Source organism: Cyprinus carpio, chromosome B14 (genome assembly GCF_018340385.1).
Source record: "Cyprinus carpio isolate SPL01 chromosome B14, ASM1834038v1, whole genome shotgun sequence".
Taxonomy (NCBI): domain Eukaryota; kingdom Metazoa; phylum Chordata; class Actinopteri; order Cypriniformes; family Cyprinidae; genus Cyprinus; species Cyprinus carpio.
The window spans coordinates 20608326-20750777 of record NC_056610.1 but is presented as its reverse complement, the minus strand read 5'-3'; the positions used below and the strand labels follow the sequence as shown (position 1 = coordinate 20750777).

At 37.9% G+C, this 142452-nt stretch overlaps 12 protein-coding genes and 1 long non-coding RNA gene across 16 annotated transcripts in view; 7 read left to right on the top strand and 6 right to left on the bottom strand.

Annotated features, from left to right (window-relative positions):
- mrpl11 (mitochondrial ribosomal protein L11) overlaps positions 1-30263 on the top strand; it is a 30594-nt gene extending 331 nt beyond the window's left edge. The window contains exons 2-6 of one of the 2 annotated variants that reach the window (XR_002019823.2): positions 4363-4529; positions 21339-21434; positions 27998-28091; positions 28566-28835; positions 30067-30263. Coding sequence is in view for 1 of the 2 variants with exons in the window: in XM_019115508.2 (XP_018971053.1) it covers positions 4407-4529; positions 21339-21434; positions 27998-28091; positions 28566-28725; positions 30067-30175 (582 nt within the window). In the remaining variant the exon portion in view is untranslated. The remainder of the gene's footprint in view (positions 1-4362; positions 4530-21338; positions 21435-27997; positions 28092-28565; positions 28836-30066) is intronic. The other variant, XM_019115508.2, reaches the window with a different exon arrangement.
- On the bottom strand, positions 8390-10074 carry tmem265 (transmembrane protein 265). The gene has a single exon (XM_042738526.1). The coding sequence runs from the start codon at positions 9850-9852 to the stop codon at positions 8758-8760; it is 1095 nt and encodes a 364-aa protein (XP_042594460.1). The 5' UTR covers positions 9853-10074; the 3' UTR covers positions 8390-8757.
- A 9004-nt stretch (positions 30264-39267) lies between the features above and the next one.
- npas4a (neuronal PAS domain protein 4a) lies at positions 39268-45236 on the bottom strand. Its single transcript, XM_019115486.2, has 8 exons — positions 44727-45236; positions 44169-44332; positions 43921-44023; positions 43529-43835; positions 43309-43418; positions 42933-43068; positions 41064-42835; positions 39268-40948 (listed from the first exon to the last, which is right to left on the bottom strand). The coding sequence occupies exons 1-8, from the start codon at positions 44899-44901 to the stop codon at positions 40920-40922; spliced, it is 2796 nt and encodes a 931-aa protein (XP_018971031.1). The 5' UTR covers positions 44902-45236; the 3' UTR covers positions 39268-40919.
- Positions 45237-46606: 1370 nt separating this feature from the next.
- LOC122139546 lies at positions 46607-49824 on the top strand. Its single transcript, XR_006156381.1, has 2 exons — positions 46607-46897; positions 49505-49824. It is a non-coding gene; the product is annotated as an uncharacterized LOC122139546 (long non-coding RNA).
- Positions 49825-57562: 7738 nt separating this feature from the next.
- efemp2a (EGF containing fibulin extracellular matrix protein 2a) lies at positions 57563-70637 on the bottom strand. The gene is made up of 11 exons (XM_019115491.2): positions 70399-70637; positions 65900-66164; positions 65656-65704; positions 64789-65001; positions 64066-64188; positions 62457-62573; positions 60947-61066; positions 60709-60828; positions 60498-60621; positions 59677-59872; positions 57563-58893 (listed from the first exon to the last, which is right to left on the bottom strand). Exons 2-11 carry the CDS (start codon positions 65996-65998, stop codon positions 58732-58734), a joined length of 1323 nt encoding a protein of 440 aa, XP_018971036.1. The 5' UTR covers positions 65999-66164; positions 70399-70637; the 3' UTR covers positions 57563-58731.
- Positions 70638-72670: 2033 nt separating this feature from the next.
- Positions 72671-77214, bottom strand: fibpa (fibroblast growth factor (acidic) intracellular binding protein a). Its single transcript, XM_042738524.1, has 11 exons — positions 76932-77214; positions 76629-76726; positions 76344-76542; positions 76132-76258; positions 75325-75425; positions 74934-75067; positions 74330-74438; positions 74131-74194; positions 73969-74055; positions 73794-73891; positions 72671-72982 (listed from the first exon to the last, which is right to left on the bottom strand). The coding sequence occupies exons 2-11, from the start codon at positions 76711-76713 to the stop codon at positions 72913-72915; spliced, it is 1074 nt and encodes a 357-aa protein (XP_042594458.1). The 5' UTR covers positions 76714-76726; positions 76932-77214; the 3' UTR covers positions 72671-72912.
- A 1924-nt stretch (positions 77215-79138) lies between these two features.
- Positions 79139-80928, top strand: ccdc85b (coiled-coil domain containing 85B). The gene is made up of 2 exons (XM_042738523.1): positions 79139-79726; positions 79837-80928. Exon 2 carries the CDS (start codon positions 79997-79999, stop codon positions 80597-80599), a length of 603 nt encoding a protein of 200 aa, XP_042594457.1. The 5' UTR covers positions 79139-79726; positions 79837-79996; the 3' UTR covers positions 80600-80928.
- Positions 80929-86005: 5077 nt separating this feature from the next.
- Positions 86006-90754, bottom strand: fosl1a (FOS like 1, AP-1 transcription factor subunit a). 2 transcript variants are annotated; one of them, XM_019115488.2, is made up of 4 exons: positions 90302-90754; positions 89501-89761; positions 88389-88496; positions 86006-88287 (listed from the first exon to the last, which is right to left on the bottom strand). In XM_019115488.2, exons 1-4 carry the CDS (start codon positions 90419-90421, stop codon positions 87715-87717), a joined length of 1062 nt encoding a protein of 353 aa, XP_018971033.2. In that variant the 5' UTR covers positions 90422-90754; the 3' UTR covers positions 86006-87714. The 2 variants fall into 2 exon arrangements, with proteins under 2 accessions (XP_018971033.2, XP_018971034.2); XM_019115489.2 differs by having other exon boundaries at positions 89501-89758.
- A 3782-nt stretch (positions 90755-94536) lies between these two features.
- yif1a (Yip1 interacting factor homolog A (S. cerevisiae)) lies at positions 94537-98189 on the top strand. Its single transcript, XM_042738522.1, has 9 exons — positions 94537-94727; positions 95024-95062; positions 95359-95600; positions 95779-95883; positions 96229-96307; positions 96772-96829; positions 97109-97264; positions 97388-97481; positions 97574-98189. The coding sequence occupies exons 2-9, from the start codon at positions 95032-95034 to the stop codon at positions 97730-97732; spliced, it is 924 nt and encodes a 307-aa protein (XP_042594456.1). The 5' UTR covers positions 94537-94727; positions 95024-95031; the 3' UTR covers positions 97733-98189.
- Positions 98190-98651: 462 nt separating this feature from the next.
- On the top strand, positions 98652-102697 carry LOC109102172 (forkhead box protein N3-like). The gene is made up of 5 exons (XM_019115505.2): positions 98652-99070; positions 99576-100174; positions 100256-100377; positions 100519-100574; positions 101680-102697. Exons 2-5 carry the CDS (start codon positions 99614-99616, stop codon positions 101970-101972), a joined length of 1032 nt encoding a protein of 343 aa, XP_018971050.2. The 5' UTR covers positions 98652-99070; positions 99576-99613; the 3' UTR covers positions 101973-102697.
- An 895-nt stretch (positions 102698-103592) lies between these two features.
- LOC109102153 (atlastin-3-like) lies at positions 103593-113129 on the top strand. Of its 2 annotated transcripts, XM_042738520.1 has the most exons (15): positions 103648-103729; positions 104270-104394; positions 104862-105089; positions 105283-105417; positions 106755-106859; positions 106948-106998; positions 108195-108251; positions 108670-108762; positions 108878-109016; positions 110180-110307; positions 110394-110450; positions 110540-110611; positions 111181-111372; positions 111465-111704; positions 111824-113129. In XM_042738520.1, the coding sequence occupies exons 3-15, from the start codon at positions 104886-104888 to the stop codon at positions 111890-111892; spliced, it is 1542 nt and encodes a 513-aa protein (XP_042594454.1). In that variant the 5' UTR covers positions 103648-103729; positions 104270-104394; positions 104862-104885; the 3' UTR covers positions 111893-113129. The 2 variants fall into 2 exon arrangements, with proteins under 2 accessions (XP_042594453.1, XP_042594454.1); XM_042738519.1 differs by lacking the exon at positions 104270-104394 and having other exon boundaries at positions 103593-103729.
- Positions 113130-114544: 1415 nt separating this feature from the next.
- On the top strand, positions 114545-122282 carry LOC109102149 (cofilin-2-like). Its single transcript, XM_019115474.2, has 4 exons — positions 114545-114701; positions 117368-117666; positions 119609-119685; positions 121370-122282. Exons 1-4 carry the CDS (start codon positions 114699-114701, stop codon positions 121486-121488), a joined length of 498 nt encoding a protein of 165 aa, XP_018971019.2. The 5' UTR covers positions 114545-114698; the 3' UTR covers positions 121489-122282.
- A 1222-nt stretch (positions 122283-123504) lies between these two features.
- LOC122139648 (serine protease 23-like) lies at positions 123505-125856 on the bottom strand. The gene has a single exon (XM_042738517.1). It carries the CDS (start codon positions 125833-125835, stop codon positions 124705-124707), a length of 1131 nt encoding a protein of 376 aa, XP_042594451.1. The 5' UTR covers positions 125836-125856; the 3' UTR covers positions 123505-124704.
- Positions 125857-142452: the final 16596 nt, after the last annotated feature.

Below are 142452 nucleotides of genomic sequence, written 5' to 3'. Positions count from 1 at the left end.
TTCATTCTTTAGCAAACGATGGGAAACTATAAAGTACAGCAATACTTAAATTGTACAGTTTTATAATGACAGTCAGTCATTTAAATTGAGGTTCTTTGTTTTCCACTATTTACTAATGTGCTTATTATGCATGCATATACTAAATATGTTAGTTGAATGTGTATTATGCGATGTTAAATGCTCCCTTTTCTAAAGTTTTTAACATAGAGCATCCTTCAAAGGGCAAACTGGAATTTAAACAGCTCTGGTCATGTGACTGTGTACACTGGCCATGTAAAAACTTTCAGATGAAACAATTTTCATTTATAGTCGAAAAGTCTGTTTAAAAAGCGCTCCTTTTGGAGCATCCAGACTCAAAAGTAAATTTTGGGCACAAATGTTGTTAGTTGGATTAATCGTTTTCAAATGAATTGGATATATGTAGCTGTGTTACATGTTAATTCAGTACCATTATATTGCTGATTATTATTATTATTATGCTTTTTATTATTGTTGTTGTTGTTATCCAGGCACAGCTGCAGGTTGGGTGTGTTCTTGATATGTTCGAGTTTGTTAGTGTGTGGTAGTATTGTAATGTTACTCAGAAATACATAAATCTAAAAAAGGCAGGTTCTTATGAAGATATCATCTGGGGTTAATCGGACAGATTGTTTTGTGCAGGAGTGAAAGTATAATGGATATTTGGGTCTGGATATTTGTCTGTAAAATATGTTGCCTGAAGTTTATCTAGGCCCCTGATGATTTCAAGTCTGATCTCAGCAGTCTGTGTGGCTGGTTGTTTTAAAAGACTGCTTTTTGACATAATAGCACACCTGCAAGCCTGTTTTGTGAGAGAGCCAGAGAAACTGCTCAGGGCCGTTGCTCATTTCACATGCACAGAGAGCTATTTCATGAAGGTGCGGCAGAAAACAGATTGCTTTATTCTGAGAGAGGATGGAAGGGAATTTGGTAACTATTTTATGCAAACAAACACTACAAAGTTGACCTTGGGGGAAAAATACATAATGATACATTTTCAGAGTGAAGTAAAAAGTAAGATACTAAGCAGATACCTGACCTAAAATACACTCTGTAATTAAACCATAGTATTCACACATTTTTATATTTGTTGGCTGAAACTAGTGCTCATAAGTGTTTAAATGATGTTATATGTGACACAGTAGTGATACTTCAATGTCATTTGAGTATTCCCACCTTTTTCTAGTTTGCTGTTGTAAATTCGGAGGCAGTTTAGCGCTTTGCTGAGGTTATCACAAATTGCACTCTGCGGTCTTGTCAAAATCAATATGCACCTGGAGGGCATCAGAGGAATTGAGCTGAATTCTGAAACAGCAGCCTGCTTGCTGAATTGCGACTTATGTTGCACCATGGTTTGTTATTTGATGAGGACAGAATCTCAGTTTTGTGTCTATGTTGCTTAATTGAGTTGCGTTTAGTGAACAAATGTTTTCATTTACTGTTATACACAACATTGAAAGCAGAAAGGCCCATATTCCCATATCTTCCCATTTTGTGTAAAATGCAAGCTGGTAGAAGGAATTAAATCATTTTACCAGTCATTTCTGCTATGCATAAATGTTTTATGTACTTTCCTCCTCATTTATTTTCCAGCTTTTGTCTACTTTGCGAAAACCACAATTGCTTGTTCAGCAGTATTTTAAATAGGCTATTCTTGCCTCAACAAACATGTTTTCCCATGTCTGCAAGTTCAATTTGTCTCAAACCAAAAACAGATATATCAAGAGAACGAGAATCCAAATGAACTGGCTGGCTTTCAAAAGTCGGGGTGTAAATCTATATATGTAAATGTGAAGCTGCAGGGAATGGTTTTGAGGTTCTTAAATCAGTTCATAAAGAGAGTCCTGTCTCTCTTTGTCATCTTAAATCAGGAATGATGTAGCAGTGCTAATGCCATTGACTCTCTTGAGTGTTTCATTTTCCTCAAACCTAATTCTATCCCTTTGAACTGAAGTTTGACAGAACAGAACAGCATTAGGTCTCTGAGGTTTTTCTTGTATTACTGCTTTCTCTGAATTTGCATTAAGATATTAATTCACTTTACTGAGTCTAGGGATTTTTAACATCCAAGTATTTATTTATTTATTTATTTTTGGCCAGTGGACAAAATGCTCAACAAAAATAAATAAATAAACCTGAGCCACATTCATTTATTGCTAATGGTATATTGCCCTATTTTTCCAGTGCAATTTAAAATCCCAGAGCTTGGCATTTCCTTTTTATCATTGTTACGGCCAAGATACTTCAGTTTGAAACATTGCAACAATTCATTTTCAGGAACCAATTGTTTGTACACCTACCTCATTATTCTCTGTTCAAACAATGTCGAAAAAAAAAAATCAAATAGCACATTGGCTAATGATTCATTTGTAGCAAACAAACAGATACAGATGTACCCTGCAGTGATGGTTTCAGTGTTTCCAGCACATTAAATGAGCCTAAAATCTGATACTGTAGACAAATCAAAGCATTATTTTCACAGGGTAAAATGTTGGGTCATGCAGTAGCTATATTTGCAAGTCCCCAATATTAAGCAGCACAACTGTTTGCAACATTGAGAAGATTAAGAAATGTTTCTTGAGCAGCAAATCAGAATATTAGAATGACTTCTGAAGGATCACTTAACCATAAATAATGGCTGATGAAAATTTAGCTTTGCTATCACAGGAATTTTAAAATATGTTTAAAACAGTTCATTTTGATCAAATAAATGCAACCTTGGTGAGCATAAGAGGATTCTTTCATTAAAATTTAAATCATATCAACCATAAGCTACAAATGTAGTGTATTCATGTTGTTTCTTATTTCCTAATCATAATACTTCAAACAAAACACTTTTTTTTTTCCTGAGAATATCAAATATTTTTCTCAAGCAATTGAATCTAATTTGAAAAGATTCAAAGTAGCAAACCCAGCAAGCACAGTGAAGTATGACAGAACATGCCTGCAGTCCATAGTCACTCATCCTCAGACTTTTTTCTTTCATCATGTATTTTATATCCCCATCACGTCAACAGAGTTGCTTTAAATGGAAAAGAAACTTCATGCATGTTTCTTCAAAACAGTCAGAAACACTGTTATTGTCGGCACCAAGTAAACCATCCCTCAAAAAAATCGTCAATTGGTGCCAAACACAATGTTCCGAATAAATTGCTTCAATTCAGCTCACAGGATCGTTGATTGTCCTCTTCTGCTTCTGAATATGTTAAAACGGTTGGACCTCTTGCCAAGAAGTGGAGGTTTACCAGCAGCCCAACCTTCCCTGACTGCCTCTTAAATTGATTTGAGCTTCAACATGCTTTTTAAAACAGCAAAAATATGTTTGGAGAACAGCATGAAATAGAACGGCGAAATGAAGGCCAGTATGTGATTGGCATTTTAAAGAAAACCCTGAGAGTAATTTTTAACGCCTATATCTGCTGCTTCTGCTCTCCACTGATAGCCTGTGTATTCTGAGATCCAAGACGTTTCGGTGCTTGCGAAAAGCTCTCTTTGCTTGTCTCCTTGCGCGCACAGATGCAAGGATTAACTTGGCATTAAAACCAATGGCGCGTTCCAACGTGTGGCTAGCGAGGTGTGTTTATTTCACCTCTGTCCTCATCTCCCTTGCATTTATGAATATATAAATAGTCAGGTTAACCTGGGAACAGAGCGCTGTGAATAATTTGGAGATATTGTTTTCACCTGGGTTGAACCGTCACAAAATGAGTCAAGTTCTCCCATCAGATTTGTAATTAGCCAGGCTGCGATCAGCTGAATGATGGCTTTTATTGCCTTTGGTGTATATCAGATTATGGGGTGTGGTTTTTATGACTCATGCTTCGCTGAGCGCATATGTTTCAGGCCATTTCTACAACTCAACTAATTGATTGAATCATGTAATTGAATTCGGTCTTGAATGGAAAAACCAGGTACTACTCTTTTGCCCTTGCGTGTGATGCTAATTCTGTGTGTGTTTTGGTGCTTGGTGGCTGCTGTCCAATCTGCTCCATCGACCTTTCCTGATCTAGACCCATAGAGAGCTAGCTAACCGTAATGGATCAGCAGAGTGCAGGGAATCGTTGAAGGCAGCCAAGCACAGAAGCTCCTTGAGTGCGTGATGCACCTGTGCTTTTATCCCTTATCTCTGAAGGGCCTTGAGGTTTCATAGCACTTCGACTCGCGACAGTCTTCACTTACAGTGTCTCGAGATAAGGCCGCTGTGCACTCCTGGGAGAGCTTTTATGGATTGGAGAGCTTTTGTGTAACTCACTTTTCAACCTCTGGACAGGAGTTTTTTTTGTTGTTGTTGTTGTTGAATTTTTAATGAATTAAGGAGACCTCAATAATTACCTTTCTCAACAGGCAAAGGGGACTGACAGACGTGTGGCACGCAAGACACATAGACAATGTCTAAGATATCTAAAGCAGCCAAGGCGGTGAAAAAGTTGGATACTGGAGGTGTAATCAGAGCAATTGTAAGATCTGGACAGGCAGCTCCTGGGCCTCCACTGGGCCCCATCCTGGGACAGGTAAGCTTTTAGACCTCTCTCTTTCACCATTGATTTTTATGTCTATTTCATTATTTTATTCTTTATTATGTTCGTGGCCTTTGCTGTGCAGTTGTTCTTAACCAGGGATACCTCAGCAGACTTTCAATTCATTTTTTTTCCCAATTCATTTTAGCACATCCCATTTTTTAATGGGATTTTGTTAAATGACTGAAATGGTTAATACAAGCTCAAGATTTTTCCATCCATGTTTTATTATATGATATATAATACATCAGTAATACTTGTAATTGTTAAAGCTTTTACTTAGCGGCTAAATGGGACTACAGATATTGTTGGTGGCATTACACATCATCAAACCGGACAGGTAAACTCTTGTCAGTTCACCTTTATTTCTGTAGTGCTTTATACAGTAGGGATGGTTTCGAAGCAGCTTTGCAGTATTAAACAGGAAACTAACAGAATCAATGATGCAAACTTCATCAAATATCACGCAATCTGTTTATAAACTCAATCGTTTGCTTTTACAGCCTCACTTTGTTCATATCACGCACTTGCAAACTATTCTAACTCAAATTTTCGGGGAAAATATTTTTTAAATCAAGACCTAATACAAAATTGACAATTCATAAGTTGTGTAAATTTGTGAAGGTTATCATGATGAACAAAGCAGGTGAAAATGATTTTTTTGGTCACAGAGCTTATTTTCTGGAATAATCCAAAAGCCAATAGAAAAATCCTATTGGGTTTTTGTTTATGGAAAAAGGGAGATACTAATTTATGGGTTTGCCTTCAAAAGTAAGTTTTTTTGTAAAAACGTCTGGAATCCTGAAATTAAATTGACAGAAAATAAGAGTGTCTGGCCTTTGAATATTGTTGCTTATGATGGTGGTCTTTGGAGTTAAAAGGGCTGAGAACCACTGCTCTAATGGTTAGGAAAGTAGTGAGAGCAATGTGAACAATGCTATGTTACAAGCACGTCTGCTGTCGCTTGTATTTAAGTTTGCCCAATTTAAGTTGTCTTCTGAAGAAACAAACATCTGATTTCATATATTTACAGCCTCTAAAGGTTTTCTGCTTTTCTCCACCATAGGGACTATCTTGGGAAACTGTTTAGCCAAATGTTGACACAGGCTTACCTCTGCTCTCATATGTGAAGCACATTCATAACTAACAAGCTAATTACAGCTGTACTGATGTCATTACAGTCCCTTGCCCATCGTGACGATAATAAATGAGACACATTTTCTTCTGCCAATGCAAGTCATCCTGGCCTCCTGAGTGTGCTTGCCTGCTGAAGAAAGCTGTTGTGAACTAAATATGAGGTGTAATGAGCATCAGTCAAGCAGAGCAGCACCATATGTCAGTTAAACACGTGCAGTCGCGTGTTTGTGCATGTGTCTGCCCCTGCTCTTGTCAGCTCTGTTTGAGCTCTGTTTTGCCTTTGTGCTTGTTCTGCCATCTTTGGCTCAACTTTTATGTGTATTAAACTGTAAATAAATTGCAGCCAGCAGGCCTTCAGCTCACAGCTCTGGCCCTTTAATCTTCCCGCTTTCTCCTTCCTTCGTTTTTTCTCTCGTCTGCCTAACCATCCCTGACAGGGTAAGCGCATAGAGGTAGGCTGCCTGTCGGCCGGGGGCAAATTTAAACAAACGAGAGAAATAAAAGAGGGAGCTCTGGAGGAGAGGGGGGAAACTGACAGCTTCTATGGAGGAGAGTAATTACAGTCCAGAGAGAAATTAACTCTGCCGGATGGAGGAGAGAATCAGAGGACAGAATAAAAGAGGGGCGTATAAGACTATAGTTTAAGTGTTTTGTACATCGAGACCAGGCAGACTAACACCGTGTTTTTTCACTGAAACATGTCCACATCGCATTCAACCCCTGAAAATCAAAAGAAAACCTATATATTTGTGAACCATTATAGGATTTTTGAGACATTATTTTCATGTCAGTAGTGGAATAATTTACCTGAAAATGATCATCATGTGTTATTGACTCACACTTTTTACTCTTATTTTCATTACTAAGTCTATATATATATATATATATATATATATAAATATATAATAGATAGATAGACTGATATAGACATAAATTATGTTAATTTGAAAGTTCTGTTCATCAAACAATCCTGAAAAATGCATCACAGTTTACACAAAAATATTATGCATAATATTAAAACTAATTTCAACATTGATAATAATAACAAATGTTTCTTGAGCAGCAAATCAACATATTATAATGATTCTCACAGGAATAAATTACATATGAAATGAAATGTTAAGAAAATGTTAAATACTTAACAGTTTTACTATTTTAACTGTATTTTTGATCAAATAAATTAAGCTTTGGTGACCATAGCTTTTATATATATATATATATATATATATATATATATATATATATTTTTTTTTTATATAATTTTAACATCAATGAGAATTTAGGTGGGATGTGCTTGATTGTCCTCGAAATGCAAACAAAAGGTTTATTTTATTATGCAAAACACTTAATCTTTTAATTTTGGGGTGAAATATTCACTCCAATGAACATTGTGTATGTCTGGCCTGCTAGTTCTGTTATTTTCACTGATTTCTTTTCATTAATAAAAAGCAGGGGCCATAACATGGATGGTGTGCATTTTAAATGAACAGAGAGAGAGAGAGAGGATGAGATGAAAGGCTGAGAAATGGCATTCTGGTCTGGTTCATATGTCTGATATACTTCTGAAGCTAAATCGGCTTCATGTGGAACTGCATTCCGTAATTCAGTTAATTTATAGCTAGGCTTATTTTTAGCATTTGTCATGCAAGTTTGTTCGCTTTTATGTTCTGTAAATATTCCATGTAAATCATGAATGAAGTGCGGTATAAGCTCTTAGCTCTTTGAAAAATGAGTCCCATTTCAATTAATATGAGTAATAATGGTTTATCAGAGCAGGGGTGGGGGGATTGTAGAGGCTGCTGATGGAGAGTGAATAATACCCAACCCCCATACCATACTCTGCACCAGGATTCATTCTCTATCACCACATCAGAAAGTGTGTGTCTCTCTAACATCATACTCTGGTACAAACAGATCTGTCATTGGTAACCACAGTGGAGAAGACACTTCATACTGTGGTAACTATGATATGTTTAAAGTTGGAGATTAATGAGCCATCACTGTCCATTCTGTGTACAGATGCCTGAAGCTGCCCATACAGGGGTCTAAAAGTCTGATACAACATTGAGAAACTGCATTCAAACTATAAATTGAATCTAAATAATAAACAAAGTTTCAGGATTTTGAAAATTGGTGACATGTGAAATCTTTGTACAGATGGATAGATACATTTGCTTCCTATTATCCAAAAGATGGTTTTACACAACCTTCTAATCTTGAGTTTATGCAGCTCAAGTGCTGCTGTCATTAAAACCAAAGAGGGATAGTACAAATGCGTATAGATGAATGTAATTTCTAAAGTCAGTTTTGGCCTGAAATGTTTGTGCTGATAATATATTTAGTAATGAACTTGTTGAAGTATAAAAGTGTAAAATAGACACATTTTTCACTTGTAGTCTCAGGCTTTTGGACCTCACTGTATGTAATTGTGGGTAAAGTTTTACTGTTGAAAGTGATTGACGGATACTTTCGTTACTGTGTTTGCTCAACCATGAAATGGCCATTTAGTTGATGGAGGAATAGATTAATTTGTTTGTGAGGTCCAACCATAAAAATTGTGATTTTTAAATGAAGTTCCATCCCATAAAGTTTTTGAAATGTTGTCATTAGTTTTGACAGGTCTGCGCAAATTTACTTCAGAGCTGCTTCTGTCTCACATGTCAGACCCACAGATTACGGGTCTGGCTGAGACCTGGTAACAATGGTGGAGGCAGGTGTCTATGAAACATTTTTATTTTACAGAGTAGAATATTAACAGTGGTCATGCTTCACAGTACATGGTTTATTTCAAGTCCTTGATGAACACCAAAACGAACAAGAGTAACAATATTAATTGTTGCTCTTTTAAGAAGGCACTTAATTAAAACAGCTCCCCCCTTTTCCTCATTATCATTTTTGTCTGGGAGCTACACACTACAGCAGGCTGCTCGTGTTTGGCTTTACAAATCATCAGCTGTACAAACTACAATGTGTGCTAATACGATGAGTTATCTCTGCTAATCTTGCCAAAAGCACAGAGACTCCAGGGATAGTTATGAGCCTACAAATTCCAGTTGTAGGCAGTTTCAGGGCTCTTTCATGACCTCTAGAGCTCATGGGAAATGTAAGCCGGTCCCAGTGAGGTCTCAGTGGGGTCTAGGCTGACGTGAGAGAGTGAGTGGCTGTGTCCGTGAGTGCGTGAGAGCGTGTGGTAGCGAGTAGAGGACGACACTGGAGATGTGCACTCTTGCTCCTGCTCCGTGGCTTGCTCCGATGCCTCCCCTTGAGTCTGATTTCCAGTTCCTGTGGCGGCTCCTGCGCCCTGCATCCCTCGACTGCCCTTTCTGTGCCTCTCCCAGGCGGAGCTCAACTTTACCGCAAGAGCCAGCAGGTTTTTTCCCAGGAACACCGTGGACACCCGTGGGTCCCTGTACCACAGCATCCCGACCCCTCTGGGCACGAGCGTGAACAGGTTAATGGTCACCAGGCTGAGCCACGGATAGATGGCCTCCTTCCGAGCCGCCTGGAGCCCAGGCAGTGCAGTGGCACCCAGCTCCGTGAGCGACACGCATGGCAGCAACAGCAACAGCACATAACAGTAAAAGAACACTATACCCTCCACCCAAAGAGGAACCCCCACGCTTCCCTGCGTCTCCCACAGCCCGGCTTGCAGATCCAACACATCGAGCAAGTCAACCACCACCCACAGAAGCCGGCTGCGCACCTCCTGCTTCCTGCGGAGTGGAGTCATGTAGTCTGCTCCTGTCAGGATGAGAAACAGCGAGGGCAGGCACACCGAAAGTAAAAGTGTCAGAGTCTTGCGGGCGAGAGGATCCGGGGGTCGTCTCTCCTGTCTGTAGTTCTGACACACAAAGAAAAGTTTCAACTGCAGCAGCGAGAGGAAAAGAAACCAGAGAGCGTTGGCGAAGCCCCGGCGGGGAGAGCGAGCCTCCGAAACCACACCGGCAGAAACGAAGCGCAGCGCCAGCAGGAAACACAGGTCGCCCAGCGCGACAGCGACACATGGCCATACTGCAGGACGGGCTCCGCCTCGAGGTCCCAGCATGCTCTGCTCCAGCAGGTAGAGGTCAACCACGGCCATTGTGCTCACTGTCACCAGAGTAGACACGCACACCTGGGGCGAGGGCAACATGTGAGGAAGAAGGAGAAACAAGGACATAGTCAGACTCTGATGACTCATTAAGAAAAGAGACGAGGATGGTTGTAGAGGTTATATCCTGATAAGGACATGGCCTGCATGATTATGTGCAATTACTAGGCTGGATTGTACAGAGAAAAGTGCAATTTCAGAGTAAATTGGCCATATATCTTCAAAGCATTGAAAGTGCATGTACATATTACTATTTATGGCCTTCTAGTCCATTTTTATGGACTGAGCAAATTGCATGATTTTCTGCAACGTGCAGGTCAACAGTAGACTATTCATGCTTTCCCTTGAAGCAGCTCCATTGTTTGGCAATGTTTAAGAAGAGGTTTTCTTTTTTCAAAGGTAGTTGCTGAGTATCGGTACCAAAGGTCTTGACAAATGTAGTTTGCAATCCTGGTCTATTTTACAATTCATGGCATTTCAAAGGCTTGTTCAGTTTACAAAGCCGGTGACATTGACTGGATTAGCAAGATGAGGTTTGTGGCAGTACTGAGTATAAGCATTTGCTTGTTTTAGACAGGGTGGTCAGGGTCTTTTTTTTATCACTTCCTAAACAAGCATATATTTTCTGCTTCCAGTCTAAATTTATTTTTCTTAGTTGATGCCTCAAATATAATAGAACATGCCAGAATTTCTCTTTCTCTCTCTCTTTCTAAATATGATTTTTCAACTCATGAAAATTTTAATTCCTTCATCTTTTCAAGTGTCCCAGGTTTTCTGCATAGCATATAGCACTTATGTCAACCCGTGTTCCCTTATTAATAAATTATATTGAAGGGAACCCAGACACACTTTCAAAGCTTCCTTTCCTCATGGCTTGCCTTCCGTGCTGGCTTTCTGTAACACATTGCAGTATTTAATTGTCTTTGCTTTCTGTATGAAGCATGACTTGATCAAGTCTGATTCTCTGGCTCCTTTTACAAAATGAAGCTTCTGAGTGCATTGGGCCACCTGCAAAATGGCGACGCTCAATCTTAATACTGTCCAAGAGGTGTTGTCATAACACTGCATACTGATGTTGATTTTATTCATGTTTCCTCAGGCCATATTTCAGAAATGGACAGTGTAAAACTGTGGTATTGATTAATGTAGAGAAATGATTGTGGACTTTATGGTGAAATCGAATGCAGGCCTTCTCAGCCGGATGAACTAAGTGGCTGGTGCACTATAGCCATCTGACCATTTGTGTCTGATGTAAATGTCAACATTTCAGATTGATGGTTTTTTAAATATAAAAATCATTTCTGGATATACAGGTGTCAATAGAGTTTAAGAGACAGGTTTGCTACATTTTATTTTATTCTATTTTTCAGCTTAGATGTTACAACTACACAAAATGAATATTTCTTCTAAAAATGGATGATATGAGGGAGAGTAAATTATGACAGAATTGACATTTTTGACAATTAGGTGTGAATACATAGGGAGAAAGTGTTAAATGGTGAGGTGAAATGGAAATTGAATGGGGTGAGAGAGGGACGGCGAGAGCATGTTAGTGATTCATTCCCTTGGCTTTTTACAGACCTAATAAAGTGTTACGGTATGATGGTAATGGTTCATAAATAAGCTCAGGGAAATGAAGAAGGATAGAGTGACGAGTATAACACAAAAAGCACAGGTGATGTGCTTTGAGAAAAAGGAGATGTTATGTTGGAGAATTGTTGGGGAGAATGGAAATGGAAATATATTCATAGCTTGGGAACTGTAGAAATTAAACGCATTAATAGGAAGTGTGGAGGAAATGAAGGGAGTATGTTGGTAAATGACCTAGAATGATTAATCTTCTGTGAGCTCTGTGGAATGAAAAGGGAGTGTGTGTCACTAATATCTGATTTTGACTGTAGACTTTATTTTTGTCTCTGTTTCTGATTTTCTGCATTGGAATTCAATTGAATCCAATAGTCTCAGAATATGAGTGTTGAACTCGGGTCACATGATCCTGAAGAAAAATGCTTCTCCAAAGGACACATTTCTTTTTCAATCAGAAAAATGATAGAAGTTATTTTAAAACAAAAAAGAATGGAAACCCAGAAGGCTTGCCTGTAGGTGCAGAGTTTATCTTTTGACTCCACTGTCAGCCCATAATTCATCAGGTTATCAAGTCACTTGGAAGATACTGTGTTGTTTTCTGCAGGCACATTCATAATAACTAGACATCAGCACTGACAGCCAGTGCATCCTTAATCATAAGTGATGGCTTAAGGCTGATGGTTACAGTGCATAATTTTATGCAATTTTGCTGTACAAATGTGTTCTTTGATCTACACTTGTATTTAGTAAGTCAACGAAAGATGTGCCTTGAATAGTCTTTTGATGTACAGGCACTAATGCATCTTATATTCAGTATGCATATGCTTTGAATGTTGCAATCTAACAAAAAGCAGATTTAAAACAAAATTCTCCATATTTACTATCAGACACTTAATCATAATAACTAACCTATATTGGCTATTTGCGTCTCAGTAGTTTTAAAGGGATAAAGTTCACCCAAAATAAGTCATTTTGAAGAATATTGGTAACCAAACCGTTAAAAAAAAGAGACATGAAAAAAAAGTCATACAGGTTTGGAATGAAATGAGGGTGATTAAATGATGACAGCATTTTGAATTACACCTGCAGTGTTTTATTTAGAGGATAAGAAGTAATGTAATGAAGTAATGCATGACAATGTGAGAAGAAATGTAAAAGCTTCTCCTAATTAACAATCTAAAGTGACGGTCATTATTACAGGGTTAAATATAGCGTGATAAATATTGTAAATGTTTAATTGCTGTGTGCAAGTGCACATAATCACGTCTACCTCTCATTCTTGGAGATACTCTCTGCTGGACTCATGCCACATGCCCTCATTTACGAGTAAACGACTGAAAATGTCCGTCGGTAATGTGCCATTGAACCATTCCCACACAGACAAGATCGTCTGTACAGTGAGAGCATCAGTGTTCGCGAATAAATGGCATCATCTGTCTCGATGCTCGTAAGTGTCGTGCTGCTCCCACTGCAGGACACGTGTGATCAGACCTGTACCACTTCAATATATCACCATATTGCGACAGGTGTCAATGCATTAGGAGCTGCACATCCGAACTGGCAGGTGTCAATCCCGCCAACGAGCTTGTCAGCAGTGACACATTTGAACTTTCAGACTCGAAGGGTGCATGAATAATTGAATATCAAGTTGCAAGAGAGCTGAACTTCATGTAAGCAGGATTAGATGAAGTAGAGAGTGTATTTACCCCACAGCATGAAGACTTCACACAGCAGTCTCAATCTAGTGACCAGCGCGAACCTGCAGGCATCAAGACGATATTATCTGAATCCAGTGTCCGAAATCGCGCCAGTAATAACACTGATCGGCTGCTCAGCATAACTAAACGTGGAAAATAATCCGGAGAAGTCAGCCACACCGAGCTCAAAGACTACATTGTCCATAATATAAACCCTGGCGTGCGGTTTATTCGGGCGAATTAGTGATGAGGGAAAGCAGCCTTTCTGTCTCCTGACTTTCTTTGTCGCAAAATCCTTATATAATCGGCATGGGGTTTATTCCGTTATCTCGACTCGAGCTCCAGCAGGGTCCTCCGCGGTCCATCCAGAATCTCAGGCGGATGCGATGGAGCTTTTTTTTTTTTTTTTTTTCTGTGGGATGAGGAGTAGAAGTCCCTCAGAAGTGCGCTAGAAACGTCTTATCCGCTGAATCAATAACGAAAGCCGCTTTTCTCCGAGTATCTCGATGTCTTCTTCATACTTCACTAACGAAAAGGCGTGAAAGAACGCGCCGCGAGACAGTTTATGATTGCAGGGTGTCATTTGTAGGCAGCTGACGTGCACTTGTACCCCTCCCTCCGCTCGCTCTCTAACTCTGCCGCTTAGTTGCTTCTCTCTCGGATTTCACTTCGGATAGCAGGCGGGGATATTTGAATGGCTTCCTGCATTTTGCATGGGAGTCACCATCCGGAAGGGTCCGCGCTACTAATTACTGCTGCTAGTGCAATCATTGCTATGATAATTACATTGTTCCAGGCTGGAGAAAACAACATCCCCGATGTCCCTGCTGTTAGTGACGAATGATTGTGTGCTGAGATGAACTGGAAGGTCCTTTCAGATTGGTTATTTGTCATTTAACAAACACTTCTTTTTTTTAATCTAGAATAACTAATTGCATGGATGGTCCCCTGGGTTAACTATCTGACTGAAGATGGGTGACTGCATTGCATAGATTACTAATGCAGTCTTTGTATTATAAGGTGCACTCAGTATTTTTTTTATCGCTGTATGCAAATTTTATATTTAAAGAATACATTTTAAAAAATCATGTACTGGCAGATCAGCGGCCTAATAAAAGCTGATTTATTTTTTTTGGAAACGGGTCACCTATAGACCTACTTCTATGGCGTATTTCTAGTTATTGTAGGTAATACAAAAAATATCTGCAGTGTTATTCTCCCTTTATTTAGAAAAAGTTAAAAGTGGCAACCTTTCGGTCAAAGTCCTTCGTCAGGCACATGTGTTATTGTAGGTAGACAATTCCAATTTAGTCCCTTAAATTGATCAACATGTTGTAGCTTATCCAACTGAAATGTTAATATAGCTCACATTTTATCATGGTCACTGTCAATCAATGCTTATGGTTTAAGATCAAAACACATTTGTCAGTATCTTTTGTGTCTTTATGGATGCTATTAATGCTCCAACACCACCCACGCCTAGAAACTTCTTTTTTCTTTTTTTTTTTTCAACTTTTGGGGCCAATTATAAAAATATTTGAGGCTGAATCATTTGGACCTGGAAGCAACAAGATTTTCTATATATCTACCAATTCCTGTGAGCCAGGCAATCATAATTCTTGAAATATCATACTCTAAACATGGCATCCCAGATAAGACATTTGTTGGAAATAATGAATACTTCAGGGGGCTGGAAAAATATGAAATGCTGAAGGAACAAGCAAACTGTGAACATAATATGGTTCAGCATCAGCCCTATCTGATTTTACATGCACTGGCCCCTTTGAAAAAATACACACATCGGTCCATTTTAATTATGTAGAATAAGGAGGAAAAGTTGAGGCGGAAACTTAATATTAATGAGTCTGAGGTAGGAACTGCTCTTGCATGATCAGAGCACCAGTGTGACAGGAGATTGAGCTGAATCTCATTATCTGTAAAATGTCTCCCACAACTGCTCTGACAGGCCAGTTTCCGTTCTCTTTGTGGTCTATGTGAAATCAAAGGTTACTTCTCTTGTATTTTTTCTTTACAATGTTCACCTCATTTATTCATGGTGAGGGGTCATCTTGGACTTTTAATCAGCCAGATGGGAAAGAAAGGCATAAAGAAGCCAAAGTCATCTTTCTTGTCACAGTTGTCTATGCGCACCACTGGTTTCCAGACATTTTCCATTCCTTGCCTTCGATATTTTTTCACCTTTTTTAGCCCCACCCACTACTCCATTCTCTCTCTCCGTCTCTCTCACTCGCTCGTTCTCTCTTCCCTTCAGTCCCTGTGGGGCTGAAGTGGTTGAAGGTCACTCTGATCTGGATAGCTTTCAGCACAGAGGGAGTGAGAACGATGGAGAAAATGAGACAACAAGAGTCCAGCAGTGCACCGTCAACACTTTCACCCCCATAAAGTTGGTAAAGACTTTTTTTTTTTTAAATGGCTTTTGGAAATGTTATGGGCCTGATTGGTGCCCCACTGGCACGAGCTCGTCCCAAGACATTCCTCACTGCATCCATCTGCTACGCATTAGAGCTCTTAGCTGACACCACACATGTTCTCCAGCCACAGCGAAACAATCTGTCTTACAGATGGGAAGAATCTCCCAATGAGCGCACTGCTTGATATACTGTTTTTGATCATAAATCCGCACCTTAAAGTCCTCCTTTTTTTCCGTAACTTAAAATATCTATAAATCTTACTATTAAAACCAACCCTGGCTCAAATGATAATGATACTCGGTTAATTATCAGTCTTCCTGATTAACCAACTGCAATGTTGCAGAGCTCTGATAAGATAAGACATCCACTGATGCGATGTAATTCTCTGAAGAGTGGGTCTGAGGAATTGGGCTCTTTACTTTAATAACATACGTTTAATGAAATCTTTTCACAGTCGCTGATTTCCATCAGACGTTAGACATCGGCACAGATACGGCTCCCTCAGAGCATTCATTGTCCCTTTTAACTTTTCAATGGCGCGGAGCCTCATGCTGTGTCTTAGACCTTCACCCTGCATTTTAATATCCGTAAATAAATCTGTTTGTTCTGCTGTAATAAACCGATTTCACGGCAGCACACCTCATATTCAAGGACACGGTGAAGCTGCATCCTCATCTAGAGGAGCAACATGTTATTTTTTTCTTCAGACTGAAGTAGGTATAGCTATCAATATTGGCTGTAAAAATGCACCATAAAATTGACCCGAAAATAATGTGTCCCCGGTGGTACGTCTCGGCCTGTGGCATTCGCTTTGAATGCATTAATCATCACTGTTTGTACTTTAAAAAAAAGAGAGAGATGTGTTTTTAGATGTGTTTGAAGTTACAGGGGAATTTGGGATGATCAAAGATAAAGCCATTAGCCATTCTGACAAACTTTTATGTTAGGATTCCACAATATCTGATGCAAACACTTTGTGATCGCCTGTGGATCATTAATCTTTTTTGCACCCAAAAGCAGGACCCTTTCCAGTACAAGACCTTGCCCATTTCTCTCCTGAGGTCTCCAACTGCATGTCGGGCTGGACTGGTTGGAGGGTATGAGGCTAATCAGCTGTATGACACCCTTATAGGGAAGAATGTAATAAAATGAGAAGAGTTCAGCACATTAAATTAGGGAAGGGGAACCAAAGTAATTAATTAGAGTGTCTCACACTGCAGAGTTTAATTAACCCCTCTTCTACACCCCCCATCTCACCCCCATCTTTCAGGACTCTGGAGTGGGCAATGAATTGCCCGTCCTTGGGTGCCAGGGGCAATTAATCCTGCCTGCTGCCCTGAGGCCACGTCCCCTGTCATGCTTGTGTACACACGCCCTTTTTTGCACTTCTGTTACACTCACCGTTACATATCAGTGCACACGAAAAAGGAACATGCAGTGCAGTGTCCTTTAAATCCCACACTAAGAGAGCCCTCTGAAAGAAACTAGTTATGCTCTCCCACTCTTTATCTCACTCTTTACTCTTTATATCCTTTTGTTTCTTATTGTCTGTATCATAGAAGGATAGTCCACTCTACAATGAAAATACATTCATCATTCTTTTCATTGTAATTCCATGGAAAACTTCTCTGTTTGTGTTTTGCAGATTTCACAAAACTTACACAAGTTTAGACCAGCATTAGGGAGAAAGAAGCATAAATAACGCAATTTAAGTTTAGTTTTTAAGTGGCTCATTTTGCTGTAATTTCATCTTTTATATAAAGCAATTCCCATCACTGAAGTCTTCTGTCCAGCATCGTCTGTCCTTTCTTATGTGAACTGTTAACATTTTTAATTTCCTTAATTTCTTATTCATGCATTTAATTACGCAAGTTTTCACTTAGTTGGAAGTCACACTGTCCTCTAATGCCTTCTCCTCAGAGGCTTTGCTGTAAAGTGATTGAATCATTTGAACCCACCAACGTGCTCCTTTTCCTTTTGCTTCTCTTTAATGGAATGAGCTCGCAGCCCTCACACATGCATTCTTTATTCATGCGGGTCCCCTATGGCATCTCCATACATCAGCGCTCTGAAGCCTTTCACCCGCTTTGTCAAACGGACCTCCTGAATGTTAGTATTGATCTTCATTATTGCTCTCATAGGAGACATGACTCGAACGAAACACTGTTCTTCTCTGTCCTCACAGGAAATATGCAGACGAGTGTGCAATATTATTAGACACACTTATATATGTGTCCCTCAGCTGCCTGAAACAACTGTTACTTTCTGAGTCTGTTCTCACTCTTTTTGTCATTCACCCATGTCAGCGGCCATCTCGTTAAAAAGAAGTGCTGAAGCTGAAAGCTTATCTTATAATAATGAAAGAAATGCAAAGCGGGGGAGAACTGATGAAAAGAATGAATAAAGGAGAAGATGTTTTGTGAATCACAAACACAATTCGGATGCAGATGCCATGCACAACATATATTAGATGGAGGGGTTTTTAGTCTGGTTATTAAATTATTATTGAGTTGTTTGTTTCCCAAGAACATATTTTATAACAAATTGTTCCATAAGCATGATTATTTTGAAAGCATTCATGACTGGTTATATTCTCACACAATTCACCCAGGATTTTTCTTCCATCAGAACCTTCACCGTGAATGGCTGCTTTATCCTAGAGGATATTGATATGATAAACACTTTTAATATTCATCTGCGATAATAAATAACGTGCAGTGTCCAAGGTTGGTAGCACGCCTCCATCAAGGTGATCTACTGCAGCCATTTTGTTCTTCCCAGCCCTGCTTTTATTAAACACATTTGAGGAAAGAGGAGGTTTAATTGGACTGCTTGACTTCGGGATGATTAGATCTTGGTTTTTAGAGAGCTAGAATGGCAATTTGGCCTGTGCTCGACTGTGAATGTATCTGCCATTAAAGGCACAACGTCTTGGTCATCCGGAGCTTGTATCGTAAAGATTGCCAGAGTAATCTTCATCTTCAAGCCTTGTCTTTACAACCAACGACAGATTCCCATTTTAATAATGGCCACACTTATGATATTAAAAGCACTACACAAAGTGCAATTGCTACAGTTTCTTCCATTGTACCTGTCTTTGTTTGGCACAGTTTGTATGTCTTGTATGTCTGATGTCGGTACACCGCCATAACCTTTCATCCTTGTTGCCTGCCTGCTTCCCCCCCATCGTCAGACGGCCTCTTCCTCGCAGATCTGTCCACATCTCACCGAGTGGCTTTGCTTGAACTTCTTTCAGACCAAAAACAACAACTTTAAAGGGAGTTATAAAGCAGCGGGTGGAAAAAACGAAGTAGAAGCGTTGTGGAATCGCAGCCCAAGGGTTTTTGAGGCTCTCCTAACAACCTGGGTTTAATATTAATCCATATTTAATTAGGAATCACCCGCCGCCTTTCTTGTTTACTTAGATCTGTTGTTCTCGCTGAAGTCAGAGCTCGGGGAGATGCTAGTGGGTTGACATGGGATTACTATTAATAAGCAAGTCAGGAGGGAGATGGGCTGCCTGCCATCCGGGGCTTTTGTTTTTCATTTCATTAGTGTTGAAAATGTTTTCATTATTATGCAACGTACTGGCTGAACAGTTATTCCTCTGGATTTAAGGGGAAATATTAAAAGGGAAAACATGTTTGCTTTAACTGATCTGAAAAGATTGCATCAGTATTTAGAAGTTAGGCTCAATGGCGCTTTGAAGGAAGTTCTTTACAAATTTAATTTGCGCCAAAAGGTGCTGTTTATCTTGGCCCGTATATCACATAAGGGATGTATCTTGACTTTGCCAAAAAGTCTGTTATATGTTAAGCTTATTTTGGCCAAGAACTGCCTACTCGCAGGAAAGGTCTGACTGGCCTATTTAAAGTGACTATGCTCGGTTCATTTTGTTTTAACACGCTGTCCAGGGAAGTTTGTTTATCTGAAATGCATAACAGTTTGTGCAAAATTTAGAATTCCATTTCAGTTAAGCACGTCATACTAACTTAGCTTAGTTAAAAATTCCATTTATATAAATCTCTAATGATTTCTGAATGCCACAAATAACTGGTTGATGCCTCAAAAAAAAAAAAAGTCATATAATTGCTCAGCAGTCTGTGATCATGTATACAGAAAAGTCAGTGAAAGACACTACTGCGTTGGGGCCAGTAAGTTTTTTAAAAGGCATTAATATTTCTTTAAACAACAGAAATGCATGAAATTGATTAGAAGTGATAGTAAAGATATTTGTAAAGTTCATAAAGAGTTCATAGTTTAAGACATTTTTTATTTTATTTCAAATGCTGTATTTGAACTTTCTTTTCATCCGATAATCTTTAAAAAATCGATCATGTATCCACAAAAATATTAAACGGTACAGTATTAAACTATTTTTCAACAATGATAATTATTAATGTTTCTTGAGCACTAAATCAGCTTATTAGAATGATTTCTGAAAGATCATGTGACACTGAAGACTGGAGTAATGATGCTGAAATTTCAGCTTTGCATCACAAGAATAAATTACATTTCAAAATAGCATGTTTTAAATTGTAATAATATTGCACAGTATTACTTTTTAATGTATTTAGAGCAAATAAATGTAGCCTTTGCCTGAAAGACATCTTTCAATTACATGATAACAAATGTTGGAGTGATAATGTATGTTAATATGACTTAGAAATCAGAATTTATGTCCATCTAATAGTAATTAGTGCAAATTATTTCACAGACATAACTCTGAAACATCCACAAATTCAGTTCTCCATATTGATATTCGTTCTCTTTATTTGACCCTCTAACTTTTGCACTCACTATTCTAATTCTATTGAAATTAGTACAAATTATTTCACATAATCTTTTTGTATTCTATTTTCTTTTCATTTATTATAAAATTATATATATATATTTTTTTAAAAGTCCTCTAACACTAGCTTGCTCTATTCTTTTTCTATTCTATCTGTTTTATTTTTATTTATTATATTATTTAAAAGCCCTTGCTACGTGTACTGCGTTTAAGCTAACTGAGACTTGTTATAGCAGTTATATATCATTGCTCTTTTGTTGATTTGACCCTCTAACTTTTTCACTCACTATTCTAATTATTTGACCCTCTAACTTTTTCACTCACTAAATGTAAATGTAATGTAATGATATATTTGCTAGTAGATGCTTCAAAGATCTGATGCCACTCATTTGCCAGTTCTTGGCATTTATCAGTGCCATATGCATCAAACGGTCAGTGCATTAACTGAGGGAGATCCGTGAGTGTCGTGTCTCATTGAAACTGCATTAGCAGCCCTTTCCTAATAGTTCCGACTGTTAAATAAATCTGTAACATCTACCACAGGATGAAACAATTGTTCCAGTCACAGTGGATCCTTCAAGTGTAAGGAAAACTTTTACAACTGTAATAAGATTACAGATTAGCAGCCGCCTCCACAGTCAACCCACAGAAAACACTCATGCTCTAGTGAAGCCACACAGGAGAAATGGCAGCCAATGTTGACTTAATGTCAGCTATACATTTAACTTTCTGCCTGGCAAGGGCCAGGAAAGAGAATCTAATTTATCTGGAGTCTCAGAGGCATGATGACTGGTGTATTCTGACATATACACACACACACATATACTCACACCCTTGAGTAAATAGGCTTCCACTAGCCTCTCTCATTCGCTTTCTCACTCACTCACACAGGCATCCAAGCATGCCGAGGCATTCACAGTGCACCAATGAGTTATCGAATGATTGACACCATGCAGCCACTCTAAATGGCTATTGGTATTCATCAAAAGAATGCCACAGTGAATAACGGGCTAAAATGGGTGTGGGTCTAAACCTTTCTGAATGTTTTTCCTATGCCTTCTTTTCCAGAAAGGAATCCCCATTGGGGCCTTCTGCAAAGACTTCAATGAGAAAACCAAAGAGCTTAAAGAAGGCATTCCTCTTCCCATCAAGATCAACGTGAAGGTAATGTAACCACTCATTAGGAATACTGTTTTCACGTCAACACCACTTTACCAATCAGTCACAGATGTGAAGTCTTGAGGGCCTCATAATACACCTTATTGCTTTCAATCAATCTCATTTGTTTTGCCGCTTGTTTTCTCATTTTATGAGTCCCTGGAGGCGCTCGTTTACATTCGCATCCCAAGCGCATTAGCAAACAGCATCAGATGCATCTCGAATGCCAAAGCGCGGATTAGGCCTTCTTCTGACATTATGATCAAATGAAGGTATTGAGCGAAGTGGATTAAACAGAAGAACAGAGCTTTCCCGATCTGAGCGTGACTCGTAAACGAGGAATAGTCATTGATGCGGCGTATGTAATGTTCATCTGGCCTAGGTTTATCTCACCGCTCACCTTCTCAGCACGTTTATTATAATGTTTTTGTCAAGGACACACTTTTGTGCTTGAAGGCAAAGCTTGTAAATGTACTCCAACTCCAAGTTTCTTGGAGAAATGGGGCCGTTTGATAGATCCCTCAATTGTGTGCATTAGCAGCTTTTTCCCTGACACCTTTTAGTCTTTGTTTCTCTCGTACGATCGCTCTGTCTCTTCTAATCAAGTCTCTCCCATTTTTCATCCGCCCTCTGTAACAAAATGAGAGGTCTAGCTCTTTCTCCTCATATTCTCAGTCTTTAAAATAAAGATGGATTGATGGCTGTTAGTAATGCTTGCCGAGTCGATGACAGAGCGCAGGGGCATTTGAGCAAAGGCCCATTATGAAGGTTGTGAGAAATGGCTTTTTATTATGGAGGGGTCATTGCTCACATATTTTAAAGTGGCACGACTGCGTGAAATGAGAGTTCTCATTACAGGTCTCCATCTCTTTTACATTACCCAACTGTTGAAAAGCTCTTGTGTGATTTCATTTGGAAGTCCCAGTTTCGGTAACCATCCGTGTCTGTAAGTCAAAATGGGGTGATGCTGTGGCAGTCCAGACGACGGTGCAGACATTGTGAGGAAATTATATGGCCGCATTATTCTGGGGCACTGCCACCCAATCCAGTCTGGGGTGTTTTAATGTCTCTGGCTCATGTCTAATGCTCGGTCTCAGTCAGAACCCAAACACATAATCTTTTTTCTGAGCCGATTAAGGGAATGTCCGTGGTCCAGTTCTGCCACAGTTTGAATTCAGAGACTTCTGTTGCATAAAGTAGAACTAGACATCTTCAGCAGCAATGTCACCTTCATCTAGCTCATCCCTTTGTGTTGTCCTGTCAGTCGTGGTTGCCCGAGGGTGGGAATTGTCAGCCTTTGTTGTTGGCACTCCTCTGCAGGTACATCAGCTCTCATTCCAGGACCAGATGCAAGATGTTTTCTGAGGGAGAGAGAGAGGAAAACGTGCACCCCATGCTGTTGTCATTCATCATTCGTTCTTTGAATACACATGCAACAGCTCACTGTGATTTTTGACTTGTTCATTTCTTAAGGTTTTTGTTTTGTTTTGTTTTGTTTTTTATAATAACAAAAAATAACTACATTTTACATTCTCTGAAGTCTGTGAGTTGTGCTCATCTATGCAAATTTGCTTATGCAGTGTCAAGATGCGGTGGTTGGTTGTCCCTCTTTACCAGTGTTGTTTTAAATATACTATTAGTATTTATTAATATGTCGAATTAGTTTTTTCTCCAGTATTTAATATAAATGTTAAATTTTGTTGTGTGCTTTTGTGATTTTTTTTATTTATTTATTTATTAATTTTATATTTTAGGTTTAGTTCTTGTAAATGTAATATGTCAGCCTACACTTGTTTTTAATGTTTGTGCAAGTTTCAGCCTGTACAATTTTAATTTTTGTGTACGTTTCTTACATTTTTTAAATCTAATTTTTATATTTATTTCAGCTTTTTAGTTAATAAAAAGGTTTTAGTTTTAGATAACAATCACAACATACCTTTTATTCATTTTTATTTACATGTCTGATTGCTTAGATATGTAGCACTACTCTTCTTAACCGGGGGTCCAATTTAATATTACAAGTATACATATCCAAATGTAAATCTTTAATAAACTAATATCTAAGGCTGTCACGATTCCTCGATTTGAAAAAATCCTTGATTGCATTTTGCCTGTGTCGAGTAACCGGCATCACATCAAAGACTGACTTTGATCATACATCAGTATCTTTTCTATGCTAACTCTTCATCGCGATTTCAAAATAAAAGTTTAAATCCCCACTCTGAGTTTACACATTTTGATATCCACATATTCAAGAAATGACAATGGCTTAAAGGGGTAGTTCACCCAAATATTAAAATTATGTCATTAATGACTCACCCTCATGTCTTCCCAAACCCGTAAGACCTCCGTTCATCTTCGGAACACAGGTTAAGATATTTTAGATTTAGTCCGAGAGCTTTCAGTCCCTCCATTGAGAATGTATGTACGGTATACTGTCCACGTCCAGAAAGGTAATAAAAACATCATCAAAGTAGTCCATGTGACATCAGAGGGTCCGTTAGAATTTTTTGAAGCATCGAAAATACATTTTGGTCCAAAAATAGCAAAAACTACGACTTTATTCAGCGTTGTCTTCTCTTCCGTGTCTGTTATGAGTGTGTTCACAACACTGCAGTGTAGTGATATCCGGTTCGTGAACGAATCACTCGATGTAACCGGATCTTCTTGAACCAGTTCACCAAATTGAACTGAATCGTTTGAAACGGTTCGTGTCAACAATAAGCATTAATCCACAAATGACTTAAGCTGTTAACTTTTTTTTAACATGGCTGACACTCCCTCTGAGTTCAAATAAACCAATATCCCGGAGTAATTAATTTACTCAAACAGTACACTGACTGAACTGCTGTGAAGAGAGAACTGAAGATGAACACCGAGCCGAGCCAGATTACGAACGAAAGAAGAGACGAACGTTCTCGAGTCAAGAACCTTTTCTGTCAGACGCGTCCGGTTCGAGAACCGAGGAGCTGATGATACTGCGCATGCGTGATTCAGACTGACACACAGCGCGTCTGAACCAAACTGGTTCTTTTGGTGATTGATTCTGAACTGATTCTGTGCTAATGTTATGAGCGCGGGTAAACCGAAGGCTTGAATCAAGGGCAATTATCGCCAATGAAGTCATTACGTCGAGCGCAAAAGAACTGGTGAACCGTTTTCTTCAACCGGTTTATTGAATCGAACTGTCCGAAAAGAACCGAACTTCCCATCACTACCGGTGATCCGAAAACCTATGCAACCGGTTCTTGACTCGAGAACGAGTCAATCTTTCGTTCGTTATATGGCTCGGCTCGGTGTTCATCAGTTCTCTCTTCACAGCAGTTCAGTCAGTGTACTGTTTGAGTAAATGAATTACTCCGGGATATTGGTTTATTTGAACTCAGAGGGAGTGTCAGCCACATTAAAAAAGTTAACAGCCTAAGTCATTTGTGGATTAATGATTATTGTAGATGAGAACCGTTTCAAACGATTCAGTTCAATTTGGTGAACTGGTTCAAGAAGATCCGGTTACATCGAGTGATTCGTTTGCGAACCGGATATCACTACACTGCAGTGTTGTGAACGCGCTCACAACAGACACGGGAGAGAAGACAATGCTGAATAAAGTCGTAGTTTTTGCTATTTTTGGTAGTCCATGTGACATCAGAGGGTCCGTTAGTTTTTATGGACCCTCTGATGTCACATGGACTACTTTGATGATGTTTTTATTACCTTTCTGGATGTGGACAGTATACCGTACATTCATTCTCAATGGAGGGACTGAAAGCTCTCGGACTAAATCTAAAATATCTTAAACTGTGTTCTGAAGATGATCGGAGGTCTTACGGGTTTGGAACGACATGAGGGTGAGTCATTAATGACATAATTTTAATATTTGGGTGAACTAACCCTTTAAGCATTTCTGTCGTAAAGAAATATGGCAAATATTAAAGATTAACTGGACATTTGAATTAAATGTTTTTAGTCAACATTAAACAAGGATTAGATCACGCAGTAAAGAGTAAAAAATCTTTAGGCCGTTGATGCCCTCTGCACTCATTTGTTATAATGTAATATAAACAATACATTTTGTTTTGTTCCATAAAACCATATGATTACTTGCATTTGATACTTTATTTGAACAAATTATTAAACTTTATACTTTTAGTTTTTTGCAGCATTTATGAGACCCTTAAAGGAACAGGTCACTCCAAAATAAAAAATTGTCATTGAGATTTTCTTTATTTTGTATGAAAAACAAAATAAAATTGTGAGCATTCTTCAGAATGCCTCAACAATGAAAGTATATGATGACCAAGCGACAAAAAAGATAAAGGGCAAAATAAAAAGAGTCAAAATGACTCATGTACTGTATTGCAGGCCATTGCATAGAAAATAGAAGTTTGGACATTCCGCTATGAAGTCTTTATGTTCCACAAAAGATAAAGGCAGACATGTTTCAAAGCACATGAGGTTGAGTAAATGATGACAGAATGTTTATTTGTTGGGTGAACTTGTGGAATATAAAACTCCATTGCCAAACAAAAGGAAAAATACTTTTTATGATTCATTCTTCGAGTCCTACAGGCAGATAAGGCCCTAAAGCTAGCGTCTTCTCACTATACTGATGAGCATTCGACAGGGATTGAAGATTAGCCTGTGCTACGTGATCTTTAGCTCCAGGGTGTGTAGAAAATATTCTGGTTGAGTTCACAGCACAATGCTTTCTTTAGGCTTGAGCCGGATGGCTGCAATGCATTTTAGCCAGGCTGTCTCCCCAAGTCAGGCTGCCTGTGAAGTCCCAGTTGTACCATTAAGCTGTCTGCTGCACACTCATTGTTTTTGAGCCTCTCTATGCAGACTAATCCCTGCCTTAAAGCTTTGGTTTCGGCAGGCCTGACTGTCGAGGGTGTTTGCCGGGGGAACGGAGGGTGTGGATGTGTGCGTCTGGCTTCACTCGACTCGACTCTGAGTTTATGAGAGGCTGTCAGAGTCTATGGGTGCCAATGAGGTTCTGTCAGGCTCCAGAGACTCTGTTGGATGCTATAGGATTTTAGCTCCCCTCGCTCTCGAAGAGGATAGTGTTAGTGATACCACCCGCTATGTGCGATGAGACTGATAGACCAAGAGCGGTAGCTTGACGCCCACAAATCCGAAAATGAAAATAACCTTCTGTTCCTGCAGTCTCAACAGATAATCGTCAAAAACAAACTCAACTTGCAGTCCATAATGTTGCAGATTTACCTGCAGTACACAAGGGTTTTCCCAGATACTGTAAGCTTTATTTTTCATTTATTAGGTAGTTTTTACATGATTTTATGACACTGACATTTTACTTAATTTAGATGCTATTCACACAACATGGGTTTAATTCACATTTTCTCTTTTTCTTTTGTTTGCAAACAAAGTTTTTTTAATGTATGCGCTTATAGTGAGCACACCTCATTTTTCTTCTTTTTTTAAGGGGGCAACAGTTGCAATCTTTGTTCACTTGGTGCCTTAGGCATGATAAAACACCAAAGGGAAAAGCTACTTTTTAATGACTTCTATTGGCTCTTTGTAAGAAAACAAACCAAGCAAAATTGCCACTAAACTTGTCAGCAAGTGATCACCAAGCATTTTATTTTTATGGAAAAGAGCAAGCTTTTCTCAGGAAATGTATTTTGGCTTTTTTTTTTTAGATAATTTCTAATTTTATTTGTCTTATTTATATAATTTTTACACATCTTATAATTTATTCATTAACAAATTTTTGGATATTTCTTCCATATGAATGCATGTAAACCTTTATGTAAAAACTGTATAAAGTCACTTTGATCAATCATTTTGTATTATTAAGTAAAAAGGCTAGATGGGGAATTAAAGCAAAGTTTAATGGCAATTTAAACCAAATAATTTGTTGAACGTTTTAGACTAGGACATTTGTGTCACGGCATTTTAGACAAACATAATTACCAACGATACAAATGTTTACATTTCCATTCAAAGTTTTAAGTCCCCTTTATCTTACTTTTGTTTAGCAAGGTAAAATTAAACTGAGCAAAAGTGACAGTAAAGACATTTATAATGTTACAAAAGATTTCAAATTAATTTGGAATGTTCTGTTCATCAAAGAATCCTAATAAAAATATATCACAGTTTCTGAAATATTAAGCAGCATTGTTTTCAACACTGATTATAATAAGAACCATTATTAATAGCTCAGCACTAATAATAATTAATAATAATTTAGCAGCAAATAAACATATAAGAATGATTTAGAAGGATTCTGTGACAGTGAAGACTGGAGTAATGATGCTGAAAATTTATCTTTGCCATCACAGGAATAAATTACATTTTAAAATATATTCAAATAGTAAACAGTTATTTTAAAATGTGATAATATATAATATTATGGTTTCTACTGCATTTTTTTATCAAATAAATGCAGCCTTGGTGAGCATTTTAAAACATGAAATCCTACCAACCCCATATCTTTGTATGTTTATTTCTTTCATTTTTAATCCACCAGGCTCCAAAATGACCTGGGATACTTTGAATGGGCGTGATGTGTCTGACTGAGCTTACCCCTCTTTTCTTTCATCCAGTCGGACAGGACGTATGACCTGAAAATTGGGCAGCCCACTGTGTCTTACTTCTTGAAACAGGCCGCCGGCATTGAAAAAGGAGCCGGAAAGACTGGTAAGCAAGACCTATTACAGTCAGGGCGGCGGTGGCCATACATCCTTCCTTCCATCTCTCAGCAGTCTATTTGTATATCTCGCCACCGCCTTATGTTTCAGTAATGGACAGACTTCCCCCTGCAGGGTGTTTTGGTTCAAATTGAATTTTTTGACTGATGATATATTGATGATGAGCTGCACTGGTGGAGAGCTGTGCAATTACTAAGGGGAACGCTGCGGTGAAGGTGGCATGTTAAAAAAAGAGGATTATGGATTTGCTTCATTTTCGTACGTTTCACTCCACCTCAATTATTCTTTCTTATGCGCCCACTCTTTCCCCTTCCCCTCTCTTTCCGTTACCTCTCCCCTTCACTCCATCTCCACTTCCATTTTTCTCAATCACGACCAACCACACCTCCTGCTGGTTTCTCTTTCTGTGCTACTGTGTTTCATCACCCCTCTCTTTCCCCTCCCACCTTGTTCCTCCACTCAGGACATGAGATCGCAGGTATGGTGACGGTGAGGGCCGTATATGAGATTGCACAGGTCAAATCACAGGATGACAGCTTTAAGCTACGAGACATCTCTATGCAGAACATTGTCAAGAGCATCATCGGTTCAGCCAGATCCCTCGGCATCAAAGTCGTCAATGAGTGAGAGTCCTTCAAACTTCATTCTACTGCATTCTTCACAACATACAATACAATGTTTGGATCGAGAACATTAGCAAAGTCGTCAAAGCTACAGAATAACAGATATAAAGGTACAAGAATTATGTAATAGCCAAAAATGTAGAGTATAATAAGAATGCATCATTGAATTAATCAAAGATGCATTAAATTGATCATTAATCAGTTTTTATTACATTTATTATAATTATATTATTTAATTAAGTATTAATATATCAGCATTGCTAATAATAAGATGTTTCTTGAGCACATTAAATAATCAGCATATTAGAATGATTGCTGAAGGACATGTGACACTGAAATCTAGCTTTAACATTACAGGAAAAAATTACATTTTAAAATATATTTTAATTGTTGTTTTAATTTGTAACAATGTTCCACAATATTTACTGTATTTTTGATCAAATAAATGCAGCCTGGGTGAGACTTCTCTCAAAAACATAAAAAATCTTGCCATTTCCAGACTTTTGAATGGTAGTATATTTCTTTTTTTAAAAATCTAATGGAAATATTAGTTTTATTAAGAAATGTATTTGTTGGCATGATTTATATTAAAAACTATCTTCAAGCATTTACGCTTTCTTTTGTGTTTTCTGCATGCCTGGTCTCCACTGTGAGTTTTAAACATCCATCTTTTCCTTGTATAAATATTGCAGGCATCCCAGCACCTAGTCAAGACCTTAATAAGAGATGTAAATAAATAATGGCTGAATAAATCAAGTCTTAGTTCACACGCTCGCCAATGACTTCAGTTCTCGTGCTCATTTGGAATTTTATGCCATTTCTCACTGTTGAGAATTGCGCTTGATCTGCAGCCTTTTAAAAATGAATCATAAAATTCATGTTTTGTATAATTAATGCCTTAATAACGCTGAGAAATTGTAAGGGATGCTGCTATCTTATGTAGTGAGACTATTCATTAGAGGAGTGTTTGCTTGACAGCTACCAGAGCCTTTTCTATATCCTCAGTCTCTGCGACATCAAATGTCATGGAGCCATTGAAATTTGGCAACATTTAGACAGGCAAAAAAAGCAGCCTGTTCTGTTTGCAGAGTCTTGTCTTTTCTTAAACCGAACCTCTTTAATAAATGAACCATGTCACTGAGGCATAAATGCCCAGACCCATCATTTGTGCATGAGGGAAGAGCAATGCTCGCCTTGCATTTCAATCGATTGCTAGAAATGTTTGAAATGTAATGTAGATGTATCTGTTGATATGCCTCTAATCTCCGTCTTCTCTGTCTGTTCCTTCTTCTGCCACTCTCACGATGCTCCCCCTCTCCTCTCCTGTCATCCCTCTGTCAGCCTGTCACCAGAAGAGTACGGGGAGTTTCTCCGAGAGCGTGAGGAGAGACTGAAGGCAGAAGCCGAGGCAGCAGCCGCTGAGGCAGCAGCAGCAGTAAAGAAGAAATGAAGAGCTGATGTGTGCTCGAGTTGTTTATCAATACGAAACCCCTCTTCACATGGATGTGTTTTTTCTAATAAAATGCTGCTCATTTGCATCCCAGTGTATTGAAGTGTATTTTTTTTCTCAGTATCTCTCATTGTTGATTCTATCCTGCCTCCCCCACTTTTGTCTTTTCTTTTCTTTTCTCTGCCTCCAACAGCCTTTTTTAGGCCTCTGAGCCACTTTCACCTACTCTTTCTCTCACATCCATTGGCTTACCCATCTCTCCTAACTATCTCTGGGTTTTAGTACAGGGTTTTTTATAGCTGTTGTGTCTTCTGACATCTTTGCTGAAGTAGATTGCCCTTTGGCAACACTGTGACAAAGGCAGATATGCATTGACAAATAAGTTTATTTTTAACACTATACTGTATATATTCAGTATATCGCTTTGGGGTTCTATACATATAGATTTGGGTTCTTTCCAGATTTATTTTTACAATAATTCGCAAGATCCAGGGTAAATACAAATTGACAATACTAGGATGTTTTGCTCTACAAAGTAAATTACACACACCCATACAGAAAAATAATTTTTTTAAGCAGTTCTTTTTAAAAACATATGTTTGTAATACGTAGCTACATAAGACCGATTGGGATGTGAGTGTGTGAAGTTTCCCACACACCTTATTTTATTCATGGATTGAAAAATACCTTTATAAAAACCCATTGGAAAAATCTCAAGGGAATTAGTCTTCTGGGTTTTGACGTCATGGCTGCAGCACTCTATTCGCATACATTAAAAGCTTTAGCCTATAGTACAACCTTTACCTGCATATATACACTCTACTCGCATAAAGTGATATGTAGCATATATTAACTGCTTGATTGCTTATATTGTTGCAAAATGTAAACTATATTATTGCTCAGCTGTTATCTGCTAAATGCAACCAAAAGGTATGAAGATATTAAAGGAATAGTTCACACAAAAATGAAAATCTGCTGAAAATGTACTCACTCTTAGGTCATCCAAGATGTAGTAGTTTGTTTCTTCATTGGAACAGATTCAGAGAAATTTAGCATTACATCACTTGCTCACCAATGGATCCTCTGCAGTAAAAGGGTGCCATCAGAAGGTTTGTTTGTAAGAAACAAATCCAGTATTAAGGCATGTTAACCATCGCATCTGGTCAATATAAGAGTTCATAATCCATAATAATGCTTCCATCAGTGAAAAAGTTTGTTCTCTGTTGTCATCTCACATCAAAATCCACCAACATATTTGTCTACAACTGTTTTGGACTGTTTTCACTTAGAAACGGTGCTTGAGCTTCTATATTTCTCTCCTGATTCAGATGAGACAACCTTTTCCCTAAAGAAATAAATATTATGGCTAGAGGATTTGTATTTTAGTCAGAAGCAATGGTTAAAAATGTCTTGATGGATTTTTTTCTTACAGACTGCTTTTTGCTGCACAAGACATATATTGATGGACAGGAATCTTGTGGATTATTGTGATTTTTATCAGATGTTTAGACTCTCATTCTGACGGCACCCGTTCACTGCAGAGGAACCATTTGTGAAGTGATGCTAAATTTCTCCAGATCTGTTCAGATGAAGAAACAAACTCATCTACATCTTGGATAGCCTGATGGTGAGTAAAATTCACAGCAAAAAATAAATTAAAAATTTTGGGCGAACTATTCCTTTAGATATTATAAACATAAACATCATGATTGTCTGTTGGGATACAGACTTGACTATTGAGATACAGCTTGGGAAAGAAACCTTGGAAGTGTCAGGCTGTGTAGGCAAAGGGAAAATATGTAATGGATGTAATTTGGTCTGTGACTGAGTAGCCCGTCTGACCAAGTGACTTCACAAGCACTGTCAAATCACTTTCCTTAAAGTCAAGTGCATCTGTGATTGTTTTACAAACTCTTGTCGAAAGTGAATGAAGGGCAGAGACTTCTTTTTCAGTGAGTACCGCAGTAGACTCTCTCTGATTTGAACAGGATTGTGGTGACTGCACTTTATCCAGGCTTCAGTGACGGAGTGTTCTCCATGTCGCTGACTGCAATTTCACAAGAACAGAGAAGGACGAGAGATGATAACATAAAGAGGATGTGATTTCTCATATGGCCTCTTGTTTTTTCCCCTGCTTTGAGGCTCATATCAAGCGATGGCTGTTATATTTGGTGTTTGTAAAGGGCAAAAGGCATCAGAATCTGTATCTTATGCATTAGATGAAGCTTGTCAAAGTGCAGAATCTCACATAAGCCCTGTAGTGGTTTAGAGGCAGAGTCTTTTCAAGACACGGTCATGAGGTCATGTAAGATCCGCAGTGCGTTTTTGCTATACAAATGAGATTTGGTGTTATGTAATTCAACCCCTCTTCATTATTATACACCTGTAGTGAACCGCACACTACACTACCTCCTGAATATTGCAGAAAGTCTACAGGACCACTTGGAGAGGGTGCTTGCTGCAGAGCCAAATGGGAGGAGCTGGAGCTCTAGCGCCCCCTCTCTGGATGTAATGGGTGGAGCTAGACACCTAACCACACCCTAACTCCACCCATTAGTTCACACAGAGGTAGAGATGGAGGTCATTTGGCTCTGCAGTGAGCAGTACTTGCAAAAATATAGCACAGACTTTAGTCAGGGAGGCGCCATGTTTCATTTTTGATGAAAATGAGGCTGTGAGAGGTACAGTGTTTAGTGGATTCTTACTGTATTGTAACCCCTTAACAACATGCCAATTATTCAGCTGACAAAACATATTTCTGAAGAAATTTACAGTATAGACAAAAACTCCACAAAACTGTTTCTAAAGGGGTCATGAACTGAGAAACCAAAAGTTCCCTTGATATTTTCACATGTAAGAGGTCACTGTACTATTAAAACATCCTGTAAGTTTCAGAACTCAAAACTTTCTTGTTAGTCTAAAAACAGCTTATATTGAAGCCAGTCTGCCAAAATGACAGGTTGTGGAATGTACTTCTTTGTTATGCGAAGGTGTGACTAAACACCGCCTCAATGGTGTGGATAGTGTCCTGCTTCTACATCACTGCCTGTTTAGCCCCGCCCACCAATTCACGCATGTAGTGTAAATAATGAGAGAGGCCTATTAGAAACTTGCCTTCTTTCTGATTCCAACATTAGGAAAAGTGTATGAACTTATTTTTAATGAAGTTCCATACCACATCAGTAAGAACTTAGTCATTTGTTCCCTTCATTTTATAGCGGGTGCATTTACAAACAATGCACAATTTGACGTGGGATTTTCAGAAAGAACTAAAAGACGATGCTTTGCCGCCTATATTGGATCCGATGTCGCACCACACAAGTGTGAGTAACATGTAGTCACTGTTGCTTCGTCTGTTACAGATCATTTGCTACGTTTCCTATGTCAGTTAATGATTATTTATACGTTTTAACCTAAATCACAGCAGCATCCATCTATGAGGAGTGTAGGCCGCATCACCACCTCGGGTGTGCATTATTTTTCTAATAATTCAACGGCCCGTCGTCAATTATTTCGCTTATACCACGGCTACCATACCTCAAGACATCGATGAGATTATATATTTAAAAGGATTCCTCCGGTTTTTGTACTTAAATCGCTATTGTGATTAGGATTATTTCTTCCGCATCTCACCCAACGCCTCTTTCGCTAGTACCAAAACGTCGTTTTAAAGCTGGGAATTGAGGCTTGAGCCGTTGATAGCATTCTAATGCAGTTATTAATGAAGTTATTAGAAAGAGAGCGAGAGAAACAGAGAAAGAAAGAAAGGGAGAGAGCTTGTCGTCTCTAAACAGCGCTGTTATTACCTCGCTAGTGAGAAATGTCATGTGTATTTACTTTCGGAAAATCGTCTGTCATGTTGTTGTTTTTGTTAGTCCTGTAATTTCCGTTATTTCAGTTTTACTATGCGAAGTGATATGGAACTGTAATGCGGTCAAGAGAGCTGCCTGGAACTACGTTCGCCGTGCGTTTCCCAGAAAATAATTGCACACTCAGAACGTTCGTCAGCCAATCAGATTCAAGCATTCAACGGCCCCGTAGTATAAGCAGTATTGTACAGCCTCGTTTTCATCCGCGTAAATTTCAATATGCAGTCTGTCCAGATTAAGGTATATTTCTTCTCATTTTTTAGTCCATATAAGTATGGAATTGCCTGAAGCATAAAAATTGAACAAGTCTTGTGCATATCAACAGTAGCCAGAGTCCGTGCAAAAGTAAGAATATGCTGCACCACCATGATGAGTAGTTGCCATAATGAATATTTATTTGCGGTCTGGAACTACATGTAAAATTATAGAAAGAATTTAGGCCTACTTGTTGAATCTGAATACCTACATTTGAACAATTTTCTTAGAAATACTAAACATTAGAAGAAGCTTGCTCCACATTAGCTGCATTGATGCTAAGATGCAATTTGAGCTGGAAGATAATGTCTGCTTCACTTCAAAGAACTGCAGAAGAGGATGAGTGTAACCAAATGGGCAGCAATTTGAAGATGGAGACACTCAAGTGAAGACTTCATGGAAAAGGCTTTCCAGGTTAGTTGAATGTTAAAATGAGACCTCATTTACTGAAACTTTCTTTTGGCAACTCTTGCTGCAATTTAGTTAATTGGTTTATTTATTTATTTAGATGTGCTTCAGTTTATTTATAAGGTAGACATTGGAATACGTTGTGTCCTATGATTATTCTGAATACATAGGTTAATGCATTCTTTCTTGCTTTCCTATTTATTTATTTATTTATTTATTTATTATGTGGGTCAAGGGGTTTATATTATTAATTCAGCTTGCTTCATAAAAAAATGATTTTAAAAATCCTGACTGCTCCTTTACTTTTAATTAGCAGTTTGATTAAGTCTCCTCATCTGAATTTATTCTGATACCTATTATACCTTTTGTGTACTGTAGCCTACCTATTGCATTTCTCTCAGCATTTTTTATAAGTCCGCTTTCTCAGCATGAATATGAATCTTTACATGGAAACGTTTTTCATTCCTGTATTTACATATTGTTTTTAATTTTGGCTTTGTTTGCACTGGGTTTCTCACTGGAGAATGAATAATACTTTCACTTTACAATAAGGTCCCATTAGTTAACATTAGTTAATTTATTAACTAACAATAAGCCATACATTTGTTACACTAGCCTATTTATTATTCTTTGTCAGCGTTCGTTAATAAAAGTGCAGTTGTTCCTTTCATGTTAGCTCAGGTCCTTTAAATAATATTAAAATATGTATTATTTAATTTCAAAATGTATTAGTAGGCTACATGTTGAAATGGACAAACTGAAATGAATAAATGCTTTAGAAGTATTTTTCACTGTTAATTTAATAATAACTGTAGTTAATTGATTTTAATAAATGGAGCCTTATTGTAAACCTGCTTTCTTAATGACTAACTCTGAGCCCCTATTTCATTGTAAAGGCTACATTTAATTCTTTGGACTTTGCATTAAATTGCTATTTAATTCGCAGAAGGCTCCTTGAATGTCCACATGGTGGCACTGCATCTTTAAAAACTGTTGCAGGATGCTAATAGACACAGACAATCATTCACTGGTGAGTGTAACTCCCTCCTCTACATCCTTGATGGAGTGTGCTTCGCATATTACTGTGAGCTAAATGTGAGCCTTTAGCCTGAGAATCCAGCTAGATCTGTGTCCCTGTGTGCATATAATTTTCAAAAAGGCCTAACTAGGTGCTTTTGTCTAAAGTCTGAGACAAATTTCTCAGACGCTTCTCCTCTGATCCTGCCTTCTGACTGATCTTCTTCAAGCCCCAGTGAGTGGCTTTTCTTTAATGTGAACTAACCTTTGTCAGCTGCCTCTACTAACTTCAAAAGTCTTTCTGCATAACTAATGCAATCAGTCCTTTTGCTTTTAAAGAGACAAACCAGAGTGTCATCATTATCGTTACATAGCTGTGTTATAGCCTAAATGAAAATCATGCCACCTCACAACTGGTGTAGTGTAATTCATGTTACATGTCATGTCACAATCAAAAAAAGACATATGAAAGGAAGTCACTCTTCTATACGTTTAGAGTGGTCTAGTTCTGAGAAAGTATTAGGTCAACTACTAATCTGTGTGTTCGGTATAAGTTAAGTTCAGGCTTCCACTTTCTAATATGTGTGTATTGTATATTTCCACAAGGGGGCATTTTAGATTCATTGTACTGATATCTTCTCTGTTTGCTATATGGGCCATTCTAAAAAAAACTCATTTAAAAGGCTCTATTTTAGTATTCAAATCTTTGATGTTTACTAAGATCCTTCTATTATCTTTTGAAACCCACGATAATATTTAAAATATTAGCAAGCAAATAAAATCATCATTTATTGGGTACTTTCAATTGGGAGGTGGCTGTGCCGAACGCTAAACCCTAAATTTCAACTTATGAAAATGATGAAATAATTTTAGTATTTTTTTTCCATTGTTGATTTTAAAAGAATCTTTTTGATTCTTTTAAAAACTGAAGTTCAAAAAGTCAACAATTTTTTTTTTTTTTTTTTTTTTTTTTGTAAATTATAAAAATGTATGTAAAAAAAAATAATGTGTCCTGCATTTTTCATGTCACTACCGAAACAGTGTGTAAGTGTTAGTCCATTGGCCAAGACTGATTTTAACTACACCCCTAAATTTATGATTAGGAAATATTCCTGTGTCCCCCTCTCAAGGTGTGAGTAGATAGGCCTCATCATTCTGAGGTAAATGTGTTCAAAAGTCTGAAATATCTGTGTGTAACTTTAAGGAAACTACCGTCACTACCGAACACATTTTTCCTGCAATTAAGCACACTTTTTTGGGAGTTATAAAAACTAAATGTTATGGAATATGTTTACCACTATTCAGAACTGTGCTAGCTAACCATGTGCCAATTAGCATCTTTGAGCTACGTTCAAAAGTATCTAAAATTGTCACTACCAAAACAGTTGCTACCAAAACACTTGGTGGAATTTGGAGTTATCCCATAGAACTGTCACTACCGAAATAGTCACGACCAGTGACAAAAGGGAACACATAATCCTCAAACTTGGGGGAAATACAATTTTAGTACAGTTATGACTTTTTTGTATTTTAGTATGTTTTAGTATGTGACTTAAAATTCTGTAATGTGATGTGGTCGCTACCAAAGCATTACTGTCACTACCGAAAATGTGCAGTCACTACCGAAAAGTGGGATGTTTTGTCAAAAATAAAGTTTACTGAATTATTTAGTGATTAATTTATTATTAATTATTTAATTATTACTGAACTAAGATGTTATATTATTTTTTGTTCAATGTTTATTCAGACTAATGAATCCTTAACTTTGAAATCAGTATGATAAACATTTTGCCCTTTACAAAGAAGAAATTGATTTAAGATACAACAAATCTCATAAAAATGTCAATAAAATAGCAAAAAGAATATATTTACAATGTAGATGTAAGCAAAATCTTAATAAGTTAATATAACCCTTATAATTAAATTATTATTACTGTGTTTCGGTAGTGACGAATTTAGGGAGAGGACAAATATTCCAAAACTTTCTGAAAATACAATATGAGAATAAACTGCACAATTAATAGAAATGTGTACCTTTATTTATATATATTATAGATATTATACAATTTGCATACATAAAATCTTTTTGTAAAAAATACTTTTTTTCAAGACATTTCCAACTCTGACTTTGGACCAGTTCTGTAGAATGGCCCATATACAAAAACATTGTTCGATTCTTGTTTGATTCCTGAATACTTTCTCTCATTTTTTAAAGGGGTGCTATGGACCCAGGGACCATCCACTCAGACAGTCCAATATGAAGAAGTTATATTTTCTAGGTAACGTGTTAGGTCCTACTTTATATGAAGTGGTTTTAACTACTATGTACTTACATTTAAATTAATCATTTGATACAGTGCACTTATTGTATACATGCAAGTTTTTACATTGTACTTATATCTATCTATCTATCTATCTATCTATCTAGTGGCTGTTTAATTTTGTAGTTTTTATTTTACTGTTTTACTGTAGTTTGTATTTAACCATACAACTAAAAATTATAATTTTCAGAAATACGCAGATAGAAAAAAAAAACAGAAAAAAACTGTATTCAGTGATCTTTCTGTACATCGTAAGCATAGATTGTGAAATAAAATATATGGTTTATGGGGTGTAATTTTCTCATTGTTCTAGTTTATGGTTAACAAATGCTGTTATCCTAATTTTAGGATGCTGTATTCTTAGGATTACTACATAGAAGCAATCTATTTGACACCAGATGGTGTAAGAGAGCCAATCTGGGTTTCTGTGACACTGTTTAGTCTCAATAAGCTGCAATGGGGGAGCAATAAGAGGCTGGAACAAAATGTTCAAATGCTGACGCACTGCTCTGTTCTACTCTTTTATGGCAGATGGTTACTATACTTATGATGCTTGATTATATTTAAGCTCCCCAAGGTGCATTGTGTCTAAAAATAGAAGGAAAGAGGGAGAGAGAGAAAAGAGTTAGTGGGGATTGTGCTTTACATAAAAGAGCTAGAATTGGGAGGAGGCTTTGAATCACATATTTTGTCAACTTAACATTGGTTGCTTTAATTGGCTGACTGGGCCTTGTGCGTTGAATTCATAAGCATAGCAACACAGCTCTCCTCTCTCTCTCTCTCCTTATTGGGAAGGATGCTGTGAGGAAAGGGAGGAGGGAACTAAAATTGGTGCCCCTGAGCAGGAAAGCCCATATATGGAGTCTGATAACGCTGTCATGCAACGTCAAAATAGCAGGTACATTGAGTGTGGGCTGAGAGAAAAAGGGGGGGGGGCTACGTGCGTGTGGCATTCAGTACGTGAGTGCGTCAAAGCGTGAAGCTGGTGGTCTGTGTGAGCGCCTCTATGTCAAGTGTGTGCGTCAGTCTGAGTCAGATAGCGTCTCATCGCGAGCGTGCGTCAGTGCTGTTGCTGAGCAGTACGCGCTCCAGGGAAAGAGTGAGGAGAATGCACTGAAAAGAAGGGATACAGCGACAGTGGTGATTGAGGAATGGGAGCGAGGAAAGGACAGTTGTTAGCAAATGTGAAGGCATTGGGAGGAACTAGAAACCGACACATGAGTACTTTTAAGTGCACTTTAATATAAATGCCTCGGTTTTGACGACCAAATACACTTATCAGCGACACAAAAGAACACTGATCCACAATGTCCACTCTTCATAAATAGCATATGTTTTCATCTCATACGATAGAAATGTTTCTGATATGTACAGACCGTTGTTTGTACAAATGTACAAATGATTACAATCTTTAACCGTTCCGCATCATGCCTAGCTAGAGGCACATGCACCAAGCACCCTGTAAATCAGCATACATACAATAAAATACTTTTTTATTTTTAAAACTTAGCATGTAAATAGCTAGAACATAGGAATCAATCCTTTACTTGACCGTAGACAACTCTACGTTAGCATGTCGACACCATGGGAATAGAACCATTCTCAACCCGTGTCGATTAGTAACTGAATAGAAATAGAACCCCATCTGTATTTTCTCACTCATTTTTTAAAACAAAACTTTGCTTCGTTTTTTTAACCCCTCTCAAAAAAGAAGAATCGATCATTCACACAGTCATTGTCACCACTCCACACCGCAAACAGCAAAGTTACGATGTCACCGTGGTATTCACTGAATAAAGGTGCTGTTTCTCTTAGGTCTGCAACCTCTTGATGTGCCAGGCACTCAAGAGTTTAAGCAGATTGCAAGCATTACAAATATTGATGCTGCAAAAGTCCAGTGCAATTCCTTCTAGCCATGCCCATCCGAGTAGCCGGTTGAATGGATTTGTTACTCCGTCACTCAGTAGTAGCTAGAAATAAGTCCAGTAATGTCCGTGCATGCAAAGCCATGCACAATATTTTGTCCTTCTCCCTGGTGGCTTCCGCTGCAGCTTGTGTCCACCGGCCAGTAAGAGAACAATGTAAAAACTTGATTTGTCTTGCACACAAAGTGGAATTTGTTAACATTTGTACATCACATTGAAACACATTTGAAATGATATGTCCAAGAATTGCATTCACAAACTCAAAGCCCAATGTAGTCTAAATTCTGTCATTTATAATACTGTTTCTGACATTACAGTTACTGAGCTGGAAGATTGGAGAGGAAAGGGAATCAGATGTGGGAAACTGATATGCTGATATTGATACTTTTAGAAACTGGTCACTTTTTGAAATAACCAAATATTGATCTATTATGTAAATACTTTCAACACATTGGGCTTTGTGTGTGATGCTGGATGACAAGCACTGAGCTATTAGCTATCTGTTGTTTCTTACTGCAAGCTTTTTTTCATGTCCTCAAAGTTCACAACTGAGTTTTTTCACTACAAGTGAATACAAATGCAAGTCTGTAAGTTGGTTTACACTTACAAAGTCAGAGCTGTAACTCTCTCACATATAAGCTAATGTTACATTATAGCAGAAAACATAAACTGACCATAAATATTCCGATTAGGACTTGTTTAAGACTAGTATATTGCATTGCTACCAAAGGGTTGCACTATTATTAACATAAATGAATGGATAATTAGATGAACAAATTGTGAACATGACAATTTACTCTCAATAGATTTGAGGAAGTTCAAGTCTTTTTTGGCATTATATACATTATGTATATATTTATACAGTTAATTAATATTCACTTTTCAGCAAAAGTAGCTCCATGAAATATGACAATATGCCATACTTAATGAAGTAAGTCACAGACTTATTTTAGAACGGAGGATCACTTCCACTCCCATCTGAAAGACAAAAAGAAGGAACGGGGACAAAATGTTAAAACCAATTAACAGTTACTAACTTTATGACAAAAATAACAACAAAGCAAAATGATCAGAAAAAGTTTCAGCTTCTCACCTTTGTGGAAGCACTGTTGCGGCGCATGACTTTGGAGTTGATACAACTCAGGTTGTTGCCCCAGGCCAGGGGCGATCGAGGCACCTGCCCCAAACATGGGTTCCAGGGCGGCCAGCTCCTCGAGGAGGGACTGGGCGCAGGGCAGGCCGGGCGATGCGGGGCTGACAGGCGACAAAACTGGGGAGGCAAGGGAGGCAGTCAGCTGCAGTGGAGGAGATGTTGGTATGTCCATGAACAGAGGCGATGATGCTTCCTCTGTCTCCATGGCAACTTCGCCTGCCGCCTTCCCATCTGCCATGTTGCCTATGTTGATTGACGACATCATAGCCCCTCGCCCGGCCTCATTGTTACAGTGCGCCGATTGGACGCTACAGAAGTGACCGGTACTCACAGCAGAGACCCCGTTAAAGTGCAAGGGTGGGCACCAGCACTCAGGAGTTGCGGGGGAGGAGGGGGGGCTGGAGTGAAAGGAGGAAGAGGGTGTTGGTGAGAGGGGAGGGGAGGACATGAGGTCCTGCAGAAGGGTCTCCAAGACACTCTCCTCAAACAGAGAGTCATCATCAGGGAAGATGGGCAGGTCCAGGCCTTTCCAGGACTTGAGTGGGTAGAATTCACCCAACAGTGGGATTGAATCAAGTCCCACAGATTCAAGAGATGGAGACTGAGAGCGTTCATAAATGGTGGAAGGAACCAGCTTGGTCAGGAGTGGATCTAGGTAGAAGCCCTCTACTAGTGTGCTGATGTGTTGAGCTAAAAGCGAGATCTCCGTTCTCTCTTTTTCTCTCTCACGTAGTGAGGAGAAGAAGGGTAGACTGGGTTGTTTTCCAGGTGAGGCTTCAGGTGTGAGGAGACCTTCTGGTGGGTAAGGTAGCGGCCCATGGGGGACGTCAACATACAGCGGACCACGGACTTCTGGTAAAGTCATAACTGTGCAGTCACCATCACCTGGACTGTCAGGGGTAGGAGGGAGTTTCTCATAGAGCGACCCACTGCAAGGCTCCACTGGGAACAGGATCTCTGTGGTTGGAGATGTTATAGTGAGTGGCAAAATAGTTGAGAGTGTTGTCGTTGGAGGAGGTGGACTGCCTTGTGGGTTCGTTGGTGCAGATGGAGAAAGAGATGGAGCCATCGTCGTTGTTGCCGTTGCAGTTGGAGCAAGAGGAGGTGGTGAGGTAGCCCCAGTAGGATCAAAGCTAAAATGAGGTTCCCCAAAGGGGAAATTGCTTCCACCTAGTTGAGGTGTGTATGGGGGTGTGCACACAAACTCCTTGGTCTGTTGGGCCTGGGAAGTAGGCACAGGGGGAAGAGGAAGGGGCAAGGCTGGTAGAGGAGGATCTATCTGGAATGCTGGTGGCAGCAGAATATTCTGAGTGAGGAAGTCCAAGTCAGACACTGTTGCAACTGTGACTGGAATGGGAGATGATGCAGAAGCAGGACTGGCCACAGGTTCGCTGGGCTCATGTTGGAAGAAGCTCTCCTCTTCCAAAGAGGAGAGACTGGAACGTGGGCCACTCTCCAGTTGTGCAGGCTCCATTGAGGAGCTGCCACCTTGTTCCTCAGTAGATCCCGCACTGCATGCAGCCATGCTGAAGTCAAATGACTGACCGGAGAGGCCACTGCTTCCTGGTGTAAACACTTGGTCAGGGCTTGAGAGGGTTTCTGGACTCTGTAAGCTTAGGCTTTCTTGTTGAGAAGTGCTTGAGCCCAGCACCAAGGAGAGCTGGGTTTGTTCAGAGCTCAGCTGCTGCCTGACTGACCAAGCCTCTGTTTCACTGTGGCAAAGAGAAAGAGACACAGAATTAATGATATTCTTACTTGTTTCAGCTTTGGTTTTTAGTCTTGTTTTTACAGATGTAGGATGATTCTTACCTGATAATGTAATTGTTACTGACAATAGGGGTTTCCCCAGTTTCCAGCTGCAAGACCATGTAAAGCCAGACCCATGAGTGATCTGCAGTCTCTACACGAACCACCATCTCAGCCCTGCCTTCTCCGCCCTCTCTCACTGTGTGTGGAAAAAAGATTGGTAAGTCAAGACGTTTTCAACTTCTTGTGAGGTTTTATGCTATGTCTTGGCGGGTGGTCAGAAGTGCTTTTTTACAGCAGATGCACATTACTCTGTATCGCTCTCTGTAAGTGTCAAATGTTGTAAGGCAATTGTAAGCTAGAAGAGTGCTCATGCTGGACCTAACCAAGCAAATAAGACTGAATTTTGTGTGTTTAGTCATTCAGGAATGAGACTCACATAGGCTGCAGTGCTGAGCTGAGGCATGTGAAAGATCCTGAGGATGCAGGAAGCTGTACCAAGATTGGGACCGCAGAGCCTCCACATTTAGACCCAAATAAACATTCACACTGAAAGTTGAAAAACAAGGAAAAATGTAAGAAAATTTTTATTTTCTTAAAGCATATATTTATTGGTATGTCACAGTTTTATAAAAAACACCTAAGGCATTTAACCTTACCTGTCTTGTGCTTCCTGAAATCTCATATCACGGCTGTGTTGAGAACGGAAACATGGCAGGAAGAAGCTGCTCTCTAGTGCAGGAGATGAAGGTGTTTCTCTATCCGGGGCAGTTCCACCTCGGGACGTGTGAGGCTCCAAAGGAGTACAGAAACATACCCACACTGGGTTGGAAGTCCAGTAGGATCCTGGGGAAGACTCGTTGGGAGTTTGTGACAGGCAGCGGGCACGGATTAAAACAAGCTTATTGCCTGCACTCTGCCTACGCACTGATTTGGAGGTGTTGAATCTGCAGCGGAACAGACGATCTAAGGAGGAAAGGCATGAAAATAATGAACACTTAGAAATCTGATATGTATTATGTATCTGCGTGGCATTTTTTAAAGATCTTACCTGTGTCAGGTGAAGTTGGAGGGACCAAATTACTCCTCATAATAAAGTGGTCTGCACTGTCTATTATGTCATACACACTGTCCCCTTGAGCGACCAAATCTACCTAAACATTAAAAAAAAAATACACTGTAGGTGAACTTCCTCTTTCATTCATATTGCCTATGAATAGGCTGAAATAACTTGAGATGAAAGGGAGAGAAAGCCTATAAAAATTTAATGAGAATAACTTTTTTGTCTGCTTGACTCACCATTGAGTGTCCGAGTTGCTCTGAGACGCTGTCTGACAGGTACAGTAACTTCCCTTCTCCAGTCAATAGCAGAAGAAAGCCTGGCATCATTTGTACCAACTCATTCAGTTCATGAAATGTAAGGAATCCTGCAGTTTCCTCAGCACTGCTATCTGCAGCTGTATCTGAAAGAAGTAATTTTAAGTCTGAATAAACTATTACATTTCATTTGTAAGAAAAGTGAAAGAAAAGATCATCCATGAATGTGATAGCGCGATTATAATTTCAGAACCATGGACAGCGTTTGTGTTTCAGCACCAAGGAGAGAAATATCGTTTCAAAGCGCGATTTGAACTGCATGTTCTTTTGTATTTTAAAAACAGTTCTCTGTATTTTATACGTATGAGCAGCCCAGATAGTATTTAAAACATAAATTAAAGATGCACCTGTTTGCATCAACTCGCGGCAGCAAGAGCGTAATATAAAGTATTGCCTCAAACTCCGATCTAGGAAGCTTTGAGGATTACTTAAAAGGCTTATATTCGACTGTTTTTGTAAAACAACTGAAATTATATTTACCTTGACTGAAGAAGACAGACTTTCTTGTGTACATGCAAGCCAGCGACATGATATGAAGATAGGAGAGACGAGACTTGTCCGCATCGGAGATGGGCAACAAGTCCTTCAGGTTCCTAATCTCCGTGTTTATCTGGTCTCTTCGAGCTTTCGACGCTCCTTTGGTGGAACGATACATTGTGGTGAATAACGCTGAGGACTCTTTCTGAGCTTCGCTGAAAGGGTTGACTACGTTGCAAGTTGAGAAAAGTGTGAGGCTCCTTCCCAAAATAGTTTAGGCGCGTTCACAGGTGTGTCATCTCAGCACTTGTCCAGAGTACAGCTGCTCTCTTCCTTTCGCCTGCCTCACCCGGGTTTCCCCCCGCGGTTCCGCCACAGCGCCTGGCTCAGGTTGCGGACCGGAGGCTGGATGGATCTTTCCTCCGGGTTGGAGATTGAGTCAGTCGGCTGCTGCTGAAGCCGTCTCTCGCCCAGATATCCGGAGTTCGTAAATCTGGTGGAGTAACATTGCAAGCCGGTAACTTATATAGGCTGGGGCTTCACCAGTGTAGGGGGGCTCCCAACGCGCCAACACCGACGTAAAAAAGAGCGCAAGGGGAGGGGGGATGGAGTAAAAGGGGGCCGGGGGGGATTTATACGTTTCATATCAGTGTAAGCAATGCTGAAACTCACTCGTTTCACCCCTCCCATTCCGCGCGCTCTGACTCTGCTCCGACGTCAGCATCCCCTCTCTCCTTTGATGACGTTGGCTTGAAATCGGGAGCTCCGGCGACGCACAAAGCCTGATTTGGACAAAACCGAGCAATGGGCGGGGACAGAGAGTGAAACGTAGACGGAGTCACCGCACTCCGGTGTATAGACGTGTACAGAGAAGGGGGGTTCTGTTTCTGAGCTGCATACGAACGAGATAGAGAAGCACTCTCCCCCAATCATCTTGTGTGCCATGCTGATTGCCTCCAACCAACCGAGTTCAGATATGATTCAGAAAATGTTTTCTGTCTTGTATTCCAATGTCTTGCACTGCATGTTTATGCATGGATGCAGACAGGGTTTGCATGGAAGCACGGATGCAATCCCTGACATTACTGCTGTAATTTCAAGCATCGTTGCGTTATTTGCGTTAGTTTCCACATCTGGCAAACTGTGTGAATGAATTCTTCAAGGGATTTCCATTCACAAAATGGCAGATTATAGTAGCTTGCGGGACAATGCGCTGCAGTGCTTATGGTGACTTTAAATGCAGCAGTGTATGTGCCCCAGTGAATCAGACGGGGTAACCGAGAAAACCGAGTTATCTGTCTAATTATTATACCATAAATGCTTTCTCTCTGTCCTTATAAGGGAAACAATGGACGAGCATAGACATGGTCAACAGCTGTATTGAGATATTTCTTATGAGTTTGTGTGCGTAAGGAGACATCGTGAGGAAGAGCCAATGGCTCACTGAGAACCTGTAGTCGCAGTAATAGTGGACACATAATTGGTTGCTTCATTATGAACTTAAGATGCTCCTGACAAGGGCAGCATGAATGAGACAGCAAGTTTAAGAATTAAAAGGACGTCAGGTAGGGTTAGCCATCATGCCTAACTCACTGAATGGATTTTGTTCATGAATGATTCTTATCTATCAAAAATGCCAACTGTAACGGGGAAGCGTTATATATTTTGTTTAAGTTTCATTACATAATACATTACAAATTACAAAATGTGCATTGTGGTAAAAAAATATTTTAATCGCCTCAATTAAATTTTAAACATCTTAATTCAATATGCAATCATATATGAAAAAAATATTTTAAAAATAGAAAATTTTGGAAGCAAATAAAAATGCATAAAATAGGTTACCGACTCTCAAATGTGGTCTACATGGTCCAGTTTCTCTGTTATCTAATATCAATTGTGATCACAAATCAAATTATAAACCACAAACTGGTGTTAAACTTGAAAGCACTCCCTGGTCTCACCTAAATAACCTAAAACACCTGTCAAACAATTGCTTATTTATATCACAAGCTCTGCTGACGCCTCTTTGCATTCTCTCTGGACAGTTTGTTCCGTCCATAATGTCCGACAAGCCGAGTGTCACAGACAGAAGTCTAGCGCAGAGCCCTCGCTGCGGTTCTGCCATTCGATTCGTTTTCTGAAGAGGAAGCGAAGTAGCATGTTCAGTGAAGGTGAGCTATTTTTAGCAACATGCAGAAACTCCAGTGCTTTTAGGAAAGTTATCACAGTGTTATTCTTGTGACTTGCCGCGGTCATTCAACGATGCAATAAATGATGCGTTTCATTTTCATTCATGAAAAATGACCAGGAGCGGTAATTAAAATTATACACCATGAGAGGAATACTATTTAATTGTAAGTAAAATGCTATTTTAGACGGAATCAAAATGTGTTCGTCACTCATTCACACGTTTCTGAAACCTGTTGCGCTTAGGGAGAGCGAGCGAATTGACCGTTTCGCTTTTCTAAAAATAGCCCATGGCTAGTGTCTGACAAACGCACTTAGATTTACCGTCCTCGGCGACACATTTAGTCTTTTTAATCAAACATTTGTGTTTTGTGGTCAAAATAGATAGTTGAGTAGGAGTAATTAGGGGTTAAATATTGATTGTCAGTGGGTTTTATGATATATGCGTGATAAGCTATCCCTTTAACAAAACAAAGCTGGTTTACTGGGTTTTGTTGGTCTCAGAAAGACAAGTCAAGTCACCTTTATTTATATAGCGCTTTTAACAATACAGATTGTGTCAAAGCAACTTTACAGTATTAAATAGGAAAATAGTTAGTCAATAATGCAAAATGAAGGTAGTAAACTCAATTTTCAGTTTAAGGCAGTTCATCATGGAATTCAGTGACGTCATCATCCAGCTCAGTTCAGTTTAAATAATATCTGTGCAATCATGTCGACGATATCGCTGAATATTAAGTGTCCCCAACTGAACAAGCCAGAGGCGACAGTGGCAAGGAACCAAAACTCCATCGGTGACAGAAATGGAGAAAAAAACTTGGGAGAAACCAGGCTCAGTCAGGGTTCTCCTCTGGCCAGACAAAACCAGCAGTTCAATTCCAGGCTGCAGAAAAGTCACATTGTGCAGAGGACTCATCTGGTTCCTGTGGACTTGTCCGAGTGGCCGTCAAGGAGACACGGTCTTCACTGGGGATCTGTCTCTGGGGCTCATCCAGTTGTCCTGGTCTCCACTGACATTCAGGTCATCTCTAGGTTCTGATCCACTATCTGGGTTGGATATGTACTGGATCTGGTGGCTACAGTGACCTCGTAATGAGAAAGATACAGACTAATATTAGCGTAGATGCCATTCTTCTAACGACGTAGCAAGTACATCTGGTGTTATGGGAAGTGTTCCCGGTTCCGGTTGTCCTAATTAATGCAGCCTAAAAATCCTTTAATGGATTTGAATATAAGAAATGTGTTAGTGTGTTATGGATTTAAACTGACAGATTGTGTCTACCTCCCGAACAATGTTAGGTAGGTTATTCCAGATTTTGGGCGCTAAATAGGAAAAGGATCTGCCGCCCGCATTTTGATATTGATATTCTAGGCATTACCAAATTGCCAGAGTTTTGAAAACGCAGCAGACATGGAGGACTATAATACAATAAGAGCTAGTTCGAGTTTTGTAGGAGGAGTATGCATGTGTGGTTATAGCGGAAATATCAGGAAGACACTGAACACAGAGTTAGTGTCCTATTTGGTTGGTTCTAAACTATTAACTATTGAATACGTCTGAATTCAATGCAGGATTCATTGAATTAAAGTCTTACATTTTGTTCTTTTTGGTGTTATAGAAAAGGCATCTTGTAGTTGCTTAGACTAAATAGGATGCACTCATATTCAGTGCAGTCAGAATGAGTTAATAAAAACATCACAATAATCCTCAATTAATCCACAAAAAAAATCCATCAAGGAGATGTGTGGATTACTTATTGTGATTACTTATTGTGATGTTTTTATCAGTTGTTTGAACTCTCATTCTGGCGGCACCCATTCACTGCAGAGGATCCATTAGTGAGCAAGTGATGTAATGCTAAATGTCTCCAAATCTGTTGCGATGAAGAAATCAATTCATCTACATATGTTTTTTTGTTTGGTTTTTTTTTTGTTTGTTTTTTTACTGTCTTTAATTGCATTTCCTTCATAATTCTAAATTGCATACATAAGGTAAAGGCAAGTTTCTATGTTTGGTTTTTCCAAAATGTTTTCAAAAGTTTTTGTAGAGGTTATGTTACAATCAGGATTTTCTGATCATCTAGGGGCAAAAGATAAGTATGTCGCTAGAGTATGTAGGTTGTAACAGGAAGATTTTATTTTGTGTGTGGAGAGAGAGAATGAGTTGGTTGTGTCTGCTTGATTCCTCCTCTGATTTTACACACAGTGGACAAAAATAACCACGCAGGAAATGAAGTTTCACAATTTTTTTAAGAATGTGATTTTCTAGTAATTTCAACCCAATATGAGACTAATTTCAAGATGAAAAATTAGGATAAAAATAATTTGCTTTAATCCAAGTTATATTACCCATTATTCCATGCATTAAAATACATATTATGTTTGGAACCAGGTGAACTAATTCTAAAGTCATCTGTGCAACTTGAATTCTGCTCTTCCATCAAAGAGTTTTGCAAGTGCACTGAAAAGTAAGAAGAATTGCAGAAAATACTTTGACAAACAAAATGTCATTGGCCTCTTGTGCAGCTGAAGTATGCTTATCCTGTATTTCAAGATTCTTTCTCTCCGCACTGCTGTTTATTTTTACACAGAGAGAATCAAGGTCTTCACTCTGCCTCTTGAAAGAAAGGAGCTAACCTGTCGCCTAGCAACACCTCCCACTCCTGCTGAAGCCAGAGGAATAGAAGAGAGGAAGAGGAAAGACTGAAGCTGTCTATGAAACTGATGAGAGTGACAGAGGTAAAGAGTAGGGTATGGGGTTGCCTTTGAAGTCAAGAGAGGCCAGCTCATCGTGCCAATGTGTGGGCTTATCTGTGATATCCATAGCCCACAGAGAGGCCAATGGAGTTGCACCTGTCGTGGCATTTAAATCATCTAGATTTAAGTATAATAAATTATCTAATGCATTGTTCAGCTGTGCGCTGCTTGATTCATATAAACTATTGTGAGTGAGCAGATGTAACACTCAAACACCCACACACTACCTCCCTCCCTTCCCCATCTCTGTCAGAGATACTTCCCCAGCCTGGAGCCTGGTGGTTTTTTTTTTCTTTTGCAGTGTATTTTTAGACCCAGGGCTCAGAACAGTGAGAAAATGTGGACTTTTGTTGAAGTATTTCTATCTCTCTTACAGGTTCTGTGAATGGTGACTACTAATTCATGAATTTTTCATTGACAAACGTCAGTGCCTGCTGTAGTTTTGCATATGTCTTGCCCTTTAAATCCCAGTTCTTTCTCTTTTTGTTAAGAAGCATTTCCACCGATCTATTTATAGTCCAGCAAAAGTGTTCTATAATTCCATAAGGTCTTTTTTCCCCTCTTGCTGTTTAAGCTCGCTACTCAATTCCTACATGCCAGCACATTGTGCTCTCACCCTCCTTTTTCACTCCCTCTCTCTCCCTTCGTAAGTTGTTGCTGATGCAAGGTTGCCATGGTGACGTGATGTAGATGTGTGACATCAAAACAGACCTCAAGCAGCAGATTTTTTTTTCCCCTTCCAGTCTGTCGCCCGTTCTCTGTTCTCCCATCTCATTTCATTTTAAGCCAAAGGCATTGCATTACAAAACGCCTCTGTGAGCTTCTGATCTAAACCCACCTCACAAATGTAAGAAAGATGTCCTTTTAACTGCACATCCTGCAATTTCTCTTAAAGTAATGCAGCTCTTAGTGACCATAAGAGATCCATTATTCTTCGCCATTCAGTTCTGCCTTTGATAGCAGCGATCAATGATTCAGTATGTATCTTTCTTTCTCTTTGCCCATCTCTGTGCATTTCGATCTGTCTGCAATGTGTTCTCAATGCAACTATAGTCTTTGTTACAGGATTTGTAGTGCCTAGATTTGTTCTTCATCTTTCTCATCTGTAGCTGTTTATTTGTTGTTGGGATCCACATTAAAAATCAAGAATTAAAAAATCCTAACAAGTCAAAGAAAAGAATTTCCTAAAATGCAAGTGAATATTTTAATCTTTTAATATCTAGTGGACACGTTCTAAGTCCGTAATCAGATGTAATGGGATGTTTATGTTAATCTGTCAGTTCAACAATTCACTCAAATTGTAATATGCTGATATAAATGTAATTTGTTATATAAAATATGTATGAAATTAGAAAAATGCAAATGCAAGGTCAACAAATCAATGGAAAAGCAAGTGAATATGAAGTTTCATAAATCATTGCATAACTATTAGAAGAGAAGAGAGTGGGCAGAGATGGTTAGAAAAAGGAAGAGAGTGAGGTGCAGGGAGGGAGGGAGAAAGTAAGGTACTTCAGTGCCTTTTTTAGCTCCAGGCTAAAGTTATGATTATTGCTTTTATCCATCCTCAATGTCCCCTTGCCTCTCTCTCTTTGCAAGCAAATATGTTTTTCCCTCCGAAATCTGACAATTTCCCCATGATTAGTGATCAACTCCGCAGCATGAACACTTCCGCACAGTCGGCAGTAGGGAAGCAGAATGGCCTGTGTCATTCACCATGGCTGGATTTTAACAATAGCAAGGTTTTTTTGGGCCCGCTGAATCATTGTTATGAATTTATGAATGGGGAGTCCATTACCTGACAGTTTTGCCCAACTCACGCTCTGAGTCATCTATGCTGAATGAACATCCTAAGCACTTATAGGAGTCATATCATGAGGAATATATTTTTATTCCAGTACTTAAAAGAGTTAATTATGAAACATACAGTAACTTTCAGAATTCAACTTCCTTCCCATTTCATCATTTACATCAATCACATTACATTAGAGCAAGCTGCAAAAATGATTCATTCTGAACTTCTTGGACAAACCAAGGAAGTTTAATATTGCTAGAGAGTTATTTGTTAGCATCCCCATTCATCTCAAAACCAAATTCTTGGCTGTGGTTATCCAATCAATTCTGTCTAAGGGTCAGAGAGAGGATGAAAGGGGTCATGAAAAATAGATATGAATGTGTTTGGTGCAAAAAACTTTACCAACATATGTCAGGTGGGAATTGCAATGTAAATGTATTACCAAAAGTTAGCCTTAAAGGGATAGTTCACCCAAAAAATGATCCCTCATGTCGTTCCAAACCTGTAAGACCCTTGTTCGTTTTTGGAACACAAAATATGATATTTTTGATGAAATCTGAGAGCTTTCATGAGAGTACCACGTGTGCCATGGCCCATGTGTGTGGTGTTCTTACATGTAGCCAAGGTACACTGCGCCTTGTTTACAAGTAGAGGAATGCACACGCATGTGTCATGGTATTGTTGTGAATTGTGGCAGAGACTGACACAGAAGAGAAGAAATTTGTTTTCTTTGCACACAAAAAGTATTTTTGTAGCTTCATAAAATTAAGGTTGAACTACTGATGTCACAACAATGTCCTTACTACCTTTCTGGGCCTTGCATTGCTGTCTATGCAGGTTCGGAAAGCACTTGGATTTCATCAAAAATATCTTAATTTGTGTTCTGAAGATGAACGAAGGTCTTACGGGTTTGGAATGACATGAGGGTGAGTAATTAATGGGTGAACTATCCCTTCAGGGTATTTAAAGTGCAAAGGTATGAAAGTGTACCATTGAGGGTACAAGCTATTTTCTGACAGGTTTTGATGAAGGGCAGGACTATAAAATATGTTGTGTTTTACAACAACGCAAATTTTATGCTTTATGAACTGAATGAAGTCATCTAGCAGAGCAGTGGAATGTGAGTGTGATTTGCATTTTTGCAATATGTTGTTAAATCTGCCTGAAGCGTCATTTCGCTTTGCCACAGAAGCTGTTTTTCAACACCCTATGTTAACACTCAGCAGTCAGACTCTCACCCGCAAGCTCATTCATGGTGACAGTCTCTCACACATTACTCATTCACTCATCATGAGGATAGACTCACTTTACTGTCTCACTCCCTCCATCTCTGACACAGATACGTAGCGTTAGTAAGTCCGAAAAGACGTTTTCCCCCTCTTTTGATGCTCAATTTGAAGCATTAGGCCTCAAATCAAAATATTTTCATCCTTAGGCCATATGTGCATGAGATACAACAAGTCACACTCATTATGATTCTGAATGCTTATCGTTTCATATGCTTTTACTGATTAAAAAAATATGCTCCCTTCTTCAATGAAGGAATTCTCTCTTTATTGCCATTCCTCTGCTCGCACGCCCACATGGGCATAGCAACACATTGTCATATCATAGTAACCACATTTACACAGGGAGAACAAATTAAGGGTGCGTTGTAGAGGTATCTTTCACTGACCAGTTTAAAGATGGCTCCTCGTATTCAATGCATTACAATGGTGAGATTATGAAAGTCATTTATCACTAAATTCAGAAGGAGTCTGAATATTAAACCTATATTTTAAGGCTTTGTAATAGAGGTGAAAGCATATAAAGTACCAGATATTCACTATAACGTCTTATTTGAAATTAACTGTCGATCCTAATTCTAGTTCCCAGTTTGTGAGCCATATGATGTAATTAGCCCTCCTCGTTAGGTTCTTCTGAATAGCCAATCAGTGGCAGATGAGGTAGCTGACTCTTGTTATCAGAGTCACTCCAGCTCAGATGAGGCCCTAATCAAGGAGCGTCTGTAATATTCAGAGGTCAGTTTAATTCCCTTTAACAAATGGCCCAATTATCAGTGACCAACATGTGTCCCTTTTCACTCTCCATCTGTAAAGAGCCCCCTGTCTCCTCTTCTATGGAGATCCTCCATTATTCAGGATGCGGTGGACTGGAGCTAATGGGACACACTAATGGAGCAACTCTGTAAACCCCAGTCACCCATTTGAGCAGGTTATTCTCCATGCGGACCCTTCTAACGGTCTGCAGAGGGTCGCAAAACATTACAATTGACACTTTTGTTTATAAAGGCTATTGCTGATCTCATGTCAGCTTCATGGGAAATCCAGTGTTAGCTGTGTTGATGTTCTTTGAGACATGATAGCTGGTTTTTAGTTGGTGGACGTCAGAAAACTAAATACAAACTAGTTATGCTGTCTTATCGGGATAGTTTAGCCAAAAATAAAAATTGTCATAATTAACTCATTCTTATCATTTCAAACCTGTATGAACCAAACGATGATATTCTAAAATAATTTTTCAGTGTTTTTAATGTCCCTACAATGAAAGTCAGTGGGGTCCAGTGTTGTTTTGTTCCTCCTTAACTTTATTTTTGGACAAAAAACATGAAATATATTCTTTACACTCTTAAAATTAAAGGTTCCAAAGGTTGTTTTTTTATCAGTGCTGCAGAAGAACCATTTTTGGTTCACCAAAGAACCTTTCAGTGAACAAGTAAAATTTAAGTTAATTATTAAAATTAATTATAAGAACCCATTCTAAATAACCCTTTTCCTCTATAAATATCCTATTTGTGCAAAGCAAGGTCCCATGGATGTTCTTCATGGAATCATAGATGCTAATAAAGAACCTTTTTTTTTTTTTAAGTGTCAGGTGAGGGAATGACGCAGTTTTCATTTTTGGGTGAACTGTTCCTTTAAAATGATAAAGTTGTATTTTTGAGACATGGTGGATGATCAACCACCTAAACCAGCTCCAACTAGTTTAAACTCGATTGTTATCCGGGAAACTGGCATGTTTATTTGGTGTTTATATTTAGGGCTACATGTAAAATTCAGTTTGCTTTGCCCACCGCCTCTCCACACACTTAGCAAATATAGATATCATGAATACATCTCTGTTGTTTGTAGTTAATGCAGCGGATGTCACGGACGCTGAGTGCTTGTTTTGTAATGGCCTAATGTGTTTCAAAAATGGAGGCGGAGGGCAATAGTGTTTCCTCTTTTCATTCAAAAATAACCATGGATATCCAGGTAAATATAGTGGTTCTGTCTCAATGACTTACAGCAGCCGTGTTTGTGGGGAATTTCCTAAGGGGTCCTGTGTCTCAATTAATGTGCGCATTCAGGCATGAAGGAAAAACTCTCTCGTTCCTGGCTATAAAAAAACATTAGTTCCTGGCTGTGCAAAGAAATAACCAGATCAGCAGGTTTTTTGGGGAATTTGCCCACACTTTTTGCCACACAGTTTCACTGTGGTGAGGACAAAATGAGAGATTGCAGACACAGCATTGGGAATCACCTTCCCAGCAAGAAAGTGATGAATTAATACAGGCTGAACCGAATGCAGAAAGCTGCCATTTTGAAAAAAAAAAAAACATTTTGTTTTTGGTTGAATGACAGCCACATTTAGCATCAGCAAACATGAAATGTTGTTTCATGTAACATTAGTAGACACAAAAAATATTTATACATTGTTAATGGAAGTTTTTTTTTTTTCTGAAACAGTTTAGTTGGATGTCAGTCTAATGTTTTTTTTTTTTTTAAATGTTACTACTTGGTTCAGAGAACATTTAAAATTAACATTCCTAGAATGTTGGTAAAATGATAAAATTCCAACGTTTAAAAAATTTAACATTTGAACATTCTGACAACATTCTAAAAATGCTTTCTTAACTTAATCATAACGTTAGCAAAATGTTCTTAGAACGTTTTTTGTTAGTGGTGTCCATAGCCAGCAGTCAGTTCAAAAGTTAGCAAAATTCTCATTATTCTAAAGAGATGATCAGAAAGGGCATTTGAGCAAAAGGACGGTTCAATCCTGGGACATCCGGTCCATTCCCACTCCACCCACTCACCTGTTCCTGACCCATAAATGAGGTCACAATTGGCTTGAACTGTGGAGTGTTCTTCCACTCCATAGGACACCCTGACACATAAGTCTTTATATAAAACATTTCCACACGCTCATGGATTGATGCATAGATACACATACACACACACACACACACACACACACACACACAACTTTTCTCAAGGACACCTCCACATGCGGAGGCATATTGGCACAACTCATCAGCCCTCCTCTCTCTCTCTGTGCCTGCTGGGTGGGTACAGAACATCTCGCTCCTGCGTTTGGCTCACAGTTGAGTTTACCGTTTGTCTGCCGTCCAGCAGGAAATGGTGTGAGAATGCCACGTTCTCACCCACATACATCCCCGTCACCCACTTCCTAAAGAACAAGTCTCTATCATGATCTCTGCTGTGAGGTAATGATCGAAACAACCTGCTGGTTCCATCTGTGTCCGTCTGCATTTACCAATGAATATCCCCATCTTATTACTCACCTAGATTCTCAGGTGTGTGCGTGTATGTGTGTGTGACTGACTGTATGGTTGTATAAGATGCTGTTCACAGTTGTACAGTCTAGCCCGGGAACATGTAGCCACTCAGTTCACAGGAAGAAGGTAAAAGAATCTGGTTCACTGGACAATTAGGTTACAAAACCAGCTGCAAGATTCCATCACTTCAAGTTGTGTCTATTTTGGGCCTTGGACTCGGTGTGCTGCACTGCCCCCATGTGGCAGACCAGAGTCAGTTTCCAGACCTGTGATTATGTAAGACATTGCAGGGAATGAGTCATCATTGGGTTGTTTCAGAGAGGGTAGAACGGTGTGTATTTGTTGGCACAGAGCACTGGAGACGGCAGTGGGATGGGCGAGCAGTGCTGGGGACAATGAAACAAGAGAGTGGGTATTTTCCCGTTGCTTTTTCTGGCTCTGACTGATCTGTGCAAGTGGTCACTCCTGAAAAGCTGCTAAAGAACAAACGGAAGCAGTGATGCTGTCGGTGGAAGGTTCTGGAAATGCATTCATGTATGGCTGCAAATAGTCTGACTGTATCTTTGGTATCTTATCTGATCATTAAATGATCTGGGTTTTATTCATTTTGCTGTCCAGGTCAGTCCATGCAGTATTAAACTGCATATTTGAACAAAAAAATTTAAAGTAAAAGCATCATTTTGGTTCAGAGAAGACAAATTTGCTGTGTATTGTCAACATTATTTAATATATAGTATAATAAATACTATTTAATGAATATTAGATATTTCATATAGGATAAGCAGTTTGGAGAATGAATGGATGGATGTACAGTACAATACAATAATGCAAAATAATATACAGTATTATAATTCAGATCTATAATACCATTTGTCAACTTGTCAATGGTCAAAAGACCCTTTTAATTCAAATATTATATTATATTATATTATATTATATTATATTATATTATATTATTTTATATTATACTTTTGAAATAAAAGGACAATTTCTGTCAAAACAAGACTATTTTAATTCAAATATTATTCTATTTTATTTTGTAATTATAATTTTTCTATTTCTGGCTAAATTTGTACTTATTTCAAAGGTAGACTTAATGTATTTGTTTTTATTAATTTTGCCCTTTTATTACAAAAGAAGACCATTTTATTTCAGATATTATATAATTCTAATTAAAATTATGTGATTATTTGGTGTCTACTAAAAGGGCAATTTCAGTTAAAAGAAGGCAATTTTTAATTGAAATACATTACATCATTAATCATTAATCCAAAAAAACATGCATTTTAACTTGTTAACTTAAAATTTTTGCAAAATCGAATATGAAAAAGAACACTTCCTACACACAATCATGTACTGTAAATCTTGTGACATCATCACCCCATTAGCCTCAAGTACAATAACTCCATTATGATTCAGGCCACTGCAATTCCATTCAGAGAAGTTTTCTTTGCCATTCTGAAAATTCAGAAATAGCCCTCCTGCTGCCACTACTGGACACAGTTTAGATCAAGAAAGCTTTATTATCCTGCATCTGTGATTCAGTCGAACTAACATAGTATTGATCAGAAAAGACTGAGTTTTGGAATAGCGTGTCCTACTTTACTAAATAAAATGTCATTGTCTTGCACTTTAAATATTTTCCATAAATGGCTCAGACAAGAGGCTGTAGATTATACTGAATATACAATGTTATCGGTTCTCTAAATCAGCTCTATCTCTTGTCAGGCTTGTGCTAATGAAGCAGCAGAGAGGCGGGCAGCTGCTCAGTAGGGTTCCAGTCTATCCTGTGGTTAGATGAGTCAAGAGATTGCAAGGGTGGGTGGAAGGTTTAAGCAGGGCACGTGAGCGAGACTTTCCATTAGGCAGAAGAGGATGCATAGCAGAGAAATGCCAAGAAAACATCCCAGCTGGAAGGCAAACATATGGAGGTCTGGAGCCAGAATTTTATGGCCTTATCAAATTTATTACAGTAATAAATCCAGGATTGAAATACAACAATGGCAGCGTGGTATTAAAAAAAAAAAAAAACGACATAAAGTAACATGAGCAGTATTGATGGTGGTGGTGGTGGTGGTGGGGTAGAGGTTTGGAATGACTGAGTGGTTACTGAATAACAACAATGAATAAAAACAATACTGAACTCAGAGATGGATTATACATAGTGGAAAATTAAAAGAGGCTTTTTGACACTTAAGAACATACAGAGATACTTTTTACAACCTTGATATTGTTATTGCTACATTTATTTGAATAGGAGGGATTAGTTATTATTGCTGACTTCTGAACTGGAAGAGCGAACCAGTGGAAAGAGTCTGCAGAGCTGCAGCCCTCATCCTGAGAAAGAGGCTATTTTTAGAAATGACAAAAGACAGTTTACATTGGTTGTACAGCAGGTTTGGAATCATAGTGCAGCTAGTAACTTTGCCCCTTTCTATATGACACAATATATTGAGTTGTTATCTTGTCGACATCTTGTCCTTAAAATATAGAGCCTGTCTCTAATAGCCTATTTATTATTTATGATGTAGAGTTTGTATAAGTTGGTACATCTCTCGTGAAAATGACTTTTATACAATCTTGGAAATGATGTCTGTCAGCTGCCAGACATATTCAGCTCATAAGCCCTCCTTGTTGGATGAATCAATCAGTGCTTCCACTCTTCCACCCCCTTTTCCCCTCTCTGGGCATCTCTACATCTCTCTCAGCTAAAAGGCATGAGGCCCAACGTAAATGGTCAAGCGCAGGACAGATCTGGTGTGGTAGCTCACAAGCGGGTTCACAGAAACCATCTCCAGATCCAGCACGTACTCTCTGGGGCCGTTCACGGCGCGAGCGAGAACAAGCATGGCGCTGATGTTGTTGATTTGCTGAGGAAACAGATATGACAGGCACACTATTAAAAATCTGGCTCTGTAAGAAATGCACTAGTCTAATGGCAGGAATCAAAAGGGTCTTCTTGATTATACATACACTAGGTCTACCTGTTAAAAGTTTGGGGTCGGTAACATTTTAAAAAAATTAAGTCTCATTGCTCACCAAAGGTGCATTTATTTGATCAAAAATACAGTTAAAACAGTAAAAGTGCAACATATTATAACAATTTTGTATTTGCAGATATTGAAAAAAGTAATTTTATTCCCGTGATGCAAAGCTGAATTTTCAGCATCATTACTCCAATCTTAAGTGTCACATGATCCTTCAGAAATCATGTTGATTTGGTGCTCAAGAAACATTTTTTATTATTATTATTGTTATTTTGTTGAAAGCAGTTGTGCTGCTTAATAGTTTTGTGAATTTCTTTATATATTTGCTTTTTTATTTTTCTGGATTCCTTTAAACTTTTTAAATAATGTCACTTTTAATCAGTTTAATGCATCCTTGCTGAAAAGTAATTAATTAAAAAAAAAAAAAAAACGTACTGACCCCACACCTTTGAACTGTACTGTATATATTGAAGATTATATTTTGCCAATGGGGTAAGAAAAAATAAACTGTATTCAAGATATTAATTTAGCTATTTTGAGGGTGTACTAGAAAACCTGACAAAATAATTGCAAAAACTACTGTACGTCAGTTTTCAGTATAAGAATATACACCAAATTAATTTATTCTTTCAGAATATTAAGTAAGTTAAATCATTTTTAAAGTACCCTGATGTAAAAGTCTCCATTGTCATCTCCAGATCGGATGTGGAAGGTGTTGTAAGCTCCAGGTAAGACGCTGGTGGCCTGGATCTGAAAGATATCTGAGGGGACGGAGCGCTCGGACGTGATGCTCATGTAGCGATGCACGACAGAGTAGGGCAGGTCTCGACAGCCAGGCTTTGTGATAGGACACGTACAGCGACTGAATAAAGAGAGAAAATGACATCAGTTAGGACAGATCTCAGCTAAATTTTCCAGGACTAAATCTAAGTGAATTGATTAGATTGAAACTGACCTGCACTAAAAAGAATCAATACACTTTTGCAGGACTGGACTGATTTAGAATGAACTGAAGTGAACCAGTAACATTTTAGATGGCTTAAACAGAACAGCATTAAACTTATTAGAATTAAACTGATACATAAACTTAATAGTATCTACTAAGTCAGGTTTTTGCATGACTAATAACTGACTAATATCTAATAAATGGTACAAGTGTGTGTACCATATGTCCAGAAAATTGGCTTAAAAATTCGGATGCCATCCATCTAGCCAGATATTTCTTCAGAAATGCCTTACCACCTGTTATTCATTTAAAGCTTGTGGAACTGCAGATTCTGTTGATACATGCTCAGAGGCACAGACTGAAGAACTGGCTTCAGATATGGAAAAATAAATAAACCATGTCAGGTATGTCTCAACAGGCACCACTGATGAAGAACAGACAATTAATGGAGAGGAAAATAACTCAGAAGTTCTGATGCATAACTGTGTGAACTGAATGGCCTGCAAGTGCTTCTTGTGGTATTTTCAAATTGTTTACTTACTCAGACACTTGCACGTAAGGTTCCTGACAACTTCTGTTGTTAACACATTTGTGACCTCCATGAATGTTCACACAAGTCTGTCCATCAGAGCACTGATGAGCTCCTGTCTCGCATTCATTTATGTCTAGATTCAAAGAAAGAAAGAAAGATAGAAAGAATGTCTCTTATTTGCCCTATGAGTGAATTTGAAGTGAGTGAGATTAAGGTGAACCTTGGCAGAGGCGCGTTCCCAGGAGCTGATATCCTTCAGGACAGACACAGGAGAATTTTCCATGCTCATTAACACACTGATACTGGCACAGGTAGCTGGAGTAGCTGCACTCGTCTATGTCTGAGGACAGAGAATGAATATGATCTGTTGCTCCAGTTGTAAGATGCATAAACATTTTTCACAAATATGCATATTTATTTTAGTTTTTCACATTTGTTTGTGTTTGCTCTTAGCTTACCATTGCAAGCAAAGCCATCTGGCCCCAGCTCATAACCCTGCTCACAACGACACAGGAACGTCCCGTACGTGTTATAACACCTCTGACTGCAGGGGGCCCCCATGCCACACTCATCAACATCTGAGCGCAACAGAATGACAAAGCAGAAAGGATTTGTACATGAAAATACTAAGCATAAGGCAAAAAGTGAAGGATGTAAATAATTACGTAAAAAAGATACTTTCTGAGCTGCAATGGCAATTATTGTTGGCATAAATCAATGTTTAATAATTTTAGGTGGCCACTTAAGCAAAATCAAAAACTCAGTTCTTTTGTTTTAGGGTTACCTTAAAGGAAGGAAGTGTGCCGTTTAATTTTAGTGCACCCAATGAGTCAAAATTGTCTTAATGCACATTCCTGGTGACATTACTGTGTACAATTCATCAGTGCATGGTACTCTACAGAAAAATATCATCCTAATTAACTGAAATTAAAGGAATAGTTTACCCAAAAGTTTTCTCAGAATTTAACATTACATCACTTGTTCACTAACAGATCCTCTGCAGTGAATGGGTGCCGTCAGAATTAGAGTCCAAAAAGCTGATTAAAAACATCATAATAATCCACAAGACTCCAGTCCATGAAAGGCATTTTATCTTTAAATTGTCACTTCTGGCTTTGGACTGTTTCACTGTTTCACAAACGTGCTTGATCTGTATATATTACTCTGATGATTTAGGCAAAAAGACTTTTTCACTGGAGAAAGTAATATTATATATGGAGGATTTCAGTCAGAAGCAACAGTTTGAAGTTAAATACACCTTGATGGATTTGTTTCTTACAAACACAGCTTTTCACTTCATAAGACATTAACTGATGACTGCAGTCTTGTAGATTACTTGTGGATTATTGTGATGTTTTTATCAACTGTTTGGACTCTCCTTCTGACGGCACCCATTCACTTCAAAGGATCTATTGCTGAGAAAGGTATGTAATGCTAAATTTGAAGAAACAACCTCCTCTATATCTTGGATGGCCTGAAGTTGAGTAAATTTTCAGCATATTTAAATTTTAGATGAACTATTCCTTTAATCAATATTTCAAAAAGGCTATTTTGACAATGTTTTAGCAAACTGGAATTCATCTCGATTCTTGTGTAGCCCCCGCGTTCCATGATCCAATCAATTCCTGATGGATAAAATAAGGTCCTGTCCTACTTTATTTTTCATATTGAATATCTTATTTTACTTGGAAATACATCCAATTCCGAAATTAAATGTGCTGCAAACAGCAATGCACACTGACTTTAATGTCTCGATTTCTTGTTTTCCAACATGCACAAAGTGCTCTTTTACTGGTTAATATTTTGGCTTTTACTCAAAGAAAATGAGGTGTAGGAGGGAGTTGTGTAAGTATGTGGGTTTGGATTCCAAGTGCTTGTGTGTGTGTGTGTGTGTGTGTGGGGTGGGTTGGCCTATGACTCAGGGTATGGCAAAACGGGGCGTGGGAGTGAGCGTGTGGGTTGGCTTACCAATACAGGAGCGATTGTTGCCAGCCAGCTGGAAACCAGGCTCACACTGGCAGGAGAATGAGCCAGGGACATTAACACAGCGATGCTGACAGTAGCGATACCGGCACTCATCAATGTCTGAAAAGTATTAAAACATAAAATTAGATCACATATAAATCAGTTTTATTCCTCATTGGTATGACTGAACAGACAATGATAGATGATCTTGTCATTTAATGCCATTTAAGGCACAATATACTCATAAAATGGAATCCTCTCTGGAACTTAACCCTGGCAACAACTTGTTTCAAAAGTGTATACTTACATTATTTACAGATATTTAATTGTATAATAAATATTAAGATAATATTTCTAAATTATAATTAACATAATTAAGATGATATAACTTAATATGAGATAAAAGACCATATTTAAAGGTATATTTCACCCAATAATTAGTTTTTTTTTTTCATTAATTACCCTCATGTAGTTTAAAACCTGTAAAACCTTCGTTCACCTTCAAAACACAAATTAAGTTATTTTTGTTGAAATCTGAGAGCTTTCTGACCTTGCATAGACAGCAAAGGTCCTACCATGATCAAGGCACAGAAAGCTAGTAAACAAGGTTTACTTCAGCAGCATCACATGCATGCGTTTACGTGCAGAGGTGCTCTCGATAATGGCGGAAGATGTGATTTGGAGAAGAACTGTTGAAAAAAGTCATTACTTTTGTTTTCTTTATACACAAAAATTATTCTAGTAGCTTTGTAAAGTTACGGTTGAACCACTGATGTCCTTACTTATTTTCTAACCATTGTTGTAACATGGACTATTTTACTGGTATGGAGGGTCAGAAAGCTCATGGATTTCATCAAAAATATCTTAATTTGTGCTCTGAAGATAAACGAAGGTCATACAGTTTTGAAACAACATGAGGGTGTGTAATTAATGACAGAATTTTCATTTTTGGGTTAACTATTCCTTTAAAGATAATATAAGCTCTTGTCAAGTAATAACTTTGCAGGTACTGGAGCTAACTTTATTAACCCATTTTACCTGCAAACATTACTTAATTGTACCAAATCCAAACTTTAAAAGAATAGTTAACCCAAAATGAAAGTCTGTCAACATTTACACCTTCATGACCTCAACATGCCTCTTGGTTTCAATATATTTGCATGTAAATGAACCAGTTTCAATTCTGTAGGTTCCTCACATAAATCAATCATATGGCTTCAGATGACTTGATAACCAAGCAGTTGATGGACCACACTGACTTCCATAGTATGGAAAAAAAATACCGTGGAAGTCAATGCTTTACTGTTTGGATACACACATTATTCAAAATATCTTCTTTTGTATTCAGCAGGAAAAAAACCCATACAGGTTATGAACAACTTGAGTAAATGATGACAGAATATTCATTTTTGGGTGAAGTACCCCTTTAAGTGTACTTCTTTTTCACAAGGGAAGGCTTGGAACGACCCGAGTATAAATAAATGAATATAAATAAAAATGACATGAGTATAAATAAAAATCCATCTTTGTGATTTTTTTGTGACAGATTTTTGGAGAGACAAAATATGTTGTGGGTTTGCTACAAAATTACACAGGAATTTTCATTTCTCACCAATGCATTCTGTTCCCACTTTGCGATACCCATCTGGACACTGGCAGGAGAAGGAGCCTTCTGTATTGAAACACTGCTGACTGGGCTGGCAGTCGTGACTGTCCTGTTCACACTCATCCACATCTGTTTTTTTGTGAGACAGAATCATGGAAATTTATTTTATTTTATTAAATTTATCTCTGGTTTGGTTTTTATCTTTCTTTGTCTTCCCAGTTTGGGCACTGGAGCCACCATTACTGTGGAACGTAGTTATTGCAGCATTATTGGTTCACAGCTCATAGGAAGTGAAAGCTGTGTCCACATAGCAGTCTTGAGTAACATTATCTCTATTCGCTTCCTCTTAACGGTAGACGACAGCTGGGATGCCTCAGTCTTAGTAAATTCTTCGACCCCCTGCAGACCGGCCCCCTGCCAAGACTTCAGCACGACTCCCACAGTCGTCTGAGCGCAAAAACTAGCTGACCATTTCCCCTGACCACCTGTTTCTGTCTGAGTCATTCGAACACTAACAGTCAAAACTAAAACACTGCATGCAATAATCCCCCTTTCACCATCCCGTTCACTGATACAATTGATTTTCATTTTCATTTTGATCCGGACACACATGGCATGACTCAGTGACTTTGTACAATGGCATGCTACTGTTAACAACACTGATTCCTGCAAACTCGCAGGGCGTCTGACACCTGTTCTGCAAACACACGCTTGTTATCACACACTCACCCACGCAGCTGTCTCCCTGGGGCTCAAAACCTGGAGGGCATGGGTTGAATGGCTCTCTGGCAGTGTTCTCCAGGCTGGGGTGGATCGGTTTGGGTGGTTCAGGGGCAGGGATGACCGAGGCAGAGCGAGGAAGGCACAGATAGCCCCCATAGTGGTTAAAGCACTTCATCTCCCCCTTACAGGCCTCTGGGATTGTCTCACATTCATTTATATCTGCAGAATACACAGGTGTTTGTGGGTAAAAAGCACACTATATGATGATAGTTACATAACAGTTACAATTGTTACTTTAACTACATAATATTAAACATTACTGTAAACTTCACTAAAATTATTTTCTCTTATGCTCAAAAAGGTATCAAAAATACAGCAAAAACATTAATATTGTGAAATATAATTTCAATTGAAGCTGGGATACCTTTTGTCAAGATTCCTTGATGAATAGAAAGTTCAAAAGAACAGCATTTATTTGAAATAAGAATGTTTTATAACATTGCAAATGTCTTTACTGACACTTCTGATCAATGGAATGTGTTCTTGCTAAATAAAATATTAATTTATTTTAAAAATCTTACTGACACATCTTACTGTGTATATATCATATACCTATAGGTTTTTTATTTTTTCATATTTATTTTTTTTGCACATTTTTAATTATACATCAAGTATATATATTTTGTGTGTGTGTGTGTGTGTGTGTGTGTGTGTATTCTTATCCAAAACTCCTGATCTGTGTGATTTAACTATTGTCTGTATTTGATGATTTGTTTTAAAGTAAAGTGAACTTCTACAGATATCCTGGTTAGGGTATTAGATAGTGTTGAACTCTGCATAAGGACCCTTTTAATTGGATGTTTTGTGTTTTACCTTTGCAGTGTTGAGTCTGTGGATCCCAGTGATACCCATCTGTACATTCCTATAGGGGGGAAAAAACATGAATTAAAGTAGCACACTTAAAGTAGAAATTAAACTATATGTATATTACATAGTTACACATTGTGTGTGAATATAAGGTATAAATATACAATAATGTAACATACATTATGAAGATGTATTTAAAGATAGAAAAGGGAGGGAGGGAGAAAGACGGGGAGGTTTTTTTCCTTCTTACCGTGTAGGTGTCAGTTTCTGTGGGTGGCTGTGAAATAGCGCAGTGGAGAAACACAGAGATGCACATACAAAAGACCAAAACACACCCGGGCCGCATCATCACACACCTTCTACACGCTCTGATGAGCACAGGCAGAAAAACACCTCCAAACGCGTTGACTAAAGAGAAATCAGACAGACATGCACTCTCTCACACACATACACAGTCGCTGGTAGAGTCTCTGGTGTGGATTAGATGATGCTGCGATGAAGTTACACTGAGGAATCTGTGGATGAGAAACAAAACAGCTTGACAGGTCTTTACACATCACTGTTTGAACCCATATAAGTGATCCCACTATCTTAGTCATAACTAAAAGTCAAAACAGATGTCTGTGGTTTATTGCAGCTTTATTGAGTGTATAGGCCTAATGTAGTGTCAGGGCCTCTAATAGCAATCCACACGACCGCTGAAATTGCTTGAGTACCAGACTCCCCCTAGTGGTTGTATTAAAATTGCAACAAAATTAAAAAGACTTAGACGTATACTCAGACTTGAATAGTATTGAAAAAAGACTAATGATTTTAAAATAGTGTAATCACTAATTATTTTATGATACTTGCATTATCGTCTGCATTGTGAGATAAACAGAGAGAATAAGACTTCTAAATAGGCTCTTTACTTGATCTCAAAAGTACTGTTTTACTGTGGTACAATGACTGTATCAGGTTACATTTTTTTTTGGGAACTTTAATATATATATATATATATATATATATATATATATATATATATATATACATATATATATATATCATGATATCCTAATCTAATTGTCTAATAAATCTGTCACTCTACAATTGTTGATACTGATATTTGACAAAATTATATTTGACAAAATGAGTTCCTAAAAGTCCCTTTGGATACAAGCATTTGCTAAATGCATAAATATAAATGAAATGTAAAATGATATTTAAACAGTAGCCTACTCCAAGGTACTCCAGAGTACCAATAGCAATGATACATTTGCTAAAAAATCTAATAAATGGTAACATAATTTTATCAGACTATACAGCTTGGGTACAATCTGTGAAAACAAATTCTCTCGCTTTCTGAGGACGATAAAGAATGAATCTGATAACACTTATAACTCACAAAAAGGTTCAATTTGTTGATGTTTGTTAATATATTCAGTATAATGAAGTAATAACGGACCACTATATCATTTTACAGAACTTTTTATCAAGGGTTGGTTTTAATTTATAAATATAGACATATTATTGTTAATTGTTCATTCATTTTTTGTTCTTAATACAATAATTGATGTTAATTTAGACCATTTGAGATGATCAAAATTCTCTCTCTCTGATGTACAGTACTTTTCTGTTCATTTGGATAGCTCCTTTCTTCATTCAAATACCCCAAGAGCAATTATTAACTGTCATTATTAAATATTAACTGTAATTTATATGAAACATTTCTGGCTTTAATGTCAAGGTTTCACACAGACCTATTAAATGCAACTCTATTTTCCTGGCCTTCTTTTCTGTAAATACACACATACATTGACATTTACATAGAGTTTGCACACAAACACAAGCGTAGTATGGAAAGACAAAAGCTCCTCCAACATGACACAAAGCCCAGCAGTAGCTCTTTTCTGGAAAAGCAGAGAGTCCTGTCTAAAAGTATTGTCATGTTGACTCATTGTGACAAACAGCAAACCGCAGGGTGATGTGTAAACCTGCACATTCTATCCCCGCTGCATCAGCCTCCAGATAGAATTGTTGCTTTTCCTCCCAAACCGCATGAAATGATTCAAGCCACTTACAGTAGCCGCCGTACAAGAAACACTTGCGACTTCACACGCAAACACACTGAAACACTAAGACAAAACAAACATGCTCGCAAATCTCTCATCTGTGTGTGATTTACCCGCTCCTACTGACTGACCTACGTGCTACTTATGGTTTAAATAGCGACCCGCAAAATCTCAAAGAAGGCTGTTCCTGTGGTATTGCACTGGACTGGGAAAAACATGAAATCAACCATCATAAACACACTCAAGGCCAGCAAGAGCACAGTCCAGTCGCTTGGCCAGAGTGTGGGCAGTGTGGAGGCGTGGGTAATATCGTCTGCCATCATGTCTGAGTGGCACTTGACCTTCTGGAATTCCAGCGGAGAGGATGTGGGCAGCGCTCTGAATAACGGTCAGCCGGACACTTGCTGTGTTTCCCACAGTATCACATTCCCGGGAAACCCCCCCCAAGGTTCGCCGGAAAGGTCAAAGTGTGGTTACCCAGAAAGCCCTTGTATAAGTCTTACTTTCTGTTCTACTTTTTTTTTAAATTTTCTGTAGTAGATGTGTCATCATCATATGGCTCCCTATGAAGCAAAATGAATAAATGTGGGGCATTTCAGATGGGAATAGGCATGCTTCTGTTTGCTTAAGATTTGGTTGGTTGGTAGTCCCGTGACTTTTGTAAAGTCTGCAGTGATTATATGACCACAAATAACACAAGTAATAAAGAGTGGACTTCATGGGCAGACCACACACATGTAATGACAAATGCTCTCCTCCTACCTCTCATTCACCCTTATAAACATACACACACTAGTCCAGTGTCATGTCTATGGTTAACTCCGTGTGCTCAACTGGGCATTAAACTCAAGGTGGGTAAAGCACTCAGGCATTAAACTTCGCTGGTCAGTGCACTTATGATTTTATGAATACAACTCCTCTCCTCCCACCTGTGCAAACCTAAGTGGGGTTTTTATGTCAGGACCCCCATGGCTGTACTGGTAACAAAGACAGCATAGACACATGTATTCATTGTGGTTTTTGCCCAAATGAATAGGACACTTAAGCCACAATTTAAAATGTTTGTCAGCATTAGATATACAACCTATTGGTAAGTTTAGGGACCAGTTCTCACTATTAAATAGTTGCTTTTTAGCATGCATATAACAATCATATTGGCTGTTTATTACTACTTATAAGTTTATACTACTTATAAATTTGGGTTTGACCATTGAAAGGCTCTTACTAGTATGCACCAAGGCTGCATTTATTTGAACAATTAAGAAACAATTATTATTACAGTTAGGTTTTCTATTTCATTCTATTTTTTGTAATTTATTCATGTGATGCAAAGCTGAATTTTCAGCAACTCAACTCCAGTCTTCAGTGTCACATAATTCTTCAGAAATCATTCTAATATGCTGATTTGCTGTTCAAGAAATGTTTTTTATCACTATCAAAATTTAAAACAAAACGAACATCATTTATTTGAAAATTATTTGAAATTAAATATTTTTGTAACATAACTTTTGATCAATTTAATGCATCCTTGCTGAATAGATTTTTTAATGAGACTTTTGAACGGTAGTGTATATATTATAAAAGTTCTAGACAAGATCCTTGGTGGCCATCAGTGATGCTCACTACTTCCATGTTGCTTACTTTAGCAGCCCTGAGAAGAAAAATTAATATTTCCAAATACCAAAAATAGAGAACTAATGTGGCTACAACAGAGGGACCCAGTCTGATTTACTTGACTCCCTGTCACACTCATTGCTTTTATATAAATGCTCATGCCAGCATCCAGCCATATAAAATAAAACATCTAACATAAGTAATTAGCAGAACACATAAACAAACGTGACATAACAGCAGTGGCCTGTGTAAGTACAGTAAAGCAGTGTTCCCTGTTCTGATGTCACATAGCTATTTTACTGAGCCTTCATTCTTATAACGACACCTGTGCTTCCAAAATGATTTTGTTATAAACGCACAAACCACAAATTCCCAGACCTTTTTGTGTCCTCAGATACCTTTGAGAGTCTTTGCGTAATGTTCCCTTTCTGCTGTCGTTCACATCATATCAGCTCATATAAACAGACGGGGGTTTGTATGAATCAGCTTTTTGTCTTTAAAAATAGAAACATTATCTAAACAAAGTCACCCATTTTACGCTCGCGGGGCTCAAATAACAACGTACAGTCAATGGCATTAGTTTGGTTGTGAAACAGAGGTTGGAAAAGAGATTGGAAAGTTTTGCAACACTTCAGACGTGAGGAGATGTGTAAAACCATCATGATGGTTGAGTAATAAATGTTAAAACTAAACTGATGCATGGAAAGTTGGTAGATATAATAAGATAATACGATCTTCACCAGTACGTATGGTAGGAGATCTGCTGAATAATGTGATTGATTGTTCTCTCTCTAGTGTGCTGTCTGTAGTCGTGGATGTTTGGAAGAGAGTTGGAGAGTGAGCGTGACGTGTGCAGCCTTGCAAACCAGCCAGTTGAAATTTTCCTTAGTTTGCCCTTTATTGCTTTCTCCTTCTGCCACACTGTCTGTGACATAACTTCAATTCAGCCTGACGCATCTGCTTTACTTAGATGAGGAGATCCACAATGGCCCAAAGACCCCATGCAAACAACAGCTACTGGAGTACAATGACATTATATTACAGTGCAATATTAGATTTTCCTTCGCAAACGTGGTATACTCACAGGCCGGGCTTTCTTCTTGCTGTGTTCTTGAATGCAGTGGTTTTTCTTCTTTTCTTCCGGTGGATTCCTCTCGGTGGCACGTCTTCTCTTCTATCCTCACTCCTCAGCCTGATAGAGTGAGTGTGGAGACGGACAGCTGGACTGTGAATGTATGCAAGGGAGGGAAAGACGGAAGAGAGGAGAGAGGGACAGCCCATTCCGACCCCCATACAGCCCCCCTGCACGGCCATCCTCCGCCCCAAGACCCCCCTCATCTGACCCCCCAGGATGAAAATTCCTGGTCTGCGGCCCAAATTCCAAAATTCCAAATGTGTCTAGCTCAACGACAGAACAACAGCATACAGATTCACACACATACATGCAGCCAACCCCCCTCCATACACGCATATGAACCAGCCACACACACACACACACACACACACAGGCAAAGACCCCACCTGGTTTCATTTAAACTCGCCCCCCACAGCCCGCAACTTTTCTTTTCTTTCCCCCTCCATCTCTCCCATCTTTTTTGGTCTCTTGCTCTCTCTATTCCTTTCATTCGGCTCGATATTTATAGCTCGGGAGAAGCTGGTGGAATGCAGACAAAAATTAGAGAGCAAACTAAAAAGGGAAGGAGAAAAGGAGAGAGGAGGCAAGGGTAGGGTGAAAGAAGGGAGGATAGGACACACGTCTGCTTGGAAAAGTTGTTCGCTTTTTTTGCCATGTCTAAATATTGAAACTGGAGGTACTCGTAGGCTGATATTACTAGAAATGAGAGGCAATGGAAAGACTCACATTTTTACTGCTAGTACACTTTTACTTTACATGCTCAATAGAGCATGAATTAGAAATTTGAGTTTGGGTCTATCTGAATGCTTAAGTACTTGTCAATGTTGACAAAATTCACTTTTAGCAGATCTACATATATGAAATATACATATTAATTACTGCATTACACAGATTTTTTGTCCAATCAAATGTTCTCCAAATATGACACCACACATTTTCCAACTTATGGGAACTTTTGAGTCACAAGTACCAAAGAAATGTGACTTCCGTGTAACTACAACGTTGAAAACCATGTTCAACAGAATTCCCCCAAATGTTGTCTCAACTGGACTAAGAATTTCATATTGAGCAATATTGTTACTGCTGTTAAAGGATTATTGCTTTGCTGACTTCAAACTGTTTTTTTCATTACTGTTATGTTTTGTAGCTGTTATGAGCTCTTAACATCACATTTGTACACTGTCACCAATTTTGAAGCTTGTGTGTCAAGTTTGTGTCATCATAGCAGTTGTGTATCAACCTTTTAAACTTTATTGCAGATGTGTTTGCTTTTTAAGGTGACTGTTTTTTCAGAAACAAATACATAAACCATATATACAGTATATATAAAACCATATACGATTTCTTGTTACTGATTGAAATTTGCCAAACAAGAAATCTGTAGTGGCCTACACAAAATTACTGGAAGACAGATTTATTGGACTAAGAATCTCAAATGAATGACAATCGTTGGATACTTTATTTTTAAGAGTGTAATACTGAATTTAGAATAGCAACTAACATACTATTTATTTTGGCAGTAGTCATAAGAATAGTATGTTAATATGGTTTTTATATTTATAAAAACATGTCAGGGACATACAGTATGCTTTTGTTTACATTAAGGCCTTTCATATACCATGTATAATAAAGAAATGATCATACATTGTACCTAACTCGGTTGTGTCAAGTCACAAAATCAGTTGCGCATTCCTGCATCACATTCAAGCTTCATCAAATTATACAAAGAAATAAACATTGTTTTGCTCTGCAAATGACAAAAGGCCAAACAAATCTGTTTGCCATTACTCTTGTACCAAAACACCTCTAGAGTAATGTGGTAGGCCTGACAGCTGCCATTACATACTATTATTGCAAAAACACACATGTACATTGTGCCACCAAGGCCTGACAAATTGTGGCCCCCCACTGCTTTCCCGGGCCCCAGCGGGCCCACACACAGACCTCACACCCATCATGCACCCACTTACCCTAGTCAAGCCAGAGGGGTCAGGAGTATTTGGACCATAAAGACGCACATGTAAGCCACAACATCCTTTGGACTGTTAGCACATTATTTACCATTAAGACCCCCAATTTATGTCAGTCAAAACAAGTATGATCAGTGCATAGTCTTGTTCTGAACCTCCATCATTACCAAATATACGGTTTGTTTTTCTCTGGGTTTGTTAAATGGGAAAACCCACAAAGCAGAGTTAATGAAAACACAATGCAGACAGTGTCTGAGGAAATCATGCTGTGTTTATTTACAAGTCATACAGTTCTGGAGGCCAAGGAGTGAAAGAATGAAGCAGGGATAGAGGGAGAGGGAGGTGAAGAGATGGACAGTTGGTAGCAGGACATATTTGGGAAAGGATTAAAGAAAGAAGATGATAAACTGGAAAAAATGTTAAATTAGGCCAAATGACTGCATGCAGATGAGTTATCACTAAGGGAGAGAAAATAAAAAATGGAGATTCTTCTTTAGTCGTGGTACATTCTAAGGATGCAGCTTTTGATAACTCCCATGTACCTGGTCCAGACAGCATGGTGCCTGAGAAGAAAAGAGGGAGAGAGGTTAAAAAAAGTCACTTTTTTTTCAGCTCATAAATGTTGTTTGTAAATCATGTACATTTGAAATGTTTACTTTGATTCTTTAATGTGAAATTCTCTTCGTAAACACTACCACTGAAAATTTTGTGGTCAGTAAGATGATGATTATTTTATTTATTTATTTATTTTTAAAGAAAAGCTTTTATTCAGAAAGGATGCATTAAACTGACCAAAAGTGACAGTAAAGATGTATGCTTAATATACAGATACACAGATAAATGCTTAATATAACATAAATGATGTTATTTTGAACTTTCTATTTGTCAACAAATCCTGATTTTTTTTTTTAAATAATTTATAATAATAAATGTTTCAAATCAGCATATTAGAACGATTTGAATTAATGAAAATATATATTTAAAAAGAAAACAGTCATTTTCAATTGTAATGATATTTCACAATGTTATTGTTTTTACTGTATTTTTGATCGAATAAATGCAGGTTGGTGAGCATAAGAGGCTTCTTTCAAAAACATTAAAAAATAGTGCACTTTGAGATAAATATATTTTCCAAATGATTCAGAGTGTTGTGATTTTGTTTGGATAAACAGAAAACCACATTCCACAGTGGTTAAACCACATTAATGACTGGACAGGAAACAGAGGTGACTACAGATAAAACCATGTGCATATGATACAGTGACCCCCACTGGATGCAAAGAGAATTTCCTTTGAACACAGACCTCTATATGCAACAATTGTTGAAAAAAAAAATTACTGTACATACTGTACAACAAACATAGTGAGACTTACTTGAAGGTGTCAAGGATATGTGCCGAGTTAGTATAATGAGTAAGGTAGAGGTTCATGTCTATTGATGTCCATTTGTCTGATCGACAAGGTTCGATAAACTGTAAAGAGAACAAGGAATTAATGCTTTGTGAGCGCATCAGATCTGATAAATGCTTTAATTAAACTAAAAAGGTACCTTCTCGACAAGGTCGATGAAGAAATCACGAACATCTTTTGCATTGATTAATTTGGCAGCGATATTTACAAGGCCCCTTGAAAGATTCTACAGCAAGAGATATTTTGAAATCACGAATTGTGTAGAAAAACATTAATTTCACAAGAATATAAAACCTCTTACCTTAAAATTGGCTTCCATCTCATTAAAGACATTGGTTTTACCTCGCAGAGCATTGCACACTAAGCTGAGTGGATGAGAGGTTTCATTATTCATACGGCTGAGACAGAGGGAGTAAGCATGCAACATTAGGACATTTACAACGGCCTTCCTCAGACCCATATCTCTCGTCTCCCTGTCCAAATCACTCGCTCACACACACCTTTTGTGTTGGTCTAAGAGATCCTTGTCTGTGATTAGGATTTTGAGGTCTTTGAGGTCTTGAAGGAATTCCTTATCCAGATCTACATCCATGTCCTCCATCATGTTATCTAAAGGAGAGAAATGGTGGATTTTGAGAGAACAGACAAAGACATAAAAGGAGATCTTTTCTTCTATGTCAATATTTTTCTAAACTACACAATTGGTCAGACTGACAGTGTCTATTAATAACCTCTAAGATTAGATCCTCAAGAACATGCAGATGTCAAATTAATTCAGACCATTAACGTATCACTCTAAAGAGGTTTATTTTACAACAATGACCAATTGACTGTATATTCTCATATATTTAATATATGGCTACTTAAGAAACAAACAGATATGTAATTATTAATAATACAGTATGATAAATTATTATAATAATAAAATAACCTGAGTGGTACAGAGACATAAATAAGCAATCCAAATGTAGGGAAAGGGCTGCCTGGCATAACGCTCATATAGTTTAGTGGCCATTATATAAACATATTTGACCATTTATCGCCACGATTGACCAATTTCAAGTATTGCAGATGGCTGTGTGAGAGCTGTGTGACTGGTCTTACCCACAGCTCCTAGAGTCCAGTTGTTGATGAGCTGCCCAGCACAGAAGGCAAAGTCCTGGAAGGTTAGATACTGCAACTTTTTCTTCCCCGTCTCAAAACGATTATTGGCAAAGAACACTATTGCAGCATAGTCTCTGGAGGAGGGATTGGCAGGCTCATTTAGCAAGAGAAGGTGAAAACACACTAAATCAACATTGAAGCAACTGTTCATGGGAACTTGCATTCTCACAATTTAAATGAATATACAACTGGAAGAATGGATGCGTATTAACAACCATTCCTTTTTTTGCTGTTGTTTGGTTACTCATTTTCTGGGCTCAGTTCTACCAGATTTCTAGATGAATTAAAAAGGTTTAGAAAGAAGAAACTTCTTAGAAAAAGACTTTCTCACCTGGCTAACTGATCAGGTAGCAGAAAGTGTTGCCGAATGTTTTCCACCAGGGGGCCCTTAAGTTCTTCCACCACTTTGAACACTCGCTTGAAGTTGTCAAACTATGTTTAAGGAGATAGATACAATCATTTCATCTCGAAAGGGGTCTTGGAAAAGTATCCAAGCATAAATCTTAGCTACCAATGAAAAGTTTATAGTCTTAGGGTGTGTTTATACTTCGCAGGTTTGGTATGATTAACTGTACGCTGGTGAGATTGCTCTATTAAACCAAACAAGTACTTCCAAACAAACTCTTGTATGATTTGACTGATACATGATATATATTTAAAATGGACCAAAGACATCTAAACAAACCAAAATCAAGAAGTTACGTCACAAGATGCAACCCTAAAAAGACAAAATGCTCAGGCCTGTTACAGTTCGGTGTAGACATCTGAACCACTTTCTGCAGCAGATCTCCATGTGTGCAACAGAATTTGTAAATCTGTTTTGACTCCTTTAAAGCTATTTGTGAGCTGGTAAAAATACCACCACATGTACGCATATACAACAAGTGCATGTAGCCCAGCACATGGTTTCAGATGTTCGCTAAGTTCAACAAAATATGTCATAAAATCTGTCCAGGTTGTGTCTGTATCCATTTGCCTTTTGTTTTGTATCTTTAGGCATGGTAATAAAAAAAAATAAACAGCACAAAACACTAAGCTAACCAGACCTTAATGTAGAATTTTCTTTTATGGACCAATAGAACAAGGAGAACCGAATTTAAAGTGTAAAAACATCTTTAAATGTACTCCTTCAGCTCACCTGTCTTCTGCAGCTCTTCAGCGTAATGCCTGTCTTTGTACTAACATCATCAAGGTCTTTTTTGGTTCCTTTGGAGAGCTTCTTTCCAAGAACCTCTCGAACAAACGAATCATCAAAAGCATAATACCTAGAAATAAAAAATGCAAATAAATGTTTTCAATTGAATAATAACCCAAACTAATTAAACTGGCAAGACACAAACCAGTGCATACCTTTCAATGAGCATGGCTTGTCTGTCTGGCGGGATCTGAAATAGCAGCTGATTGGCTAGTTTAGCCGGGTGGTGCAAAAGTCTCTCGCACATCTGGAAAGTTCTGTACTGGTCCATGGTGTCACTGAGCAGCACTTCTGCACTCGCCTCACACTCCTCCATCACACCTCCTTCTATCCGCACCTTCACTGCATCATTCACTATGAGGACGACCACATGGACAAATATATTATTAACTTCCTAAACAGGTATTACAATACTTACGGTCTCATGGATAATACTGTACCTGTATATCCATTCAGCCATAGTTGATACACCTCTTTGTCCATAATGGTGGTGTTTCCAACAAATACATCCAGTTCCACTGACATCTTGACATATAAACTGTGCAAAGTCACATGGTCATGGTTAACTAATACTAAACAGATGACTGTAAACTGACTGATGACTGTTGAAACAGAATTGAAGCTACAGCCATTAACTAATAATTAACTATTTAACTAATCCATTACAAAATTTAGCACACCACAGACATACTACATTACTATGTATTTATATATATATATATATACACACTACGCGGACTTACCAGACACAAGCGTATTAACGCGACAGCTGGTTTTTAATCACATTCAGATGTCACAACATTAGCTCTTGTTTTGGTATGTCTCGTTCTTTTCGACTTGACTACTCGTCAAAAACATAAGCTTATCTCATGGGTTAGCGTGCACGCTGTTTAAACGAGTTCTACATACACGGGTAAGTGGTCACCATCACGTAAATATTCACCAAACCCTAACTGTCACATCTAGCGACTACTTCACATCCATAGCAACAGCACACTGTCGTGACTACTTCCGGGTGTGAGCCGCATTCATATGACGTCACTGTCACGTGACTGTATGATACTGTAGTTTCTGTTAGCGAGTGCTCGGGTATCATCGTGTTTTAGACAATTAACTGAATGTTTTGTCATACCATTGGCATGAAACACCACTATTTTTTTTTTAAATAAATCCCACTTATATTTTTTAGAACATTGTGTTATTTTAATCTATATAGTAGTGTATAACTATATAATATATAATGAAAGAATATACATTATAACATTATGTTTTTAATTTATAATATATTACTTCATTTTAATTAATCTAATAGACCTGGTTGAGCCCACCATCAACTAAACCTATGTCTTATAGGCCTAGATAAATAGTGCTGTTTGTGGCATTTAAAATAGGAATGATTAAACTTTCAAATTCTAAAAACATGAATAGTTACATCAGCTGTAAAGCGAGATTGTGGACATTGAATAGATTCTAGTTAAATGACTGTTAATAAAGTTATTGATTGTGATAAAATTACAAATGGAATGCATTTATTAAAAGAATCCATGGTGATGAGATGACTGCAGCCTCTTTGTGAAAGCAGGTTGTCTCGTTTAATTCCAAGCAGAGTTAACCAAGAAACTGAGAACTTAATTACATCACAACCCTGCCCTATTAGTACATTGTCCTGGAGCCATTTACTAGGAGGAAATGTCCCTGCCCGAGCACACTGTCATGATACGAAACCATCTGGGTAGGAAGTGTCAAAATGACTAAACTATTTACTTTCACATAACCAAGTTCACTAAATCATTTTATTTATTTAGACTTGTACACTGATGTTCCAGTAAATAACATAAGATTTTACAAGATGATAAATTGTAACATTTTAATAGCCTATATTATATTGTTTTGACATTACAGTTTTAAACAATTACAAGAAGACACGCATATGTATTTTCTAAAAAATCCTAAGTGGATTTACCTGACACACGCGTATTATTTGATGCATTTGATGATTAGATTGTTTGAGAGGTCCTCTGCTGGCTCCAAATCTTGAAAAATATCATTTTTGGGTTTGTTAATTTTGTTCATACGGTATATGTTATCAAAAATGTGTGGTGAGTATCAAGCGATTCATCTTAAGCAGGAATAACATGAGAAGTATTAACAATACAAAGTTTCAAACATCATCTAGTAAACTATAGAATAGGTAGAGATTAAGAAATAGAAGATTTTTTAAAGACTCAATCATGATGCTATCAGGTGTGTTTACAATTGAGTAATTTCTTAAATTTCTAAGAAGAATAGACTGAAAAAGACATTCTCTGAATTTACAATTTGTTTTATTCATATTTAAGTGTATGACCACGCCATCATTACCAGATTACTAGGATATTTCATTACAATAATGTTAAATGTTTAATCCCCTGCAGCAATTTAGCCAACACAACTTTAAAAAAAAATCAAATTCAAATGGCAATTAACTCTCATTGAATCCACCAAAGGGCATGAGTATATTTTCAACACTGCCTCATATTCTGCACCTCTCCCCTATTGTCTTGCATGCCGTTGTTCACCCCTCCCTTTCATTTATCCGAAACTGTGGCCTGTTTCCATTCTCACTCCAGCAACCCCCCTCTCACCCCAGGCCCTGGTTAACACCCCACATTGTTACGTCCTCGTGCTAGCAATTGTGCTGAAGAGCAGGGCGGAAGGATGTGGCTAAATACCTCGGCTTAAAGTAGAGAAAAAGCTTTTGTCAGCCTTTCCATTAGTTTTGTGTGTCCAGTGTGTATGCAGTCTCATCCAGACCTAATTTCAACAGAAACCTGTGTTAAAATCATTTGCCATGTATCTTCAGTGTGTTATAGGAGTATGGTGAGCTTTAGACATTAGAAACAGCTGTGAGAGGGGAACTCACTCACTATCCGGGATACAGTAAAGATTTTTACGGTAAGGGAAGAGGGGAGGGTGAAGAAGGGAGGGGGGGAGAGCAGGAGATGGGGGAAGACATCGCTGCCTCCTCAACCACCACCACTGCCAAAGGAAACACTGTAATCTCAAGGAACATCAACGAATTCCTCAGGAATCATCACGAAGGCAGCCACCATACATTTCAGCGTCGTTAATTCGGATTATCCGACATTGTTTCTTTGTAAAACCGACCAATCGCATGCAGCACTAGTATATCCAGCCTGTCCTACATTTCGACTCTTATTTATTTATTTTGCATATTTGCAACGCGCTTTATGCGAACGCAAGAGATTGGATGTTTTTGCCTAGGCCTATTTAGACACTAAATAGCTCCGAGGTTGTTCACTGGAGTGCACTGGAAAAGCATTAGGGCGGAGAGGGACGGATGCGGACGGACATTGTGATCCCTGATAATATCCAGAAGAGAAGAGATGCTCCACGGGGATTCATTTAAACCTCCGTGTTGACCTCTCATCCCAACCCGAGGAACACGAACAAACACGATTGTGCTTCAGTGATTCCCAGAAGCTAAATACTGAGAAATAAAAGCTGCCAATTACAATTTAAAGCACCGAGGAGAGAGGTAGGCCTGTTTAGTGTGTTAAAAACAGGACGTGTTTGATATTGAAATCGTTGAACATGACAAAAAAGCCAGTTTGCATGTAAGAATTGTGTGTTTTTCTCTTATTATAGGTTATAAATAGCAGAGCGAAGAGGAAATGGAGCTTTTTCTTCGTGCCTGGATGAGGAATGTTGCGATCCATTTACAGTGACAGACATCTCATGTGCCTCGTAAGAGTTATTTTATGGTTTAACCGCTGTAATAACAAGCGACGGTGAATTTGTGTACAGTATGGGGAGCGACAGTGAAATACTGAACCGGGAGCTGTCAAAGATGTCCGATGAAGACTTGCTGGCTTGCTCTAAGGAAGAGCTGGTGAGTCGACTCCGCAAAGAAGAATCGGAAAAGATGTCCGCTCTCATACAGCGTGGTCGATTAATCAAGGAGGTCAATAAACAACTGCAGGGACATCTGCTTGAAATCAGGGAACTCAAAGTCATCAACCAGAAGCTGCAAGAGGAGAACCAGGAACTTCGGGATTTGTGCTGCTTTCTGGACGACGACCGTCTGAAAGTGAAGAAGCTCGCCCGTGAGTGGCAACTATTCGGCCATCACGCTGCTAAAGTGATGCGGGAGGACCTCGGCGGATACCTCAAGAAGCTCGCCGACCTGGAGCGGATGCAGGACGGTCTGGTGAAGGAGAACCTGGATCTGAAGGAACTTTGTTTGGTGCTCGAGGAAGAGTGCGTGAGCAGAAGTGATTCCAGCCCAGGTGGCTCCACGGATCTCAACATACCGTGTATGGTGGCCCGGGACGTGGGCGACGGGAGCTCCAGCACCGGGAGTGTTGGCAGTCCAGACCAGCTGCACTTGGTGTGTTCACCAGATGACTGAAGGAGAGGAGCAGAGCCATATTACTTTACCCTTCTCTCTTGATGCTGAGACAGACTTTTTATGTCTACTAAAGTAGTTTACATTTTCTGACAATGACATCTCAGCTATTTCGGTGGAAATAGACCAAGACTTCTAAAGTAGGCTAGTTTACTCATGGCCTTTTGATGCCATAAATACAGTTTCTCTATATTTCATTGATTAACATTTTGTAGTTGGCACACCTTTAACACTTGAGTGAAATTATTGGGTGCCAGGCAAAACAGAATTATTTTTAAGGTGACAGCCTTTCCTTTCATAATCAGTCATCCTGCTAGGAAATACAGCTTAAAGGGACAGTTCACACAGAAATGGAAGTTTTGTCATATTTACTCCCCTGATGTCGTTCCAAACCTTTCTGCTGTGGAATACAAAAGAAGGTGTGTTGAAGAATTTTTATCTTGAAGAACTGGTTTTATCCATACAGTAAAAGTCAGTGGTGTCAAAAGCAGAATTGGACCCTATTGACTTTTATCATGTGGACCAGTGATTTGTAAACCCCTGGGGGGCTTTAAGGGAACTGCAAGGAGTTTGTGAGCAGATGACAAGCTAATAATTAATTAAATAATAAAAATGTAAAAATTGAAATAAATACATTTAAAATAAAAACAGTCAAAAGTAATACTAAATAACACATTCCGGCAAAATATGTGACCATAGGCCACAAAACCAGTCATAAGGGTAATTTTTTTTCTAAAAAAAATTATATTTTTAAATCATCTGAAAGCTTAATAAATAAGCTTTCTATGGTTTGTTAGGACAGGACAAATTTAGTTGAGAAAATCTGTAATCTGGGGGTGCAAAAGAAAAATCTAAATATTGAGAAAATCGCCTTTAAAGTTGTCCTAATTAAGTTCTTAGCAATGCATATTACTAATCAAAAGTTAAGTTTTGATATATTTACGATAGGAAATTTACAAAATACCTTCATGGAACATGATCTTTACATCATATCCTAATGATTTTTGGCATAAAAGAAAAATCGTTACTTTTGACCCATACAATGTATTTTTGGCTGCTGCTACAAATATAAAGTGAAAAGTGACGTGACATACAGCCCCATACTCAGAATCCGTGCTCTGCATTTATCCCATCCAAAGTGCACACACACAGCAGTGAACACACACACAGCAGTGAACACACACCCGGAGCAGTGGTCAGCCATTTATGCTGCGGCGCCCAGGGAGCAGTTGGGGGTTCGGTGCCTTGCTCAAGGGCACCTCAGTCATGGTATTGCCGGCCCGAGACTCCAACCCACAACCTTAGGGTTAGGAGTCAAACTCTCTAACCATTAGGCCACGACTTCACCACAAGCAACTTTGTTACTTATGACTGGTTTTGTGCTCCAGGGTCATATATATTTTATTTGTTTACCTGCATGTCAGCGAACCTGTGGACATCATGTGAATTAGCTGTTAAATTATAAACGTATTAAATAAGGGGCTATTTAGTTAATGGTCAAAGTTATTTTAGGTCAAAGTTGTTCAGCTGCGTGTCAAAAAAAATAAAATTGTGGAATCACTGGTATGGACAAAAACACAGGCATTTTTCAGAATATGTTATTTTGTGTTCTGCAGAAGAAAGTCATGCAGGTTTGCAAGGAACGTAAATAAATCATTTTAGATTTACTTTCTTTTTAAGATGGTAGGTTTGTTTTTGGAAGATGGTGACTAAGCTAGTCGAAAGCTATTTTGACCAAGATGACCAATTGGTCTATAAGATGGCCTTCCAGCTTGAACTTTCTAGAAACCATCCACCATGTTCCAAAAGCTTCAGATTTTTCCAGCAGGCCTATTTATTTTAGTAGTAGCATTATTTGAATGTATGATTTTCCAAGTGTTGCAGGAATGTTTCCTCTCATCTCTTACAGGGGTTGTAGATAGGGGCAAAATATTTAGTTTTGGGGCTGACATTTTAAACAACATTGGGAGAAACTAACCATACTTGCTAACTTGTACCAGGTTTTACTGTGCACTGATCTGTTCACGGGCTGATGTTTCTCCTACGATGCACTATGACAGGGCTGCAATGAATCTTGAATCTTTAGAGATTCACATTTTTACTGATTAGAGCCATATACTATGTAGTGATCTGTTTAAGATCATTTACAAAAAGCACTGAATCTTTTTCAGCAATGGAGAGGAAATGGCAGTATCAAAGGATTGTGGAAAGCGAAGCCTCCATTGTAAGCAGATCAGATTTTTTGACGTAGTATGGCTATATCACGGAGGCCCAAGAATGATTCACTGGAAATGCACGTTACTAGACCACTTTTTTACAATATGAGATCTTTTCTTGTTTGTTTTGAACTGGACAGTATAATTCACTAGATGTAGTGACGTGTGCTCCACTAGGAGTGTGAATCCAAAAGGAACTATCTTTTGCATTAACCCCACTTTAACTAAACAGCTGTACTGTACAAAGCTTTTTGTGTTCAGTTGTTGCTTTGACCAGACTTTAATTAATACACACTGAATTGACACTGATGTTTGGAGGGGAAAACATTGACATGTAGTTTTAAAATGATTGTGCTAGATATTGTTATTATTATAGTCATTTTTGTTGTATTTGCTGCATACTACAAGGCCCTCCTTCATAGGATTGTTCTGTTGTACATGTTTTAAGTCCAAATATATGATCAGTATTATTTCAATGACTGCAGTTTTATAGCTACAAGACCCAGCCCTCTGATTGGTTAGCATTTGCTTTGTTTCAAGCTGCTCATTGTGAGTGAGATAGCTTTAAATACACTTGACTGACAAACCATGTTCTTTTCTTGTCTTTTTTCCTCATGCTTTCACTCTGCATGAATATATATACATATATATAAAGAATGTTGATAGTTAATTATTTTTATTTATAGAAAGGAATTTTAGTTTAATTCTAAAAGCATCCCCTTCAGGTCAGGGTACATGTGTCTTTCTGCTGTGAAATGTTAAATGGCTTTTTAAGGAACAATTGTACATCTCTCAATCATCGTTGTATTGTGTTGCATAATGAAAACTATGGAGCTTAAATCATAAAAAAAAGGATATTTTATTGGGAGATATATTCACAATGGATAGTTATATGCATTTTGTGTAAATAGCGGGATTTAATTTTGTATTTATATAGTTGATTTGGATTATATGGTGTGTTACAACTGATATTTATATGCATTTTATGTATATTATTTAATTAGTATGTTTACATATTTTTGCTTAGTTTGGGCCTCTGAATAAAACTGAATAAAACTCCTCGAATGTGAGTACCATATTGTCCGACATCAAACTATATGCCATAAAACCCTGATTTATAAAATATAATACTCAAAATCCCAGCTAACCGGGAACGTTCTAAGAACTTTGGTTAACATTCTGACAAAGTTCTCTTAATGGTTATGTTCTTCCTGTGATGTTAATAGAACGTTCATTCAAGTTATCTGTCCTTTTAACATTGTTCTCAAAAACAAACAAAAAACTGTTAATGGAACATATGTCTTCTGAAACATTTGTCCAATGTCTTTTAAATGTTACTGCTATTTTTAGAATCTTCAAAGAACATTCAAAACTAATGTTTCCAAAATAATCAAATGAAATTTACCCCTTAATATTTGTATAACCAAGAAAAAATGTTTTTAGAATAATTTTTTAAAAAGGCATTTTGAACATTCAGAGAACATTAAGAACATTTTCATAACTTAATAAGAATGACAGAAAAAAAAAATTTGAACATATTTTTGGTAGCTGATGATGTTTTAAAAAAATATATTTTTAAATGTTCAATAAAAATAAACTGTTCAATAAACTGTTCCATTAGGGGGGGAAAATAGATTTTTTATGACAATCATTAAATATGTCAGGCTTTACAGTGTTGAAGTATATATTACAGCTCAGAAAGGACTTCCAAATAACATGGATGAAAATTTCCCAGTCATGTCTTAATGAGGTCTTAGTCATGCTGTAGCTCAGGCCCTCATTTATTGATGTTTCACTGGTTTATTTTTGGCATGCTGTTTACACAGCCAGAACAGTAATACTTTCACTGTGACTGGCACACAGAGGTCCTTTCAGCAAAACATGTGCTCGCCAGTTCATTCAGTACAAACTCCCTCTTCATTATCTCAATCATATGTTCTCATGTCTTCTCTAAGTGGCTCAGAGTGATAACAGAGGGCACAGTGTGGAGGAAATAGGGTCGCCATGTTTATTTAATTTGTTCTCTGTATATTCAAGATGGCTTGGCCTCTTTTAACATACGTGTTCTTTCACTTTATTACTTTTGTACCTTAAAGTGCTACATTATGGATTTTTTTAATTACTTTTCATGCAGTGTGTTACAGCTCTAAGCGAATGAAAACATCCTACAAAGTTTTCAGTCTGAAAGTGCACCCTGTATAATGTTATTGTCTCTCAAAACAAAGAGTCGACTCTGAATCATTTAAACTAGTCGTTTTTAAAACTAATCCCAAGCCGTTTCATGTTAATGTCAATATGAAATATTAACATATTGCACAGGTGCCGCTTTTGGAGCGGTAAAATAGCGGTTTCCCCGGTAATGCTGTACACAAAGCAGCACTGCTCACAAACACTGCTTTATCAGGCGTTAAAGGCATGATGAAGTGAAAATGAGACCAATCACGCAGATTAGTGTCATGCAATAGAGCGGATTGGAAAAATGAGTTGTTGAGCGAAATCTTTGGGAGTCGTTGAGCAAGTAAGGTAAAAATACATGCATATTGGACCACTGGAACACAAAACCAGTCATGAGGGTAAATTTTTCGAAATTGAGATCTATACATCATCAGAAAGCTGAATAAATAAGCTTTCCATTGATGTATGATCATTTTTTAGGATAGGACAATATTTGGCTGAGATGGAACTAACCTTATTTGGAAATCTGGAATTTTTTTTTTTTTTTTTAAAAATTTGTAAATTTTTTTTTACAAATTTTCAAAAAATTGCAAAGTTCTCTGTTAAAGTTGTCCACATGAAGTTTATAGCAATGCATATTACTAATCAAAAATTTAGTTTTGATATATTTACAGTAGGAAATTTACAAAATATATTTATGGAACATAATGTCCTAATGATTTTTGGCATAAAAGAAAAATCAATAATTTTGACCCATACAATGTATTTTTGGCTACTGCTACAAATATCCCCCAGCGACTTAAGATCTTGCATACCAAAATAGGAAAATTTCATAACCCACAATAGGGGCACTTTAAGTCTGATCGTCGTTAATTGTTTTCCGGGTATTTTCCGTCTTTTTTTAACCACAGACTATGAAGTGATAAGAATCTTTCATACATATTCTCATATGCTTGTCACACAGAGCATGTCTCTCACCATGTGATTTTATCTCATAAACAGACACATGAAAGAAGAGTTTATCCTGAGCACAACTTTATTTGTTTTCATTTTTTCATACAACAGTTAAAGATAAACACTTTTAGAGAAAGGTTGTTAACAACTGGTTTCAGTTCAGAGGCCAATTTGTTTATGACTCATTGAACATTGTCATCAGGACATCCTAGGAGGAAACTGTGCGCTCAACTTCTCATTTCCCCCCTCCTTGTACCCCTGTGTGCTGCGAGAGATTTGCTTTCTATAATATCACTTGCTAATCATTTACTTCATTGCCATATTATTTATGTACCCCTGCAATACAATTACAGCTATAAGGGGGCTATATATCAACTTCGACTGATATTTTTCATATAGTATAAAAATCAATAGACTTCCTCATTTTAAGGCAATCTAGTATGTTACAAAACAGCTCAGGATCATAACATTGTTTTGTATTCCCAATAGCAGCACATATTTTCAGTAATTGTTTATTAGATGTTATATGCATGCAACATTTCTCCTTATTAAAAGAACTAACATCAAATCAGTAAAAAATGTCTTGTTTTCAAAAATAAATACAATTCTATATATGATCAAGCAATTAGTGTACGCAATACAGCATAAAGTATATATAATTTACTTCTACTGGCCTGAGAATCACACACCTTTGCACTTGTAGTGAAAACATCCTGTATAGTAACAGTTGAAGTGTTTTGTGAAGGTAAAATATCATTTTTGTAACCAGTGTAACAGTGAACTGTCATTGAAGTGCACATTCTCAGTGTTGGGTTGTGGTCTTGCAGACACTGTATGTGAAGAACCAGGTAGGCTGCATCCCTTCAGTTTCTTTAAAACTAGCTTATTCAGCATACACTGTTATTATAACGCTGTATCTCTTAAAACCAAGATTAAAAACATAAAATTACAAGACATTACATTGTGTAAATCCACAAACATGTGCATAGCAAGATAGTATAACCAATAAAAATTCTAATCCACATTTCAGTTGAGACCTTAACATCTCTAAAATTGGTAACGTAATAATAAATAACGTAATAGACTCTCTTTAAAAATGGCTTTCCTGAAGTAACTGACATCCCTTCCTGAAAGGCATAATGGTGATAGATCTACACTGTGCTTTCACTCCCAAAGCAACCTCTAAACCTTTTGCTAACAGGCCAGATTTTTAACTGCTACATTACCATCACCAGTACACTAAATATGTAGCTGAAGTAAATTACTATAAATCAGTAATACTAATATTAATGCCACTACAGTCAAACATTATGACTTAAAAGTCAGTCGGTTTTCTTTTCAGTGTTACATACTTGTGTGCTGTAAGAATTTCAGTCTACTTCATATGAAGGATGATAATACATTTCACTTTGCACTACACATGTTTAAAGGTGAAGTGTGTAATTTCTACTCCACTAGCGTCACTGAATGAAATGGCAAAAAAACTTTTCCTGAAAACTTACTCCAATAATTATTGGTTCATGCCTACGAATTGCATTGCTGGTCTCCTTACTATGCTGAGATAGGAAAACGTGTTTTAACGTCAAAAACGTTACACACATCACCTTTAACTGGTGCTTCTGTATTTTTATAATGCATTCAAGTTGATTGATAACTGCCATTAATAACGGTAAACAGAATACACAGGTGAAAGCATAACATATATATGCTTGTATGTAGTAGTAAGGACACTTTTGGAAATCATAAACACTTTTTCCCTCAGCAGATGAGAAATTAAAGGGTGAGGATGGTTGGTGAATTGAGAGAGTGATCTGACTGATCTCCACTGCTGCTGCTGCGGCGATGAGCGACGCCACATGGCTGAGGGTTATGAGAAGACTGGCTGGTACTATGAGAGCTGGTGAGATTGAGAGCTTGGGATGAAGTCGCAGAGCTGGTATCCTGTGAAGAAGAGGGGTAGCTGAAGATCAGGCTGGCGGTAAAAGGGGTCAGAGATGGAGTAGAGATGAGGACAGGAGTGTGAAGAGACTCTGATTCCAGAGGTATGCTGGTGACAGTGGAGGCTGAAGCCGGAGGTGGGATGTTAATTTTGGGCTTGGGTTTATTAAGCTTGGCGCGACTCTGTGATTCTCTTGAAGGTCTAGGAAGATCAGTGTCCACAGGCTCAATCTTGATTCCACTCAGCGTCGGGAGGTCACTGTTGGAGTCAGACTCTGAGTCTGAGTCCTGGACTTTGCAGATGGGTCTATGGGCTTCAAGGACCAACTCAAGCTTCTCTTTCTCCTTCTGAAGCTCAGCGATCTCCTTCTGCAGACGTGACTTTTCATCCTCTAGTTGGTCAGTTTGCTGTGAAAGGAAAGAGTTCAAATGTTCAATTCGGGTCCAAGTAATGTAAGTAAGACATTTTGATTGAAAGGAAACATGGAAATTAAGCAAAATTAACTTACATTTTGCAATGTGTCAGTCAGTTCACGTCGACGATTTCTGCACTTAGCCGCAGCCATTTTGTTACGTTCCCTTCTAATTCTACGCCGCTCAAGTTCCTCAAAGGATAGCTGGAGTGAGAAAGTAAAGTAAATACAATAGTATAATATAATATAATATTCATGCGGTAGTCTGACATTGTACGCACCTGTAATAAAATATTAAAAAGTAGAAATGTAAAACAAATTATAACAGTAATAAATCAAAATTAAAAATGTATATTATAAAATAAAATCATTATAATTGTAAAACCCTATGTCTAATTAGAACCATCGGAAGCTAATTGGTCTACTCAATTTTTATAGTTGACAAACATGTGAAAATACTGCCACCTAGGGGATGAAATTTTTCATTTAATTTCCAATTCACCAAATACTTTGAGGCAATGTTGCAATTTTCATCTCTTTAATTACTCTATTATGAATCTGTTTATATTCCCTTAATTAATTTCACGCTCCCTTTCTTTTATGAAAATCATCTGTAGTTTCCTGACCTTATATTGATGAATCACCTGCAAACACCCTGGTGACTCAAGCATGAGTCATAATATTTAACTCCAGTGAATCACATGACATCCCATTTCCTGTCTCATTATTTCACTCTCACCCTGCTATATTCAAGAGTCATGCTGGATTTCATGAGTTAATATCGAATGAGGGTTTCATCTGGGGTCGATGCTGTCTTGTTAATAGCATACTATAAGATCGTTACATGTAAGTAAGTATTTTTGAACATACAAAATTAGCGTTTACAACTGAATACATAGTCGAACTTAAATAATCCCAAATGAAATTCACACCCTGAATGTATCAATAAACATGTTCATGCATACAGCCAAGCCACATACTACAGACAACAGGATATTACACATTTTGGGTCTTGCACACTTTGATTAGGGCTTGCCTCATCTTTAGATTTACACGCATGGCTGGTTTTGGCTTTGGCCAAGACCACCGGCAGAAATGGACAGGATGACAGGTGAACATAGTGACAAACCATGCTGTCACAGTCTCCCGTCGTGACTCATCACAGCCTCATCACGTAGACAGACTGACAGCTATTAAACTGGACTTACATGTTCATCATTTCTGCTTCTTGTTGAGCTGCCAACAGCCATAGCTGCTCTAATAACTCCCGGCCGGGACAGATGTGATTGGGAAAGCTGAGGATTCATAGATGGGATTCTTGGCAGCACTGGGTAGGATGGTCGAAGTGCCCTGGATGGTCCCGGGGTGCCTAGAATGGACGGTTGAAGCATCCATTGAAGGTCCTGGTTTGAAGTTATGGCATTGAGACTGGGCACAAACTGACTGGATCCTGCCACAGAATATTTCTGCTTCAAAGTACAAGAGACACAGACAATATATCATAAGTTACCAAGGCAGTGGCATTAGATATGTAGGGAGGAGACTTCATTATATCTCATTATGACTCAAAAACCTATTGTTCTTGTGTTTGCAGAAACACCCAGGTATAAACACCAACCTGAATCATTAAATCTCTTATTATTATTATTATTATTATTACTTGATTACTGTTTGCCCTTCTCTCTGTTTTTGCTATATTTATTTGCTCATTAATCCTAAACAGGGGCTCTTAAATCTATTCTGTCCACAGAGAAGACATTTAAAACGTGTTTAAAATAAATAATGGTATGTTAAGACACATGAATTACAACTAATTTCTAAATAAATGATATTTTGAGCATTAATGGATAATGATATGTTAAAGCTCATGATTAAAATGTTGTCTTAAATGAACAATTTAGAAAATTATACTGTAGCTGTCATCTATTATTATTCATACATATGCTCATCTTGAATTTTAAGAGGAGTATAACAAATGACTTTAATAGATATGAGATAAAGGCGCTTACCTGTTGTTGTTGAGATGTGACCGCGCTGGTAGCGAGATTCGCTGAGCTCGAGCCTGATCCAGAGCCGTTATCTGGGAAGGTCCGATCGATTCCTCTGCCCAGGTTTCCGTAGTTGTACATGTATGCCGCTGACCCTTCAGTAATCCAAAGGAAACTGTTGACTAACTCAGTGAACTCTGTGTCGCTGCTTACTTTTCTTGGGTCTGCTTTCCCAAAAAGGTTCCTCCTACTTATATCACTGACAGTTCACGCGAAATTCAAAAGCAAGTTAAAAATCCACCTTATTGCGGGAACGCGGTAGAATCCACCACGATACACCTGGGGGAGTCTAGCAGTATCTGTCAACATTTAAAATGTTCATATTGCCGACAGAAGTACAATAAATGCAAAAATAATGATTTGTGATATGTCTAATACAATTCTATCGTTCTGTCAGACTGGTGGTTCACCAGAGTATAAATAAGTGATCAAGAACGGTACAGTTTTCGCCCCTCCCATCTTACGGGAATTGGTGCTGCCAGTCTTTAGAATGACGTAGGGTCACATGGAAGATTACGTATGTGACCATATATGGGTTTTTCCGGGAACTCCTTCTGTTTGAGCTGGTGATAGGCGCTCTAACAATAATGACAACTCTGAACCGAAACTTGAGCGTTTTACAACAGCTTTCGTTATTTATTATTTAGTTACACCTTTGGAAAACTGTACAGTTTATGAACTAGCACGCGGGTTTATCTTAACACTTGGTAAGCAATGTGTGGTCTACATTTAATTGGACACACCAACCACTTCACGTACTCTTCCGATGAGTAAATACTAGCGGCTGCTCTTCCAAAAGTGAAGTCGTGTATACACTGAGGTTTCGGCACGTTCCAGTGGAGAGACCACATTGAAGCGCCATACTGTGAATGAATGCCATGAATGAATGAAGGCTCATGAAACAATTTTCACCGCCTTTCACCATTCCGCTGAATCATCCCTACAGCATTAAATAGGAAAATGATTCAGCTAAATGGTGTCAGGCAGTGAAATCTGGTTTCATGACCTTTCCTTTTTGTTTTTGAAAACCACAAACTGTTGGGTAGTTCACTGTAGACCTGCAATCTGGTGTATTTTTAGCGCAGATATTTTACAATCACAGAGCAGATAAATGAAGCAAACTTGTTCTTTTTAGGTAAGTTGCTCTCAGCCCAGTTTCCTGTTACAGTGTTCACACCAGTGTCCGAAAAACACAGTGTGTGAACATTTATGCGAAATGCTCAATATACCTGAATAAATATTTTTTAAATTATAAGATTAATTTTAAATCTGAACAGTTATGACGGTTACCTGAACAACATCATCACCAACTACACCAAAAAATATTACAAAGGGCATTTTAATGTAAACTATGATCATTCTTTATTACATTTGGTGGATTTCTTTTAAGTTCTTACCCTGGTCCCACTGATAAACTTAGTTGCTGAATTACAGTGCAGATTTTTCTAAAATATGTTGTGGATTGTCCTAATAAAATTTATATCATTAAAACACCACAATATACAATTGTATTTATTTTTATTTTTAGAATATGTTTATTAATGTTCAAACGCAGTCGCTGTTCTTCAAGGTCTACTTCTTTTTCAGCATCATTATGACTCATTTTTAACTGTTCAGTTCAACAATGATCTGTTTGTGCCAAAGGAAACAATGTCTGTAAAAATGAAACCACAAGAATGAAGTGCACATCATATCTAAATCATATCTCGCCCATTCTGTGTTTGAGGAATAATTGACTTCCTTTGGTATTCACCGTTCCCTCTGTCCTACTTTTGATTACCATCATGATATAGTGGTACTATATTTCAGATTTCTTCTAGCAAGATCTGGTTGTAACCAGAGTGTTAATGACTCATTACGTGAATTATGACCTAAGCACAATGGAATGCTGTGATGACACTCCGCTTTTGCAACTCTCCGCAACATGCCTCAACATGCAGGCAAGGTGCATCTTAGCCAAATAGGATGTGCTGTTACACAAGGCTTGGTACTGATGCAAACAATTTGCGTGTGTTGATGTTCTGGACACTTAAGAAATGAATGGCGCTCCCCATCCGAATATGTTGCTATTCTTTCATTTATCACAAAAATGTTAGTATCCCAGCACTATACCAGATCATTTACAGTATATCAGATAAAAAGCTTATTAGTTCTCACACACTTAGGTGTAATTATTATATATCATGATGTATTAGTGCTTTTATTTAAATGATTTTCATTCTCACAGTAATGGACTTTAACTGTGACATTATAATTAAGCATCAACTCAAAAAATAAAAGCCATAAATGATCAGAAATTTAACTAGTGAACTGTTTGGCCTATTACAACAAATACACTGGAGTGTCTCAACTTCATGATTGCAAAAAAAAAAAAAAAAACTAATAAAGATGACAGATAAGTACAGTTCGTTCTAATAAGCGAGAAATATTATTCTAACTCACTGAGCTTATTTTATTTTATTTTGTAAAGTATGGCTCATTGAATAATTAACAAATAAAAGTGACTAAATACACAGACACACACATGTGTACTTGGAATTAAATTACATTTTACAGTTTTTCTCAATTGCTAACACACAATTTATCAAACAATTCACCATTTTCTCACAACTATATAAACACAATCTCACAACTACACGCCAGCTTGTGCAAACTTCAAACTTCCGGATCAAAGTCAAACAGTTTAGTCAAAAACACATTCTCTTTTGTTAGACTCAAACTTTGGCCTCAGATGACACACAAACCTGTCAAATACACAGACTATTTTCCTGCCTAGAGAACACTAGTAAGATCAATTCAAAACACTGTTACAAAAACCTCCTTTTTGGAAACAGGAAACATTTTGCAAGTCAGTGTCTATTACAGTATGCAGAGCGGTACAGATACAGTAAAATTCAGTAATAAACTTTAAGAAAAGTTCACTTTCATTACACTACTGTAAAGTGATCTTACAGTAGATGAAAGACACTAGAAGAGAAAAGTTTTCAAAAACCAAATAAAAGAAAATACAGTAAACACACATTGGAACAGACTGTCAGTTACTGTAAATTAATAAATTAAAAAAAATCAGTATCCTCTACCAAGTTGCATTACAGTATTGGTAATATCCTTATTTTTATATTATAGCAGTTTCTTAGTCTTCTGACAAAATACTCTGCACAGATATAGTACATGTTAGAAGTACTTGACTACAAATCAATTCAACAGTTACGAGTTTGAGAGTGTGTAATACAGTATTTACAGTATCAAGAATAGTGAAAGTTCTCTCATCTGAAGTACTATGTGCTATAATTGTAATGTATAAGTAGAGTAAAAACCCTGTAGATGAGCCTGCAGGCCAGTTGTCCATACACAAGAACATGTTCAACTATAGTGCTTTATATTTCATCAGCAACAAATGACCTTTGACCTCATCTCCTTTATTTTTCTTTTCTCCTCCCATTCCTCTTTGTCTCAAACTACCAGGATTAATTTTCCATTACACATAATTGCCTGTGCGCTTCACCTGTGTTCGTATCATTCTGAAAATTCTGACTGGTGTGTCATTAGTTTTGCTACTTAATGTTCACACACACACACACACACACACACACACACACACACACACACACATATATATATTATATATATATATATATATATACCTGAGATTCTGACTGGTGACTAGTCTGACTAGTTTTGGTATTTAATGTTCACACACACACACACGCACACACAAACATTCAAGTGTATTAAACATTACATTATGCCAGGATTTCCCAAATCAATTTTCATGAGGGGTTTGTGAGTTGATGAAAAGCTGGAAGTATTTCAAAATGTATAAAAACTGTAGAATTTAATTGTAAATATATACAAACAAAATCGCAGGGAAAAAAAGGGATAAACCGTGTGAAACTCAATAAATGTGGAACTTAATACATTACCAGTGAAACTTGGCCACTGTTTCACGATTTATTTTCCTTTCGGTTGCCTACTATTATGCAGCGCCACTTTCCTTTTTTTTCTTTTTTTATTGCCCTGCTTACAGCCAGTCAAAATGTAAGAACTTCAGTTGACGCAACCGTCATTTTAACCAATGAAATTGTGATATTTTTCATCTCTGCCACGCAGGCACATTTCTAATCAGCCAATGAGAAGCACGGCGAGGCGGGTGTAAGCAGGGTTGCCAGGTTTTCACAAGAAAACCCGCCTAATCACTATTCAAAACTAGCCTAAAACTAGCGCAGTCGCGTTTCGAGGGGATCTCCAGTTAAAAAAATCGCATTCCAGGGCATAAATATCATGTTACTGGAGTCGCTTCAACCCGCGGCAACAGTGTTAAAGTAGCACAATTCCGCGGGAAAACCGCAGCCTTGGCAACACTGGGTGTAAGGGTGAAGGAATACCTGTGAGTATAAGCTAACACGAGAACTTATTTAGAAAACAATATTACAAATTTAAATTATAGGTGACTACCGATCGTTTGTAGCCGCGACAAAATAAGTGTTTTAGTAATAATTCTGGTACCGTGTTCAAGATTAATCTGACATGTTTTGTTAGGCATCTTTCAGATTAGCTACATAGCAAGCTAGTGTATTATTAGTAGGCTGACGCTTACATCAGATGCAACATACAAGTGGCAGACTTTAATCGGTTGTATTGCAGGTTTAAAGCTAATCAAATTGTTTTTGGAATTCAAAACAGGAGAGAAGATGGATTTCCAGCAGCATGGATACCGGGCAAGTACGTATAAAAAGAACTTGGCAAAACATTGCTGCTCTTTTAGATACGTGGACAACAACATCAGCAAAGGCTAGACTGATTGCATCACGAACAGTCTGGCATCAGAGTGCAATGCAGATTGTAAAGTAATTAGACCTAATTAGATATCTTGGTTTGATGACGTGTTGTGTGAACTCTTTAATTCTTTGCCACATCAAATTGTAATTAGTTACTAACATCACAGGTCATAGTTGAAGAATGAAATTTGCAAAAGTGTGAGAATTTTTTGCTTTATCAGTGTTTTTTTCCCCATGCAGCAAAACCCAGAGCCAGAGCATCTCCACCCAGTGGGGGTCCGCTTCTTTTTGATGACACCAGTTCTGGGCCCCCACCCATGAACAGCCAGAACTTCTATAGTTCAGAATATAATATGGCTGGTGCATCGGCAGGGGGTCAAGACCCTGGAGTGGGCAACCTCTTTGCTGATCCAATGGCCAGTGCTGCCATGATGTATGGCTCATCACTTGCCAATCAAGGCAAGGATATTGTGAACAAAGAGGTGAGATGCTATGTTCAATTTAAGGTATCACGGGCGTATGTTATGTCAATAAAGTGGAAAGAGTTGAATCAACTGTAGATGTCGATCATGCATTGCATCTGGCTTCTGATAAATGTTAAGTATCAATATTTATTGTGTAATTGATTATATTTTTCTCCCACCTTATAATCTCTAACAGATTAACCGATTCATGTCGGTGAACAAGCTGAAGTATTTCTTTGCAGTTGATACCAGATATGTTATGAAGAAACTGTTGCTTCTCATGTTCCCATACACACATCAGGTAAAATATTAATTTCTGAATCATAGAGATAATTAATGTTTATTAACATTGTCTTCTAATTTTAATTAAAAAATTGCTTTTTTTACTGGACTGTTTTAACTCTAAATACTTAATATGCATTAAATATAGCGTAAAAAGTTCATTTAAACAATTTTAATATCTTGTTACTTTATTATAAATTAAATTGTCAAACTTATCTTGCATCACCCAGATGCATTCTAATTTATTGCAAAATTTAAAAGCTTTATCTTGCACTTCTTTGAACAAGTTTAAAACAAACTTTTTTGTATGCTATTATATTTTGTATTTTTTATTTTTTTTTAATGCATACTATGATATCATCAGGACTGGGAAGTACGTTACCACAGAGACACTCCCCTCACACCGCGCCATGATGTCAATGCTCCAGATCTCTACATACCCAGTAATTAATATTTAATATTCATTCTGAGGAACCGGACAAATCGTTGATCTACAACATGATTAAATCAATAGTTTTAGAGAATGCAAACTCAAGCTTAATTTTGTGCCATTTTGTTGCCTCTTCTTCTCCTACAGCCAGTTTTCTCTTTCAGTTTTCAGTCAAGTCATGGCAGATTATCAGATGAAGATAATCTTGCTGAGAAAGTTAGATATTATAAACATGTTTATCCCTAGCTATATGAAAAATAACACCACCTAATGGCACAGAGATTTTAAGGGGACTCTATTGCTCCCTTGAGTACTAGGATTTAATGCAAGACTGCACATTAAGTATGAGCAACAGTATCATGCTTGCAATGCATTTCCTACATAGTAAAATAAGAAACCATGTATTTGTTAATTTTTAAAGTTGTTGCATTGTCTGCACTTATGATTTCATCATCAAACTTTTTTGCTTTCATCTAGCAATGGCTTTTATCACTTACATTTTACTGGCTGGAATGGCTTTAGGAATCCAGAAACGGTGAGTATTAGTGGTGTTTATAGGAGACTGACTAACACACTGGTGTTTCCACTTTATGGATGTAGGAGTGCTTGGACATCCTAAGGGATTCATATAAAAATACATTTAATAAAATAATTTATTAATAAACTAGCCTATAACATTCAATAACCCTCATGTGACCCTACTAAATGGGATTCATATCAGTAACTTCAGCACTGCCGCATTCAAGTAATCTTTTTGACAGTGTTTTATATGAGATATGATTAATATTTTTTTACGTTTTCTCTACATGTTCAGGTTCAGTCCGGAGGTTTTGGGTTTGTGTGCCAGCACAGCTCTGGTTTGGATCATCATTGAAGTTCTTGTCATGTTGCTCAGTCTTTACTTGCTTACAGTTCACACAGACCTCTCAACGTTTGACCTTGTTGCTTACAGCGGATACAAATATGTGGGGTATGTTTCGGTTAGATATTATAATGTATTTTACATGTCTGTGGAAGAGCCACATTTGTGACTGGATCGTGTGTTGTGTTTTATATAGCATTAAAGATGTTTTTTTCCCTTTTTTTTTTTCAGGATGATTTTAACAGTGTTGTGTGGACTGCTCTTCGGCAGTGACGGCTACTTTGCTGCTCTTGCTTGGTCTTCTTGTGCTCTCATGTTTTTTATTGTAAGTTTTGTTTAGAAATATGGTGCTTACATATTTACATTTTTCAACACATTTCTCCAATTAATTTTAAAATGTATGTTTTTTTTTTTCAGGTTCGTTCTCTAAAAATGAAGATCCTGTCTTCATTCTCAGCAGACTCGATGGGTGTGGGAACGAGTGCCAAGCCCCACTTTCGCTTGTACATTACTTTTGCATTAGCTGCCTTTCAGCCAATCATCATTTACTGGCTCACCGCTCATTTGGTCAGATGACCTGCAGTATTTATACTATGAAGGAACTTTAAAATGACAATGCTGGACTGGGATGGTTTCAAATTTTGCCATTGTTACAGAAAAGTGGCTTACCATGGTTGTGTTTTTTCACGGAGGATGTATGTGGTCTGATCTTCGATATTGGCTTCATCAGCATTGTCATCTGCAGAGGAATTGTTGAAAATATAATTTAATTGTGGTATTCTGCCGTTGTTTTCACATGGAGAAAATGGGAAAATAGCAATTTGCAGACTGCTTTTGTGTCTTCGCCATGCTACAAAATCCAGACTTCATTGTAAGAGGCATGCTGATTTATCTGCCCTGTGCTGTGATTCTTGTGTGATGTGCAATTGGTGAACACATTGTCAACTCAAGTGTCCTTCTTTTTCAGGTTTTCTGTGCATGAACAGCAGTGTTTTCTTTATAGCAAAATAAATCCCATGATTTAGACTTTTAAGATGTGTAGAATTGTTTATCTCGTCAGTTCAAATGCTTGATATGTTATGATACCAATAGTCTCCAAACAATACGACGTGATAGATTAGGTGCAATATACATATTACATTTGAGTTCAGCTGCTTTAAACACTTATAAAAGATAAACATAAGATGCTTTTCCACCAAAAATGTGACCCTGGACCACAAAACCAGTCATAAGTGGCACAGGCATATTTGTAGCAATAGCCAACAATACATTGTTTGGGTCAAAATTATAGATTTTTCTTTTATGCCAAAAATCATTAGGATATTAAGTAAATATCATGTTCCAAGAAGATATTTTGTAAAATGTCATACTGTATATATATTAAAATTTAAATTTTTGATTAGTAATATGCTTTGCTTAGGACATAGACAACTTGGACAACTTTAAAGGCAATTTTCTCAATATTTTGGGGGAGGGTTTTGTTTGTTTTTTGCACGCTCATATTCCCGATTTTAAAACTATTGTATCTCAGCCAAACCATACATCAATGAAAAGCTTATTTATTCCGATTTCAGATGATGTATAAATAAAAAAATGACCCTTATGACTGATTTTGTGGTCTAGGTCACATTTAGAAGTATAAGCGGCCAAAATTAAGGTCAAGAATAAAGCCAACTCGTTTTAATTGACGCGTGTCTCTTTAACGAGGGGTCACTCGCAGGAGGCGCGCCGGCTGCAAAGCGTCCTTCTGGTTTCCAAGGAAACGCGGGAAAGGACAGAGCGCAGACAGGACAGGATAGTGCGAGACATAACCGCTTCTTTTGCAGCTATTTAAACACTTCTGACAAAAACTTTAAACTTATAAGAGAGCAGAGTCGGAGACTGGATGCTTTGAATTCGTTCCTACTTGTTTAGGTAAGTTTTCCCCTCTTCTATCGCTCTTTTGTCTTGAAATAAAGGCTTCACGCGAGCGTGAATGCTTGGGTAATTATTCTAAATGTAACTTAATATTCTTGCGCCATTTTCTCAGGTGTGTATAGACCATGTGGCTTGGCTTTCTGTCTTTGTCAGGTGATAAAATAGTCGATTTGTTTAAAATTCTCTCATATTCATATTTCGCATTAATTATCGCCGAGCTGTCCATCATACCCGTGTTTGTTTAGCGCCAGTTGAATGCTAACTGTATGTTATTTCTCGGTTGACTAAGTTACCTTGCTCAATCATTTACTCGTCGTGCACTCAGTATTGAAAAAGTAATGATACAGCCTCCTTCCTGGGTTTAATACATTCAAGTTATTTATTTATATGTTTGTTTATTTATGAAAACTTCTTTAAAAAAAAAAAAATCTGTGCTTGTTTAAAGAAGTATATGTGCAATGCATTAATATTACGCTGTTTGTGTGTTTCTGCTGTGCAACAGGTGAATGTGTGGACCTGTATCTTGCAGCTGGGAGACCGATGGAGAAATACACACAAGCACTGCCACCCCATTCTCCTTTACATCCCCCCCAAAATAACTCCGAAGCTCTGTCTCGGTCCCCCTCTCTTCCACAGCCTGCTGCTGCTCTGTCTGCGTCCCTCCCTTCCTCCCCAACCTCCCCATCCTCCTATCTTCACTTTACATCAACCCCTTGGGCATCTGGAGGGTCACATTGCCTCAGTCCTTCCACAGTAGCTGACCAGGATGACCTGACCTGCCTCAGCTGGCTGCATCAGAGAGGGAATCTGTTGCCTTTGCAGCCACTGCCCAAAATCACCACACTGCCCCAGACATTAGATCCCATTCCTGTCCAGCAGCTGCCTTTCTCCCCTGCCAAACCCCCGTACTCTTTTAGCAGCCTCATCTTCATGGCGATAGAAGATTCGCCGGAGAAGAGGCTCCCTGTGAAAGGTATTTATGAGTGGATTGTTGAAAACTTCCCCTATTATAGAGAGGCTCCCGGTGGATGGAGGAACTCGGTCCGACACAACCTTTCCTTAAGCAAGAGCTTCCAACGAATACATCGAGACAAGAGTCAAGTGCGTCAGACTTCCAGTCAGAATTCTCCTTAGTCTATACTGATTAGTTGTTTAATGAAATATATCTGCTTTGTTTTGCAGTCTGTTGGAAAGGGCTCATTATGGCGTGTTTGTCCAGAATATCGGCCAGCTCTTCTGGAAGTTCTTAGAAAAACTCATTATTGTCATCGTACCAACAGTAACTTGCTGAACAAGCCTGTTTTGTGAGTTTGATTTGCTTTCTTATGATACACACCGTCTTCGTAAGGCTTAATATTGAATTGTATTATGCACAACGGCAGAGGAACAAATTACTTGTTCACTGGGATACTGATACATGCATATCTGACCTTCGTTCTGGACAGGTTGGAGGCGGCTGATAATGGTCAGAACACTTTGGGTGAGACCATGGAAATTTCAGGTAAGCCACAACTGAACATGGCTTTTAAATTTAGCATACTGGAATGAGTATGCTCTAACAAAAAGAAAAAAATTATAGTTATACCGAGTGAAGTTTAGTTAAGTGTTCATCGTAAATACAGCATATCTATAAATAAATATTAAATATAGGAGCATGAAACAGACATGTTAAACAGTTATGGATACAGACATGTTATACACTATTGTTCAAAAGCCTCTCATGCTCACTAAGGCTAGGTTTATGTGATTAAACGTTAAGTAAAATGTGAAATATTATTACAATTTAAAATAACTGTTTTCTATTTTAATATATTTTAAAAAGTAATTTATTCCTGTGATGTGAAGCTGAATTTTTCAGCGTCATTACTCCAGTCTTCAGTGTCACGTGATCCTTCAGAAATCATTCTAATATGCCTTTTTGCTGCTTACAAAATATTTTGAATTATTATCAATGTTGAAAGCAGTTGTTCTGCCGTGACACATTTTTTTTTTTTTAGGATTCTTTGATGAGTAGAAAGTTTAAAAAGAACAGTATTTTTTTTTATATAAATCTTTTATGTCATTATAAATGTCTTTAATGTCACTTTTTATCAATTTGTGACCTTGCTGAATGACAGTATTCATTCTTAATGACCCCAAACTTTTAAAACGGTGTTGTGTGATAATGGTGTTTCTCTTGCACGCACTGTTTTGTTTGCTAGCCTTTATCCACTTTTCCCAGACACGGTATGTTTGTGAGCTGTTGTCTTGGTAATGGCCGGACATTACCCTAGCAACCTATAGCCACGTTGACATTATGGTCGTCCTCTCTGTGTCAGGCTGTTTTACTACAGGGTCACTTAAGTAAAGAAGTCTCAGATAACATACAGTTTTCTTTCTTCATTTGCAAAGATTTTTCACCATACAGTACTAATTAAATAGTAATAATACAATAGTACAGTAACCGTGAATTAGTGTTTTTTGTGAATGAAAGAAAATATACTGTTGTGAGTCACAGAGAGTTACTGTCAGACTAACTACTGACCTGTTCTTGTAGTCCACTTTGCTTATGTATGATACACTTCTCTTAATTCCATCACAGACTGTTCTATTTCACTGTTCCTCAGATCTAGATTCTCTGTCTTCAAACCCGCCGTGCTCTTTGACACCAGATCACGAGGAGCTGGTCCCCATGGAGTCTGTGGAACTGACAGAGGTTGTCGGTGAGGATTCAGAGAAAGATCCACTGGCAGACAGCGGTTACATTGAGTTACACTATTACCAGTATCAGCAGTATCAGTACCTGGTTCTTCCTGGAGACACTGAGTTGGACCTGGAGTCGGTTGAGATACTGCAGCTTGATGCAGAGGCTCAGGAGGCTGCAGGGTCACTGCTTGACCTCGCGGGAGGCAACCACTGAGAGCTTACCTATGTGCTGTGTACAAGCAAGGAGAGTTAATGGGGAGATGGGGCCACTGTGAGAACTCTAGGCTTGATGTACTATTGGCACTTTATTACTGCCTGAACTTTTACTTACTGTCATGAATGGTGCAACATAAGCAATTTCAAATAATCTAGTGATTTAAATAAAACATTTGTAGGGACTGTCAACAGCACTGTGAGGGTATCCTTGGTATTAGTGTATAATAGGTAATAAAGCATCTGCAAAATGCTTTCATAAAGAACAAAATATTTATTGTTTACTGTCATGGTTGAAAGGTAATATTTCATGCACTTCCATGCCATTTTAAGTCCCTTCCATTAAGGTTATTCTAAAGATTTGTTGTGTTCTACATTCAAATTAGAGGGATAAAGTTCTGATGTAATTTTTGAAGAAACAAAGGGTTTTTTTACAGTATGAAATTGTTCAAAATTATGAACATGTTCAAGTATTATTGAGATAAACTGCCAGCTGTTAGATTGGGTAGATGGAAAGATTAATATCTAACCCTTATTTCTTGATTGATGATTATTGTCATGCTACAGCATTCTGTAGTGATTAGTTTTCTGTGTTGTATGATGCATGTCATATTTTGCTTTATTCACGTGTTTATTTTAGTATGTTTAACAGGTTGACACTACATGACACTCTGACCCCATCCTCTTCATGTGTAACTCATGTAGCAATAAAGTACTAAAATGTTATGTTGAAATCTTTGCCTGATTTAAGATATGAGATTATAAATTTAAGTTTTAATTTGCAAGCTCTTAGTAGATGACAGATTTAACCAGAAGACATTGAGGAGTGAATTAGTAAAGCTATTAATGTCTTCTCATATGGCTTCATTTATGAAAACGACACATCTTAACCTTTAGATAAATGTTGCTTGCTCTGCAGTGGCTTGAAAGAAAAAGGCCAATGTTCTGAAAATCTGAACCTAATGAATCATGTGAATAATTTTAACTATTTTACATTTAATAGGAAGCAAATAATTATGAATTAATAATTTTTTTTTTCTTTTAGCTTTAGGATGTAGAATCAGCTTAAGAGTGCAAGCAGAAAATCCCTTTAAAAATGTTTCATTTTGAGCATGTGCTATAACAAACATATTTGACTCAAGCTCTGCATTAACCAAAAGATGTTGTGTAATGTATGAGATGTGTTTATGGGTGGTTCTTGGTCCTGGCTACACCAAAAGTAAAGGCTGCCATAATACCAGTGTGACTCATAATAAAAAACCTAGAAGACACTCCCTAGATGCCTGGCAAAACTTTTTTGAAAAAAGGGGGAAGTATTGCTTGTACCATTTCAATGTTGGCATGAGCTAACGTTAATGTTTTTAACAGCATTAGTTTACCGAGTAACAAAAACAGGTGTAAATGTGCGCACAGTGTAATCAGAGAGGTGATATTTAATTCATATTAAAACTTAAGATTAAAATATTGTTTCACGCTTTTAAATCACTAGGCTCAATAACATTTACGTCCTCTGATTGGACCGTAACAACAAACGCCACTTGTCATGCTAGTCTGCTCCGGGTTCTCTTGGATGTTGTAGTTTTTGTGGCTTTCTAACAGTTGGCGTGCATTCGAATTCGTTTCCAACAAAACTACATTTCCCAGCAACACGCGCGGTGGGACGTTTTTTGACGGACGAAGTTGCGTTTATTAAAACTGAAACGTTCATAATCTGAAACGGAGCCAGTGGAAGGTCTGCAGTGATAAACGAAGCATAAGGTACTGGAAATGATTGGTTGCTTTCAAAGACGGCAAAATGTAAACTAGCTCAAGACACTTTTAAAATGGCTTACTTAAGTTTCGTCCATTTCTCAAATATGTTGTCGGTTTGATTAAAACTCCTCGATGCTGGGGCGAGGCGATGGTAACTAGCTAGTTTAATATCAGCAAGTTTGATTTTATATTGTAATCATGTACATGCATCTTGTAAGATGTCGCCAAACAAACAACTTCTGAGTCTTATATGGAAAATATTACATAAAGGGTCTGAAACTCAGCCAGTCAGCGAGAGGAGGTGCCTGGACTAATGTTTCAGATTTAACTTACTCATGAATATTTACTATTTTTTAATTAGACCCGGGAGTTTTTTATGTAAAGTATTTAAACCAGGCTATCAGCGAGAGGAGGTGTCTGCACTAATGTAATAAAGGCTAATTTCAGCCTGGTTTTCAGCTATTTTTTAATTATGAAAGGGGCCTGTTTCATAATATAAGTTTGTTGGATTGAGCAGGCTAATTTTTGTTTTTTCATATTTGACAGAAGTTTCTTCAGGGCAGTTGCCACGTTTCTTATTACTACATGCAAAGCATGCAGTACTACAAGAATCTGTAACTATTACATACTCTTTTGAGAAACAGCCAGGGATTCCTGACATTTTTAAGCAGGTTTGTCTTCTCCACACCTCACCTTTTTTTTTTTTTTAATCGGTTCCGCCTATGTATTTTATTCCTCAAGGGTGTGTTGTTTCACTTATACACACATTTGTGTACAAACTCTTCCACTATATGCAGATATCAGTGGCTTTGACGTTGATTGTACTCATTTGCCCACGAGTGAAAGCAGTCTGAATTATTGAAACAATGAGTTACATTCAAGCTGAAGTCTGTCAGTGGAGAAGAGCATGCTTGAACCTTTTAACTGGCTTGCCACATCGCAATTTCCCAACAAACCCTGCCCTGCGAGCCAACAGGGCCAGTACTGTCTCAAAATAATGTCTCCCAGAAATGTGATTTAACACACTGTCTTTGATATTTCCAAGCAGATACTAACAGCTAGCTGTAAAGGTCAAAACTAATTGTGGCATGCACTTGAATATGAATGTATGTATGAATCTTTTTATTGTCGCCCATAGTAAGCGTGTGATATAGGACAGAGGATGAGGGGCGATCCTGGGCCAGTTCAGATCGTGACGGTCAACAAGGAGGATCACTCCTTTGACCTGGACACAGAAGCGCTCAGTCGAATTCTCTTGAGGCCTGAGGTTCGAGATAAGGATGTGGTGGTCGTGTCTGTCGCTGGTGCCTTCCGAAAGGGGAAAAGTTTCCTTTTGGATTTCATGCTCCGATACATGTATAGGAAGGTCAGAAGAAAAACATTCAATATTAAGATCATGTAATGCAGCACATAATTGAATATGAAGGCAAAATGTACCCAGTTTTAAGATGACAGTTTCTAATATATCTGGCTTCCTGGTGGTGTGCTGCTCTTGAGCAGAAAGCCAGGCATATTTATTCCCTGTGTAAACTCACCTCTTATTCTTTTGTCGTCTCCAGCCTGGTCAGGACTGGCTTGGGCAGGAGAATGAGCCTCTTACCGGTTTCTCCTGGAGAGGGGGATCAGAACCAGAGACCACCGGCATCCAGTTATGGAGTGAAGTTTTCATTGTGCCGAAGGAGGATGGAAGTGAGGTAACAAGCACCTAACAGCAGACAGCTCACTGTGGTCATGTGGTCTTATTCAGAACTGGTTAAAGTTTTACTTCCGTTTTTGTAAATGCCAAAACCTAATGATTTTCATGATGGTTTTAATGGTTTTTGAACATCTGTGTTCCACTAATGCAGTCAGTCAGTGTTGTGAACTTGCAGTCAGTATTGAGAGAGAAATAATACAGTGGAATAATGGGCAACATTTACTAAGTATGCACAGGTTAGATTGTGAAATCTGCATGTGAAAGTTTCCACAAACATCTTTCTGTATTGAAGGGGATCATTTGGACAGTGTTGTTGGAAGAACTTTTCAGTTTTTTCTGTAGGAACACCTGATACCACAGGTATGCAAAAACACATATTCTGGGTGGCCTTATAATTTTGTTATGAAGAAAATTATATTTCATCTTAACATGATTAGAATTAGAATATATTTGACATATAATGTATATGTAGTTAAAATGAAATTGATATTTCATCTAATTTAGAAAACTTTAACTTCAGTAACATTAAAACAAGGTTAAGAAAAAATATGTGTGTAAGCGTGTGTTGTGAATTAGGCATCATTTTTTTGTGAAATGTCATCCTGTACTTGCAGTACAAATATGAAATAATCCACTCAATTGTTAGTGAATGAGATCCATTGTTTCTCTTTGTATATATATATATATATATATAATATATATATATATATATATATATATATATATATATGTATGTATGTATGTATGTATGTATGTATGTATGTATGTGTAATATCTGCTTCTAAGTCACTGTCCTTTGAAGGTGTCACAAAACAAATAATTTGCAGTGTGGACAGTGTAGTCTGAATGAATGATTATGACCTGATTATTTTGAATTAATCGGTCAAAATCAGCTGGAGCAATTACTGAATTAAGATCTGTTCTAGTGTTATGTTATATTTAAGTGAAATTCCTCACAATTCCTGTCACTAGTGGAGCATGTTAGAGATATGGTGGGAATAAAGAACTGAGTTTGAAGGAAGAACTAATTGATTAGTATTAGACAGTTTCAGTTCCCCAGAAATCAACTTTACTGTCTGATATCTTATCTGGTGGTTCATGTCCAGTAAGCAGTCTGCACTTAGAAACCCCGCCCGGTTTCAGATTCATAGTAAGTTTGTGGTGCAGTTCTGTCACTTCCTGTCAAGATTTTATCATCTGTCATATGGCTTAATGCATGATGTTTTTACAGAAACCATTAAATCACTTTTTCACAATCTTGAATCACTTCCGGTCACTTTCTCTTGAAATTGAAGAACCGTTGTATTAAAAATAGCATTTTGTTTTTCTCTGTAGGTTGCTGTGCTCTTAATGGACACACAAGGAGCATTTGATTCCCAGTCCACAGTGAAAGATTGCGCTACTATCTTTGCCCTCAGCACCATGACCAGCTCTGTCCAGGTTTCCACAATGCATCTCTACTATTTAGCCACAAATGTGTTAAAAGAAGACTAGAATTGGATCACAATTCCTTTTTTTTTTCATGTAGATTTATAACCTGTCACAGAATATTCAGGAAGATGATCTACAGCAACTTCAGGTTAGTCAAATCACAACTAGCCAAGAATACAGCAGTCTCAATCTGAACTGACTTATTTTTAGATTGTCCTGTTATTTTGATCCGGAGAATTGAACACAGATAAATTATTGGATTATTTAATCCTGTCAGGATTATATAACCCTGTTATCATACTTAAAATTTTCTTATGTAAATGTACACTAATGTTCAAAAGTTTGGTTCCGTAATATTTTGCAGTATTATTACAGTTTAAAATAACTGTTTTCTATTTTTTAATCCAAAGCTGAAATTTCAGCATTATTATCTAGTCTTCAATGTCACATGATCCTTCAGAAATCATTGTAATATGCTGATTTGGTACTTAAGAAACATCGTATTATTATCAAAATGGTTATGCTGCTTAATATTTTTTGTGGAAGCATTAATATACCATTTTCAGGATTCTTTTATGAATAGAAAGTTAAAAAGAACAGCATTTATTTGAAATGTAAATCTTTATATAAGTCATTAGAAATGCATTTACTGTCACTTTTTCTTTTTTTTGATTTATTGTTGATTAATATAATTTTTTTTTTTTTTTTTTTTGTGCCAAAAACTATGGATGAAAGAATACATATAGCCTATATAACACTGTTCTCATTAGATATGTGTAAAAGAGCATATTTTCATACTTGACTAGTCAGTGAGTTATCTAACTAGTTACTGTTTAGGCAGGCCTGTATAATCAGAACCTAATCAGATTCATTTTGTAGGGGCATGCACATCCAAAAAAAAAGTTATTTTCTTCTAAAAGAGCTGGACAATACACAACAGCAAAGAGCGGAGCACAGAGTTCTCATGAAACGCTGAAAAACAACCGCCTGAGCTATAATGCAACAGCTAGTAACTGACTAATATTCAACAAATAAATATCTATAACCTATTATTGCTGTCAGAAAGCATTGTGCACAGCAGGGCATTTCGAGTTCAACTATAATTTATTTATGCACTTATTGTGTATTATGTGGAATAAGCTCTCAGCATGCTAAAAACCTTGTGAGAGAGGTTGTGTCTTTAAATTCATTCTTTTAAATGCATTGCCATTAAATTATTGATGCATCTGTTTTTAACAGCACTGCACAGACCATACAGTAAACCACAATTATATGTTCCTTTTTCTTGTATTACATTGTGGTTTTATTCTTTTAATGACTTCTGTCATTTTTTTGTTTGTGTAGCTGTTTACAGAGTATGGCCGATTGGCAATGGATGAAATCTTTCTAAAGCCTTTTCAGGTATGAACACACCTTGCTGATACTGACATTGTAGTCACCTCTGTTTAAATGTCTGTACCTGAAGTGACACGTGCCCTCTGTGCTCAAATTTGTATTTCAAATTTGTGGTTTTTGCTTGGCATTCATTTAGCTTCATAAGTACAATAACCTCAGGACTTAAAAAGAAATGTGGTGACACCATGTTACAGTGATGGTATCAGATGGCAATATCATGGTATTTAAAATCTTTTATTGGATGATCATCATATTTGTATCCCATTGTATTTACATCTGTAACAAGAATAATAATACTGGGGTAGTACCATGGACAATATTGTCTGAGAGCTCGGGACAGAGTTTACATATAACTTGTGTATTAAAGAAAACACTTATGCGTTAGTATTCCCTTCATGCCGGCTCAAATCTTTCTCGCCCGCAGTCACTTATGTTCCTGGTCAGAGACTGGAGTTTCCCGTATGAGTACAAATACGGGTTTAAGGGAGGAAGTGATTTCTTGGACAAACGTCTGCAAGTATGTGACTGAGAATGATATTCATGTTTGGTATGTTCAGTTGTGTGTGTGTGTGTGTGTGTGTGCGTGTGTCTGTAGTTATATCTCTTTTATGTGTTTGTCTGGCGGTGTTCAGGTGAAGCCGACTCAGCATGAGGAGCTTCAGACAGTGAGAGAACACATTCACTCCTGTTTCACCTCCATATCCTGTTTTCTCTTACCACACCCTGGCCTGAAGGTGGCAACAAGCCCTTCTTTCACGGGACAGCTGTGTGGTATTAGACTTCATTCATGTTTTACTGCACCTATTACCTAGGGATGGGCACAACTACCAGAACATTTAATAGTGCCAGCAACAATCCATCTTAAAAACACCATAATTGTTTTGTTTTTTTTCGACTACAAAACATTTTTACACCAATTTTCTGATATCATAGTACTTTGATCAAAGTGCCCATCCCTAATTCTGCTGGTACACAAATGACATGCACTGCTGAAAGTTTGGGGTTGGTAAGATGTTTCTAATGTTTTGGATGAAATATTGGTTGCACTTTGCAATAAGGTTTATTAATTAACATGAATGCATTAACTAATATTAACTAACAATTAGCAATGCATTTGTTAAAATATATTTATTAATCTTTGTTAAAATTAATAAAAGTACAACTTTTCATTGTTAGTTCATGCTTGCTTGGGTCTGTTAATTAATATTACCAGATACAACTTTGGATTTTAATAATGTATTGGTAAAGTTTGCAGTTAATATGAACTGAGATTAATAAATTCTTTACAAGTATTTTTCATTGTTAATTCATGTTAACTAATGTAGTTAAATAATGTTAACAAATTGAACCTTGTTGTAAAGTGTTTCTGAAATCTCTCACTTTATGCTCACCAAGGCTGTTTATTTGCTCAAAATACAGTAAAAACAGTAGTAATATTATCCCAATTTAAAATGTTTTCTATTTCATATATTTTGAAATGTAATTTAGTCCTGTGATTTCCTTCTGAAATCATTTTAATACACACATTTGGTGCTCAAGAAACATTTTTATCACAGTTGAAAACGGCTGCTTAATATTTTTATGGAAACCATTGTACATTTTTTTCAGGATTATTTGATGAATATAAAGTTCAAAATAACAGAATTTATTAAAATTATTAAAAAAAATTGTAATGTTTTAATAACTTGTACTGTCACTGTTGATCAATCTAATGCATCCTTGCTAAATAAATATTATTTAGTAAAAATCTTGCTGACCCCAAATAATAGAGCAAATCATATTTGTCAACACTCCACTTACTGTTATCTGCATCCCTCTTTGTGTCCCTCATTGTGGGTTTCATTTTCTTTTTACATCTCTCATTATATGCTAACATTCTTATGTTATTTGTGTCCTAACTCTCTCTCTCTAACAATCACTCCTGCCACTCTCAGATGTGGCTCCAGAGTTCAAGGAGCAGTTGCGTGAACTCATTCCCAACCTGCTGAAGACAGACGAGCTGGCTGTGAAAGAGATCAATGGGAATAAGGTGACCTGCAGGGGCCTGCTGGAGTTCTTCAAGGTGAGCTCACACCTGGCTTTTGATCATCTTGATCTCTATTTTGTTGAGCAGCATTTTAAATTAGTTGTTTTTTTCCCCGCTGTCAGGCATATATCAAGATATATCAGGGAGAGGACCTTCCACACCCTAAATCCATGCTAGAGGTAACAATGCAGTTTTACTGATATTTGGTATTCATTTGTGACTTGTCACAAGATGTCATGTTGTTGAATTAATGTTTTGACTCATTCAGGCTACAGCAGAGGCCAATAACCTTGCGGCTGTGGCGTCAGCAAAAGACCAGTACTACAAGAATATGGAGAAGGTCAGGCTGTTACACGCTCATTACATGTACAATGTGTTACACACTCATTATACTGTATGTACAATAAGTACAGTTCCTTTCAAAAGGTCAATACATCATATTATTGCTGAATGAAAACTAATACTAATACTAGGGTTGTGCAAATAGACAATAGTAGCGTCTATCGACTCATTATCAGGCTATCTAATTAATATTAGGGCTTATTTGTTCCATCATATTTATTTTCCACATTTTAACATTATAACCAATTACACATGATTCTGTTGAACTTATAATTTGCAATGGCCAATCAGAGGCGTTCAGATGAGTCATCACACTGGAGTTTTGTTGTGCAGTGCACGCGCTTTCTAACTGAATTCTCTCATCATAAAAAAAAAAAATAGACTGATAGTATAGTGTATCGGCGATTTCACAGGCTGACGATAGAATGATATGACTGTGGAGCATATCACTCCACTAATGCACATTTTTACATTTGCATTGGCATGTGATTACCAAACCCAATATCCATTTAACGTTTGATATAATGTCCTTTTATTTATTTTTTACACATCCCCTCTCACTGTTAGGTGTGTGGTGGAGATCTGCCTTATGTGGCTCCTGACTCACTGGAGGAGAAGCACCGTTTCTTCATGCAGGAGGCCCTTGATCTCTTCTCCAGCACTAAGAAGATGGGGGGGCGGGATTTCTGTTACCGTTACCAGGAACAGTTGGAAGGAGAGCTGAAAGAGATGTGGGAGTCCTTCAGCAAGCACAACGAGGTAACAAGTGAAAAAGCATCAAAAGCAAAAATTAATGTGTGGAAAATCTTTCAAATATTTATTAATTTTATGTACACTTGCTGTCTTTTCAGTCCAAGAATGTTTTTAGTGCTTTCCGGACACCTGCAGTGCTGTTTGTCCTGGTCTGCCTCCTGTATGTTCTGTCAGGAATTCTGTTCTTCATTGGCCTGGAAACTATTTCCTTTGCATGTGACTGTGTAGTTGGCCTGGCCATGATTGCTATGCTGACCTGGGCCTTTATCCGGTACTCTGGCCAGTACAGAGAAGTAGGCTCAGCCATAGACCAGGCTGCTGGAGTAATACTAGAGCAGGTACATAATATTTCTTTAATTATTATACATGCATATGTATATGTATGTATGTATGTATGTATGTATTTTAAATAAAGATTAAAAATGTACTTATGTTGTCTAAATTAAATTTTTTTCAGGCCACAGATGTGTTAAACAAGACAAGAAGCCAGGGTCAGGTGGCTGCACAACAGAAAAAGACAAGATAGCTTCTCATTCATAAAGAAGATGCCAGACCGAGATGTAAACTGCACAGACGTGACCAATAATGTTACCAAATAATGCATATCTCCAAACATAGCACTTCAGTTTCTACTTCAAATGCAGGCTGACTCATTTTGTCAGAATATCTTAAAGAAGATTTTTAAATATCAACACAAATATGAACACAAGACCAAATATCACAAACCAGCAGCTGTTTTTTCAGGGACCGGTATGGATTTAGCGCAAGGGCTAAACTCACCCCAGAACTGCATTGATATGTTTACAGTTTTTCATTCCAGTTCAGCCAAAGACATCCTCCATAGCAGGTCAGGGTTGTATAACGTTTAGATCGCACTTGTATTTCACTCTGTAGACATGTTATCTGTGTGTTCTTTTTAGCCAGGAATACTTTTGCACATGAACTGCCATTACTTCATTAAGGCTTGAGCTTGATAAGATGTTTAGTATTAAAAGCGCAACTATATTATGTGATCTGTGTACCAAATTGTGGCCTTCTATGCATTCCATCTTGTACACATCTATGTATGATTTATATGGGAGCTTCTGTCAGTAAGCTGTTTCACTTGTTTTGGGTTTCATAATCAGGGTAACATACATATATTATTCCATCCCAATGTTCTTGAGTGCTGGATTGGTTTTGTTCACTTCCTCTTAACTGCTGGCATGTTGTTGGGTGTTCAAAACCATCCTGATACTGTCATCAAGTTGCACTCAAAGTATTGATAGAAAAGCTAATATTAACTATTCAACAGTGTCTACGGGGAAAGCTCTGTCATTGTGCACTATTCTGTAATCAGGTTAAAATTTGCATATCATTAGTCAACTCCTGATTTGATTCTGTCATTGGAGTGATTTGAGCACTGTTGTGTCTTCTATGACTTTCCATTTTAATTTTTGTCCCATAACATTCCTTGTATGATGTGGTGGTGAAAAAGTACACCTGGAGAATCCAGAGTACCTGAAAGCATTTTTCCAGGTTTTTAAAGACTAAAAAATTATGCATTTGTCCCCCAAGGAATGTCTGTAAAGTGTATTTGTGGCGCTCTTTGTTTCATTCCACCAGAGCCTCAGTTGGAGGCTTTTAATGTTACCTTCACTTTTTCAATCAAGTGGACCTGCCTAAACTGACCGAGCAGGGATCATTCTGTCCCTGTATATCACTTTCATTGTTACATGCACTTTATATATATCCCAAAAATAAAGCCATACGCATGTCATACACTGATGGGTCTTGTTTGCATACACTTGAAGGCAGGAAAGTGAAGAAGAGTCAACGTTTGTACACTAGGTGTCAACATTGACTTAAACGGAGAGAACGTTTCCGTAAGCATCGTGGCTACGTTTGAACATCCGTTCATTTGCATCAGACTACAAATGAACAAAAGCGAGTAAATGGAACGTTTGATTTATACATAATTAATTCACTGCAAACTGTAGATAATAAAGCATGTTCTGTTCTCTTTAGTAAGCGGGACGCGTTCTTCCTTCTTTGCAGTTTTATTCTTTGCTGCTGTACACCGCTCCCTCTAGTGTGCGCTGTGTGAATTTTTCCTATAGAAATGAAATGTCCTTGTTTCCATATATGGCGATCGGAGTCGCGAGCCGCCTGATGTGCGCGTCTTTGGCTGAAGCGCGCTCACGACTGTCACCATTTGCTTCCTTATTTGGAAGCGAGTTAAACGAACCTTAAAAAGGGGCAGAGACCAAACACTGGCAGCGTGCCCTGCGAGCCATTAACGTGCATTGCAATCAGTGTGGTGTGTTTCGGTGCAGAATTTAGTAGTATAACAGCACCTTTCATGCCACTTTACCATGTATGGGGCAGAAAACTCTAAAGGTCTAAATGTTCAGTAAAATGTTGGTTGTTGTATTAAAATATGTCATTAAAATTTAGTCTATAATATATTAATAATACATCTAATGAATAATAATATATAATAGAATAATATATATAATGTAATTAATACACACACACACACACACACATATATATATATATATATAGTTAAATTATTTTACAGTTATATATTTTTAAATAACAAATGCCTAATAATTATTTTTAAATAAATACTATAAATAAACATAACCTCATATAAACGCTTTTCAACGACTGTAAGTTTGTGCCAGTGTACTACTAAAAAAAGTGAATTATATTTGTGACCCAGGACCACAAAACCTGTCATAAGGGTGAATTTTTCGAAATTGAGATTTTTACATCATCTGAAAGCTGAATAAATAAGCTTTCCGTTGTTTGTTAGGATATTACAAAATTTGGATTTAAGCATTTGAAAATCTGGAATCAAAAAATGTTGAAAAAAATCGTCTTTAAAATTGTCCAAATTAAGTCCTTAGCAATACTATATCTAAAATAATACTAATCAAAAATTAAGTTTTGATATATTTACGGTAGGAAATTTACAAAATATATTCATGGAACATGATCTTTACTTAATATCCTAATGACTTTTGGCATAAAAGAACAAAACGCTCATTTTGACCCATAAAATGTTTTTTGGCTGTTGCTAGAAATATACCCGTGCTACTTAAAACTGATTTTGTGGTCCGGCCAAGGTCACATTTTTCTATGCCCAAGTCCATTTTGTATAGAGCTCAGAACTCCAGCTCCCATAACACCCCACAAAGCGCGTGACAGGGACGCGCGTTCCCATCGCTGCACGACCACGCGCAAAAGGGCGCGCCCGAGTGTTGTATCAAGAGCGCGAGAGCAAAGGACTGCATCACAGCTCATTCAATTCCCATCCAGACGCCGACTAGCGAAGAGACACAGCCATGGTATGTCTGCATTTACACAACGCTATTACAATGTACTTCTAGTTTCAGCGTGTTTGAAGAGTTTAATGGCTAGGTTGTGGGCTTTGTTGGTTTTTAATATGAATAAATAATATGTGAATAAAATCTGTCTACGTTACGCCGACTAATAGCTGCAAACCGGGTTTCCTTGGTTCTCTTAGCAGCGTCGTTTAACCGTATTTATCAACAAACACGATTATCCTCGCGGTTCTCGGTAGTTTGATGGTGCGGGGCCCAAAAACAACTGGCGCCATTTCCCCGTTCAGCCTCCTTTATTTCCGTGAGTCGAAGGCCCAGAAAAGGCCTTTTCATCACACTGCGTATAGGCCCCATCGCTCCACATACGGTCGCGTCGCTCGGGGAAATTAGGAAAGGTTGTGAATAAACCGACGACCGTTGGGCGCGTGTGTTTAACTGCCAGATGAAGCGCTTTCACGACTCTATCCTTTGTCTGAGCACGGCCTTCCGTCAAAAAACACGCATCTGCCGCACCGGAGGGGTGTGTAAAAGCGTAGATTGTTACCTTTTAAGACCGAATCCTCGCGTGTATAAAGTACGCTTTTCGTCTTTAGAAGGCGGTAATTTTGCGGATATTTTGAACACATGCACGAACGCTGCAATCGTGGCCCCACCCTAATTCTTGATGCACAGATGGTGTTGGTTTATTTCTTCTTTGACCAAAAAAGAGCTCGACTTGGAAGGGAACGTGCATTTGGTAGATTGCAAACGAAATAAATACAAAAATACTTGAGCTGAGCGGAAGGAAACCGTTTAAAATCCGTTACTTGTGTATTTGCGTATTATCAGGCAGCGTGTGCACGGCTGCACTCTTCCTGGTTGGACGTAACTTTGATGAACCGTGGCGTAACAGACGTTTTATCTCTCCTCTCCGTCTTTATTTTCATTAGTTTGTCATTTTATCCGCATTTTGTGTTTTTGTAATAAGCACGACGTTTCTCTTGCCTATGACGTGCAGTATTTGATAATATTTAGAAGAAGGTGCTTTGCTTCCTGTTCAGTGTGTGAGTAGATTCCGTCGACTTGTTTCTGTAGACAAAAAAATACTTGTGAAATTATTGAGGGGAAATGGTTTTCAGCCCGCGTGTAGGATGAAGGAAATGCCGGTTCCGGTGCGCCCAGTCTCGGTCGCGAGGACAATATGCGACGTCATAGGCCATAAGCGACGTCAAAACCTCTTTTTGTGAGAGGCATGTAACTAAACGCCTTATACAATAGTTTTTTTCTTCTTTAACTTATAAGGTCTCTTCATTTGAGGACCCAAGACGTCACATTTCCTGTATCACAGCGCTGGCTCATTTCTCAGCATGGGTTTCACTTCTCCGTGAAAGTGGATGAATTTATGAGCAGCGTTAGTGCACTTCTACTTCAGCCTTTGATCTTTTTTTTTGCACTTTTAATATTTTGACACTAGATGACAGATAGGAAGGGAATGGCTTGTCGTCTTGTTGAAGATCTAGAATTTGCATTTAATCATCTAAAACAAGCTGCTGTAATTAAAAAAAAAATATAATAAACTGGGTTTTAAAGAAACGTTTATGTATTACCTGAAAATTGATAGTTCGTTGCTCAAAAGGTGTGGGGATCCTAATTCTCCTTTTGGCCTTGAGTGCCCCCTTTTTTTTCCCCCATTATTTTTGAGCATGTAATGAGGCGTCTTAACACGTTCCTTTCATTCACAGCTTAAGAAAACCAGTTCCACCCATTAGACGTACGTTTCCTGTAAGTGAGCTATTTAAGCATTTACCCCGCAAGGCTCCTTGTGTCCACCTTTTCCTCATGTGCTATTCAGAAGCTGGATGTGCGCTAGAGGTTCAGGTTTCTAGCCTTTTTTTAAAGGGTTTTCTCATTGCTCTCTGTATAATCTTAGGAACTGAAATGTTGAATATCTGGTTATGGCCATGCAGCTTGAGTCACTGAGCCATCAGATGACCTGAGTAGGTTTATGGGACTGGTGTGACTGAGGCCATTTTGGTTTTGCACAGAAGAATCATTTTGTGATCTAATGCTGTACGCCAGCTTTGTATGACATGATTTTTCTACATCTACATCCACTGAGTAATTTTTATACATATTTGATGCTCCTCCTTTAAATCAGACTATCAGCACAAATCTTATGAGGAAGTGGCCAGCCTTCCCTCTGTTTAAATGTTTGAGCATGTCTGAGGTGTCACGCGACCGGGAAAGAATGGTGCCTCGTTCAAATTTTTTCTTTGACTTGCTCCTTTTTTTTTTTTTTTCTTGGAATAGAAACCAAATCCCTGCATTGTTTTATTCTCACCCAGAGGGATATTTAAGTTTTTATTTGCCTTGACTCTCATTGCACTGCCCTTGAAGTGTGTGGTCCTGTTTCTCCCATGTCAGGGTTTTTTGTTTTGTCACTGCGCAACAAAACCTGCGGGCCTAGTAGTTTAGAATCAGCTGGATAAGGTTCAGATAGAACTATCCAGTTTTGTCAAAACGGCAGCCAGTTTAACTAGAACAGACAAAGCCGTTTGTTTTTGCAATCACATTCATTCTCTCATTCTGACTTTTCACCCACACATTCACGCATCCTTGCTCGCTCACTTCACTCTATTCAGACGGGCCCTCCATGTGACCTCATCCTGTGTGTGTTTGTGTGCTCGCAGGCCTCCGGAGTTACAGTGGATGAGAATGTGCTGACGATCTTCAACGAAATGAAGGTCCGCAAGGCTAATGTCAACGAGGAAGAGAAGAGCAAGAGAAAGAAGGCTGTTCTGTTCTGCCTGAGTGATGACAAGAAGCGTATCATCATAGAGGAGGGCAATGAGATCCTGCAGGGAGATGAAGGAGATCCCTACCTTAAGTTTGTCAAGATTCTTCCTCCTAACGACTGTCGCTATGTTCTCTATGATGCCACGTATGAGACTAAAGAGACTAAGAAAGAGGACCTGGTTTTCATTTTCTGGTAAGTCTCGAGCGTCTGCATGTGTGCTTCATTTAGTTCCCAGTCCTGTTCCTGGAGATGTACCTTCCTGCAGACTTTAGTTCAGGGTTCCCACGCTTCTTGAAAGTACTTGAATATCAGACACACAGATTCAAGGCCTGGAAAGTGCTTGAAAACAAATATAGGTGCATGAAATAAATTTTGTTCAGTAGAATGGTGCTGTTTCCAAAAATTTTTTAATATGTGCTGTCAAAGGCAAAACAAAACGGGGTTGAGATGGGTTAGCCTGAGATAAAATCTTAGCATGCGAGCTGATGCGCACATTGCACAGCCCTGCATGAACCTGTGAAGAAGCAGTGCATTTGTGACTTAAAATATTTAGGAGCAAATGACCAAATCAGCATATTTGTGTTTGCACTGAGGGGAGCTTCAAAGGTTTCTAACGTACTTGCAACGTGTTTTTGCAGCAGTGAGTAATGTATCAGACACATCTGTTGATTCCTTGAACATGTTAATCAGAATCCACTCACTGCTCAAAATGCCGTTTTGTTCAGTGCTGAGTTCTGCAAGCTCACGAATCCTCTCATTATAACAAACAAGGAGTAGATGAGGTGTAAATAAGAGATTCACTGTGCGGTGTAGAGAGCTGAAGTTAATATTAAGTGACTTGCATTGTCTGAACATTGCCTGATTTTGCTCCTTCAATGAAAAGTTTCAAACAATGTAACAGCTGAGTGCTGCACATCTCCATTCAAACATAGCATTGTTTTCGTTTATGTATGAATGGGTGTTTTTAAACAAATCTGATTTAATTACCCATTCACAAAGACACTCACCTGCTTCTTTCTTGAATGAATCAGCCATTCAAACCAATCAATTGATTGAATGATTCAGTGATAAAATCAGTGACTTGCCGCCACCTACTGGCAGTTTTACTTAAATTTTTAAAACATCTTTTGTTATTTAAATCGTTTAATATTTCTATATTCAAAATTTTATATTTAAAACATTAACCTCTACATGAAGTTATGATTTTAATTGAGCTCATGCGACTGCTGGGCCTCATTAAACTATCTGAATATACACCTACAAGCCACTTTTGTGTTCTTCTGTGCCACCTCTGTAGAACAATTGTTTTTTTTTAAATACTGATTTCATTTGACTTGACTTATTCTTATTTTACTGTTTTTATTCTGTTGTTTTAATTAGAAATGAAAAAAACCTATAAATATGATTTAGAATTTGACAAAATATGACATACTTTTAAAAAAAAGTTAGAAAAATGCCATTACAAAAGGTATAAACAATAACCTGTAAATCACTTTGAGTCAAACATTTTGTAGTGGGAAGGGTAATATTTGATCAGAATTTGATTATTGATTAGGTGTTCCTGAAATTTGACTCCTAAAAAGAAGTAAGCATAGAGGCCTGTTTAACGTTTTATTAATTTAAAAATGGATAAATTCTTTCAAATTTAATTCTTTTACAAGAATTGCAGCAAAAATCTGTTTGATGCAAGAATATATATTTTTATCAGTATTTGAGAAATTCAAAATTCCTTTGAACACGACTGCTCAAAATGGTCTAAATTTCTGAAACCTACACATTCAAAACCTCATTACTCTGACATTTTTAATGTAAATGTTGTGTAAGTGAAAAGTTAAGTGCTGTAAGAGGTCTTTCTTGACACTACATATGCTCTGTTGTGAATTTGATAGGTGCTTGATATAAATGGTGCTTTAAAAAGTCCTTGAATCTGGTGTACATGAAAGATTGGGAACCCTGTTAGTTCCAACCAAGTGTCCCTGAAGGTCTTCATTAGCTGGTTCAGGTGTGTTTGATCAGGGTTGGAGCTGAACTTAGATGGAAGGTACATCTCCAGGAACAGTACTGGGGCCCCTGATATAGACTTGTCAAATGCTTGCATGAAACAGATAATCTGATCTCCTGTTGTATTGCACAGGGCCCCAGAAAGTGCCCCACTCAAAAGCAAGATGATCTATGCCAGCTCCAAGGATGCCATCAAGAAGAAGTTCACAGGTATTACAAAAAAATTATAAAAATGTTGCATGTATAATTTAAACTTTACACAAAATCATCTTAACTCTCTACTTCAGGGGTTTTCAAACCTGTCCTGGTGCCCCCACCCCCCCACGCATTTTGTGTGTCTCCCTTATTATACACACCCGATTCAGGTCTTGCGGTCTCCACTAATGAGCTGAGTTGAATCAGGTTTGTTAGATGAGGGAGACATGCAAAATGTACATAAACATGTTACTTGAACAATGAACTTGTTACTTGAAAGAAATGTTGACTGAAATTTTTTTAATTTAAAATATCTACAACTGAAAAAAAACAAAAAAAAAAAAAAATAGCCACCTTTTAAATAAACTATTAAAACAAAATGCACAACAATTTCTAAACTTAATTTGAAATGAGAAAATTAAAATTAGAGATGCACCGATTGCAATTTTCTTGGCCGATTCCGATTTTTGGAAGTGTTTCCTGCTGATACCAGTTTTTGCAGAATTTCCGATTTTCTTCAGAAGAACTATAATTGACAGCATATACAAACAAAAATCTATGCAAATTTCAATACAAAAATAGTTTTCATAATAAAAGAAATTAAACATTACAATTCTCCCAATCTGGACTAAGTTACAGATTTTCTCTCACTTAACTCAAAATGAAGTGCTCTGTGACTGGAAAGAGGAAGAAATAGTTAACTTAAAATAACTTGCTGTATGTCCTTTTTCCCCCTAACTGTATTTAATTTTTCACATCAAATTCTTACTTTTTCAATTAATTCAGTTAGACTAATAAGAAACTGTAGAGTTTTTTTCCATTCAAATGAAATTAGTATTAACAAACTCTCTTTCCACTGCTGAGGAAATGGAAGCTGCATCTGAAGTAGCATTTACACAGACAGTTTGAAGATGAGGTGCCATAAATGCATTTACACTGCAAAATTTCAAATGCAAAAATAATTTTGAGATTAATGTTTCACATATTATTTTTTTTTAAACACAAATAAATGTGGGGAAAAATGCAATGTGTGTGTTTTTTTTTTTTTTTTTTTTTTATTATATATATATATATATATATATATATATATATATATATATATATATATATATATATATATATATATATATATATATATATATATATATATATATATATATATGACTAAATATATATATATATGGGGCAAATGTCTGCTTTAATGAGGGAGTCATTTATTCATTTATTCAACCGATTCATTCAAATGGCTGATTCATTCAGAAATGAGGCAAGTGATTGTCCTTATGAATGGGCCACTGAATCATTGACCTACTCGATTCATTCAGTAAGGAAACACCTCTGTGTGTTGCTCGGACACTGGGCAAGCCTTATCTGGCACGACATAAATACATTATCATTCTCCGTTTACATTTGAATGCACTTAAAATTAGAATCATTCTCACATGGAACATGTTTACATGTGACTGAGTGTGCCGCTGGCAATAAAAGGATCAGCTCGGAATCTGCAAGAAGTGATACTGCGAAAAATCGTCCGATTCCGATTCTTTAAATTGGGAACTATAATGCCAGCTAAATGATTCTTAAGCTTATAAATATGAGCTGATTTGAAAATTGAAAAATGCGTGCATTTTATTTGTATAATAAATTGTGAATGTAATTGTGAAATCTGAGTAACCATTTGTCGTGTCTTGATTCACAGGTATCAAGCATGAGTGGCAAGTGAACGGTTTAGAGGATATCAAGGACCGAAAGACCCTTGCTGAGAAGCTCGGGGGAGCGTCAGTGGTGACTCTCGAGGGCAAGCCTCTGTGCGATTGAGGCTGACGCATTTCAGGGGTTAGCTGTTCTTTCCGACATGGTGGGGGGGCAGATGGGCTGTTTGTGGACCACGGGGTGGGTTAATGTGGGTGGGGCAAAAGTGACAGTTTCCAAACACACATGACGAAAGATGTAGGCTGTCATTCCAATTCACACAATGAACAAAAACAAAAGAGAAAAAAAAAAAATCTTAAAAAAAAAAAAAAAAACAAGGATGATGATTATAAAAACAAAGTAATATAACTGTAAATGTGTACTGGCAGGTTTTCGTTCTTTCTGGGTTCCATTAGATTGTTGAAAGGAAAGAGTGAGACAGCAGCCATTACAAATCAGCTGTACAACATACTGTTAGTTCTTAAGATTAAAGTTTTTTTGTTTTTGTTTTTTATGCCGCCAAATGTCTACTTGAGTTTTTCTAAGTGTGTGTGTGTTGTTGAATTTACTCCAAAATCTCACAACGTTATCGGACCATTCTGAGAACACAATTTACTCTCCCCTTCCCTGTTTTGTTTTGTTTTATTTTGAGCTCACAGGTTGTTTTAATGATTCAGTAATTCCATATGATTTAAATATTCCTAAATGTAATTCAAAACTATGGCGCTGGTGTCAAGAAATTGTACACATTCCTTCTACCTGTAAAGTCTGGGACGTAGTGGGTGAGCGGCCTGTTGATGGACATGTATTGAGATGGAGCGATATATTTGGGCAGCCTGTGTACAAAGCTTTGATGGATATTGGTCAGTGGATGTTTTGTATCGTCTCCTTATCTCTAATAAAAAAAAAGCACTAAACAACTGCTGGTTTGTTTCTTTATGTTTGGTAAATCCAAGCACCTTTTTATTTTTGGTAAATCTAATTTTGCTCTTAATTTTACTATACGCATTGATCATTTATATTGGTATATAGATATTTGTTTACATTTGTGTGTGGATATTTTGCTTGCTTGTTTTATCAGTGTTCAGCATGGTTTATGCACTGAAATATGTGATGGTTTACAAAATTCATAAAATTTCAAATGGATCCAAACAAAGAGACTCTGATTGCTTTCTCATCTTCCCTATGGATTTGATGGGTGGCTGTGCTGGGATGCAACTGTGGAAATATAGTATTGTAAAACTGCCCTAAGTGCCCTTAGTAGACTACAAGCTAATAATAAAAATAGCTGTTTATATTATAGTAAACTTCTTGGATTGCAAATAAGTATATTTGAATTACATATATAATTTTGATTTCAAGATAACTGCATCAAAATGCTGAATGTCAGCTACATTAGAAAGTTAATAAAAATGCAGTTCCTTTCAAACAAACTGTGCGTCGAAACAGTTCCTGAACAAATCAGTTTGTTACAGGTCTCTTCTCTTTCTGTTCAACATTGCTGGCACTATTGCTCTTGCTGGCACTCAAAAGAATCAACACCAAATACAGTCAAAACAAAACTTAAACGTGCAGGTGAATGTTAAGAGTCTAGACACTGATGAATGACAAGTAATGTACCACTGTACCTGTATTCGCTTTATGCTAGTATGTAGAGGGTTAATGTAGTAGTATGCAACCTTAAAACTTACCTGTTACTGATCAGAAGCAGCTAAAAAAAAATGAACATTCTGATAAACTATTTAACATTTCCATAAAAAACGGGATTTCAGTGATCATTGAATAAAGTGTGTGGGAAAATGTGTCCTATATTAAAAAATGGAGCTACTGTAATTCTACTGAATATTGTAATCACGCCAGTATAATCGCTACTGACTGAACTGTTAATGACTACTGCTCAGCCATGTTGTGAAAGACTCAATGAAAGCTGTACCCATGTCAACCAGTGGAAGGCAGTAGAGATTCATTTCCAAACCCCTCTGAAAAACATCATCCTTCCAGTGCGTAACTACAATCTCTGACCTTTTCCCAGCGTACTCCAGTAATTTTGAGATTATGAATTAACAAACCACAAATCAGTAGCTACTGCAACACTGAACTAGTATATTATAAATAAACAAGTAATAATACCAGCCAAAAGTGTTACTGTACCTGTAATGACTTGCAGGATCTTTTTTTTTTTTTTGATTTGCACTTACCACCAGAGGGTACAAGTGTCGCATTTTACGTACAGTCCCCAAAATTGTAATCGCTCTCTCTCTCTCTCAAATAATACTTGAAACATACAACACAGAATCACATGGTGTTGCCATCAGCTTCAGTAGAAAAGAAAAAGTCCTCATTACAAAATTACCTCTAAACTTTTAATTGTAATGAAAAGGACAGCAAAAACAACAGACATATTTAAGTTTATTAAAATAAAAGCTTTTTAAAAATAGAATTATAATCAAGATTTACCCCACAACCTTTCTTGTAGTTTGTGTCCAGTCTTTATATTAATCCAACATAAAAGAATAGAAATTATTTCTCAAAAGATACTGTAATGTTACCAATATGAGGTCTTCATCTGTCTTGGAAATGAGTATGTAACTATAGAAGAGTGAACTATATTCATAGCGCCAGATGAATGCATCAACAAACAAACTGAAGATTTGTAATCCATGCTTTAAAAAATATATGTTTTACTAACACTCTCAATTTAACACCCATACAACATCTCACAGTCATCGATTTGATGTAACCATGATAATAATAAATCAAAAAATATAAAAAATAGTATGCTTAGCAGACCAAACAGATATGCAGGGATGGAAAAGCCAAGATGGCAAAGCCGTTTTGCATCTACTTTAAGTCACCCAATAAACTCTGTGTATGTTAATCTAGCATTAACCAAAACCCAAGTGATGTGAGAAGAAAACCTGTCTCCTTCCCCAAATCTACTTTCTAAAAGTGCAAATAACAGCTTGAAGCATTTATAATGTGTAATGTGAACAAAGCAAGGCTGTGGAGAGAACCATATAACTGAGATCAGATGTCTACTTAACACGGACAAAGACTTGACAAGATAAATCTACTGGGTTGTAGGAATCAAAGTCTAAATCTATGCGTAACATTGTCAGTATAGTGAGCAAAAACTAAAGGTAGTGGTTAAACAAAGCTCCAGCTCAACCCATGTGAGTGATCGAAGCCTGTAAGGGTAGCCATCCTCCAACCATTGACCTTTTTTATTCTCAGATTCAGTAGCCACACCTGTAAAAGGACTGTAAAGTGCAGTTTCCAACATCGGGCACATCATATTTTGTCCAATGATTTGATATTGTCCCATTCCTCTGCGTCATATTTTCAGTCCTGACTGCAGTCCACCTTATTTCCATGAACCCAGTAACAAATCTGAGCAACCTTCAGCGGAGTAAAGCGAACAGCCACGTTGTAATCGCGATTCTCACCGTTGATTTCCAGCCACTGGTGTCCCGAGAAGATCCCAATGACCTTGCGCTCCCAGCGCTCTAATGTATCGTCCCACACGCGTCCGTATACACCAGAGCCGCTCGCTCCAGGGCGGGCGTCACAGTGCTGGTAGATCAAATCATTGGACTCGTCCTCCACAGGACAAAAGCGGTACACCAGTTCCCCAGGCCGGTCGCTGTCAAATCCAGAGAAGTGGATGCGTTTACCAGCCAAACTGTCTGAGGAGGGTGCCACAGCCAGCCGCATGAAGGGTCGCCGGTGAGGCCAACGCAACTCTAGAAGTGCGTAGTCAAAATCCATGCTGACGTCTTGAGGGCCTTGAATCCAGCCTTTAGGAACCCGTGTGCGTTTAACTCTCACCCAGCGCACCAAGGGTTTCTTCACGGGAGCCTGACCCGGCTTTGTACTGTTAACAGACGGAGGGATCAGAAAGCCCACCCTGAGTTTCCTCGCGCCCTTAACGTAATCCTTCCCATCATGCACGCAGTGGGCTGCGGTCAGGACATGCTGCTGTGACACCAGAACTCCAGTGCAGCCGGTGGAGATGCGGACGGCTGTGGAGAACGGGTAGTCCAGAAGGAAGTGGTCACCGCGGATGTTAAAGCGCCCGTCTGAACCGTAGATCTGCCTTTTTAGCCGCTTGCGTCTTGGAGTGGTTACTTTTGGCCACTTGACAGGAAGTTCAGTGTCGTTTTCATCCAGGTCAACAGTGGTTAAAGTTCGCGAGCCATCTGCATAAAGAGTTTCGAAAGCTAGGTGCTCTTTATCGGTGTCTTCTCCTTTGTTGAAGCAGCTCTCGTTGCAGTGGGTAGTGAGGTCCAGCTGAGCTTTGGCGCTGAAGCGGGAGCGGGACAGCGGCAGGGTGGCGTGAGGTTTCAGGGAGGGGAGGTGGGCATGGGACTGATGGCGAGATTCTCTCACTGAAACCGAGCTGGGCAGGAGGAGTAGGAACAGCAGCCCAATACAGCAAGGATGGGCCAGACCCAATCTCCAGTTTGGCACCATGGCTGAGAAGTATGCAACCTAAAAGCAAATACAAAAATATATGCAAGCATGAAATAAAACTCAAGATGCCCTCCATTTTTCATATTTAAGGCTAAGGAAATGTAATGCTGAGCCTTCACTCTTAAAAACAGGTTCTTTATTGGCTTTTATGGTTCCATGCAGAGCCTTTAACAAAAGGTTGTATATATAGTGGGAAAGGGTACTTCACATTATTAACATTTTGAACACTAAAGGCTGGAATACACTTCATTACACAATTTCCAAACACTAGGCATAATACCTTTTTGTCTTTGCAAATGGTTAAAAAAACAACGCTACAAGTTTTTCTGAACACAACAAATTTACACAGAAACATGTGCCTTGTTTCTAGACACATGACATGACAAATCATATACTGTGTCCCAATACCCCCATACTATATAGTATGGGACAAACAGTTGGTTAAGAGTAGTATTAGAAAAACAGCACTCCTACAGAGTCTCTGGAGTGTGAATTCAGTGAACACTTGAAGCCACAAGAGAGGAGCTGTGAATAACGGTGATGCAACGCAACTAATGCTGGTAGGTCATGTGACAGTCACAAGATGACGGATTTAGTACGTCCGAATTTCATTCATACTATCCATATTCATACCATATAGAATGTACTTATCAATGGTTCTGAAGTAAGTTAACTAAATGTAGTACCTACTTTACAGATTGTGAATAAAAGCACTGTTCTAAAATTTGGCATCAAACATGTTCAGATATCCTCCAAATGGATAGAATCAAAGCCTGAAGCTAAAATTTGACGTGAAATCTGTCAACACAAGTTTGCAGACTGGTTTTAACTTTCGATAACTAGCAAAATGTGGGCAAAAGTTGTATAGAATACTTAGGCTAAGCCTTATGAAAAAAAAAAAAAATTAAGAACTTTACTGAAAGATTCTTTCAAGAACCCAAAATGGTTCTTCTATGACATCGCTGCGAAAAATCACTTTTGGAACATTCATTTTGATTAAAGATTACATTTCTAAAACTTTGTCTGACACCTTTGAAAATAAATGGATTTTAGATTAATCTGTCTGTAATCTGTTTAATAATACCAGTGGTTTTGGATATCACACTTAGCCTACACCCCCACTGGCCTGTAAAAATAAAGTTTGTTTACTAACTGCTGTCATTTATTATAATAACCATTTTTCATTTTATGATTGCCAAATTTAAGTTACAGTCTGGGGGAATAGCCAAATGGATATCAATGCACAACGCACATAATAGTCTATAGACATAGGCATAATACAAATTACTCGAGTAGTCCTAGTATAAAGGGACATTATCATCTGCTCCATTCATCATGGACACCCATGTGTGACACCTGGGGAATTCCCTGGACACAACCTGTTTCCCACAACATCCCTTTGTGCTGAAACCCCCAATCTCGTCTTTTTGTTGTCTTTCACATCTTGAATGAATGTCCAACCAACCCTATCCACGCCTTGCGTTGTTGTTAAACTCAAGGAAAACAAACTCTGTTTACCTACCTCACTTTCCAATTGCGCCTGTACAAACCAACAACTACAATACACTTACGCAAAAGACAGCTAGCTATTCCAATCTACACAAAATGAGCATTTTATAATGGGCAAAACTGCTTTAAATTAATTGTGGTTTTATTTGGAGGCATCGCAATTAAAACGAGTTTAATAATACGTACAAAAAGAGCAGCAGTGCGCCACAGCTTTACGCACACTCTCTGTGACGAAGAAATAATAGAGTTTAAAAGAAATTCGTTATCGGATGATACTTAACTTCAAGCTGTGTTAATAATGTCCAAGGCGAGTTTAAATCCAAATCACAGATTCTTCTCCTGGAAGTTCACCTGGTGTCCCAGTCTCCAGGTTTACTCCCATCTCCACTGGGAAGGTTTGTGCTGGAGCGCGGCAGGACCGCCAATAACATACACTGTCCTTTTAACGCCTAGTCTTTATTTAAACACGGATTCTTTTCAACTGCACTTATTTCATCACATCAGACAGCACACTTGCCCTCCGTTGAATGGTGTAGTGCCAAACTGAGGTCGTGCAAGCCCAATAACCGAGGCGCGATGCTGCGCCTCTCCGCGTGGTCCTAGTGCCGCAGCCGCCGCAGGGATAAAAGGCAAAGATGGTGCCTCCAAAAGCAATATTATGCGTGAACAGATACTTCGTCAGTACTGTACTTCCTTTTGCTCTCAGTCGTAATTCTTTAAATATTATGACAAACCTGTCTGCTAAAAGACGCTATTCTGGGCATGCCTTGGCACACGTTAAAATATTCCTTCAGGTGTTATTAAGCTGTCTATCAAACGTAGGTCACAGTCATGTCAAGCATGTCTTGAGGATACACATTCCTTCTCACTTCAGTTAAATTACACTACATGTACTATGCCACTTAAAGCAAGTGCAAGCACATGTACGTTTGTTTAGGTAACTCTTTTATAATGTATTGCTTATTGCAACTCCTTAAGCTACCTATGGGTGTAACTAATCTTACCTGTTATGGGTTAAAATGACCGATTGTTGCAGGGTTGGTCTTACAGAAGGACACATTCCAGAAATATTTGGGTGTGTTGCAGTCGTGATGGCGTCTTGAGCCATAGTGCAAGGTTGAATATAACCTTCTGACCTTGATCTTCCTCGAGCACTCACACCACTTGCCCTAACCTGCACAAAACACTCTGGAGAGCTCTCAGTCAAAAGATTGCCATTTCTAAGAGGCATTGCACAAAACAAGGAGCCTTTAAGCCTAAAATACACAGCTTTAAATAGTCTCCAATAGTATGCATGTGTGTGTAGGCAAAAAGAGTGGGAAAATGTTTCAATTGCCTTTGCTGCTCAAGTGCATAACAAAAAGGGTATCAAATCATATCACTTTTGCTCAACTAAACAAGCCATACAATCATGTGCCAAAGTATTCTAGCCTGCAGCCTCGGAGTAAAAAAGTTAATTGTGAGATAAAGTTTGAAAAAAGAAAAGGGTACAAAGAGAGATGGTGAGATATAAAGCCACAACTGGGAGATTTTTATTTTGAGGCTTTCAGTTCATGTTAGTGTATTACTATATCTGCTTATTTATATTTACAATACAAGGGAATTTTCCCACAATACCCCAGGGCTGTTCACTCAACCTGCGGTTTTGCACCAGGATAAGGAATGTTTGAAGTCTTGTAGGGGTTCTGGAAGTCTTTAAATGTCTAATACTGTTGCAAAACACTGTACAGTGATGGTATCATGTACTACATTGAGTGTCACGGTGGGGTGAGTGAGATTCTGTTGATGTGTGCTGGCACCGACACGCGGTTCACATTGTCTGTTTCCTGCCCCCTTTCTCCAGGTTTTCTTTCAGACACTTCCAGACATATATCTTATTTAACATCACAAGCCACCAGAGACAGAAGTGGATATCATTCCAGCTGACAAGCCACTGATATTTGCTATGCTCTTTCACGGTTAGCGATAAGGGGTTAGGACATTGGAAATGCAGCCTAAAGCTCATTCACTCGACAGGAATCCGCTACCTTGGACAATCCCCAGATCTCTTTACAGTGGGACTCTTGTTCTTGACCTGTCCTGGCTTCATGCCTCGTGGAGGGAGGTGGGGCCGTGAGGAGGGGCCTTTGAAAGTGTGTCCATTCCTCCAAAGCTGATCTTTTATCACCTCCAGCTCCAGCTCAAGTCCCGTGCCTCTGTGGCCTTTTCTTTATTCACCAGGCCGTCTATTTTCAGAACAACTGATTCTTGTCTTCTCTTCTTTAGAGTTGTTTTTAGACAAACAGAAAAGCCTTTTCTACAGCAGCACTAGATAATTGGCAGTATAGGAGAGACTTTGATGCTCCTAGTTAATGGAAAAGGGAAATTCTTCCACTGAAGGATGCAAAAAAAGTCAGTGAAGAGGACATTGGGTTTCCTTTACAGATATATACACAACTGTCATGATATAATGCTTCAGTTCAAAGCCATCGAAGCGCATATTTTTAAAGCAGGATATTGTGGCATTTTTGAGTTGCTAAAACGCTGAAGTCACCAAGCACAAATTAAAGTGAAGCTGACTAAAAACAACACTTTTCTATAGCTACATACAAAAAGCAGGGTTGGGAACCACGAACCAGTTATATTTTAAAAAAAGAGAACAATATAGTAACTGAATGATTTGCATGACAGTTAGGTTCCAGCAGATCCAAGTCTACCAAAATTGTCTAAAAGTGTCTCCTGTATTACTACTCAGTGTGATATGCACAGTAGAACCAGTGAAGTCTTACACAGGACCAGTTAAGTCTGCAATGCAGAGGTGGCACAGAATCTGCATCTGAAGTAGTATTTAGATGCATTTACACAGACTGTTTAATGCAGGACATGAATGCATTTAACCCGCAGTTACAAATACATAATGTTTTGATGATTAAAAAAAAAAATGAATACTGATATTTAAAATGATTTAGGAATGGGGGGGCATACTTAAGTAGGTGGCGGCAAATCAGGAACCTGTGTCTAAAATATGTCACTTAATATCAACTTCTAATTTACTGAACTGTTCATCAAATCAATATCAAATTTGCAATCATGCTGATATTTGGAGAAATACGTCACTCTTCATGTGATATTAACTTTATCAGATGATATAAATATGAAAGACATTTGAAAGCTGTATGGGGGCATTTTTATGGCCCCTTATCTTGAATTTTGGTGGGAATTCTAATGTTTTTTAATAGACTAAATAACGCAGTGAAAGTGTGAACTCTAAAATGTGCTTGTGCAGTAGTGTAACCTACATCATGTAAGTGTATGCATGCACTGTCTGGGTTTGTTTTTGTTTGGTTTTTGCGATAAACTCGATAATGTAAAATCGCACAGCAACAATTACAATATTATCATAGACTAAATATATCGCACACCTCTGACGCTGATATCTGAGCTAATGATGCTTATTTTTAGCCAAAAACATACAGGGCTATCAGGGAATTTAGAAAAACTTTTATGAGCTGCTTTTTTTAGTCAATAAAACACTCCATGACAAGCAAAAGACTGATTTCCAAGCGAAAGACACTTTTTAGTGAATCACAAACATTCGTCAATCACTTGGAGTAGATTCTCAATTTGAACAATAATGTCAGACTCCATGAACCAAGAACTGATGTATTATTTATGGCCAATGAGACCCAATAAGTGTAATTATTGACACTATTAAAGGGGTGGCTCTCATTCGTTAAACATGGACACGCGTGCAGTTGCCATACTGTATTAAAGCTTTCATCAGGATAAAACCTTATATTAAAAGCTAACATAAGCAGTAGCATTTACAAATAACAGTGTATCTAAAAGTATGACAACAACAAACAAAAAACACAGGCCTACCATTAAAAGCTATGCTTGCACAGGTTCTGCACGATCCTTTTCACTAATAGCCTCTGCTTCTCAACTGGGCTCAAACTGATAAGCGATATTATTGTCACCGTTGTTTACAATATAACCGGAGCACATGACGCTGAGCTGAGAGGTGTGATGTTTAGATGCGCACTAGAGGCGGTTTAGCCAATCACAACACACTGGGCTAGCTAACCAATCAGAGTCCATCGCCTTTTTTCTGAGGGAGGAACTTCATAAAAGCAGGAAATGATCAGCGCATTTCTCAGAGAAGGGACAGAGCGGTGTGGAATAAAGGTAAATTATGTGAAAATAATGTGTGTTTTTTTTTAAACAAAGCATTAATACATGTTAGACTGCACCCCATAAACACAACCAAGCCTAGAAAAAAACCAGTGAACCACCCCTTTAATACACCAGTGTGTATTTAAAGATAAAGACAAATATTAAGGAATTATTTAAAATATACAACCTTATTGTTCTTTTCTTTTCCTGAAATTTACTGCTGAAAAATTCCCAGAACTGTTAAGGAGTTGCAGTTGGATCCAGAATCATTAAGTTCATTATGATTCCCATCTCAATTATAAGTGATTCACAGATAATGTGTATGGTGGAAAGATGATAGCTGACTTTTTGTCTTGAACTGTAAGTGGAGAGGCCACATTAGCTTGAAAAGTATTCAATAACGGACCTTTTTAAGGGGCCATGCTTTCTTCTCTGCACAGGAATAAAGAGCCAGACCTATTCAGTGGCACTCCTATTAAATGCACTGTGAATGTATGTATGAACTCTGTCTTACATACACAGGTGTGGTTTAGACTAGTGCACAGCTTCCAATCTTTTGTAGGGTGTAGAACAGAAGTCCCATTTTCTCCTAACCCTTAATTCCCATTACACTGAGGCTCAGTGTACAGTAGCCCCATCCAAGCAAATAAGTATTGTTTAACAAGATCAGAGACTCCCTCTGTTCTCTTTAATCCATTAATTGACTTTTGGTTCGACCCAGTGATTCGGACTCACAACAGCAGAAAAAGCTTTTCATAACAATGGTCATTGTATTTGACTCACTTCCACAGCATACTGCCAATCAGACCCCGATATGGGAAAAATGACACATAATGTGTGCATGGGCCTTATTTTAAAATTAATTGTAAAAATATTTTAAATATTTTTTACAAACAAGCAACAAAGTTTCTCTCACTTATAATGAGATAATAAAACTACATGCATGATAATTAGAAAAATGGCGCAAAAAATTTAAACATATACACTAAAAATGTTTGGTGTTGGAAAATTGCTTAGAAATTGATAGTAAATTTTACAAATTATTATAAAGAAATGGAAATTAATTAAAACCTAAGAAAAGAAAACACTCTGATCATCTTTATTTACAACTTTTATACAGTAGAACTAAGAAAGCTACTAGATTACTTTTTGTGCACAAAGAAAACAAAAATAACGACTTTATTCAACAACTCCTCTCCTCCTCATCCAGTCTCCTGCAACGCACCGCCATTGTGTACAGAGTATCTTCAGCATATCAGAGTATTCTCGTAGCTTCATAAAAATTACGGTTGAACCCCTGATGTCACATGTCCTTGCTACCTTTCTGGACCTGGGAACATTACAGTTGTGTTGCTGTCTATGAAGGGTCAGAGAGCTCTTGGATTGCATCAAAAATATCGTAATTTGTGTTCTGAAAATGAACGAAATTCTTACGGGTTTGGACTGACACAAGGGTGAGTAATTAACGACAGAATTTTCATTTTTGGGTGAACTATCCCTTTAAGCTATATCGCAATTCTTGTCTTTCAGTCCCCAAATTGAATACATCTTGAAATCATAATTGAGACATTGTTTGTACCATTTAAGACTTTTTATGGCCTTAAAATCGATACAATTAAATTTAAGACTTTTTAAGGACCCGTGGAAACCCCGTTTTTAGCTCTTTCCATCATGTCTTTTTAATCATCCATCTTTTTTTAATTGGACCTCATCAATGTGTCAAACACCAGACGAGGTCCTCGACTGTCCTTTGTGTCTTGCTGTTCCCTGTTCCCCTTCAATGAATCTGACTTCTCCTCTCCCACAACACAGCTGTCCACCTTGACTCTGACCACTACTGTGCTACACAGTTTCTTCTTTCGTCTTCTCTAACCTCTTCTGACAAACTCTATCTCTCGCTCTCTCACTCTGTGCTCCCCCTCCTCATCACGCAGGCTTGTTCACTCCAGGAGCTCCAGAGGGGTATAAATGCAGCTCTGCTTCCCCACAGTATGAGCTCATTCCCAACTTGGCAGTTCAGAGGAGTGAGCGGAAAATTGACACGAAAACACATCATTTGCAAAAACAAGTTGAGGAATGCAGAACAAAATATTCTTATCACAAAAACATTTATAAGGAGCATGTAACTGGCTCCAAGCACCGGGTTACTCTGTTTTGCTGAAATAAAACATTATTAATAAGGACTTTTTCTAATACTTGAACACAACTTTGTAATGATGAAAGCCGCTAACAGTTTAAGAGCTCAGTCACACCAATAACTGGAATTATTTTTTTGTCATTTGAAAAGTAATTTTAGATAATTACTATTATAGGCTGTGTTAAAAAAAATAAGATCCAGAGTACATGTAGAAAACTGGGAATGACATTTCATAATTTGATTAATTTGACCATTAAGGAACAAAAACAAGGAAAGACAAACACTGTGACATCATCCACTGTGCTGGTATTATTACCGTACTGGAAAATTATTGTTCTCATGGTGAGATATGAAGCCAAGAATAAGAGACATGTTGCTGAACCAACCTGCTGTCTGCAGCAGAAATGTCTTACTTCTTGCAGTCTTAAATAAATGTTTATTTTTCCCATTACAGTAGCTGTGGAAGAAAAAACACATTTCACCCACCACTTAAAGAAATAGTTCACTTGAAAATTAACATTTTGTCATCATTCACTCTCCTCTATGTCATTCCATCCTGTATTAAGAAATGTACAATCTGCTCTTTTCCACAAAAAAAAAATAAAAGTGGGTGGCCATTTATAAGCTTCAAAAATGATTTTAAAAAAATCACATTTAAAGCATTATAAAAGTGGTTCAGACAACTTGTACACTATATTCCAAGTCAAAGCATACTTTGAAAAATGTCTCATTGTTTTGGCCACTCATTTCTCTCTCTCTCTCTCTCTCTTACTTAAGGGTTAGTAAATGATAATTTCTGATTTTCATGTTCATTCACTGACAGCCTGTCCATCCACTGAATCTCAAATGTAATGTCCCAGTAAAGTATATTCAGACTCACACTAGACAACTGTTTTGTACACTATCATGCATACCTGAAAACAAACAGACATGATTATTGATGATGGTATAAAAGCGATTTCTGCTAAACATTAAGCTTGATTCACTTCTGAGAGGAGTTGAGTTAATGATTTAGTCATTCCTAACAGTGTTCTGAGTGTGAATAGTCATAATGTCAGGACTGGCAGACTCAGACAGCTGTAGAGAGTCCGAAGTGACTGCTTTGCAGGTGTTACCACAGAAACACTCCAACACTGATCTGGACGCCTGACCTCTTTAAAAGGACTCTCATAGTAATGGCCACTTTAATGTGCTCCACGTCAGCCCTGCACGATTGCGTGCTGTTTTTCAAGTCATTCCGAACAAGAACATTTATATATGTCATAAATATTGCACTGAAACACTGAGAGGTTTTATATCAGCACAGTGAACTGATTGGAGAAAGGGCTTCCCAAACAGCTGAGCAAATAGAAAATTCTGCCGTAATCATGGCATTGCAGATTAATGCACATATTTGGGATAACAGTCCTCCACTTTGGAGCTTTGGGTTAATTTATGGTTCAGACTATGAGAAGGAGAGGGAGAGAGGATTATGGGAGAAAGGGAAACTGAGAAAGAAAGAATATAAATGAATCTCAGTCTGTCGTTCTCTAAGCCAGTTTCAGTTCACTCAGACGCCCAGAGCAACATTTAAAGAAGACATAATTCAGTCGCACAGAACTGAACTAAAAGAAATGTATGAAATGTCACTCCCACGTGGAATAAAATGCCTGCATTAAATGTCATCTTCATGTGTTAAACATTAAACCAAAAGAAAAGTCTTTAGTAAGCTTCTCACAAAATACAGAGTCTTCTGCTTTCCTGACCACATACCTTGAACTGATAACACACTGAAAAGCAATCAGTTGGCCTTACTGCTTTAACACTGAGCTATTGTGGCCATGTGGGGGAAGAGAGCAGAAATCAAGCGGTCTAAACCTGTGTTTAGTTATGACAGACAAACGACCGCAGAAAAAACACAAGTTAAAAAACAGAAAAATCAGCTCAGAGGCTCTCTATAAACAATCCCAAATATTTACGGTGGGCCTCACGGTGAACCGCTTAGCACTGCTTCTTTGGCTCTCACACATGTATTTTCTCTGTAAGCACAGGTGATTATCAAACACATGCCAGGATCTCTGATGTTTTAAAAGTGAGTTCACCCAAAAAATAAATATTTTGTCATTTTTCACTCATGTTGTCCCGAATTTGTGTACTGTTTTTATTCACTGTTATTATTTTTATTTACTTTTTAAAGGTGCTGTATGTAAGATTTTGACTCTACTAAAGCATAAAAATATCATAATATGTTTGCAGATATTTAAGAAATGTGCTAAGTTAACATACTTGTTTATCTGAAAAACAATGTTACAGTCAGTTATTCTCCTTTGAAAATATGTGTTCCGGGCAGGAATGTCGTTCACTGTTTTGGTTTGTCAAACCTGCCCACTGCCAGTTTACCCAAATGTACTGTATTTCGGTACCCTGGGTTGCCAGTTGATGGAAAACACAGCGTATTTCATTTTATTTATCCTCAAGTGCATTCATTCCTGTTTGTGTAGTTGATTTGGTTACTTTTTGTCTTCACGTCTGAGGAGGAGGGGCCGGGTGAAAAAAACCCTCTCCAATATTTTGAATTTGGACTGCAATACCTAGTTCAACCACTCGGTGTCAATCCTACATACAGCACCTTTAAAGGGATACTCCATGGCAAAATGAAAATTTTCTCATTAATCACTTACCCCCATGTTGTTCCAAACCCGTAAAAGCTTTGTTCGTCTTCGGAACACAATTTAAGATATTTTGGATGAAAACTGGTAGGCTTGAGACTGTCCCACAGCCATATAAATAACAGTGTCAAAGTCCAGGAAAGTATGAAAAGCATCATCAAAACAGTCCATCTGCCATCAGTGATTCAACGGTAACATTATTTATCAATGAGAATAGTTTTTGTACACGAACAAAAATAACGACTTTATTCAACAATTCCTCTCCTCTGTGTCTCTCCAAATCAGCGTAGCACCATTTTAGCAATTCGTGTCAGCCGTTTTACGTGTATTTACACTTTGGTTTGAATGAAAACAGCGTATTGGAGCAGCACCGCTGACATTTTCTGAATTCTGAGTTTACATCTCATTCTTTTTTTTTTTTTTTTTTTTTTTTTTTTTGGCATGTTGGTTATGGTTACTATGAATTACTTTTTAAAACTGTTTTTTATTCCACATTAAAACAGCATATGGAAGCTAGTTTCTGCCACATAGCCTTTTAAAAAGCAATTGTTAAAAAAAATTCTTAGAATGGCAAGCTTATATCTTATTGTTGCAAGTTATAAACTCACAATTGCTAGTTTACATCTCACAATTCAGACCTTTTTTAAAGAATTCTGATTTTACATGTAACAATTTTTACTTTTTTTTTTTTCGTGAAATTCTGCACTTAACATTCTTACTTGTTAATTCTTTGTTTTTCTGAATTCTGAGTTTACATCTTCAATTCTTTTTCCACTACTAAAATCAGTAATTGCAAATATATATCTCACAATCCTACCTCGCATTTTAAAATTGTATACCATGAAATGTGAGTTATAAATTCCAAATTGCAAGATATAAACTCAAAATTATATGTTTGTATCGCACAATTGCAAATTTTCTCAGAATTGTGAGGGAAAAAGCCAGAACTGCAACATGCAGTTACCTTTTTATCCCATGATAGAAACAAGTTTTCATAGTACACAGTTTAGAACAACATGAAGGTCAGCAATTAATGACCAAAGTTTCATTTTTGGGTGAACTAGCCCTTTAAGTATATGCTGAATTCTCTTTCCCTTTAAGGAGAGAACTAAGCTGAATAGCAAACAGGGTTGTGTTGGGATTTGATAAGAATGACAATAGTAATTTACACGCCAACCATGACAACTGGGAGTGACCGGAGGAGCAAGCTGAAAGCCTCTTGAGGCACCAGACTCATGTGGATCTGTCTCCAAAACTGGATTGTTCTAGAATGACTAATGCCACATCCTAGTGAATAAAAGAAAACTACAATATATACCGCTGTTCATGATTATAGTGGCCTGCCTGAAATATAAAACAGAGTGTGTGGCCACAATTTCAATTTTCAAAAATATTCCTTTATAAACCACAGATTTACTTTTCTCAGCTGTCAGAACGAATATTTATCTATATACACAGCATAAGCTCATGCATAAGCAAGATAACAAAGTAACAAACAGAACAAAGACCTTTTCATCTCCTAGGTTTCAAATGTGATTTCTAATCCAACGCAGAGACATGTTTGAGCCTCGCAGTGCATGTCAGTCGTCTGCACAACCGCAGTTTTCCTTCACCCACAGGCTCAAACTAATTACCAGACGTATTTCACAAGCCAAAACAAACTGCAGCCTGCGTTTCGTCTCTGATACTGCGTAATGAGACATTTCCCCTTTTGACACTTTACAAGAAAACAAACAAAAACTGCTTTCCCTTGTACTTTCCCTATAGTTCTAATAGGTGTTGTAGAGCACCATTCTTATTTTTTTAACATACATCATTATAGAAATGAAAACCATTTATCCATTCATACTGAGTCGATTTAGACTTAGACTTATTTCATTAGACTTCTCAGACTTCATTCAAAGGGATGCAAAAACTATTCAGCTCTGCTACAATGTTTTCTTCTAGCCTGAAGCATTTTGGAACACCAATGCCTGCCTCAAAATTGTGAAACCAGGGAAAAAAAAGAGACAATTGGGACAATGAATAGGACAGTTTTACATTTTTTAGAGGAAAAAAAAAAAACAGTGAGTCAGATGAAGGGAAGAAAATGTGTCTTCTTTTCCTGCTGCATTCTTTCCTTCATCAGGAATTCACTGAGGTTTTGGCAGGCAGCTTTTATTACTGGAGTCTATCTCCTTTACTTGAAGAAGGACAGACTGTGTTGAGAGTGCTGGGATAACTGTTCAGGAGACTGAGCTGTAAATCAACATACAACCTTTCTACTCCATCTATTCATAAATAACAGCCATAAGACTGGGTCAAAGCAACCTCACACTACTGGTGATAAAAAACAGCTCATAAATAATATTCTCGGATTACACACTGCCTCTTCCAGATTTTGTTTTAATCTGCTTTACTAATCTCGCTTTGGTATTTTGATATTTTTCAAAGAGCCCTGCCCTGACATGGTATTTATCAACTTCTTTCCGTCTGATGTGGATTCCAGCGCTGTACAGCAAGCATCGCTCCTCTGGGGCACCAGCAAGACCAGACTCATCACAACAGCACTGTTAATGCATGTCAGTGTAGCAGAAGATTCGTGCACGATCTCAAACATTTAGTGTCTGGCCAAAGAAAACATGAGGGAAAAACATCATCCCTGTCCATGACAGCAGGGATTTATCTGAGAGAAGCTTATAAAAACAGAGCGACGGTGCTATAAAAAGAATGGATTGTTGACAGCGAGTTTGTACCAGTAACAAAACCAACATCCCATCCTCACATTTAATCTGCTCAGAGCACCCCGCATTTGACACCAGCTCTGTGCTCTATTCAGGACATAAAGTACAGAGAGAATGTGCCTGTTACAAGACAGTTACACTTGCATACAGAGGCTATGGGAATAAAGCTCTCTAGGGCCTTCCCATAGTTCACAGCTTGAAGCGAGTAAGTTGTTTTCTACACTGCAAAAATGTTTTGTCATGTGGACTAAAATGTGCTTCAGGCGGAAAAAATCAATTGGTTTGGTCTAATAAGAATACATTATATCACCAAGTAGGTGTAATTTGTAATAAATTTTGTTTTAGATATACTATAAAAAATTGCTGAAAATGTACTCACCCTCAGGTCATCCAAGATATATGAAGTTGTCTCTTATTTCAAATAGAATTGGAGAAATTTAGCATTGCATCATTTGCTCACCAATGGATCCTCTGCAGTGAATGGGTGCCGTCAGAGTCTAAAAAGCTGATAAAAACATCACAATAATACACAAGTAATCCATACAATGAGTTAATGTCCTGTGAAGTGAAAAGCTGTGAAAATCCATCAAGACGTTTTAACTTCAAACGAGTCCCCTATCTGTACTATTTATTTCTCCAATGAAAAGGTTGTTTAGTCTGAAACAGGAGACAAATCACAGATCAAGAGCTGTTTACAAGCCAAAACAGTCAAAACAATTCTAAACAAATATGTTTGTGGATTTGATGGGAGAGGACACATGGGATGGACTTTTTTCACTAGAGGAAGATGCAGTGCTAAATTTACCCAAATCTTTTCAGGTGAAGAAACAAACCCATCTACATCTGGGATGGCCTGAGGATGAGTGCATTTTCATCAAATATTCATATTTAAATGAACTATTCTTTAAGTTTAGGTTTCATTCCAGGTTCAAATAGCTATAGCTCATCTGCACATGAAAATTCAGTCTTCATATACTCACCCTCATGTCTGTCTGACTTGTTTTCTGTTGTTTTTTTGTTTTTTGTTTTTTAATGAAACACTAGGATATTTGGCAAAATCTAGCTCTAACAATGGCATAGAGACCACATCTGTCAGACCACAAAAAAAAAAAGCAACTGAAAAATTTGTTCTCTCGTGACATCAAACATGATGGTTGCGTGTCATATTTCACTTCAGAGCTTCACAGATGGTAATATTTTCAGTATAAATAATGGAAACTGGCTGTTTGCTCTCAAACTTATTCTTCACAGTGATATATTTTAATTCTACAGCTCTGGTGTATGAAACCTTGATCTGAAAACAGTCCCGTGATTTAGTGTTTTAACAGCAATCTGGCCCTGTGGTGCATGGGGTGTTGGATTTTTAAACGCCCAATATGTCATTAACAGCAGACTCACAGCAGCACAAATGGACCACACATAAGAAATCTAGTTTCTGTTGTGCAATGTTATATGATGCAAAGACGTGCAATAAATGTCCTGCACTGACTTTCTGTTATCCTCTTGTGTATCAAACCTCAATTCAAGAGCAGGCACAGCTGTAAACAGCGCTCAGACTCTTAGATCAGTCCTGCTGCTTTTTAATTAATAGCATAAGGACTCAGAGACTGAGATGAGATGATGCAGAGACTGGTCTGCAGCTGCGTGTCCTCTTGTTCAACCTCTATCTTTTGTCCGATTGAGCACAAACTCCAGTATCCCAGGAGAGAGCCTAGTCTCCCTAATATTCTGCCAAGCACAGGCCAATACATCCTCCTTCCCTGGCACATCCCCAACATTGAATTCCCAAAAAGTTTGCATGCTGGAGACCAGGAGTGCCAACATCTTTAAAGACAAAATCCAGCTCATCCTTCTACACATATATGAGAAATGATGAAGATAAATGCATCATCTCCAGGAGTTTAGATATTATATTGCTTCCAGTGCAGTGTCTGTATTTACGATGAAGATCCGGAGTCATGGAGCCTGTCCAGTTCTGAAACCGTTAACTGTCAGTGAGGACCAAATGTGAAGCAGCTGTTATTATGTAATACTTCCAAAATGACCCTCAACAATCGCCTCAGGGGTGCTGGCACAACCTGGGCAGATTGTAAACCACTGACCTTACAGGTACAATCCCATCTGAAGACTTCCTAAGCCAATCTGCAGTGAAGGTGTCGCAGATTTATGTGCATAGTTTGCCAGGGTGTTGAGTGAAGAGGACGCTGAAAGCTGTCAAACTCAACTTCTTCCTCCACTGCTGAGGAATAGAAGTTTTTTTTGTCAGAATAAAGGAAAATTCCCAGGTTCAGTGACAGCATTTGTGATATAATGCTGTTAATTACAAAAAGATTTCCTCTTGCTCATAATTGCCAATGTTCTTGTGTATATATGACTTGAGTGAAAAAAATCTTTCTAACCTTTTCTGTGCAAAGATTCAGTTTTATCAACCAGCTACAATGCATTGCTGTAAACCTTAAAAACCCTAAAACAAATGTGAAAAATGGATTTAAAATTTAGATAAAACACAGGTTTTAATATAAGAATGAATGTCTTTTATATAATTGTAAGCATGATTGTAAATGATCCAAAAATGGTATTTTACTTCCATTGTAAGTTGCATTAAAGAAGAGATAAGTCTTTTTTATGGTAATCAACATTATGCTACAAATGCTGACAAATAAGTTGTGTTGAACCAGTTCAACTTGTATTCAATCCGAAATACTGAGTCATTTCTGTGACTTGTTACATTTGAATGTGAAGTCAAAAATAGCTAAAATATTTAATCCTAGTTTTAAATAATCAAAACAAGCTGATATGATTCTAGTCAAAGCTGACAATATAATAAGCCTGGCAAAAAAACTGACAGCACAGCAAGATTTTATACAACAGAATAAACTTCAAAAAGTGTAAAACTTGCAGAGTGGAGCCTGAAGCAAAGTTTGGGAGACCTGGCAGCGGAGTTGATTTATTGCTGGGTGTCTCTGCTTTTTATATGTCTATAACACAATGGCTTCTTCTGTGGTTTTTAACAGGCAATTGTAATGGAAGCCAACACCTAGCAGAACAACTGAACTCCTGTCTGGGGTTGCACACATCACCTTTAAGGTGTGTGCATTGTACACAAATGGATGAAGTAAAGGTTGAATTCTATATCCTTGACCTTCACTTCACTTTAGGGTAGCAATTCCTCTAAAAAGCTTGAATGAAACATTATATTAAACCATGCACTTTCCTCATCTGTCTTGGACGCTGATGAACATGAACTTCTGACATGCTCCTTTAATGGAGTCATGAATGTTCTGCCAGTAAATGATAAAGTGAGCTCAATTTTCCACATCAGTCAGGAGGCTGGTCTGGACAAGTTTCACAGCACCCAACAGAAACCCCAGATGTAGAATAAGTGGTCTCTGTGTGCACACTCAATATAACACGATTAAGAGTGTTTACATTCAGACCAATGAGT

Excerpts from the sequence above, each read along its gene's own strand:
- LOC122139648 (XM_042738517.1), bottom strand. The coding sequence starts at position 125,835 with ATGGTGCCAAACTGGAGATTGGGTCTGGCCCATCCTTGCTGTATTGGG.
- LOC109102172 (XM_019115505.2), top strand. The coding sequence starts at position 99,614 with ATGGAGAAATACACACAAGCACTGCCACCCCATTCTCCTTTACATCCC. Across the intron at positions 100,175-100,255 it reads TACATCGAGACAAGAGTCAA|TCTGTTGGAAAGGGCTCATT; the intron begins GTGCGTCAGACT and ends TTTGTTTTGCAG. Across the intron at positions 100,378-100,518 it reads TTGCTGAACAAGCCTGTTTT|GTTGGAGGCGGCTGATAATG; the intron begins GTGAGTTTGATT and ends CGTTCTGGACAG.
- LOC109102153 (XM_042738519.1), top strand. The coding sequence starts at position 104,886 with ATGAGGGGCGATCCTGGGCCAGTTCAGATCGTGACGGTCAACAAGGAG. Across the intron at positions 111,373-111,464 it reads CCTTCAGCAAGCACAACGAG|TCCAAGAATGTTTTTAGTGC; the intron begins GTAACAAGTGAA and ends CTGTCTTTTCAG. Across the intron at positions 111,705-111,823 it reads CTGGAGTAATACTAGAGCAG|GCCACAGATGTGTTAAACAA; the intron begins GTACATAATATT and ends AATTTTTTTCAG.
- LOC109102149 (XM_019115474.2), top strand. Across the intron at positions 117,667-119,608 it reads GACCTGGTTTTCATTTTCTG|GGCCCCAGAAAGTGCCCCAC; the intron begins GTAAGTCTCGAG and ends TGTATTGCACAG. Across the intron at positions 119,686-121,369 it reads CATCAAGAAGAAGTTCACAG|GTATCAAGCATGAGTGGCAA; the intron begins GTATTACAAAAA and ends CTTGATTCACAG.
- ccdc85b (XM_042738523.1), top strand. The coding sequence starts at position 79,997 with ATGGGGAGCGACAGTGAAATACTGAACCGGGAGCTGTCAAAGATGTCC.
- fosl1a (XM_019115488.2), bottom strand. The coding sequence starts at position 90,421 with ATGTACAACTACGGAAACCTGGGCAGAGGAATCGATCGGACCTTCCCA. Across the intron at positions 89,762-90,301 it reads TCACATCTCAACAACAACAG|CAGAAATATTCTGTGGCAGG; the intron begins GTAAGCGCCTTT and ends TGTACTTTGAAG. Across the intron at positions 88,288-88,388 it reads TGACTGACACATTGCAAAAT|CAAACTGACCAACTAGAGGA; the intron begins GTAAGTTAATTT and ends TTCCTTTCACAG.
- yif1a (XM_042738522.1), top strand. The coding sequence starts at position 95,032 with ATGGATTTCCAGCAGCATGGATACCGGGCAA. Across the intron at positions 95,601-95,778 it reads AGGATATTGTGAACAAAGAG|ATTAACCGATTCATGTCGGT; the intron begins GTGAGATGCTAT and ends AATCTCTAACAG. Across the intron at positions 95,884-96,228 it reads TGTTCCCATACACACATCAG|GACTGGGAAGTACGTTACCA; the intron begins GTAAAATATTAA and ends TGATATCATCAG.
- npas4a (XM_019115486.2), bottom strand. The coding sequence starts at position 44,901 with ATGTATCGTTCCACCAAAGGAGCGTCGAAAGCTCGAAGAGACCAGATA. Across the intron at positions 44,024-44,168 it reads AGCAACTCGGACACTCAATG|GTAGATTTGGTCGCTCAAGG; the intron begins GTGAGTCAAGCA and ends TTTAATGTTTAG. Across the intron at positions 40,949-41,063 it reads GCAACAGTGCTTCCACAAAG|ATGGGAGTGGAAGTGATCCT; the intron begins GTGAGAAGCTGA and ends TTTGTCTTTCAG.
- efemp2a (XM_019115491.2), bottom strand. The coding sequence starts at position 65,998 with ATGATGCGGCCCGGGTGTGTTTTGGTCTTTTGTATGTGCATCTCTGTG. Across the intron at positions 65,705-65,899 it reads CAGAAACTGACACCTACACG|GAATGTACAGATGGGTATCA; the intron begins GTAAGAAGGAAA and ends TCCCCCCTATAG. Across the intron at positions 58,894-59,676 it reads ATGGAGACTTTTACATCAGG|CAAATCAACAACATCAGCGC; the intron begins GTACTTTAAAAA and ends CTGTTTCCTCAG.
- fibpa (XM_042738524.1), bottom strand. The coding sequence starts at position 76,713 with ATGTCAGTGGAACTGGATGTATTTGTTGGAAACACCACCATTATGGAC. Across the intron at positions 74,195-74,329 it reads CTCTTAGACCAACACAAAAG|CTTAGTGTGCAATGCTCTGC; the intron begins GTGTGTGTGAGC and ends TCATCCACTCAG. Across the intron at positions 73,892-73,968 it reads TCATCGACCTTGTCGAGAAG|TTTATCGAACCTTGTCGATC; the intron begins GTACCTTTTTAG and ends TTCTCTTTACAG.
- tmem265 (XM_042738526.1), bottom strand. The coding sequence starts at position 9,852 with ATGAGTCATCAGAGTCTGACTATGTCCTTGTTTCTCCTTCTTCCTCAC.